The 121,896-nt window shown below is 32.7% G+C and overlaps 3 protein-coding genes and 2 long non-coding RNA genes across 7 annotated transcripts; 2 read left to right on the top strand and 3 right to left on the bottom strand.

Annotated features, from left to right (window-relative positions):
* Window positions 1-257: 257 nt before the first annotated feature.
* LOC145305000 (uncharacterized) lies at window positions 258-46,106 on the bottom strand. Its single transcript, XM_080146723.1, has 19 exons — window positions 46,069-46,106; window positions 19,248-19,332; window positions 18,192-18,291; window positions 17,208-17,303; window positions 16,364-16,416; window positions 14,664-14,707; window positions 11,210-11,277; window positions 10,389-10,524; window positions 9,990-10,067; window positions 9,214-9,341; window positions 8,766-8,934; window positions 8,213-8,285; window positions 7,737-7,810; window positions 6,720-7,194; window positions 3,227-3,530; window positions 2,914-3,001; window positions 2,524-2,586; window positions 2,108-2,162; window positions 258-512 (listed from the first exon to the last, which is right to left on the bottom strand). Exons 2-19 carry the CDS (start codon window positions 19,324-19,326, stop codon window positions 427-429), a joined length of 2,169 nt encoding a protein of 722 aa, XP_080002849.1. The 5' UTR covers window positions 19,327-19,332; window positions 46,069-46,106; the 3' UTR covers window positions 258-426.
* On the bottom strand, window positions 19,407-37,800 carry LOC145305016 (DNA excision repair protein ERCC-5 homolog). 3 transcript variants are annotated; one of them, XM_080146724.1, is made up of 20 exons: window positions 37,675-37,800; window positions 37,350-37,441; window positions 36,816-36,890; window positions 36,270-36,324; window positions 34,811-34,873; window positions 34,242-34,433; window positions 33,870-33,916; window positions 33,298-33,369; window positions 33,020-33,076; window positions 31,822-31,908; window positions 31,223-31,370; window positions 30,546-30,645; window positions 30,178-30,239; window positions 29,544-29,610; window positions 27,280-27,344; window positions 26,745-27,032; window positions 25,830-25,938; window positions 25,268-25,339; window positions 20,077-20,139; window positions 19,407-19,733 (listed from the first exon to the last, which is right to left on the bottom strand). In XM_080146724.1, exons 5-20 carry the CDS (start codon window positions 34,848-34,850, stop codon window positions 19,670-19,672), a joined length of 1,533 nt encoding a protein of 510 aa, XP_080002850.1. In that variant the 5' UTR covers window positions 34,851-34,873; window positions 36,270-36,324; window positions 36,816-36,890; window positions 37,350-37,441; window positions 37,675-37,800; the 3' UTR covers window positions 19,407-19,669. The 3 variants fall into 3 exon arrangements, with proteins under 3 accessions (XP_080002850.1, XP_080002851.1, XP_080002852.1); XM_080146725.1 differs by having other exon boundaries at window positions 25,830-25,935; XM_080146726.1 differs by having other exon boundaries at window positions 34,242-34,430.
* LOC145304984 (uncharacterized) lies at window positions 38,006-56,646 on the bottom strand. The gene is made up of 22 exons (XM_080146722.1): window positions 56,552-56,646; window positions 56,104-56,170; window positions 55,495-55,542; window positions 55,217-55,325; window positions 54,765-54,847; window positions 51,419-51,479; window positions 50,846-50,899; window positions 50,296-50,364; window positions 50,030-50,121; window positions 49,514-49,591; window positions 48,961-49,019; window positions 48,616-48,713; window positions 48,322-48,361; window positions 47,597-47,684; window positions 47,303-47,357; window positions 46,906-46,960; window positions 46,559-46,721; window positions 40,815-40,865; window positions 40,212-40,355; window positions 39,587-39,675; window positions 38,716-39,264; window positions 38,006-38,433 (listed from the first exon to the last, which is right to left on the bottom strand). The coding sequence occupies exons 1-22, from the start codon at window positions 56,616-56,618 to the stop codon at window positions 38,021-38,023; spliced, it is 2,532 nt and encodes an 843-aa protein (XP_080002848.1). The 5' UTR covers window positions 56,619-56,646; the 3' UTR covers window positions 38,006-38,020.
* A 48,002-nt stretch (window positions 56,647-104,648) lies between these two features.
* Window positions 104,649-105,464, top strand: LOC145312714 (uncharacterized). Its single transcript, XR_013877088.1, has 2 exons — window positions 104,649-105,002; window positions 105,346-105,464. It is a non-coding gene; the product is annotated as an uncharacterized LOC145312714 (long non-coding RNA).
* A 3,036-nt stretch (window positions 105,465-108,500) lies between these two features.
* Window positions 108,501-109,238, top strand: LOC145312713 (uncharacterized). The gene is made up of 2 exons (XR_013877087.1): window positions 108,501-108,776; window positions 109,120-109,238. It is a non-coding gene; the product is annotated as an uncharacterized LOC145312713 (long non-coding RNA).
* The last annotated feature ends 12,658 nt before the right edge of the window (window positions 109,239-121,896 follow it).

The following is a 121,896-nucleotide window of genomic DNA, read 5'->3' as shown; positions in this document are numbered from 1 at the left end:
AAATTCTTTTCCGATCAGAAATTTCATTTAAGTTAATTTTATCTGTTGCACATTCCCTCTTTGTCTGATTACGATATGAACCCGCCCTAATGTGTATTACATAATTAATTCTGAAAATAAGCATTAAAATGAGATACAACCCTTACGAATGAAACATTAAAATGATCACTACTATAGGTATCTTAACTTGTTATATGCATAAACCTTTAACTTAAGAACCGTTGAAACAAAGCTAAAATTAGATATCTTCTTAGATATCTGCTTTGATATTTATTTAACAAAATAATATAAATAATATCACAAGAACTAATCACAATAATTTAGTTTCAAATAGAAAAAACAAGGTGCTACGAGTTGCCTAACCAAATGGAGAGGTCCCTTGAAACAAAAGGCATGTATCAATAGATAGACCATTTAAATAATAGTTTAGCATATTTTAAATCTTTGTTGATCCAAAATTTCTAGAGCCTTCTTTTCACTCTCGGTCAAAGATCTCTTTTCTTTGCTAACATCTAAACAATATTAAGTATTTGTAAATGTCGTCTTTAATTTTAAAAAGGCAGGAAACATAAAAAGCGGGAAATAAACTTAAATATGACAATATGATTCAAAGGAATATTTAATTAAGTTGAGTCAATTTATTAGCCATTGCAATTTAATTCAGGGAGTAAGGGAGGGGACAATGGATCGAATATTCAATTTTTAAGGAGTCTCAGACTTTGGGGACTGGCTTAAAGGGAATGTGCACGAATACAGCAGATTCTTACTGATTTTGGGGACTTGCGCATCAATGCCCCGCTAACTTGCTGAGCTAGTTTTGAATATGCAGACAGAAAAGTTTGTTATTTATCGCTGGTTTTAACAAATATTTTTTCCCAAGAAAATGTCTTTTCATGTATAGAAACTCTACTGTGATATTTATGTATTAAATAATCTAAGAACCGCTTGAATTTAGGGGTCAATTATAAATATATCAGAAGGGTTGAGGTAGTTCTAAACAAGATTTTTCTAGTGATTAATTACAGAATGTTTACTACATTGTGATGTGTTGATAATTTAATTTTCAAGTAAATGATTTTTAAAAGCGAAGCTTTTCTATAATTAGGGTCAGTCCGTCCGTACGTCCGTCCGTACGTCCGTCCGTCCGTACGTCCGTCCGAGATAGTTAGCTTTTATTCGTTAATTTAAGCATGTTAGAATTGTCCTATCGATTTCAAACTTTGCATGGTGATTTCTGTAGTAGTTAGGTACGATTTAGAAAGTGTAGCAACTCTAAAATCATTACCCAAATGTCCGTACGTCCATTTTAAACATGTTGATTTTTTTACTTTTTTAAATAGCTTTTATTCGTTAATTTAAGCATGTTAGAATTGTCCTATCGATTTCAAATTTTGCATGGTAATTCCTGTAATAGTTAGGTACGATTTAGAAAGCGTAGCAACTCTATAATCATTACCAGAATGTCCGTGCGTCCATTTTAAACATGTTGATTTTTCTACTTTTTTAACAACGAATTTTTATATGATCTAATTATCCGTTTGATCTGATATTTGGTATATTGATTCCTGGGACAACAAAGAATATTTTAAGCGAAGCAACTCTATAATCAAGCCCTAAAGATGTAAGTGTGTCCATAAACATTATCCTGTATCAAGCAGTTTTTCAACAAATTTACTTACAATTTTGCTTCGAATCTTATACTTTTATATTCTGATTATTCAGTTCAGACACTATACAAGTATTAATGTCCGTTTGTCCTACCGTTTCAGTGCTTCGCTTTTATGGATGTTGTCATCCTTGTTTTCTTAGAACTAATTTTGTTCTAAATTAGGTTACCATGATCCCTTTCCATTTTTGGTAAAAATTTCTTGATAAATCTGGTTTTTATTGCTTTTCAGCGAACCCTCTTAAATTGAATTAATTGCCCATTGTCCCCTCCCTTACTCCCTGAATTTAATTAGCCTATTTGTTTCATAAGGAATAAGGATCATATAATTGAAAACACAGAGGCTTAAGATTTGATTGGTTGGACCGAGACTCAAGCCCATAAATTCTGAAGCAACTTTCAAATGCGATTACACTTTTAAACTAAATCATGCTATGTTACCTAAAAGTTCCATATTGGCTGCCGATATTGGTCCAATGCTTGTTACTGATAAGGCCTACAATAAAAAACCATAAAATAAAACATCTACAGACCCTTATTTTTTAAAAAGGTCACCAGCTACTCCCTCTCACTAATTTTTAGAAAATACTGTTATGCCAGTTTTATGTTAAGTTCAGTAAGTGTCTAAAGGGATCCCAAAAAGTTATAAGAAAACCCTAACTAATATTTTTAATTCTACGCGAAAATCCACCTTGCCTTCAAATATTAAAACTTAAAAATTAAGCTCTATAATATATGCAAATGCATCTTTTAAAGATGTATTTGTCCCAAATAAATATAATATAATCATCTAAAGAGCACAAAAGTTTAACACTTTAAATGCTCTTCATGTAAATATCTCATTAACTTTTACTAACCTTTGATCTTGTATAGAGTGCTTTTCTTATATTGGAAAGAGCTCGCTTCACTTTCTTGACATTCTAGAAATTTAAAAAAAAAATTATCATTATACTTATATACAATATATAAATTTGGCATTCTAAAGAAGATTCGCTAAATTCCTTTAATTTTATGAAAGATACCGATTAAATTCATAAATTGAAACAATATCCCAAAAAAGTTGCCCTATACAGTAAAAATTTATACTTGTGTAAATTAAATCCTTATATCAAAGTAACAGTATTTGTGTATGTGTCGGTACGGAAATATCTCTCTGGCCGCTGAACCAATATGGTTCTCCTTTTCAATGGAACTGAGAGGTTTATGAATATTTTGGGGGAGGGTGCAGAATCAGATAAATTACTAACCTTTGAATGGATATCTTTAAACTCATTTCCGTTCATAAAATTGTCATAAACTGGGCACACAGCCAAATGTTCTGTTGTTTCTTTGGTTCTAATAAACAATAAAAAGAATTATTTTATGCTGTATTGCGTCGAAAAAAGGGTTTTAGGCAACCTATATTATATTAGTTTTATGGAAAATTGTCTGCAGAAGAGTAAAAGAAGGACATGCTCAACCTTACCCATCCTTAGCAACAGCCACACTCTGAAAGCTGCAGCAGCCGTGGCATCGCAGCCAAAAGCATCAAGTTTTTCAATACCTAGTAAATTAATTTACCTGCAAAAATGGCATCTAGTGTCGTGGTGGTAGGCCTGACCAAAATTATTCTTTACATCAATCTTGTTGATAGATATAAGGTTGAATAATCTCATTTCAGATTCTGTTAACCCGTTTTCTTCCATTTTCTCTAGATTTTCTTGTTCAGAAGCTTCCCCTGAGTTTAGACCCAGTATTTTATCCACCTCGCTCAAATAATTCTCATGTGGTGCCATCTTATGGGGAATTTTGGTATCACAGATATCGTTATTTAAGGTGGAGGGAAAATTTCTATCATCAACTTGTTTTTGAGCAGAGATTTCATCTATAGTTGAACATTAGAATAGTTAATATTTTCTTTTTAAATGTAGTACAGCATGAAACAATAGATGTAGAATATACGTGGATAATGATATATTGACAGGAAAAATTTGACGTCAAATTAGCTTGCTAATATGGACCTGATTTGTCAGTTTTTTCATCAAGTAGGAGGGGAGGGGATAGGGTAAAGGGGTTGTATGGGTGTGGGGGTTCATTATTCTAGCCAGCTGGGTGTATCTATTTATTAGGTAACATGAAAATCTGGTGCAACATCCAAGTAATAAAAATCGATTAGAATTGTAAACATTTTCATTCCAAATGTAGCACAGTGATAAAATGCAAATATCAACAGTTTAATCGGCTGGCATTGTCAATAAAACGTGGAATGTGATATTAATTTTCGTTCAGTGCATCATATCAAAGGGGAGGGGGGGGGGGGGGGGCGAAAGTGACACTTTTTGAAACCAAAACTAAAAGTCAAAGGAACTCAATTAAAAAAAAGAGTTACAGGTCTGACATTTTGCATGGCAGTTACTTTAAAGGGGTACAATATGGAACTGTGAAGAAACGGCGGTGCAACCGCCGAAAACCGCCGAGAAAAGGCAAAAAAAAATTCGGCGGGAAACGGCGGTTTTCGGCGGTTGCGCCGCCGTTTCTTCACAGTTCCATATTGTACCCCTATAAAGCAACTGCCATGCAAAATCTCAGACCTGTAACTCTTTTTTTAGTTGAGTTCCTTTGTTGACTTTTAGTTTTGGTTTCAAAAAGTGTCACTTTCGCCCCCCCCCCCCCTTTTATGTAAATAGAATTTGCTTTTTTACCAAGGAATTTACGGTCAAATGGACAATCACAGGGTGGCCACAGACTTTTTTTCAAAATAGCATAAAATAGTATGCAAAAAAAAGTAAATAGTATGCAATAGTATGTAAAATTTTTAAAAATAGTATGCAAATTTTTTAAAAATAGTATGAAATAGTATGCATTTTAAACAAAATAGTATGAAATAGCAAGCATTTAAAACACTATAGGGCCTTAAAATGTTGGTTAGCTATCAGTAATTTGAAATGTCCGTCTGTCCGTATGTCTTAGTTTGGGGGAAACGTGATTTTCTCGGCTCCTATAAAAGATAAAGGGCTGAAATTTTTAGACAACATTCCCATTAAGGAGCACAATTAACTATAAAACATCAATGGTGGTAGGACCGCTTTTTAGCAGGTTTTAGGCTATTTTTGTATTTTTCACATTTTTCTCCATAATTTTGGTGTTTATGGTCCGATTTCCAAAAATTTTTCAGTTATAGTATCAAAATTAAATTTCCTGTCGTTTCAAGAAAACAACTATGACGGTCAGACTGCCTTTAAGCAGGTTTTAGGCTATTTTTGTATTTTTCACATTTTTCTCCATACCTTTGGTGTTTATGGCCCGATTTCCGAAGTTTTCAGTTATATATATCAAAATTAAATTTCCTGTCGTTTCAAGAAAACATCAATAGCGGTCAGACTGCCTTTTTGCAGGTTTTTGGCTATTTTTATATTTTTCACATTTTTCCTCCTATCTTTGGTGTTTATGGTCCGTTTTTAAAAATTTTTGTAGTTAAATATATCAAAATTAAATTTCCTGTTGGTTTAAGCATCCAGTGTGTAATTTACTTTGACCGTCAGTCTGTTAGTCATAGTACTGAAATATAAATATTAAGAAATTAAAAACAAATGTTGAAAAGGTTTCGTGATTTTTTCCTAATATACATGCTTTAAACAACTAATATCTAAATTCATATTTATTTGTTTGTACTTCGCTACTTATGGATGTTGTCATCCTTGTTGTTCATATATAGGACAATCCGGTCCAAAAGTATGTAGCGCAGCGAGAACACTAAATACTGAAATAAAACTGATATACTAGATATGGCATATTTATTTAAAGTAGATCGACACATTCCAATAGTATACAATTGATTCTAAATTCTTAAAACCAGCCTATCTATGATTAGAAAGTACGTAGCATATTTAACATTTTTCATATAGACAGTAGCTGCGCTATTTCAAGTTGTGTATGTTCAATTTATACTTTTTACGTCAATATATTGTCGCGACAGGTTATGTTCAGTGTCAGTATATTGTTTACCTTTACTACAGCTGGGAGTTTTTTTAAGTGCTGCTTTTCTATAAATAGGTTCTCATTTATGTTCGTCCGTACGTAACGGATAGCTCTTGACGATAATTTAGGTATGTTAAAGTTGTCCTATTGTTTTCAAACTGCATTATATGATGTCCGAAACCGTTAGATACTTTATAATTATTGTCAGTATGATTTAATTATGATTCAAAGGAAGATTAGCCACATTTTTATGAACGATTATTTTTAGTTTAATTTTTATCCTATAATATAAGTAGTAGGTAAGTTTGTTTTTCTAAAGCCAAAAGTATGTTGGTCCTAATCGGTTATACTTTTCAGCTAAGCTCATAAAAAACTTGGTTGGTAATAAGCTATTTTCCTGAGGCGAGGGGCGAAGCAACAAGTGTTATGTAATTGATAAATCAACCCTATCATCTAATTGCAAAAGGGGGGGGGGGAGAAATGTAGTGACTCGTCACACGTGACACGACATACCAGCAATTTCATTTTGGGTGCTACTCCCTTAGATTTAGAGATAATTGGGTGAAATTTTTTTGGTTGTGTCCCTAATTACCCCAAGTTTTGGTATCTTTCAAAAAAAATCTTTACATTGAATGTAGAAATACCAATAACTTTCAATAAAGGTACAACAATCTGAACTGAAAGACTACTTTCTTCTGGAAACATTTCTAAATAAAAATTGAAAACAAAGTAGCGATTTTGCCGTATTTTCACAGTAGCATTTGATAGGTTATTTTAGGTTAGTTAAGTGTTAATGATTGCCCCGCAGGGTTAGAGCCCCCCGCAGGGACTAGAAATAGGAGAAAAGATACTGTGAAAATGCGATGAAACCTGCTACTTGGCTTTCTTTTCATGATCAAAAAAATCAGTTTGTTTTAGTTACCTAAAAATTGAAGATTTATCTGAAATCCAAAGAAATAGTGGAAATAGCATATTTTTTTGGAATAGTTTGCATAGTATGCAAAAATAGTGGAATTAGTGGAAATAGTATGTTTGTGGCCAGCCTGCTGAATCAAAATACCATAAACTTCATTTAATATTTTTCTATTCAATGTGCCTGATTTGTTTGAGTTATCAAAACCAGCTGGTTTCTGATTATCACAATTCTCCCATTTTGTTATTATATCACAACTTTCAGCTTTTTCTTTGACAGTAAGATCTTCATTCGGATTTAAATTCTCCGTAATGTCTTCTTGTTCTTGTAACACCAATACTTCGTCTTCTACTTTAATTTCTACGGTTGCTGATTCTAATGTTGCGTCGTCAGCAGAATTATGTTTTGTTTCTTTGCTATCCTTGTTTTCCGTTGGTTGTGAATTTACTTTTTTCAATAAATCTGAATCACATTTATCAGTTACTTTTTCATCACATTTTGTTGTATTACTTAAATCTCCTGATTTTGGACTGGTAATTTCAGCAGATTTTTCGACGACAGCCAATTTCTTGTCAGCTGAAGTGTCTTTGTTTTTATTAGGCACAGTGGCAATGTCAGAAAATAGAATATCATCTAGCTTTTTCAGGTACGCTTGTCTGTAGCATTTTTAAACATTAGTAAAACTTTATTATACTGTTTAGATGAAAAAAATTAAGTACTTTATTTTTGTTCTTAGAATAGAAACTTAATATTAAACTATGGAAATTATTTAAATAATAGAAATAATTATATTTAATGAAAAGCAATTTGTTGCTTAAAAACATAAAAAAGCATCTATCCTACTTAGAGACGAAGTAAACTCCATTTTTAAACATTAGCTAGTTTATGGAGTTTTGCCTTCCAAAAATTCTTTATAAAATAGTTGAACGTTTTGCTAAAATCAAAAGTACACAAATGACGTCTTTATATTCAGGTAACCAGGGTTCGGCAGCCGCGTGTAAACCACAGGGAAATCGACCTAATAAAAATTTAAAATTGAGCTTGAATCTTGACATAACCAATTATGGCAATCCTAATTATCAAAAATATTTTCAAAGCATATAAACGGGTTTAAATTTGAGGCTTAGTTGACGTGCTTCTGCCGAGCTTTTGAAGTAACATATAACTTTAAGAGCATCTTTATTAAGTGTTTAAGTTCCTAGTTTGTTGATTAATTTGTTGATCAGAACTATTATCAGATTCTGTGCTGGAGTCACTGTCTGTCTCTGTTTCATCTTAAATTTACGCACAGAAATTTACATTTCGAGAGAAAATAGAGCTAGGGGTATATTAAAAGAATAAATAAATTTTAAATATTTAAATATATAAGATACATACAAACAAAAAGCAGACAACACACGTGAGTAACATCCAACATACAACCAATCCATTGATAGCACGAAGTCCTAACTGTGCATGGTAATGAGCTGCGAACGTTTCTGAGCCAATACATTCCCCCTACTGTCACTAGTGTCCCATGCCAGACATTGCAGCAGTTTGTACCTTTTTTAACGTCTCTAGTATGCCGCGGCATGGACCAGACTCGAACCCGAAAGCGTCGGGCAGGCACGCCATCCTTTACGCTAATCCTGGGAGTTAAAGTAATGGACATGGTTAGAGAATGAGTATTTCTGTGCCTGAATCAGAGTTGCTCTGTGATTCACTTTCAGAAGAAGATTCTTTACTCTTTCTATTTGTTCTCTTTACACTAGACATAATTTATTTCAGAACAGATATTGATAAATTTAATTATGTTTGTATTATATCAAGATTGGGGTAAAGTTAGAGAACCACAAAGTAAAAAATAGCCTAGTGCCTGCTAGCGAGCCATGACTTTAAAAAGATGTAAGTTGATCTAGCTGTTACGGAGATCCTAATAGACAAACAGACAGTCAAATTGAAAAACTAACCCTTTTTTATTTGTATTATAGTATTTACCAATCATTTTAGATTCATGTGTTCTTTCTTAGGTTGTTAAATTAAAGTTATTTTATATTTGGGGTTGACATAGCGCCTATCTTAATTTCAACTCCAAACAGTCCAAAACCTGCCATAGACAAAACTGAATCTTTTTTTGGTTGTAGTAAAGCTTACTTGCAGGTCCTGCAGTTTTAGAGATCTCAAGGAACTGACAAGCATTAAACATCTTTTATATAATTAAATATAAATCTGTTCTAAAATATTATTCCTGTGTTTTTCAGAATCCGAGTAGTAACGTTTCTTGGTACTATTACTCTGTGGAGAACTTTTACTCTTGTGACTACTCTTTGAATTCTTCCTCTTTGATGAGTATTTATGTTTTTCTATGTCCGAATTTTCTGAACTACATTCTGATTCGGAGATTGACTTTTTCTTCTTTCTATAAAAAGAGGCCGATCAAATAAGGAAGGTAAAGGCAGAAACAACACGGTAAAAATTACGTTTTTTTTGATAAAATCTGCATACCATCTTTAAAATTAACAAAAAAGTACAAAACAGTTCTTGTTGATATCCTGTATTATAAAATAATAAGTTTTTGTCTAAAGTCTAAGATCTCGGAAAAAACTGATACGAATTGGTTTGTACTTTTCATGGAATCTTCATATTTCTGACCTCCCTTAGAGACTAGGGGCGATCAACTAGTTTATATAAAAATTACCTTTTACTCCGACTACTTTTTTTCTCCACGACTTTTCTCTTGTTAGATTTTGAAGATTTTGTGCTTGATTTCGTTTTTCTCACTTTTCTTCTTAGCTCCGCTACTTTTCTTTCTTTTGTTCTCATTTCCTATATAGGGAAGGGTGATATACATAATTTTCTGTATGGCTAGTATTAGAACCAGTTCTCAGCGTTAGTGAAAAATCATGTATATTGTATATAATCGTTTTAAAGACAATTTTCCACTAATATCAAAATAAAGATCACAAAATTATAACCCATATTGATAGACAGGGCCTTCGGCTGGTTTAAATCTTATCATTTTTTCATTTTAATATCCGCAGAAAGCTGTCAATAATAAGAAGCGATAAATTACTATTTCCGTAATACTTATAATATTTATAAACAGCTGATTGGTATGGTTAAAAAAAATATGGAAGAGATGTGTTTCATATCTACCAATCTTGTCGTAATTAAAGAATATATGTAACGCTTTTAAAATTGTTCCTATTCGCAATCTCTGAGCAATTATTTCAAACACCAAATTTAATTGTTTCAAATGGACGTACTTTTGAACTTTTGTTGACGAATTAATAGTAGAACCAAATTTTAAGTTGTTCTTACCCAGGGATTGAGAGAACATTTGGATTCTTTTTTACAATAGTCATTAAATTTTGATTGTTGTTTCATTAAGTTGAGTGTCAAAACGTATCATCATTGGAGATGTACATCAATTTATCGGCCATTGTCTTATCTCTTTAGATCCCTGATTCTTACCTGTAGTAGTTTGTACATGATATCAGAATGTTGTATCCCCTCATCATCACTATATACAAGATCATACTGTTTGGATACCTACAATAATGGGTCATCTTAAAAATCTGAAGATAGGCCTACTACATAGATTTTTAAAAGGGCATTGGTTTATTTATAAAATTCGGAAAGTAATAAATATTAAACAATAGAACAGGACAGACACAGGGATAAGGTATATCCAACAAAATCGCAGCTTAAAGTTTGATAACCAAGAGTATAAAAAATAGGAAAACGGAACAATATCCCACCTACCCCCGACCTAATTTTATTTATTTTTGAATTCTATATTATAACATTTTTACCTAAGAATAAATCATTCAGTACCTAAATACAAAAGGAGGACAAAAAAAGATTATTCACCTTCCCATTATCCCAAGTTCCATAGCTTGTAAATTCCAGTCTTTCCTTTGCTTTCATATCAGCTATCAGTTTCTTCTCATTGATTATTACAGCAGGCTCTTCATTATTGTCAAAGTTGTCTCTAGCCTTTCCATACCTGGAATTTTAATAAGAAATTTAGAACTGACATCATACTGGTTAGGGGTGGAATAGAAGTTGTATTCTGGCTGTCCGTCTATCTGAAGCTTGGGATCTCGGAAACCGCTGAACCGATTGGGCGCTACTCTTTATTTAAACTTTATATGATTGTTGATAAACCCGAATCGGAAATTTGATATATAAAATATAAATTGACAGATACCCCGACAGTTCAGCCCGTGAGGTCTATCCGCACCTGAAGCCGCCAAGAGAGATCACAATAGTTCAAACCAATCAACAATTTATTTATGTTCACTAGTAAATAGAAACATGAATAGTTACCTTTATAATTTAAACCTTTAATAATATACCATCTGTAATATTAATATTAACTATGAATGTCTGTCTATGTGATTATCTCATAACAGGATTGAAGAGTTATTGAATAAAAGTTGAATTATTATTATTATGATAGATAAATATGTAAAGGGTATATAGATAAAAAAAAGAATATACTTAGAACAAACTTAGTGTGTAGATAGACCGAATCAGACATTAAAAATATAGACACATAGATAGATAAATAAAGGATAAATTGCCAGAAAGATAAGATACCAGGGGCAAACTTTTTTGTATGTTGATATCCCCGAATCGGACATTAGATTTATAAAAAGACAGATAAATAAAGTATAAAAGATTGATACCTGGGGCAAACTTTGTCTGTATGTTGATGTCCCCATATCTGACATTTCATACACTTCGTGAACTGAACCTAAGATGAAATAAAATAACAGTAAAATGTAATACCTAGGGTAAAGCGGGGCGAACTCGGTGTTTTTTTCGGTTTTTTGAACCTGCAAATCGTAAAAATTATTTTTTTTAAATGGGACCAAGACCAGTAGAAAGATCTCGGAAAAGTCGATCAGGTCCTAAAAGGACGTAAACCTAGGACTTTGGGAAGTTTGTCAAAATTGATCTCTAAAACGGCACCGACTTCGCCCCGCCTTGAGGCGAAGTCGGTAGGGCATTTTCAAGCTTCGAAAAATCGATGACGTATTGATTTTATTACAGCATGCCCAAAAGGTAAAAGTTGCTAAATGTAATAAAGAGTATGCACAAAAAATTTTATTAAGATAGGTAAATTTTTTCTACCCAAAAAAATAATTTTTCCGAAGTACGCGAAATTTGACTTTTTTTTCGAAATTTTTTGATAAAAACATAAAAATACTAGGGTAAGGGGGGGGAAGTTTCGGTAAGGGGCTATTCTCGGTAATTTCGACCTACCTTCATTAAATGACCTTTTTCTCCATGTTCCTTTCAAATGACAGAAAAAAACCATAAAAGCAAATTTGTTCCTTATTAAATTGCCTACAAAAAAGTATAAAATGAATTTTTTGTGAGATGAATATTAAGGGTACTTATTGGGTCTCAAAGTCGGACGAAAAATTTTTTTTTTCCAAAAATTTTTTAGTAGGTGTGTAAAGATCGACCTACACAAAAATTGGTAAGACCTACAGCTGATCTGAAAAACTTTTTGAACTAGAAATTGCCCGCTTTTTCCAAATCCGTTGAGAGCTTTAAAATCGGGTTAATATTTTTTTCAAAAATGACCAAAGTTGGCGCCGGGGGAAAAATCGGTAATTTCAAAAGAAATTAAAATTCAACTTTTAAGGTCATGTTTTCATGTTTTCTTTTGTCAAATCTATTATTCCATATAGACTTTTTAAGAATTAGGCCTAAAAATGAATAGAACAGATAAAAAACAAACAAAAAATTAATTTTATTTTTTGAATCAAAATTTTGCGAGGAAAAAATTAAAATTTCTGGTCCTTTGAAAAAAAAATATTTTTGACATAGGAGGAATAGTCCGATCTTTATGAATTTTTTTGTGGTTAATCCCAACCACCTATACTAATTATGATTTATTATGCTTGTTTGGTCGTTTGGCCTTTTTTCATCGATTTTTTTAAGGTTAAAATGTAGTCAAGATTTTTTGCAAAGATGACACTTTTGCTTCAAATTCAATTTTTGAGGTCAATTTTTAATCAATTTTCATGTTTTTTGGGCTAAATCTATAGTTCAATGTGAGCTTTTTTAGGATCAGGCCTAAAAAGTAATAAAATACGTTTTTTTCTTATATTAATTTTAAGTTTAAAAAAAAAAAATTTTCGAAAAAAAAAATCGAAAATTCGCGTCTTTAAAAAAAATTCATTTTTAATATAGAAGGAATAGTCCGATCATTATGAAACTTTTTGTGGATAATCCCTATAACCTATACTAATTATGATTATTTATGTTCGACTGGCCGTTTGGCCGTTTTTCATCGATTTTTTTTAGGTTGAAAAAAATTACCGATATTTCCCCCGGTGGTGGGGAAATATCGGTAACTTTTTTGTGGTCAATTTCGGCCAACTTCTAAAAGTCCTAGGATAATGTCCTTTTAGGACCTGATAGTCCTTTCCGTAAGCTTTCTACTGGTCTTGGTTTCATTTGAAAATATTAATATTTACCCCATTTTTTTTCAAAAAAACCGAAAAAAACCGAAATTTCCCCCCCCTTACCCTACTAGAAAAAAATAACTTTTTATGACTTTAAAGGCCTGATCCTTAAAATTCAGGCAATTTTGAATAGATTTGGCCAAAAAAAATTAGTTCTATTAGCAAAATTTCCTAAAAAAATCAAGTTGAAAAAAAGAGAAAAGTTTGGAAAATCTGTGGTCGATTTTCCCAGGGAGTAAGGGAGGGGACAATGGGCAATTAATTCAATATAAGAGTTATCAAAGAAAGGGCATGAAATCCAGTTTAATCCAATAAATTTGTAGGAAATTATAAAGGGATTGTTAATTGAATAATAGATTTCCATAGCGTCATGTAAAGGGAAATCACAACTTGTTTTTGATGAAATATATTGAGTTTTTTTGGTGTGATTTTTATATTAAAAGATTATTGGACCCGGCCAGCTGCTAGCAAGAATATGACTGCCCCTTTTTATTCTGTTTATTTCCCTTGCCCCTTGCCCCCACCTCCCTTCTCCCTTCTCTCCGTCCAAACTAACACAACGAGTGTTTATTTCCCTTCCCCCCACTTCCCTTATCCCTTCTCCCCGTCTGCAATATTCAAAACATACATAAAGAGTAGCGGCATTCTATGCGCAAGTCCCCAAACTCAGTCAGAAACTGCTAAATTCATGCACATTCCCTTTAAGCCAGTCCCCAAAGTCAGAGACTCCTAAAAATTGAATATTCGATCCATTGTCCCCTCCCTTACTCCCTGCGATTTTCCAGCTTCAAAAAACCTATGACATATTGATTTAATTACAGCATGCCCTAAAGGTTAAAGTTGCTAAATGTAATAAAGAGCATTCACAAAAAAAATTATAAAGATCGGACAATTTTTTCTACAAAAAAAATAAATTTTTCTAAGTACGAGAAATTTGACTTTTTTTCTCGAAAATTTCACTTTTTTATATAAAATTGAAAAAGTTAGTATAAAAGTGAAAAAACCGAATTCGCCCCGCTTCACTTTTAGTCGATTTAAGAAAAAACTATACAAGCTTTTTTAAAGTTTTAAACGGAAATGGATAGCCTATTAGATTCTTAATAAGTCCCCTGAAGACGTCTAAGCCCTAGCTCTTACCAGTTTTTGTCCAACTTACCGTTTTTCCGACCGAAGCAAAAAAATCGAAAAAAATTTTTTTTTGTCGTCTGACTTTAAGACCAAATAAGTACCCTAAAAATTCATCTTACAAAAATTTCATTTCATACTTTTTTGTAGGCAATTTAATAAGGAACAAATTTGAATTTATGTTTTTTTCTGTCAGTCGATTAGAACATGGAGAAAAATGTCATTTAATGAAGGTGGTCAAAAAAATACCGACTTCACCTCAAAACCGAGATCGCCCCGCTTTACCCTACAAGAATGAAGAATTTTTTATGGTACATTTAATACATGCAGTTCAGAAAATTCAAGGCCCGGGATAACAAAACTGGTAGTTATTATTTTTTATTTTATTTCTATTTTGATATTCGTGGATACATGGTTTTTCAGTATGACTGAGAACTGGTTCTAATCAAGCGAATATTTATCAGTTACGAAGCCATGCTGAATAGGGCATTCCCAAAACTAGGAGTGGTGGACCGTGGTGAATTCAACTAATTACCTGAATACCAAATGGATGGTCCACAATATTCGGATCGTCCTTTACAAAATTGTTAAATAGATTCTTATTAATAAATCAAAGCATTCTCACTTCAAGTGCCTTGTTAGCCCCAAATACCTCTGACCCATTATTATTGAAATATTTTGAAAATAAGGGGGAATGGTAGTTTTTGAGTTAAGTTATATTTAGTACACAGTAGCCCCACAGGGTTAGGCCACCACAGGTATAGCCCCCCCCCCCCTCCCATGGATAGGGCCCCTGCAGTGATTAGACACAAGAAAAAAACTAAATATTCTCCCCCCCTCCCACAATATCTTATTTCTAATTTATTCCAAATATAAGGATGATAGGAAGTTTCTGTGACCAACCCAAAAAAGTTTGTAGAATTATTGTTTATTTGTTAAATTGTTCCAATATATAAAACTAGCTGCATCTAGACCTAGGTAAGGATAAGGGAGGTCAGGAAAAACCTAAAGCCACCCCCAAGACAAATATGATGCTTAAAGTACAAGCAATTCGGACCAGTATTTTCAGAGATCTATAGCTTCGGGCAACAAAACCTTACTATATAGGATGTAATTGAAATGTTCTTTACGGGCTAGCTTCGTCTGATTTAGGTCATATTATTTAACATTTTCAGGGCGACCACTCCAAAACAAAAAAAATATAGTATTTTTATAGTATATTTTTTTTATCCATATAGTATATATAGTATATTTTTTTCCACTCATATAGTATGATATAGTATCGGACTTTGAATTATTTAGTAATACACAGTATATACATCATCAATAATAACTAAAAACCCAAAGCAAAGCTGTTATCAAAGCAATTTCACATATAAGGAGGGGGGGGGGGGATTTTCATAGCAACCAAGCTTTTTTTTTTGGGGGGGGGGGTAAAAAATTTAAAGGGGGGGGATAATTCGTATTTGGTGGGGGGTAAAATTGCGCGCGAAGCGCGCCGAAATTTTTTTTTACCTCCGGGGTAAAATTTGCTTGGGGGGGGTAATTACCCCCCCTGAAATCTGTTGGCAGGGGTAAATTTAGTTTACCCCCCCAAAAAAAATTTACCCCCGGGGTAAAATTTTTTGGGGGGGTAATTTAAATTTTATTAAATATTTAGTATTAAAAATGCGCGCGAAGCGCACAAAATTTTTTTTTATTAGAGATTTTTTATTTTGGGGGGGGTATTTACCCCCCCAAAATTGTTTGGGGGGGGGGGTAAATACCCCCTCCTAAATGGTTGGAGGTGCCTACGGCACCCCCAAGGTAGGGATAAATTTTAAATGGGGGGGGTAATTGCCCCATTACCCCCCCCCCCCCCTTGGACGTCTATGGGGAGTTTTGCCACTTTTGCATACTCTGTGATTATTAGGCTAGGTATTAATGTGAGACTATAGGTTATATAAAGGTTACTTTTGGGTAGTACTTGGGTAGAAATAGGAGAAAACCTACTATGAAAATAAGACAAAACGTTCTTTAAGAGGCGTTGTCACAAAACTGACATTATTCGTTTTTTGTTATATAAATGTAATATTATATAGTATATATAGTAAATTTTTTTCAAATAAAGGTAATATTATATAGTATATATAGTAAATTTTGGTTATATAGTATGATATAGTATCCAAATTCATCCTATATAGTATAAATAGTATATATAGTATGCAGTGGTCGCCCTGCATTTTTGTTCCTTTATATGATCCATACGAGGCGCATTTCTCTGCCATTCAAACTTAAAATCATCTCCTAATACCACAAGGGATAAAAGTATAGGATCAAGTTTAAAAAAAAATAATTAAAAAAAATTTTGAATACCTATACGACAAAACAAATAATAGGGGATTTATTAGGACAATTATGTTCAACGATAACAAAGTACTAAAGGTGAAAAAAAGAAAATTTTGTCATTGATATGCTATCGAAAAATCTAATACACAGTTATATGCCATACTTATAAAGGGCCGGTTTGCTTTCTAAAACATCATTATCCTATAATTTAAAGTAGTAAGCTTTATTTTGTTTGTAGCAAACGATCTCGCAAACTGTTGAACTGATATGGTTCTCCTTTACAATGAAGTTTCTTATAAGTTCTCGGATGGTTATAGGCTATTTTATTTTTGTAAATCAGTCTGAGGATAGTTTTAGGCTATTTTTCTACCCTACATTATCCCTTTGAATATAAAGCCACTAGATGCTAGGGGCGAAGCTGCTAGTTTTTAAATATAACACTAGGTATCTGTTTTACTTTTGAATACCTATTTATTTGAAAATTCTTCTAATTTTCTTGACTTGTTGGATGTCGTGTAAGTTTGTCCGTCCATTTTAATTTAGTATGCTGTATAAAAGGAATCATGCGACAGATTTATATAGAATTTTTGTACCTACTTTTACATTTTTATATAAACTGAAATCAAATTAAAACTTTATATTACAATTGTTTATTTTTGTATGTCTGTTTGTCTGATTTAATACCTAAGCATCACTTTTCTGGATATTGCCAGCCTTTTTATTTATTTAGATTATAAAATTATCCCTTCCTTTACTGGTGCTAGCACTATTATCCTTCGTTCCAGTTGGAGGATTATACATGAAACTCAGGGACTGACGGTCTTTATCTTCTTTGCTGATAGCAGCCCTGTACAGAGAGAGAATATTAGTTAGAGGATTATACATGAAACTAAGGGTCAGGTGATCTTTATCCTCCTTGCTGACAGTAGCCTTGTACAGAGAGAATATTAGTTGGAGGATTATACATGAAACTAAGGGTCAGGTGATCTTTATCTTCCTTGCTGACAGTAGCCTTGTACAGAGAGAATATTAGTTGGAGGATTATACATGAAACTAAGGGTCAGGTGATCTTTATCCTCCTTGCTGACAGTAGCCTTGTACAGAGAGAATATTAGTTGGAGGATTATACATGAAACTAAGGGTCAGGTGATCTTTATCTTCCTTGCTGACAGCAGCCTTGTACAGAGAGAATATTAGTTGGAGGATTATACATGAAACTAAGGGTCAGGTGATCTTTATCCTCCTTGCTGACAGTAGCCTTGTACAGAGAGAATATTAGTTGGAGGATTATACATGAAACTAAGGGTCAGGTGATCTTTATCTTCCTTGCTGACAGCAGCCTTGTACAGAGAGAATATTAGTTGGAGGATTATGCATGAAACTAAGGGTCAGGTGATCTTTATCCTCCTTGCTGATAGCAGCATTGTTCAGAGAGAATATACAATATGCATAAAGGATGTTTTCTTGATTCTTTTAGGTAAAGTTCAAACTCAAACATTAAAATAAAAGAATATAGAGGACATAAGCTATATGTAACACTGCCCACAGGGCAGGAACCCTGTCCCGACTTTGGGTTTTTGAAATCAGCTGATAGCGTTGGTAGTATTTACAAAGCTGAGTCCCTAAAATTGAATAGAAAGCAATTTGCCAGCAGACAAAAAGTGTCTCCACCACTAGGGCCAAGTTGTTGTCTCAGTTATACATTTATTACTCAAACAACAACAAAAATACCTACCTATTTTCCCATGTCTCTTGTTCCCTGGCATATTCTTGAAGTTTATCCTTTTCCATTTTCTCCTTCATTGCTGCCTTCTCTTTAGCTATGTACACACGTTCTAAATAAAGGAATAACAAAAATTAGGGAAAATACCATAGCCAAGATTGAAACAGGCTCATCTCGTTACAAAACAGAGTTAACACTTCCAGACATAAAATGTGCACCAAAAGGGTTGGTTGTAGGGTGAGTATTCAGAAAGAAAAAAAGTATCCTTCGTTGTTGAACCTGACATCGCAGTGTAATACAGTTAATTTTTATGAGGGAAAATATTGCTTAATTTAACCCACTTACCATTAAGACAAATAAGGGGGGGGGGAAGTTTTGACACATTTGCGTAAACAGTGAGTATAGGCTTTATCTTTGGACTGAGAGGATAGGTTATTAGAGATAAAATCATTCTTATATGATGAACTTCCCCCAGATTTAAGATTTTTTGGATAGACCTCCAGGTTCCGGAGCCCCAGGCCTCCAGGTCCTCTCTGTACAGGTAAAAATTAAAAAAAAAAATTTTTTTTGAAGAGTTAAAAGTCAACTTATGAAACAAAATATGCATTTTTTTCTTCAAATATGTGAATAACTTTCAAAAATATGCATATTTTGTTTCATAAGTTTACTTCTAACTCTTCAAAAAAAAATTATTTTTTAAATTTTTACCTGTACAGAGAGGACCTGGAGGCCTGGAGGCCTATCCAAAAAATCTTAAATCTGGGGGAAGTTCATCATATAAGAATGATTTTATCCCTAATAACCTATCCTCTCAGTCCAAAGATAAAGCCTATACTCACTGTTTACGCAAATGTGTCAAAACTCCCCCCCCCCCTTACATAAGCATAATTTGATGAAAATTGCTAAGTATTTTTTATGATGCAAAACTCCCCAAGCCAATGAAGAAAATAAGATATCGATTATTAATTTCTATTAATGGCAAGTGGGTTAAATTAAGCAATACATTTTCCTTTTTTAAAAACGCTGTAGAAATTGACAAACTTCTGAAATCAATTAAATTCACATTACCTAAATTTTCCGGGTTACCAGGATGAAAAAACTTTTTGTTCATATAATGGCCGAAGCCTTTACTTCGTCCTTTCGGCATTTTTTTCTGAAAATAATAAAAATAGGTAATAATAAAGTTTAACAATTTTATTTCATTTTATGGAAATTAATTTAGGTAGCTGGGTATTAAAGATTGCATAGTTTTCAAACAATTTTAACAACAAAAGAAAAATTAATTCAAAATACAAATATGATTTATAGCTTCATTTGACAACTTCAAGACAAATCACAATGATTTTATTTTTTTTTGTCTTTCTTGTTGTCATTCAAAGTCAACTTAGATATCAATTATGTTCCTAAAGTCTTACTTTGAAATATAAATAAAATGAAAAATTCTAAAGCGAATGTCGTCTTATTTCATTTTTTAATAAATTAATATCGTCTTATTGTTCTTCCTCATCGCTGAGATGATGATCATCAGCATGGATTCTGGCAGGACGCTTCATTCTAAAAAAAAACCCGGTCTTAATTCATATACCAACAAGAACAATAAGTCTATAACAGAAAAAGTATATGAAATAAGAACAGTAATATGGCCTATTATATATTTTAAACAAAATCCTGCTTAAATCAAGTACCCAGGTCTGCCCAAAATGGTTTAAAACGCACTACAGTGCCTTTTACTGACCTATAGGTTTAATAAAAGACGGCATTAAACTGTCCCATAAAAATCAGTATCTGTATACTACCGTGGTACTAAGTATCAAAAACAAAATAGCATAAAACACTTAAAACTTAAAAAAAAATGGAGAGCATAGTATATTAAATGGCGCAGCAATGATAAACTTACTTTTTCTTTTCTTTCTGTTTCTGAGTTTTCTTCCAAATTTCTGCTGCTCTTTCCCTTGCTTCTCTAAAAATATAAATAAAAACTTGATAAATAATTTGAGTAAAGTGAACAACCCATCATCTATTTAAGGCACTGAAAAATTATGAAGGAAAATATTTCAAAACATAACAAATACAAGTGTGTATTTATGAAGCGAAGTGAAAACAAGGATAATAATAATAATAATAATAAGAACTTTTATTCAATAACTCTTTCAACCCTGTTATGAGATAATCACATAGACATTTTAATTATTACATTATGACATGGCGATTAAATAAATCAATATATTCATATTTATCTAATAATTATACAGTTTTAATTATTACGGGTGAACATTGCAGATTAATTTGGATAAACTAGGTGATTTCTCTTTGGCGGCCCAGGTGAGGCAGAGCCGCTGCTGGCTGGACTGTGGTTGGTGTTGGTACCACTTTAGCCTGCCGGTACCGCCAATTGGCGGATTAAATAAGTTATCCGCTGCGTGGTTCCACTGCTTTAAATCTGCTGCAAGCTCGCCTTCTCCGCTGCTTCTGCTACGCCTCCGCATCCCTGACTCTCCATAACAACCTTTACAACAATGTTAATACGTGGCCGATCAACGAATTGATCGGCTAGCGGTTAGTCGGGCAGAGGATAATCAAGGCTTTAGTGGGCGTCTCAGCTATAATTGTGATCAATGGACATATTGTGTGACTACAAGATAAGAATGAAGTAAAGGAAAAGAACAAAGGAAAATGAGATAATCGGTTTTAAGTTAAAGTTAAGATTTTTTATTTAAATTTTAAGATTCAAGTGAATAATTTAGCATTAGTTTCTATACTAAGGGTAAACCCAACAGTTTTTCGAGGAGCTTTCCTCTGCCGGATTAAATAAATTAGACTTTGTTAAGTTAATTTAAAAAGAATTAAGGAATTAAAATATCTAAGAAAAAAAATTTGTACAAAGAAATCGAAAAAGATATGAGTTTAATTTAAGATTAATTTTAAAATTTGATTAAATAAACAAGTGTCGAAAAAGAAGAATTAAAAATTAAGAGAAAAATTTGCTTTGATTTGATTTTGACGGCAGAGGTCAGCCCCTAGTAAGGAACTTATTTTGACGTAACATCTAATTCCAGGGATGTAGGTACGTGGATTGGACTCTAAGGACACAATGTAATCCCGACAGGAGGCTATGGCTGCAGGGAATCTCGCACTTAGTCCAAACTGATAACAAAAATACAATCAAAAATTATCATTTAAGGTTTACAGTTAAAAAGTATCAAAGAAAAATTTCAAGGAAAAATTTCGTTATATGTCCCCGATTCCCTGTAAAAAGGTTTATGTTCCGGACAAGACTTGAGGGCTAGGACAAAAAAAGGCAAAAACTTCCAAGGATGAAGAAACTGATAAAAAACTGATGCCTTGTCAACTATGTGTCAAGGGTTGATGAAAAGCTGTCATGTTTTTAAGATTTGAGATTTAAAATTACTAGGAATACCGTTCCCGCCTCACAAATGAAAAAGAATGAAAAAAGGGATAAGGATAAGAATAATCGAAAAAAAATTGACTTGTTAAACTGCTTTTAGTTGGTGATTATGAATATGAGTATGATGTCATGTGTGTCTTTCTGTAAAATCAATAATATACAAGGTGTTAATATTAATAATAAACATAACTATTGGTCGAACTAGATGGTATTTAAAATATGAAGGAATGCTTTCCTTTTAAACTCTAGGTATGTAGGAATGATTTTTAAATTTTCTGGTAAAGAATTCCATATTCTTGGAAAATAATGAAGTGGGGAGTTAAATATAAAATTCCTATTAGTTTGATCTATTGTGAAATCATACCTAAATCTAGTTTCGTAACCATGTATCGAGTTACGGGTGTTCCATGTGTTGTCAAATACTTTTGGTTGGAGATTATTTTTATATTTATACATAAATAAAAGGACATCATAGTCCATTTGCTTTTTAATTGGTAAAATTTCCAACTGTTTGAATAGAATCCTTGATGGAGTCCGGCGTGGTTTTTTTAATATTATGCGACAACATTCTTTTTGAAGTTTTAATATAGGCTCAAGTAAAATGTTTGGAACAGCCGTAAATACTATTAAGCAGTAACCTATTATTGATTTTACATAGGACGAATAAAGCAGTTTAAGATGTCTTGAATCTAATAGATTTTTCATTTGTTTTAGCGAAAACACTATCCTAAGCAACCGTTTATGCATCATGTTAAAATGAATCTTAAAGGACAACTTTTCATCTACCTGGACACCCAGGTGTCTTGCTGCACGTTCACTAGGCTCCTCCCTACTTAATGATATATGATCCAGCTTGCTGATTTTTTCTGGAAGGTTTTCTCCTTCATGATTGGTGTTAATATATACTGGGAACTGAGCAATAAGATTCCTTTCCTCTTCTGTAAAGTTTTGCTTTGGTGATTGAAATAAAACTACCTTGGTTTTTTTGCTGTTGATAATTAAACGATTGCTATTATACCAATCTGTGATCTGGGGAAGAGTAGTTTCAATCTTATTAAACAGTTCCTGTATATTATTTGCAGTTATCAACACAAAAGTGTCATCTGCAAATAAGCTCAGAAGTGCATCCCTAGTGGCAGAGTCTAGATCATTTACCATAAGGAGGAAGAGTAATACGCCAAGTGTCGAGCCCTGGAGAACACCTATAACAATATAAAGAATATCAGAAAATTCTCCCCCAAAAGCCACCTGTTGAGCCCTACCCTCAAAGTAACTCTCAAACCATCGCAAGACCACTCCACGGCAGCCATAATGCTCGAGTTTTTTCAATAAAATTGTACGATCAACTAAGTCAAAACATTTTTTTATATCTATTAATATCCCGGCGCACACTTTCTTTTCAGAAAGTGCGGCCGTGATACGATTGACAAGATCAAGAACATTATGTGCCGTGGAGATATTAGGTCTGAAACCAAACTGCCGTGGGGAAAAAAAAGATCTTTCATCCAGGAAGGTATATAGTGTCCTATACATAATCTTTTCTAAGGGTTTGCTGAACGTATTGATAATTGAAACCCCCCTCCATGCCTCTAAGCTACTTACTGGCCCTGATTTGTAAACAACGACATTTTTGCTTATTTTCATCTCTGAGGGAAAAATTCCCTTTGAAAAACTAAGATTATATATATGGGTAAGCGGCTTACAGATGTTGGCGGCGCATTGGACCAAAAGTTTGCATGATATATCATTCACATCCTTTGCAGTCTTAGGTATGCAACTCGTTATCGCATTAAATACCTGGAGTTCATCCAGGGGAGGAACGAATACACTATCATTTATTGGGGGGGGTAGGTAATCATGAAAATCTTTGGAAGTGTTGGGTATTTCAGGGGTGAGATTCTCACCTAATTTTGCAAAATGCTGGTTAAAGGAATTTGCAATGTCTTTTTTGTTTTGGATTTTTTTCCCATCAATTTCCAAATATTCTATCTCATTTTGAAATCTAGATTTACCCATCACTTCCCTCAAAACTTGCCATATCTGTCGACCATTTTTACCCGCTTTTTCAAGTTCAGATTGATAGTGTAAACGTTTTTTTTCCCTGCATGCTCTCTGGTAATTATTGCGGTAGCGGCTATAGTTATCCCAATTTTCTTCTGTTGGTCTATTTAAGGCTTTTCTATACAACCTATCTCGGAAACGATTACACAGCAGAAGATGTTGATTCATCCACGGCGACTGTGGCATAGTGCGACGGTTATTGCGTATTTTTTCCTTTGGACAACAGCTGTTGTACAAAGAAATAAACACAGAAAAGAATTTCGCATAGGCTAAATCAACATCCTCCGTGTTAAGAACTTCTTCCCAATCTTGTAATGATAGTTCATGGTTTAAATTGTCAATGTTTGCTTCCTCAAGGAATCTTTTTTCAAAGTATTGTGGTCTTTTTGCAGGTTTAGGAATGATATGAGAAAATGAACTACTAAGTACAAGATGGTCAGATAGATCTGTTACAACTACATTAGAATCTACAAAGTTGTCTAGAAAATCCCTACAGAAGATCGAATCAATAAGGGAAAATGAAAAATTTTGGATTCTGGTTGCTCTTAATGTTAGAGATAAATAGCCGCTACTTATCATAATATTGACAACATCCATAAAAGCGAAGCTCTGAAACGGTAGGACAAACGGACATTAACAATTGTATAATGTCAGAACTGAATAATCAGAATGCGAATGTATAAGAGTCAAAGCAAAATTGTAAGTAAATTTGTTGAAAAACTGCTTGATATAGGATAATGATTATGGACATACTTACTTTTTTAGGACTTGATTATAGAGTTGCTTCGCTTATAATATTATACTTTGTTGTCCCAGGAATCAGTACACCAAAAATCAGACCAATCGGAAAATTAGGTCACATACAAATTTGTTGTTAAAAATGTAAAAAAAATCAACATGTTTAAAATGAACGTACGGACAATCTGGTAATGATTATAGAGTTGCTACGCTTTCTAACTCGTACCTAACTATTACAGGAATCACCATGCAATATTTGAAATCGATAGGACAATTCTAACATGCCTAAAATTAACGAAAAAAAGCTATTTAAAAAAGTAAAAAAATCAACATGTTTAAAATGGACGTACGGACATTTTGGTAATGATTATAGAGTTGCTACGCTTTTTAAATCGTACCTAACTACTAAAGGAAGCACCATGCAAAATTTGAAATCGATAGGACAATTCTAACATGTCTAAATTAACGAAAAAAGCTATCCGTGACGGACGTACGGACGGACAAACCCTAATTATAGAAAAGCTTTGCTTTTAAAAAAACTTAATCACAGTAGGTATTACTATTAAATCTTTGATTTACGGGATATTAAGGAAGTAAAACCAGCCAAACCATAGTTGTCATAATAAATAATAAAGTAAGTATAATCCAGACAACTGTCTGGCCCAAGTGGTGGAGATCATTTCGTCTTCTAGTCATTTCTGTTCTTTTGGAAAGAACAGAAAGCCATTTCAAAGACCTAATACAAAATCGGGACACGGTCCCAACCCTGTGAACAGAATTACATATAACTAATTCCCTCTTTCTATTCTTTTACTTTAATGTTACCATTGATATATAAACGGACGAACCTATGTGATTTTGTATTACATTTAAATAAACTTACTTTTCTCGTTGTTTTCTTTCTTCTCGTTGAAGAATTAAGTCATCTTTCCCAGGCCTGATAACCATTCCACAACTATAAAAATATGAATACCTATAAATTTAAACGAGAAGCTCTTCTATAATTACGGATGGTCGGTCCGTTTGTACGTCCGTCAGTAACGGTTAGCTAATTACTTTAATTTAGACATATTAGAATTGTCCCATCCATTTCAAACTTTGCATGATCCGTTACCAGAATTGTTTTGGTATAATTTTGTTATTTTAGCCAGCTGCGAGCATAACTTTATCAGATTCCGGTGCAACATCCAATTAATAATTTATAGATCATAATAATAGATTGCCCTCTTTGATCCTTATTAACTAAATGTTGTCAAATGAAATTATAAATATGTAGTAAAGCTTCTCTAAAACTATCTCAAAACTTAATTTAAAGAATTCGCTAAATTAGTAAATTTATAAAGAAATATGTAAAACACAATTATGTTATTGGCTGTTAAACACAGTATATAGAGCTAAATAGACAAGGAGATAAAAAAGTAATTTAAAAAAAATATAATTCCAACCTTCTTGCTACGAGGCTTAATTCCTTAGTCTTGGAGGAGCTTTCTTCAGTCTCTGTTTCTTCTCTTGAAGTGCCTGGAATACCTTCAGCAGGCTGCTTTCCTGAGGCTTCTAGTAAAATATTTATTAGAAGTCAGGAATATGGTATAGCAAACAAGCGAAATAAATCTAAAATGATATTTGGGGAAGGGGAGAGGGCCAGATAAAAAGGTCGTCAATATTCTGCTATGCGTTTGCCCCCCTAACAACAGCTGAAAATCACGTTATAGTTTCATGACTTTTTTTCGAATTAATTTTGATGGTATAAGCTGCTTAGTAGTATATTAACTTGAGTATCAAATTAAATGTTAGGTAAAACATCTTCCATTTTAACTTTTAAAACACTATCATGCTAAAAACTGAGCAGGGGAAAGGTCGGAATATTCTCCAATTTTTTCATTCTAAAATTTGTATTCACATAAGCAGAAATTTTGTTTATTATTTTTTTAAAGATTAATTTATCGTCAATTATCATTGTAACCATGATTATAAGTATATTTTTATCAAATACATATAATAATTATATGGTTTTTCTCCATTTCTTTACAAAATAGTCTAAATCTTGCTTAATTTGTATCCTTGCCGATAGAAAAAAAAACTCCAATTGAAGCCATTTAAATATCTGACTGGGTAACAGAAATAACAAAGGGATCTAAAGGGATGAGATAATAGCCGATAAATTGATGTTCATACCCTAAGATCATACAAAAAATTATCACTTCTGTTTAGACATTCAACTTAATAAACCAACCAATGAAAATTTATTAAAAGTTCCTAAAGATGATGTGACAACGAATGAGAAAACGTCATTATAAAACTATGGGGACTAGTGTGCTAAATAAAACAGCCCAAATACTTGAGTAAATAAAATTAAACACCTGTATCAATAACGGCTGTACTTGCTTTCTTAATTCGTTGCTGTGCTGCCATTGTGCTTTTAACAGCCGCCATGTTACTTTTTACAGCCACCATATTACTCTTCACAGCTGAATTAACTTTGGGGGCAGCTGAATTACTTATAGGGACAGCTGAGTTACTTTTTGCAGTCGCCATGGTTCTATTGGCAGCTGCTAAGTTACTTTTGGCAGCTGATATACTACTTTTCAGGGCTGCTTTTTGTGGCGATAGTATAACTTGCTTTTCTTTTTCAGGAGTAGGTAGACCTTATTTAAGGATTTTATATTTTATATGTTGATTTTTATCAAAATTTACGACAGACCAATCGCGGATTGAATGAAGAAATCAAATGTAAATATCATTGAAATTATTGACAAAAAATACAAGAAACATTAACATACAATTCTGAATTTAATGATTGGTAAATGTTAGGAAGAAGACACCGTCGTAGATTAATTTTACTGCCAAATTCCCATAAAATTATTGCTAATGTTAAAAGTATTTAATCCTTTCCTTTAACTTTTCTAAGCGCCTCTGTGACTCTCTTACTTGACTGCAGCCCTTTGTCGGGAAGGTTTACCCTATAATAGATATTTTTTGGATAAATTCTAAAAATTATCAGGAATAGTTATTTCTCGCATCGTATTATAAACGGCTTTCCGCGGATATAGAATAGCCCGTGCCTTTGGCATCTCGAGGTTAAAAAAAACTGGCTTTAATCTTATGAATGTACATTTTTATATTCGTAGAAAGCTGGATATATTACGATGCTATACATAGTTTTTTCGTATGGATGAGAACCGGTTCTTATCCACTTGATTCGAATGAATACGAAAAAAATGATTAGGTATTTTATTGGACTGAATTAAAATTTTTTGAATAAGAATAATTTTCAATAATTTTAAAAACGAATTGAAGTTGAAGATGCTTATTACTCTCAAACTAAAACTTTCCACCAGTCAACCTTTCTGTCAATTTCTTCGTATGTTGTTTTAGTGTCCTTTTGTCTCTGTATTATATTTGTAAGGATCCATCAATTAGATAAAGTTTCCATGAGTCTATCTATCTATATTCTCACTGCTAAGTACTCATCTACCAATATATAATTTTGCTATATATTGCTTTTCAACTATACACTGCATGATAGACTCGAAATAAAGTATTACCAAACTTTACCAATAAACTGTAAACAAATATGATAAATATACAAGCAAAATAACAAGTTAATGTTGAATTTCAATTCCCTCTCGTCCCTTCTTAAGCATAAAATGAATTTGAAAATTTTGAAAATAGATTTTAATTTCCTTATAAGGATGTTGTTTTTATATGTCGTCTTTATGACAGGTAAATATTTTGTAATATATTTCTTAAATTATATATAAAAGAAAATATTATACAATAATATCAAATTAAATTAAAAGTATTTCAACTTGTTTTATTTTTTTTTGGTACTAAACTCATCCCTGACTTGAATGAGAGAAAAAATTTGTTTTGAATCAGATTGCAGAAAGAACATAATAATAAAATACACAATAGTCTCTTTGTGAGTTTAAATTTTTGAGTTTTTGTTAATGAATTAATGAAAATTATTTTGTTTAAAATTTGACTAAATGACATCTCGTATAATATACTTTACATTCCATCTTAAAAATAAATCTGTAAGGTGTATATATATGTTTAGATATCTGTAAACCACCAATTTATGACTATTGATTTTTGATCAGCTGTAGGTTTCAATACTAGATGTTTTTTTAAGTAGCGCAGCTACTCTAAATCTAGAGAATAAATCTAATTTTGCTTAGAATTTACTTTTAGGTGAAAACACTAAACATTGTAAATTAAAGATTTTATTTTAATAATTAATATTTTACAACAATATCTTCTAAAAACTGTGAGGAAGTTTGATAAAATTACGTTTATTTTGCAAGCTTGTTTGAAAATATTTCATTATTTTTATAATTCTGACAAAATAGATTTTCTGTTTAAATAAATAACATAGCCACAAAAAGGTTTAAGTAGTTATTGAAATATTCTATTACTATTCTTGCTAATTAAATATTCGTTAACTATGTTTAATTTGCATTTTTAAAATAGACAAGAAAAATATCCTACTTAAATGCTAATTTTATGAAGTTATCTTAAACCTTTTCCAAAAGTTTGTTTTATAAAACTTTTTTATTTTTCATTGATTTTATTGATTATATAGGTTAAAAATATCAAAAGTATTTTTCAAAGGCTATAGATAAATTTTGATTAATTTCGATTTTTGATTTTTTAATTTTTTTTTTAAATCTGCAAGAATATGCATGTCTATTCAAAGAATAGATTATATAAAAAACAAAATTAAACATATTCAGGCTATCAAAAAGAAAAAAATATTCTTTTTTACTATTAAATCACAAATATTTAAAATCATTAGATTTTAAGCTTATTTTGCATGGAAACACATTTTTTCAGTTGTTTTTTCTCAACAATGGATCTTAAATGATTATTACTGAAAACTTTTATGAAAATGTTATTATCCAAAACTTCAAATAAAGGAAATAATTGCCGTTTGCAAAAATGTGTGCAAAAAGTTGCCAATATCTCGTTAGAAGGGACTTAATGGATTTGAATTCTTACTGCTTATGAGTTAGTGGACTATAAACTATTAGAAAAGTGTCACTTTAAGGTGAAATTTTGAGGGTCAACTTTTTTTCTTTTAAAATTCGCAGTGTATAAAGGTAAATGTCTGTTTGTCTATTCTAATTTCCTATCTATTAGTCTATCTATGTATCTACCTGTAAGATGTAAAATAACTATCTATTCTTCCTTGTTGACTTGACTTCTGTAAGGATCTTATCACTGACAAAATAAAATACAATTTCAATACTACAAGAACGATCATGTCCATTATAAGCGCAACAGTAATGGTTTTTATCAAGGTATAGGTATGCAGAATTACTTGATAAACACAACTTCAAAACTTCTAAAGCCTGTCTAATTCAATCCTTATTATAAAGTAAAAGGATCTCTATTTGTCTGTCTGCCTGTGTGTAACAAAGTAACTCGTTAACCGCTAAATCGATATGGTTCTCCTTTACAGGGTAGCCTCTCATAGGTAATTGGATGGTTACCTAAACTATATTTGGGGAGGGTACCACCACCCTCCCAAGAGAAAAGGCCAATGGCCAAAAAATGAAATAAATTTTAAAAAATGAGGTCTCTGGGGCGTAGCTGCTAGTAATCAAATATAGCAGTTAAATGAATAAATACTTCCCTCCCCTTTCAGACAAAATGAATTATAGAGTTTATGTTCATAGTATCTTCATAAATAATTCAAATAAAAGCTCAGTAAATTGTAATGTCAAAATGAAAGATTTATTTATGAGTAGTCTTGCTAACTACAATAGGAAATGTTTAAATTTATTCCTGGTTGTATTAATTCATCAACTTGTGCCTTGGCCCAGCCAAATCTTTCCTGCGCAAAATCTCTGCAACCAGTAATCATATAAGATAAAAAAATGTATAACAAGACAGACAATTTTAATCATATAAAAGGACAATGGATATAGGATATACGTGGATATATTGACAGGGGAAAATTTAGCTTGATAATACGGACTTCATTTATTGGTCATTTAGTTAGTGGTCATGAAAGGGGAGGGGTTAGGTTAAAGGGGGTGGATGGGGGTTTCGTTATTTAAGCCAGCTACAACTTTTACTGTATTAGATTACATGATAATCTGATGTAAGATCCAAATAATAAAAATCCATTATTAAATAAATAATCCAGGTTCCTGACAGCAACAAAATTTGGGATGGACCATGAGAATTTCTCCTTGTTTGCATCTATCTTGGGATTCATATATGCTGTCATTACTTGATCACTGGGAAATCCTGCGCAGTTATTATGGCTAATCAACTGATAAATATCAACCCGCCACCGTGCCTTAACACGTGGCGCATCCGCTCGTATTCGTGAAGTGATAGGTTCGAATCTCGGTCCTACACCCCGTCATTACTTATGACGTTAAGAATGATTCTTACTTTTGCTATGTCAGACATTAATGGAGAACGCATTGGAACAAATCAGGCGCAATTCTGTACCAAACACAGCTAGAACTTCCGGACAATGAAATATCGTGCAATCAAAGAGTTGGTTGTCTGTTGGGTGTTACTAAACCTAATACCCCAGTGGTTTGGACAGAAAAGGAGAGATATGGATCCCCTTGGTTATACTAGGTTATTGGCCCTGACTCTATAAATTTATGTACTATTGATTTTGAGGGATCACTTCTTTAAAACTTGCATACAACTTACTGATATTAGAGATTTATGGAATTGTCCTAAACACAATGCACTAGGTAGTAAGTCTCTTTCAGTTAGAATAAACTAATATACATGTAATAATAAAAAGATTATTGCAATAATTTAGAAAATAAAATGGGGTAGATCAATAAAACAGTTGGCCTCCCTGATGTTAATTTTATCTTGCGTAATTTTTCGCGGGTCTTATTTCCCACAGGCATACCGAAATCTTTGCCATACTCTTTGTGAACTCGTTCCCACCAATTTTTTAGTTGCACTAGGGGCTCTATCCCCTCCCCAGGAAATTCAGCCAAAACCTGAAATAATTGCAATAAGGATTTTACACCCAGATAAAAATAACATCACATTAAGCTAAACGAAAAAAGTTAACCTTCTCAAATTCCCCAGTATCATGTCAAATTATGGTTATTCCGACCTCACTATTTCATTTTTTCTTGGAGGATTGTATGATTTTTCATTCAGCCCATTTCACCCAAAATTGATATCAGTATTTCGGCAAGAATAGTTATTTTTCACATCGTATTATAGGCAGCTTTCCACGAATAGTAAAAGTAATAATTATAGCCCCTTGGGTCTAACAAAACTGTAATTGATTTTATGATTTTTATCTAATTAGGTATTTGTAGACTCTGTAGAGAGTTGTCTAAAATAAATGCGATGATTTTTCAAGTTGGCTTAGAACTCACTAGTTCTAATCATGCAGTCATTAAGCGGATTCAAAGCCAAACCGAAAACGTGATTACTGACCTCTAGAGCAGTGACAGGACCAACACCCTCCACACCCTCAGTATAATCACTCCCTGTCAGCATTCCGACCAAAATCATTTTCTCCCTACAATTCAATGTTGTATACTTTATGGATAAGTAAATAACGTTAGTTTGGTGACTTTGTCAGCCTAGGCAACGGATGTAGATTCAGAATATACATGGATATTATGACAATGTCGTCAATTTAGCTTGCTAACATGAAAATTAGGTATTTATTACATAGTGAGTTAGTTCATCTAGTGGGAGGGGAAGGATGGTTTAATGAGGTGGAAGGGGGGATTCGTTCTTTTAGTCCGCTGTGTGTTTCATTTTATGAAAACCTGTGTAAGATCCAAATTATAATATATCCATTGCCTAGGCTAAGAGACTAACACCGTTTGACATTAAAAGCTATCTTTAAAAAGACAGCTACTTTATTAACAAAATATGGTACTCAACCTGACGAGTCGGTTGCTCAAAGATTATGAAAGTATCTATAGTAGTTGCAAAATACCTTATTTTTTCAATTTACAAGGATGACAACATCCATAAAAGCGAAGCACTGAAACGGTAGGACAAACGGACATTAACACTTGTATAGTGTCTGAACTGAATAATCAAAATATAAAAGTATCGAAAGAGTCGAATCAAAATTGTAAGTAAATTTGTTGAAAAACTGCTTGATACAGGATAATGTTTTGGACATACTTACATTTTTAGGACTTGATTATAGAGTTGCTTTGCTTATACTATTGTTCTTTGTTGTCCCAGGAATCAATATACTAAAAATCAGATCAAACGGATAATTAGATCACATAAAAATTTGTTGTTAAAAAAGTAGAAAAATCAACATGTTTAAAATGGACATACGGACATTCTGGTAATGATTATAGAGTTGCTACGCTTTCTAAATCGTACCTAACTACTACAGGAATCATCATGCAAAGTTTGAAATCGATAGGACAATTCTAACATGCCTAAATTAACGGATAAAAGCTATCTATCTCGGACGGACGTACGTACGGACCGACCCTAATTATAGAAAAGCTTCGCTTTTAAAAATTGTAGATGGATTGTAATTATTGCGCTTTTTATGGACATGTATGGTCAAATTGTCTTTATTAAAAACGAGACTAATTTAAGTTGTCATCCTTAATAAAAAAAGTTTTCATATATTTATCTAAAAAAATATTTTCCTGTTTAATCCAAAATGGTGTTCAATTTCCTCATATTTAAACATTTCAACAAATTTCTCCTAAAACAAAGAAATCAAAATATTTTAGAGTTAACAGCTTCTCCAGCAAATAGCCTTAATCCTTCGTATGTTCAATATTAAGCTACTACAAAAAGGTTTTAAGCCTGGAAAGCTCTTTAAGTCTATAATTAACTAACTTTAAATTAGCAAAGACAAATTTTTTTAAGGTCTGATTTAAGTTGCTGTGAAGTTTTCAAGAAATCATTATAATATTATTATACCTGGTTGAAAAAGTTTTTATAGACTCTATGGCCCCCAAACAACCAAATATCAGAATCATCAGTTATTGTTCCCTGGTATCATAGATAACTGAAGATTTATTTTATGACACATAGTAAAAAAAGCATACAACATACAAACATGAAATAAAATAATCACAAACCAAAAAACATTGATCATGATTTAGTTACAAATTTAGTAATATGCACTTACGAGAAATATGTGTCAAAGGACTAAATAACATTTGTCGAGGGTGATCATATTTATCATGTAGAAATGTAGGATTTATAGCCGAAAACAGAATCTGAATGTGAAGGGGAGGGGGGGGGGGGGTATGGATTTTCGTGGAAAAATAAAATAAAGAAGGAAAAGACACTAAAAAAGTAGGCATGACGAAGAAGTTGACTCAAAGGGTCAAGTCTTTTTGTTGACCAATACCTAAACGATTTTCTTTATTCAAAAAGACATTCATAAATTTGGTATCCTACAATTTAACCTCTTTAATAAGTTACAGAACAAACCTCTAGAATATCAATCATTTAAAAAATAATCTAATGCTTTTAGTTTTCTATGCCTGAGTTAAGCCGTTAGCGTCCAACCACGCACACTGAGACTCAGCCTCTTCAAATTGAAAATTAAATTAGATAGATAAATTAATATTTTAATTACATTGAATACAATGAATTGGCTATTTTATATGGATTACAGAATCTCAAATGGTAGAACAGATAAATAAGACAATTAACAGAATAATATATAGATAAACAGATTATTTATAGATAGACAAACAGATAAATATCTACCTGTAGAAGAAAAAATCCAGGGGATGCCAAATAATTGTAAAAGCTTATGTTTGTATTTGATCAAAATAGAGTTAGCACATTTTTCTAGATGTTTGGTTGGATAGTGGATAGATAGATACATGCATAGATAGATAAAAAATTACCTGTAGGAGAAACAATCCAAGGGATGCCAAATAATTGTAAAAGCTCCTGACATTCTGCATACATTTGATCAGTTATAGAGTTGGCAACTCTGTCAGCTTTGTTCATTTCTGCAACAAGGGCCGAGTTCTCCTGGGCTAAGTCAGCCTGGATTCTGTATAACTCCGCTTCATCATACACTTCTAGATCATCTCCTTAAAATAAATTAGATAAATATGTACCTAGATAAGAAGATATTTAGCAAATGTATGAACTGCGTTTATTTGGTTACGAAATTACTCTATAATTCATTTTTTCTGTTAGTCCGTCTTGCAGTCTGTCAGTCTATCAGTTCGTCAGTCCGTAACGTTTTTGGAAAAATGTAATGTTCTCGGCTAATAATGAAGATATATAGCTGAAATTTTAAGTGATGATTCCAATACACATGCGCATCTAATTTATACATTGCTTTGTTCGTTTGTCTGTCATTCATGCTTTAAAAGACAGTAGCCTTATTTTATAAAGTTTTTGTTTATTCTTTCTCTTTTTCCTTTGTTATGAGAGCTGAACTTCTGGTACAGTTGTTACCTACCTGTTGTTCCGGCATCACTAATATCTATATCTCTGTTCATATTTGAGGTAGAGGGACCTGAGCCTAAACAGAGGTATATTCCTTATATTTAATTTGGCAGAATAGATTTTAAAGAAAGGATAAATATACAGGGCGTTTAAAAAAACTGCGTTTTACAAATTTGGGAAACAGCCATTAGGAGTACAAAAAAAATAATTATATGTAAATATTCTCTATAAAAATATGCATCGAAATTGATACAGGTGTTTTTTAATATCTCTGAAAATAACGGCGCATTTTAAAGCATAAATATTTCAAAAGATGTGTATGATGCTTTTTTCTGGTAGAATTTTGTGCCTTAAGGTTGGTTTTCAAAAAATTATTCACTTGAAATACAACATCTTAATACGGCCAATACAATTTTCTACCAATTACACTAAAAATTTCATTAAAATTCCCTCACTGAAAACAAATATTCAGTTTTTCTTTTTGTATACTTAAGAAACATGACCTTAAAAATTGCTCATGTTCGTAAATCCCCACCCCTCATTTATTCCTATAATCCTTTAATTTGATTGACAGGTTAAGATATAAACTCATAATTTATCCTGTATCCATAATTTGTAATTAAATGCTTTAATAAAAAAATTCAAACTTCAATAACTTTTTTGTCTTTAGAGATTTTGTTGTCAAATAAAAAGGAGTTTTTTTCTTTTTACTATAACCTACGTTATTAAAGAAGGTTCTTTTACTGCAAATGCATCACAATCAAGAAATGTGAAAAAATGACAAATTGCAGTTTCTTAAAAATGCTTTTGTGAGGAGCTAAAATACATTTCACCTTTAAATCTCGTTAAGGTACTTTTCTTATACCTTTTTGTAAATTAATATTGAAATTGTACGATTTTTTTATACATAATAGAAGAGTTATTTTAATTTTTTTGCACAACATTTTTCACATAAAGCATTTTTGGAAACTATGTACCTATCATATCATAGAGGCCGTATTTCTAGAGATAATGAAAAACACCTGTTATAAATTTGATGTACTTTTTTTTACAGAGAATAAGGACACATAATCGTTTTTTCTGTATTCCTTCTAGTTGTGTCAGAAAAACGGAAAACGCAGTTTTTTTCTGAAACACCATGTACAAGTTTAGTGCCTAGTCGAGCATTAAAAATCCCACAAATTTAGAAAGAAAAAATAAAATTAGCGGGAGGTACTTTCTCGTTTGTTTGTTATTATCTTATTTCCGGTTAGGTATGGTTATATTAATTACAGGGTAGCATATCACGGTTAGGAAGCCGCAGGTATAGGACATGCAAGGATTATGCATAGAAAAAAAAACTCCCCGGCCTTTTTTCAATTTAGGTATTAAATGTGGGGGAGTTGTTTTAGTGCTCGCTAGGCACTTTGAGGGAAAGAACAACAGAAGATTTCTTGATATAAGATTAGAACTAAAATTAGAATATTATTTACCTGTAACATCTACAACAGTCTCTGTATCAGCTAAGCTTCCTCGATTAAATCCTGGTACATCATATTTAAATTCAAACTTTACAATAAAGTAATGGGATCTCTGTGTCTGTCTGTCTGTACCGAAGGATCTCGATGACTGCTGAACCGAAAAAGTTCTCCTTTACTATGTAGCTTCTTATCGGGACTGACAAGGTTTATAACTAACAAGATAAATCACCCCTAGAAAATATTATCCCCCCCCCTCCCCCCCCCCAAAAAAAAGAAAAAGTTATGTTTAAAACTAAAATTACAAATGGGAGACGGTTGACTCCCCCCCGAATTTTTTTTTACTTTTAGGTACTCAAATGGCATGGGTCAAATTCCATCCCCCACTCCACCTCAAGTGTCCCTACAGGCCTCTAATAAAGTTATTATATTTCAAATGACTTTAAACTATCAAAAATTTATTCATTCACAATTTTAAATTATTCAACTGTAAAATGCGACTTTATTTTAAATGTTTTATGCTTTATAAGTTATTCTATTTCTATTTATAAATATCCCTGGAGCACTAGCAGAATATACAGTTCTTTCTTTTCTTTTCTCAGGTATTGAAACATTTTTATTCTTGTCACTTTTATCCTGAAATTTAGAAAAATGGATGATAACATTAATAAGGGGCGAGGTTCATAAAAAAAATTTTCCTTATAGATAATTTGATGTTCCATAAAGTGGATAAAACAGACAGACTGACGGACCAAGTAAGTTTTAGAAAAAATTAAGTAAACTTTTCATAAAATAGTTCCGTCTACCTCTAATGACAGCTGTGTACCTCATTAAAACAATCCATTTAGGGCGGACGGAAAGATAAATACACAAAGTAAGTTATGGAGTATCTTCCCCATATAAAAAAATTATAATATAAAATAAAGGTATTTTTTACAAATTTAACTTTTAACAGGCGAAACTTATTGCCATATTAAAACTTCTAGGTATTCCAATCAAATACTTAGTTAGTTTTCTTCAAAAATAAGTGTCGTCTTAATGTCTTATAGTTGTTATTATTATCAACCATATCCTGAATCAGTTATAATTACTAACCTTTGGCTGATCAATCAATCCTTCCTCTCTGAGTATCCTAGTTTTATATTTATCCGCATCAGCTGTTTCAACTCCCAGTCTGGCTAGCTCATCTGAATTATAAGATCTCAGGAATGACTGTGTCAATAGTTTTATATTTACTAGTGATAATGTTTATATTTACTAGTGATAATGTTTATATTTCAAATCTATCTGTATACACTATACACCTAGTGTTTATTGTCATTAAGAAACAATTTGTAATGCATATAATAAATAAATTTTTGTGTTTTATAGGTACTAATATTGTATTGTTATTATTGCTAAATATTAATATTTTATTTACCTGTAGTATTATCATCACTAAACTGATCATCGTCAGGATCATCAATATCTTCATCATTAATCTCATTGTCTTTGCCATCATTATAAGTTAGTTGGGTAAACTAGAGATGAATCATTTTCATTTTAATAAACTTTTCTTAAATTATATTTTCCAGGGCTCTAAAGAGAAAAACCAATGGTGATAATTGATGTACAGTACATCCTTTTTAATGTTGCATAGAAATATCCCTTTTATAGACTACAATCACTGGTTGAAACGTTCTGACACTTAACTTAAAGAACCAACCAATCAAAATTGAATAGAAGTCCTCAAAGTTGTTGAGCCAACAAATAAGTAACCGTTATAATTATAAAACTTTCGGGACTAGTGTTATAAAAAACCTAATGTCCCCTTCCCTCCCTGATATTTCAATCAATTCAGTGACCAAGTTATATGAGAAAAAAAAATATCTTATACTAAAATGAAAATAGTTTTCCTTCAGTAATCTGTTGGCCTTTTCTTTCTCTTTCATTTCTTTGATAAGTCTATCTTGCTCACCCAACAAATCTGGCTCACTTTCATCAACAGATTTAACTTTCTTCTTATCCCTACTGTTTACATCATTGTTAGCTGGCCGTTTTAAGTTATCTTTGACAGGACTTTTGGTAGTGCCAGCTGCTTCATGAGCATATTTGGACGCTATTTTCATCCAGAGATGATTACTACTGGCCATTGCAGCAGCTACTTCCTCGGGCGCGGGACCTGATGACTCATCTGTGTCTGTACAATGAATAATGGGTAAAAAAGTGCTTATCAATCTATATAAATATAGCATTTAAAAGTGTAGGAGTTAAGATAGGTATACATACACTAATATCATATGTATGAAAAAGTCCCTTGCATTAACTGCTATTAAATAAGTGTACAAATCTAAGCAAATTGTTATAAAAGTTGCCAATGACTAAAATCCAATAATTTGGGCCATGCTTTACAAAGGCGTTTGACTGTAAACAATAAAAAAAATATTGAACAATTTTATAATTTAATTTTCCATCATTATGCCTGAATGATTATTAATAAATCCACCCGATGCCACTACTGGTGCTTTAGGAACAGGCTTGGCTATTGTGCTAGTTTTTTTGGTTGGAGATTCAATTTCCGACTCAACTCTTCCCCTTGCTGACGCGCTTATAGCTGAAAAAATATCTGTTGGTTTGTCAAGCTTCGTCACTTTTGCCAGGATATCTTCTGCATATTTATTCCTTGATATTTCATCTTCTTTTTCTTTTGTTACCTTTTTGAGCGCCAATATATCGCTAAGCTTATCAACATTATCAGCGTCACTAAAAATATTAGCAAAAAGATCTTCATCTTTATCTTTGCTTTTATTTGAAATTTCTTTTGATGCCAAAATATTTTCAAGTTTTGATACATTTTCAGGTTTATCAAAAATATCCGCGAATAGATCATCTTGATCAATTTTGGCAGTTTTTTGTGGTAGAGTGATTTCAGTGGTGTCACTACTGCTATCACTATCACTCATAATACTAACTTTATCATTGTCACTTTCTTCACTATCACTCATTACTCCTACTCCTTCACTCTCATGATCTAGGTAAATGAAATATTTTGTAAGAAATGTGAACAAACATTTTATAAAAATATATAGGTACCTAACATGTATCCATTTGAATTTATAAGTACTGAATCTAAAACTTTTTATTTACATTCTAAAATTGGAGCTTTGTCTTTGTTAATTATTTTGATTTTAAATTAAGAATTAAGTTAGAGTAAAAGGTTGTAATATGCAATATGGTTTTATTTGGTACAAAAGGTGTAAATCAATGTTTATCTTAATTTGATTAATATATTATTTTTGCGGCAAGCTTAAATTAAAATAAATCACATCTACTAACTATGACTATGAAATTACCTGAATCGCTGATGACCTCAACATCTTTGATTTCATCCTTTTTCTTGGTTTGTTTATCGCCACTCTTCTCAAATATTTCTAACAATGCTATTATAAGAGAAATAAGATAAGTTTTAGGTTATAAATAAAAAAATTCTTCATTTTTCTCATACTAAGAGACAGGATGTTTTATCCGTCTGTATGTAATGTAAGATCTCGTAAAGTAAATACCTATCTAGCTGTGTACACTTTTATACATGGGTCCAGTAAGATCTCGTAAGCTCCCGAATCAATCGTTCACAATATTCGGGGAAGTTAGATTAGTGTTGGCGCTGTATATTGTACTAGCGGTTGCGCTCCTAGCATTAGGAAAAGTAGGAAAATAGCCTAAATCAAACTTAGAAATAAAAATTAAATACCTAGCCTAAAACTATCCAGAAGAAGCTTCCATAACATGGAGAACTCAATCAGTTCAGCAGTATCGAAATCTTTAGCTATAGACAAAAAAACCTGAATACTTTATATAAAAGGAGAGGTTATAGAGGGAGGTAACTTCACCCCCCCCCCCCCTTCTGAGTAAGATACCCTAAATCTTACCAAATTTTAAAAACCGCAAATTTGTGTTTTCATATAATTATCTTTTCCTGAATGGTCCACTTTAGGGTTAGAAACAACATCATGTGACACGGCCATTTCAAATTTTGTCGCCGGTAAATTGATTGTAGAATTTTCTAATTTAGGTTTTTCTGAATCAGTGCTGGCGACTGACAAAGCAGCAGTTTCTTCTTCTATTATGTAGGAGAGATTAGACATCTTCATGGATTGTAAGAATATTTAAACTTAAGAAAAAACGAAACCTACCTACTCTAAATTCAAATTATTTAAATTTAACTGTAAATAACTTTTGTATGCTTAACTATTGTTTCTTTTATATAGCCAAGGTCAATGAAAGATATATCAATCTTTCCTCAAAATCAAGCAGTACTGTCGAAAGTATTTCTGTTGTTTTGCAATCCTTAGGAAAAGAAAATTATTTAAAATCTTGTTACAAATCCTTTTACCTATATATTACCTGTGCATGGTAAATATTTGCACCTGTTTTGGACCAAGGCATTCAACCCTACTCTCTACTAATGTAAAGTATCTGACATAGCAGCAGCAAGAACCCTTTTTAACGTCTTTAGTTATGACGCAGTGTTAGACCAATCCTTACTTCATATACCTAATCCATGAAAAATGCGATATCCCTTCTAATCCTGGCTCTTCTTTAATTTCTATTTTGATTATTTGTCCACCAGTTCTAGAAAAAAAATATATTGAAAACTTGATGATAGATGGATAAAAAAAATGCCAAGAAAAGTTTATTGAAGAGCCGAAAATGGCGCGATTGCTTAAGATTCTATGTATTAAGTTAGGTTTTAGTAAGACGCCTGCCATACTTAGTACATGTTTCAGTTCTATTACTTTAACATGATTTAAGTTAGACATCTGCCATACTTAGTAGGATATAGTTCTACTTATTGGGCTTGATTTAAGAAAGACTTATGCCTTGATTTAATAAAGACACCTGTCATATTTAGAATCAATTCATTAAGCTTGTTTTAAGTAGGACACCTGTCATTCATTCTATTCATTAGAAGGTTTGATTAAAGAACATTGTTCAGTTCAATCCATTTAGCATTATCAAAGTTAGACACCTGCCATACTTAGGACATAGTTAATTTCTAATCTAATTTCTAAGTTGATTTAAAGAAGACATCCTGTCATATTTAGGAGTCATTGTTGAGATCTATTCTGATCATTAAGCTTGATTTAAGTAAGGCACCTTCCATACTTCAGGCATCGTTAAAGTTATGTTATTTTAAGAAATTCTCGAATAGAAATCTGGGTCAAATTAGCCATACTTACTTGGAATACTTGTAGGTTTCATCCTTTGTCATCCCTGGTAGGGACATGTTAAGGATCTCGTTCTACTCGTTGAATTTATCCTCCATCCAACCAGCTACATTTTTCTTGAACAGATTTACGTTTCTGGCATTTTTCAGATCACTGGGGACAGCATTCCACAGTTCTGCTATCCTGACAGTAAAGAAGTTTTTACGAACTTCAAGGTTGGATCTAGGTTTTAAGATATTTAAAGGATCTGTTTGAAGTCTTGTGCTTTGTAATATTTCTCTATCTCGATATAGCACAATTGAAGTTTGAATTTCTCCAATATTGTGTGCTATTTTATACATTTGTACAAGATCAAATTTCACGCGTCTTTTTTTCAGAGTCCACATCCCTAACTCCTGAAGCTTGTCTTTATAATCAGTTGAAGTTAAGCCAGATATCATCCCAATCGCTTTTTTCTGAACTGCTTCTAATACTTCAATGTCCTGTAGAGTCCATGGAGACCAGGCCGAGCAGGAATATTCCAAATGAGGTCTTACATACTGAATGTACAGTCTAAGAAAAACATGCCTGTCCCTGTAATGGAAAGATCTAGAGATCTGGCCAAGTACTGCTCTGGCTCTATTTGCTGCTTCTTGGCAGTGTTGTGATGGTTTAAGTTTATCTGTCACAGTTATGCCAATATCTCTCTCTACTTCAACTACATCCAGCTCTGTGTTATTCATCTTGTATTTGTACTTGGGGTTATTTCGGCCACAATGCATAATTTTACATTTTTTAACATTAAACTCCATGTTATTTTGTTCCCCCCATTTTACCAGGGAGTCCAAGATATCTTGAAATTCAATAGCATCATTTCTGGAGTTTATTTTCTTAGCACCTTTAGTATCATCAGCGAATTTTTTCAAAAGGTCAAGATTCTGGGCATAATTGTCTAGATCATTAATATAGATAATAAACAGAATTGGTCCAAGAACACTACCTTGGGGGACACCAGAATCCACACTCTCTTCTTCTGACATTTCTCCATGTACACAGACCTTCTGACGTCTTTGATTAAGCCAAGACTGTATCCAATATAACACTTTCCCAGTAATGCCGTGGGCAATAAGTTTCTTAATTAGCTTGTCATGTGATAATTTGTCAAATGCTTTGCTGAAATCTAGGTACACAATATCAACATTATCACCATTATCAATAAAGTCTAGGATTTTATCAAGGAACTCAATAAGATTTGTTTGTGTTGATCTGTTCTCCATGAATCCATGTTGTGATTTATTTAACAGATTTTGCTGGGTTAGGTGCAAAGTAATTTTTTCCCTAATAATTTTCTCAAGAAGTTTACAGAAGATACATGTTAAGGAAACTGGTCTGTAGTTAGAGGGGTCGCCTTTTGAACCTTTCTTAAATATAGGTATAACCTTGGCTAACTTCCAAAGTTTGGGAATGTCTCCAGTTGTTAAAGATTTGTTGAAAATTATTGTAAGAGGTTTTAATATCGCCATTTTGAGGTTCTTTACTAGAGTGGAAGAAAATCCATCAGGTCCAGGTGATTTGCCAACCTTGAGAGCATCTATTGCCTTTTCTACATCTTTCTCTGTTATAGTAATTTCACTCAATTGTTGATTAAAATTTTGCTGTTGGTATTGGCCTCCATTATCTCCATTGTCCTTACTAAAAACACTGGCAAAATACTTATTGAAGATGTTTGCCATTTCAGTATTGTTGGTCACAACTGTTTTATCCTCTTTCACAAGTGGTCCAATATCTGATTTACATTTAAGCCTTGATTTCACATATCTGTTAAACTTCTTTTTACCTTTGTTTCCTCCTTCCTTTGATATTTTAACTTCAAGTTTCCTTTTTGCTTTTCTAATTGTTTTTTTCAGTTCCTTTTCAACCATTTCATATTCATGTATATTTTGAGCGGTCATTGTCTGTTTCATCCTTTTAAAATACCTGACTTTTCTTCTCTGTAGCGTAACAATGTTTTGATTCATCCATTCAGGTTTACCAGAAAATTTTACTGGACATTTTGGCACATTTTTAGTTACTATTTCATTCACGACATTTTCAAACAAGCTCCATTGGTTTTCAACATTTTTTTCACTGAGAATGTCATTCCATTTTACATTATTCAATTCATTTTTCATAGTATTGTAATCAGCCTTATTCCAATTAAGGTAAAAATCACGTTTTTCTTCACAATTGTTTGAGTAGTTTAGATTAATCATTAACATCACATGATCACTAGTACTAAGTGGCCCTAAATTTTCGATATTTAAAACAGAATCATCATTTGATAAAACCAGGTCAAGAATATTATTTTTTTTGTGTGTTGGAAAATTAACATACTGTGTAAAGTTGTTGTCAATACATGTAGTCATAAATTCATTACTAAAGTTATCACAGGTCAGGTCATTCCAATTGATACTAGGCAAATTAAAATCTCCAATAATTACAGTATTACTAGGGGCATTTGATACAATATCACATAATTTAGTAAGATTATCTCTGTTACTACTAGGTGGTCGATAGACTAAAATCACATGTAATTTAACATTATCTAGGATCACATTAAAACATAAAAATTGGTTAAAATCATTATATTTGTCAGAAGATAAAATAACAAGTCCATTTCTTGCATACACAAGTAATCCGCCTCCAATACCATTATTGGTGTCATTGCGATCCTGCCGCAAATCCGAAATCAAATTATAACCATTTATATTTAATACATTATTAGTGATATTATTATTACACCAAGATTCTGTCACTAAAATAATATCAGGTTTGTTAACAGAAGCTTCAGCATTAAGATCATTTACTTTGCTTAGAATACTCTGAGCATTTAAGTAAAGAACTTTTAATCTTCCTCCTGTTCTGTTATTGGCCCCTCCTCCATCAGATTTTCTTCTGTTTGTCTGTCTCTCCCTGCATATTCTGTCGGCGCTGGAAGCCTGCCCCCTCTGCCTCTGCTCCCTCCCCTGGCTCCACCTCTCTGCACACCTACTCCTCTCGTGTATGGTCTGCCTCTGGCTCTGCCCCTGGCCACGCCCCTCTGCTGGAGATTTATTTTGGGTGCCAGCACCAATCTCTTCTCTCCTTTCATTCCCACCACCTTCCATTCGAAGTTTAAAGCTTGATCATTCTCCATTGATTCATTTTTTCTCTGGGCCTCACTCCATAGTTCTTTCTCCTCCTCTCTTTGTTTCTTGGTAAGGTCAGGGGAAATGTAAACATCATAATTGCTAGTACTGTCTTTCAACTTTTTGCCGTTTCTTAGTAATTGTACTTTTTTAACATCTTTATCCACAAGGCCCACCTGTATAGGACGGCTATTGTCGCCTTTTTCCCCAAGTCTCTTTGCAAACTTAATGTCCTTGGCTTGTAGATTGACATCTATCTCTTTAGCTATATCACAGACTTGTTTAATATCATAGTCTTTTCTTGCCATCCCTTTCAGTTCTGCAGATCCTTCAGGTATGCCATAAACAATAACATTGCTTCTTTTCTCCTCTCTTTCACGAATTTCAGCAAAGATTTCAGCTTGAGAATTTGCCACAGCTTCCTCACAGTCTTTCTTAATGCTATTACTCTTTTCTTCACAGGCTCCAACTTTTACCTTCAAATCATTGTAATCTTTTTTTATGTCTGCAAATTCTTTTTTAATTTCGCCAAACTCCTTGTACATGAACTTTATCTTGTTGTTAAGTACCTTGGCCACCTTGTTGCAGTGGCTACAGGTCCATGAGATTGCATTGCCAAGTTTAGACTCCTCAGTCAGATATTTGAGCAGGTCAGGGCTAATTTCTGAACAGCCTGGGTGTGTGTATTCCTCGCACACACAACATTGGACAGAAGTTTCATTTCTTTTGAGGGTCTCATTACATACTAGGCATAGGTACTTCTTACTCTTTTCCTTGGTTGTCATTTTGAACCTGGCTAGTTTTGCTTCATCCACTCCAACAAACTCCCAACATAAACATAAAGTACATTCAACCCCCTCCCCTACCCTACCGAGACGTGATAGGTGCGGGGCACCCTCGCAGGTGTGTGAGAGAGAATATACAAATTAATCACAATAGTTATTACAAAATATTACAGAGTTTGGGTGCCCAGATAATTTTTTTTTTCTTCTTTTTTTTATCTTATTTTTTTCTTTTATTTCTTTTCTTTTCTTTTTTTTTATCTATTTTTTTTATCTTTTTTTTTGTTTTGTTTTGTTTTTATCTTTTTTGTTTGTTTTGTTTTTATCTCTTTTTTTGTCTTTTTTTTATAACTAGTATTCTTTTCTTTTCATATAAATACTGGGCAATCTTATCTTTGCTACAATATGCAAAATCTCTGTAATATTAGGTTTTAGGGTGTTAGTGACAACAGGAATACATATATCCTGTAATTATGTTATACAGATGTTAGTGGGTTAGACATATATTTAAGTTATTAAGTAATTATAATTTTAGACATATCATTTTACAATATTATCTTAATTATAATTATCCTAGGTGTTATATTTTACAGGAGGGTTATATATTCCGCCTCAACTGTTTCTCCAAGTCACTCGAAACTCAACATTTTTCCGGCCACCGCCGGGGAAGACATTTTTATCTCTTGTAGAAGTGAATCAAGCAATACTAGCTTGGTCGTTTTAGACATACATGCTGAATTGTCCATCATAGAATACATACCTACACCAATACCATACTTCAGATATATTACATTTTGGGAATAGTCCCTTTCGTGGAAACGCCCCTTGAGGAACGATTCGTCGTAGTTTTAAAATGGCTTTTGATAGGTTATTTTAGGTTATATTGGGTTAGGTGATTGCTCCACAGGGTTAGGCAATTGGCCCCGCAGGGTTAGAGTCCCCCGCAGGGGCTAGAAATAGGAGAAAAGCTACTATGAAAAAAACGAAGAATCGCACCTTAAGGAGCGTTGCCACGAAATGGACTATACCCTACATTTCTATTAATTCATGAGAACTCAACATAACAAAATAGGTACCTACTAAATAATAATTTTATAAAGGTAATTCCAAAATATTGAAAAACTATTGCTTACACAGAAACAAGATGAAAAGAAAGATAAATTGCTAACCTGTTACTAGTAATGTAATCATTAGAAGCACTCGGAAGTAGAATAATTTCCTCCCCCTCCATTCCCTTAACTATAATCTGGTTGGAAGGATCTCTCTCTTGTTTTACCCAATCACCACCTTCCTCTTTCTTAATAATCTTGTAAATTTCGTCCTGAGATGCTCCTTAACATTTGTAATTTCATCAGACTAAGCAGGGGTGAATATTTTCTAACCAAAAGAATTACTTCCCCCACCCTTCTAAGGAGTAATTTTTTGATTTTGTTGGCACCCGAGTTAATGGACGTATTGACACTCAGATAACGTGAGTTATAAAATATAAGCTCTGGAAATAAAAAAAAAAACTTACCCTGGTCTTCCATAGACATAGCTATGGCGAAACTAAGCTCTTGGTCCTCATCACTGATGAAAGGATAGAGAAAAATTAAATAATACAAAATAATGATGGATTTATTAATTATCCTTTTATACAAGTATTAAGCTTTAAATTTTGATAGTAGTTATCAAACTAAACCAAATGAGATTGAGTGGGGTAGGTAAAGGGGTTTTACCCCACTCAAACTTTGAAACCAATCATTTTACCCCACTAAAAAAAATTAAAATACATTACACTTACCCCCCACAAACCTTTGTAACCACTCATTTTAAATCCCTCAAAAAAAGCTTTGACGTTCTTTCCGTAAGGTAAAGGTGACATCTCACTTTCGTACATAAGATAATGTTATAGTAATTTTCAATTTATCCCTAGATATTTCATTTGGATCGTCCGGATTATCAACCAACTCTCTTCGTTCTCCAAGCCTTGAAATAAAACAGGTAGAAACTAGTGCAATTATGGCAAAATTCAAATGATCTTTACTGTAAAGAAGAAGACCTATGTCCTATAGAGCCCTAAAAGTTTCAATATAATTAAAATAAAGAGTCCTCTTAGGTACCTAATAAAGTATTATTTTTTGTTATATATTAAAATTGAGAAAAAAATTTGACTAGATGAAGAAGATTATGAAATATTCCATTTCAGGTATAAATAAAATACATACCTAGCCAATTCTTGTTCTTTTCTTTCCTTCAATTTCTTTTGCAATTGCATTTCCCGGATTTTCTCAGCCTCTTTGGCTGATTGTATTCCTATAGAAATAACAAGGACTAGCGGCTACGCCCCCCAGAGGCCTCTAGGGGCACTTAAAGTGGTGGAGGGTTAGACTTGACCTACCCCCTCTTTTTTATTTCAGTTTCAAAATAAAAATACAAAAAAATTATAGTGGTGATTTTTCTTGGGAGTGTGATGGTACCCTCTCCCAAACTAGTTTCTTTTCCAGGACCTATTAGACTACATTGTAAAGAAAAAACATGTCGGTTTAGCTAGATCCTTAGGTACAGACAGAGATCCTGTTACTTTTATATATTATAACAACGGCCGTTTTTTAACATCGGAGATATATACCTAAAATGTTAAACCTATTGAATTGGGCCTAACAAAATTCTCATGGTTAACTGCGTCAGTTAAGATAAAGTCAGGCAAAGTAATATTCTCAAATCAATATTTAGAAATACTACCTAGTAAAAAATCTACAAAACTACCAGAAATTATTTATTTTTAAAAGAGAAGCTTTACTATAATTAGGGTCGTTCAGTCCCTCCGTAGCGCTTGGCTTTTTTCGTTAATTTTAGTTATTGTTGTTTTCCTTCCTTCTGATTTTAGAGTTCTCTTTTTATGGATGTTTTATCATATTTTCCTAGTATATAAAAAATAAAGAAATCTTACCAGAAACAAAAAGAGTGGCAGAACCCGGATTAGAAGCAGCCTAAATATAAAAAAAATAAGTATTACATCATCAAGTAGTAATCTTAAGATGAATTAAAGTAGAAATCAAATTAACTAGGTAAGTAAACTATAATTGTTTCAAAATAAGAAAATATAGTTGAAAGGAAACATTTAATTTCCGAGATCTTTTGCTTTAGGTATACAAATATACATTTCTTTAGCGGTACAAAAACATGCGTTTAAAACATATTTTTATTTATTTAAGACCAAAATTTGTAAAGGAAAAGTATTAACCTTTTTCATTTCTTTCTTGTTAGATTTCAAGCCACCCAAATCTCCAACAAACAGTTGTTCACTATAACTACTCTCAATATCTTCTTTTAGAGTGTCCTGGGTTTTATTGTAATATCAGATATTTTTTAGATGAAAAAAGGGAGAAGGAATGAATATATTATTACTTGGATGTTTCACCAGATTATCATGTTCTCTAATAAAATGAAACTTGCAGCGGGCTAAAATAACGATCTGATCTGAAACTCATTTTAGTTCTCCGCCCATTCCATGATTTTTTTGTGCTACGATACTTATGGATGTTGTCATCCTTGATTTCTGGAAAAATAAGGTAAATATCTAATTCCTTGACGTTATCAAGAGTTTTCTGAATATTTCTGCGATGTTTCAATCTCTCTAACTGGAAACTAAATCAAAACAAGGATAACAATATCCAATAAAGGTAAAAATAGTTACCTTTATTATTTATTTATTATAGGCCCTTTTAGTCGGCACATAAAAGTAAAAGTATAGAGATGGGGCATGAGCTACATGAATAACTCTGCCCACAGGGTGGAGACTCTGTCCTGATTTTGTATTGGGTCTTTGAAATCAGCCAATAGCATCGGAAATATAAAAACTGCCAAGTTCCTGCAAAAGAACAGACAGCAATTTGCTAGGAGACAAAAAGGGTCTCTACTACAAGGGCAATTTAATTGGTTGAATTATGCATCTATACTTATTACTTATGCATTTATTGTTGCTATTTTACAAAAGATAACCAATATTTTAAATGTTTTATAAACATACAAATCAACAATATTCCTTCTTTTGTGGCTTCTTGATTTTCCTACCAGCCTACCTATTTAAATCCTTTCTGAAATATTATCTTGCTTAAATTGCAATATAATCAACTATTTACCTTGAAAAATTTTCTGCCTTGCTTGGCATTTGATGAATTTTGGCCCAAGAATTCTGTTTTCTTTTTTCTCGCATCTCACTGGAAAAACACACACAAAATAAGTACAGACCTGATGATTTTTTAAGTGCCTGTAAAAATCAAATCCCGAAAGTAAAAAAATGGTTTTGGATAGCAAAGCTATTTTACAAGCAGGAAATGTTCATACTTTTAGGACGCAAAATTACCAATCCAGCATAGATTCATTGTCTTTTAGCGAATTTATCAAATTTTGAAACTTCAGCGCTTTTGACAAAAATTGCATTATTAATGATATCATTTAACATTACTTTTTAATATTGTTGTTCTGATATTTTTAATTAAAAATTGCGTTGGGCTGTTAATGCTGCGTAAGTGATGTAAGCGCCTAAATTATTCATAAAAATTCCTTGATAATAATGTGAAACTTAATAAGATAAAATAAAAACGCCCTTCGCAAAGTCGCACATTCACATGCATACCTACTTTAAATTTACTTACCTAAGGACATCATATTTAAGATCTTGAGGTAGAGTTTTAAACTTGTCAGAATGTACATCCAGATTATAAATATCAGAGGTATCCACTCCTAGGTTTTTATCTTACATTACAAATGGAGATTGGATGTTATTGCGTTATTTTCGCCAGATAAAAATTTCACTTTATTAGAGTAGGTACATGATAATATGGTGTAAGATCCAAGTAATAATAAGACCATTACTTTAATTAGCACAACAACAAAAACTAATGTTAGATATTGTTCCTAGTTGATCGAGAATAATTTCTGTATCTGATTCTGAAGAATCTGAATCACTTTCTGGTTTTTTAATCTCCTGGTAAGATTAAAGATTAAACCTGATTGTGTATTAAAACCATTTGGAGTTGAGTGACCTGACAGAGTGGTATGTTTAAGAATTGCAAGTTTTAAGCACTTCGCTGGAAGCGACAGTAATAGAAAAAAATCACCAAAAGATATTTCTTCAAAACCAAGAATACAATTAAAACTCCATACTTTTGCAGTGAATGATTCATCACATAAAACACAAGAATATATTTTTGGACTTTTCTGAAAAATGGTTCACTTTAAGGTTTTCTCTCTTACACCAAATATAATTGCCAATGAAGACATTTAAAAAAACAGTTGGCTTTATGTCTTGGTCTTTTTTGTTGGTTAAAATTTTGTGCGAACATAATATACACTCTCAGCTGTTTGGCTGCTACCAGCATTTAAAGTTCATAGAATTGAGAAGATAATCGTTACCAGGAACATACAAAAATCTTCTAAATTAAGAAGACAAAATATTTAAATCTTTCCTTAGGTAGGTCGGGTAACTCAAATAAATCCTTTTCTTTAGCAACTGCTCTCTTACTACAAAATTTCAATCATAAAAATAAATTTACCTACTTTTTAGAACTACATTATACAATACATAACTATGTACTATAGGTAAAGTAAGAACAAAAATGAAATAGGTAATGTCCCTTACCACAAACATACTTAAATAATTTTTTTATGGTTTCTAATAGGTATAGATTAGGTTAAGGGACTATGCCCACTATATTTCCTACAAGTGATTAAGTCATGTTTTTGCTAAAGATAAACTTCTTTTGACACCAAGCTCTAATTTATCTTGCATTAGACTTTTTTTCTTAAAACAAATCGTATTGTAGACAGATTTCCGTGGATATTAAAATGAAACATGAAGGTCAGGGCTATCAAAATTAGTTGTAATTTCATAATTTTTTTTCTCAAAATATTCGTTTTTTAAAAATTGACTATAATAGATGTTACACATGATTTTTCAGAATGACTGATAATCAGTTCTAATCCAGGGGATATTAATCGGTTTGTAAGCCATACTGGAAAATGGAAATATGATTAAAATTCCTGAGTAAATTATGAATAGCATCAATCCCACCTCTATTTATCTTCTCTATAGCGTGGGTTTGTCTAAAATAAATACATATAATATGTTAAATTTCCCGCAATGGCTCCCCTCTACAAATCATCAACCTTTACCTCCCCCCACACTCCTCCTGCCCCCCACAATACACCCCTGACTTTAACCTCCTTTTTGAAAATCCAAATGACCTTATCCTTGTCGGTGACTTCAATGCCCACAACCCTGCCTGGAACTCCATCACCCTCGACCAATCTGCCATGAATCGTGGGGAGGCTCTGCTGGAAGCTCTCAATGAGAGCAGCCTTTGCCTCCTCAACGAGGATTCCCCTACCCGCCTTCCCCCCAATGGCCAACCTACCTCCCCTGACCTTTCCTTATGCTCTGCCCACCTTGCCCTTGATTTCTCCTGGCACACCCTTACCACCCTCCGTTCTGATCACCTTCCTATTCTCCTCTCCATTCCTGAAATCACCAGAACCCCCCGTCCTGTCAAAACCTTTCACAACTTCCATAAAGCAGACTGGGACACCTTTACCCTAGAAACTGAAACCCTTTTTGAAGACCTTCCTGACCCTTCCTCCTGCTCCCAAGGTGAAGCCACTTTCCGCCAAATCCTCCAAACTGCCTCCAAACACACTGTTCCTGCTGGCTTCATCAAAAATTCCAACCCTACCCTCCCTCAGTCTGCTAAACCCCTTATCCAGCAAAGAGACTCCTTAAGAGAAACCAACCCCCATGACCCTCAAATTCAAATCCTTAATGACCAAATCTCCTCAATAGTAAACCAACATTCCAACAAAAAATGGCAAGAAACCCTTTCCAAATCCGACCATAGAACAAATCCTTCCAAATTCTGGTCCCTCCTCAAGTCCCTTTCCGGCAAAAACAACTCCCCTCCCTCCAACCAACCCATTTCCTTCAACAACAACAAAGTCCACACCTTCCACCTCCACATTGCTGAATCCTTCACCAGTCAATTCACCTCTGTCTCCCGTCATACTTCCAACCCTTTCTCCAGAAAAATCATCCGTAAAATCCGCCGCCGTAACAACCTTAACAGAAACTTCCAACCTTTTACCCCTGCCCTTGTCCTTGAAGCAATTAAAAATTCCTCCAATTCCTCTGCACTTGGCCCCGACAACCTTAACATTCTTCACCTTAAACACCTTGGTCCAAATGGCATTTCCTACCTCACTAAACTTTTCAACCTCTCCATCTCCGCTGACAACATCCCTGCCATTTGGAAACTATCCAAAATCATTGCCCTCCTCAAACCTGGTAAACCCCCTGACCTTTCCACCTCCTACCGCCCAATCTCCCTCCTCTGTCCTGCAGCAAAAGTCCTTGAACGCCTACTCCTTCCCTACCTTAAACAATCCCTCTCCACCCACCCCTCACAACACGGCTTTAAACCCCTCCACTCCACCACCTCCTCCCTCCTCAACCTTTCCACCACCATTGCCAATGGCTTCAATCAAAACCTCCCTCCCAGCCGCACAACTGTTGCCTCCATCGACCTTTCCAAAGCATTTGACTGCATACCCATCCACCTCCTTCTCCAAAAAATCTCCTCCAACCTTCATTCCAACATCATTAGATGGCTGTCCTGCTACTTGCGTGGCAGGATGGCTTTCTGCTCCTATCAAAACACCAATGCCTCTCCTAAAATTGTCCACACTGGCGTCCCCCAAGGCTCTGTTATCTCCCCTGTCCTCTTCAACTTCTACATAGCAGATGCCCCCCACATTCCCCCTGCCCTCACCTCCTCCTATGCCGACGACCTTAACTCCTTCCACTCCTCCCCTAACATCCCCCAGTCAGTTGAATCCATCAACTCCCACCTCTCCTCAATCGCTGACTGGGCCTCCACCAACGGCCTCTCCATAGCCCCCAACAAATCCACTGTCACCCTCTTCACTCCTGACCGCAAGCACCAATCCAACCTCCATCCTCAAGTCCAAATCAACGGCTCCACCCTTCCCCTTGAGAAAACCCCTAAAATCCTTGGAGTTACCTTTGACACCTTTTTCAATTTCAGTTCCCATGTCTCCACCATTTCCTCAAAAATTTCCTCCCGCCTTAGAATCCTCAAATGTCTGGCTGGCACCAAATGGGGCCACCAGAAGGAGACTCTCCTTACCACCTACAACACCCTCCTCCGCCCCATCACCACCTATGCCTGTCCTGTTTGGTTCCCTAACACCTCCAAAAACAACATTGACAAACTCCAAGTCCTCCAAAACCAAGCCCTCCGCATCTGTACTGGTTCCACTAAAAAATCTCCCATCAGCCACCTCCACCAAGAAACCAAAATCCTACCAGTACGGAACCACCTTTCCCTTCTTTGTTCCCAATACCTGGCCTCCTCCCTCCGCCCCTCCCACCCATCCTTCCACAACGTCACAACCCCCCCTGGCCCTAGATCCAAAAAATCAACCCTTCAATCCATGTTCCTTCCTACTCTCCAACCTTTTCTTTCTCCCGACAACACCCTCCTTCCCACAAACTACAAATCCACAATCTCCAGACTCCACACCTCAGCTGTCACCCAAGCCATAAATTCTTACCCCCCTAATCCTGTCCTTAATCAAGCTCCCCCTGACATCAACCCCTCCGAAATCCAACTTCCCAGGCACTACAGAACCATCCTCTCCCAATTAAGATCCAACTATTGTCCTAAACTCCAAAGCTACCTCCATTCCATCAACGCTTCTCTTACCCCCAACTGCCCATCCTGTCCTGCTAACTCTACCCCAGAAACAGTCCAACACCTCTTTTCATGCCCAAATAATCCTACAAATCTTACTCCTATGGACCTTTGGCAAAATCCCACCCATGTAGCTGCCTTCCTCTCCTCTCATCCAAGTTTCACCAGCCTTCCTCCCCTCCAACGCCCCCCTCCAGAGCCCCCACCATAAGCCCACGCCCCCCCCCCCCCATCCTACTGATGACAACCCGGACCGGAAACGGAAAACGAACAGCCAAGACAACAACAACAAGTATTAGGTTTTGTGTCTTTCGTCTCAATATATTCAAATAACCTTTATTTACTCAGATATAGCAGCAATAAAATAAGGGAAAGTTTGGAAGAGAAGTATTAGGTAGGTACCTATACAAAAACATTGAGAATTTTACTTTTTACCTAGAAAACTTGTTTTTATAATTTCTAATAAACAAGGAAGTTACAGTCAATTTGATAGGTAAACAATCTAATGATAATTTGTAACAGCGATCAGTTATAAAGTAGAATGTACTTGTAGATGTACTACTAAGCATTGTATTAAATTATGATTTTGGGAGCAGTCTTAAATTAAATAAAAATATCTACATACCTTTGAAGTTTCTGTGCTATTGCTTGACTTTTCAAATAGTTATCCAAGATTTTTGCACTTGCTGCTTGAGCTTTTCTATTTACCTACAAACAAAAAGATCCATCAGATATAGGGTAGGAAAACAAAAAAAACAGCGAAGATTAATTCCCTTGATTTTGAAAGGTCAATTAAGATAAGGAATAAATATATTTTAGATGGATTGTAATAAATGTAAAAGTATAGAATAGATGCATAACCCAGACAACTACTTGGTTCAAAAGTGGGGACCTTTTTCGTCTGCTAGCAAATTGCGTTCTGTAATTTAGTAGCGACTTGGCTGCGATAATATTTCCGATGCTATTGGCTAATTTTTAAAGACCCAATCGAAAGTCGGCAAAGGGTCCCCCGACTCGTGGACATACAGTTATTTAACCCCTCCCCCCTCTATTCTTTAACTTTAATTAGATAGCTACCTTTGATTTTCTCATTCTACGTCTGATAAGTGTATCTCTCTTTAGTTGTGGGGGCTGACCGTCGAAGATAAAAACCGGTTTGATGCGATAAAACAACAGTTTACACACCCTTAAACAAAATATATTATAAGATACTAGTAAACGCGGGCTTGCAAAGCAATTTGTCTAAGATGGGTATTTAAACAAAGTAATCTAGGTAATTGTTTTGCTTTCCAGGTAGGTTGCATTTTTTAATAAGTACAAAGATTTCGTAACTCGGGAAAATCTAAAAGATTTACCTATGATAAAGACCAAGTAGATGGGCATGAGGCACAGCATTTCCAGTCCTAGGTACAATCATTTCATTAAAATATAGTTCTTACTGGTACAGGGGTGTATATTCTGCACAAGATCTATTTTTTTTCCCCTGCTACAAAAATTTTTATTTTTTCCCCCCTAGATTTTTCTTAAAAAGTAGGGGGGAAAATAGAAAAATATTTAAAGAACTCTATATTTTATTTATTTTATCCCTCCTACCACACATTTTTTTAGTTTTTTTAACCAAGGAGGGGGGCGAAATGGAAAAAATGTTTTCAGTTTTCTTAATTTTTACATTTTTTTTTCCTCCAACCACTTATTTTTTATTTCCCCCCCCCCCCCTGAGCCGGGGATCCCATGCAGAATATACACCCCTGTACTGGTATCTAACCAGTTGTATCATATTCTACAAAAAAAAAAAAAATTCAAACTCTGGCTAATAAATCAATCAACGCATTGAACTATAAATTAAACTGGCATAGTAAGTACGTAACTAAAGATTTATTATTTTAATTGTTGACTGAAAAACTTTGGGTACTTTAATAGTGGTTGGTTCTAAACCTTTCCACCAATATAAATGTTTAGTATACCTGTCCCTGTATCCCTTGACTGCTTGATTCAACCAAATTGAAATATCCACAGCCAAAATCTTGTTTTCTAGATAAAATATTTTCTAGCATGGCTATGAAACCAATTACCATCCGTGTGATTGAAACTAGTTTTTTCTTTTAAACGGATAGCTGTCTATAATTAATAATACAATACAATAAATAACTATTAACAAATGAAAAATGTATCTTATTTATCTGTCAAGATTAATGGAGCTAGCGTGCTCTTTCATTTGTTTTAGAAATGGTTTCGTCACTAGCCTTCATGGACTTTACTACAAAAGGGAAACCTTAAAATGGGGTATCGGTATATTAACCCCTAATCGATTAATCCCCAACGAAACACACTTTTTAATGCTTTTGTTGGATGGATACCAAATCTATCGGCCGTTGTCCTATATCCGAAACCCTGATAAAAATTAAAAATAACCTAAAGATTCAATGGGGACAGGTTTACCAACTGGTTCTAATAAATTCCACAATCCTAAAACTCCCATTTTAAATGCTTTAATTCACTTTATTCTGAAAAAAATAAATCATGTTTACGTACATTAGAAATAAAAATTGTACAAGTTTAAATTACTTGCATTGCATTTTTAATTAGATTACAGAATATAATTAAATACATCTACATGGGCCTAGATTTAAAATTAATAATTATAATGAAGTACAAGTACTCTAAACAATAAAGAAAATCAAATTTTGTTATTTAGAGTCGAGAACAAATGTACGTTTATTACATGTAGTTGGAATCTTTTTAATAATATTCGTAAACTTTGGAGACTTAAGTTGAATTTTGATTGGTTTATTATTTGGTTTAAGTGTCCAATCGTTTCAACCACTAATTGTTATCTACATAAGTGCTAATTTTGTGTATCATCATTGGTGATGTGCGTGAGTTAATCGGCAATTGTCTAATTTCTTTAAATCCTTGGTTAAAGCCTCTAAAACCAAATTTTTCTTTTAGTCAAAGTTTGACATTATTTCACAATCAGAAAGTGAATTGTTTACAAAGTGCGAATGCCGCGACTCTTTTTACAATATAAAAACAAGACGACAATATATCCATATAAGTAGCGGGGCACAAATATCTATAATACAAAGTAGCTTGATGTCTGTCCGTCTGTCCGTCTGTCTGTCCGTCTGTCTGTCTGTCCCTTAAGATCTCGGTAACCACTGAACCGATCGGATTCTACTCTTCAGGGAATATACCTACTGGTCCTGTGGAGGTTTTAGGCTATTTTCTTGGGGGGTGGGACACCCCTAACCCCCCCAAAAATAAAAAAAATCCAATTGAAATTTTTGTATATACGGCAAACAACCTGGGTTTAATTTGTACAAATTAAAATTTTTGTGCATAAAGCGCACAACCTGGGTTTAATTTTACCACAGAGTAATTAAACAAAGAATATTTTTTTGAATATTTCTATTAAGGAGGGTTGACTTCCCAAAACTATATAGGGCGAAGCCCCTAGAGGCTAGGGGCGAAGCCGCTAGTAATATATAATTTAATATAAATATATACTCCGACGAGCCCCGTTGAGGTGCTAACATAAAAAAATCAAGCTTCTTTCAGGAGTTTGTCAATCTTAACTTTGAATTGAGCCAGGCTAGTAGAGGATTTTATTTCACTTGGGAGATTGTTCCAGCCTCTTACAGCTCTAGAACTAAAAGAGTTTTTGCCAATCTCTGTTCTGAGGAAAGGTAGATTCAAAAATATCGAAAGATGCTTAGAAAATAAATAGAAAAACAATGTAACGTGTTTAATGGCCGATAATAATTTATTGAAATTTATTGAATTAATATCAGAAGCAAATTGTATACTGTAAATAATATAGCTACAGGCCCTTTTATCTACAGATAAACAACCCTTGAAAAGAACAAGATCTTATAGTTCTAATATAATAAAATATTTTGTATTATCCTCTTAGAAATATTTTTTTTTAATTTTGAAAATTTTTATTAAAGAGTAGACTCGCTAAAAGTAAATTTCAAGTAGGAGTATGAAAATTAAAGGATTAATATATAGTTACAGAGTAGTTAGGCTACTCTAACGAAAAAATATTTCTTCTACATTTATGTAAATTTGAATGTGAAAAGACTTAAATAAATGAATAAAATTTGGCAACAAAAGATATCTTTAAGCTGCAAATTAGCAAACAATTGGTTAAACCAAGAACGATAGTTTGCATACCATCCAAAGGAGATTCAGTATTTTGTAGATCAAATATTTCTTTTAGTCTAGTCATCTGATATTTTTTGGAGATAGACATGTTAGAATTGTCATATTGTCTTCAAACCACCTTGCATGATGATTCCTATAATAGTTGAGTAGGATTTAGGAAGCGTATGAACTCTAAAAACATTACCAGAACTTCAACAACTTTTTTATGGTATAATTATCCTATTTATCTGATTTTTGGAATATTGATTCCAAGGACAATAAGGAACAATATTATAATCCAAAAAATGAAAAATGTCCTTTATTGTGTCCTGTATTTAAGGAATTTTGCAACAAATTTATGTACAATATTGCTTAGACTTACAAATTAATGTAAGTAATAAAAGAGGTACTGTTAGTTTGACATTTCGTCTATTTTTGCAGCTTCGCTTTTATAAATGTTGTCCTTGTTTTAGAATATTATGGATACGGTCGAACGGGAACCTATCTACTCAAAACAACATTTAAGCAAAAAAGACAGTTATGAAACTATCAAAATTAGATGACAATTTTCCATATTTTATTTTTATTTAGGATTTCTTAAATTGCAACGAAATTGATTTCAATAATTACATTTTAAATAACCTAAATCTTTTGTGTTTGGAAAAAGAAATTACCATCAATTAATGCAAAAGTAAAACTAAAAGAATCTCCATCTCGTTTATTTTTAAAAACATTTTTGTCAACAACTTTATGTATGATGGAATTAGAAAGATAGATAGATGTATTTCAACATAAGCATACAAAATGATAATAATATAATAGGAAAAGTGAACGTCATAAGCGAAGCATCTCTATAATTAAATTCTAAAAATGAAAGTTCGTCCTTTTACAGCATATGTTACATCGAAATTTTGCAACATATTCATTTACAATTTTGTTGAGACATTCAAATTAATGTTCTGCTTATTAAGATATATTGTTCGTTTGTCCTTCCTTCTGATTTAGAGCTTCACTTTTATTGATGTTGTCATCCTTATTTAGATTATTTTATTCTTGGAGTAAATGTTTCATTCATGTGATATTTGTAGTTAGATTATGAATCTTTTCAAAAAGCTTAGTCACACTAAAATAAATATGCAAGGACAAGGAATTTTGCTGTAATACAATGTTATTAAATATCTCTGAAACTTCATTTCAAATTTGGCAAGGGCTCCAAAAGATTTAAAAGGTAAGAATTTGTGGAGAGGGAATAAGATGCATATTAAGGACAGGTACAAGTGTTATAAAATCGTGTTTGAAAGCTCTAAAATAAAACAAGACTACATACATACGGCCATAACAATGAAAGCCCTGGTGTAAGGAGTAATCATTAGTGGGATGTGAAACCATTAGGGGAATAAAATATTAGAAATTTCCGAGTAGCTGTTTTCAAAATTATTACAGAAAGTAGTCGAGAAGGAATAAATTCAACCAAATATGAAATAAAATGATCAAAAATATACCCTAAATTAAGCAATCTACAAATAAAACATATAAAACTATGCCTGGCAATAAACACAATTGCAAATTTTATGTAAGGTTTCAAACCTTACAAACTCAAGGTACAAAAGTTTAAAGCAGGTAAAAATTCATTAAAAAATCACCTGACATAATTTTTGAATTGTTACCTTGAGTCGGACATGCAAACGTATACAGATAAATAGTGTGAGGATAGGTAATATTTATGGAACATGCTTTGCGTGTTGTAACCAACCCAATCGAAGCTTTTCTATAATTAGGGTCGGTCCGTCCATAAAAGATAGCTTTAATTGTAATTTAAGTTTTTTAGAATTGTCCTACCGATTTCAAATTTGGCATAGTGGTTCCTTGTAGTAGTTAGTTACAATTTAGAAAGCGTAGCAACTCTATAATCGTTACCGGAATGTAATTTTATGTGATATAATCAGCCTACTCATCTAATTTTTAGATTACTGATTACTATTACAACAAGGTACGATATACTAAGAGTAGCATCTCTATAATCATGCCCTAAAATGTTGTTATGTCTTTAAACAGTATCCTGTATTTAAGCAGTTTTGCAACAAATTTACTTACAATTTTGTTATTATTCAGTTCTTACACTATTTAAGTGCTAATGTTCGTTTGTCCTACCGTTTCAGAGCTTCGCTTTTAAAGCCGTTGTTATTCTTGTTTAAAACATTGTTAACCCTGTTTGATCTATTTTAGAGTCTATGTATCTGTTCCTCGATGCATACACACATATATAATCAGAGAGTGAGGGGACATTGGGCTGTTTATTAAACTAGTCCCTAGGGTTTTATAATAACCTTTTCTTATTTGTCGGCTATTCAACATTAGGGATTTTTTCTAATTTTGATTGATTGGGTTAATTTAGTCGAGTGTCTAATCGTTTCAACCACAAATTGTAATCTACAGAAGGGTTTATTTAGTGTATGATCATGAGGAATGTGCATCAATTTATCGGTTATTGTCTCATCCATTTATATTATGTTAATATATAAATTTATACTTTAGGTACTTAAACTTAAATATTAAGACTAAAGACGCCAAAGTTAAAAAAAAAGTGTTAGATTAATATTCTTGTGATTTCAAAACAAAATATTTATATTTTAGATTAACTCACTCGCTTACCAAATATATTCCCTGAACCCAGAGATCTAAGGGAATAAGACACTGGCCGATAGATTGTTACACACCCCCAATGATGATACACACATTATACCTTCTGCAGATTACAATTAGTAGTTGAAACGTTTGTACACTCAACTTTATAAGCCAACCAATAAAAATTCAATATAAAGTCCCCAAAGCTGTTAAGCCAACAAATAAGAAAATGTTATTATAAAACTTTGGGGACTAGGGTAATAAACAACCCAATGTCCACTCCCTCTCAGGCCTGGTCTACTCTTTGAAGGCTATTATTGTAAATCTATGAAATCTGCCAAAATATACTTCATATAGATTAAAGGAAGTTTTACTAAAACTTTAAAAAAAAGATTTCTATATTAAACAATAGAGAATTATGTATAAGATGCGATAATAAACATTTATATTTAAACTAGGATGACTAAACCCATCAGGAGAGAAGCACCTGATTTGAAAAAAAACTTGCTTTCCCACCAAGTGCATATCAATCAACAGAACTATGAACTCTGGCTGCGGCGCCCAGCACCCTTGTCTGCATAGCCGCAGCGATCGGCCCCCTAGCCTGCCTAGCCGCAGCGCTCGGTCCCCTAGCCTGCCTAGCCGCGGGCGCTCGGCTCCCTAGCTTATAACCTAACCTAAAATAGTTGTTCTATGCCAGAGTCATAGTTCTGTCGGGATGGGAAAGGGGGAAGTATAAAAATTTTCTAAATTAAAAAAAATATTTCTGAGAGGAAAACTCCATCGCCCCTTTACCCTCCCCCCCCCCCCTTGGACGTCCCTGCGCGGGAGGTCTATTATTTTCAACTAATTTTTAAAAATTTAAAAGGAGGCTATATTTGCATAAATATCTTCAGAAAAAATTCAATGTTTCTCTCAAATCATTACAGATAGTCCGGCGGACAAAATATGTCATAAAATAGATTATCATTCGCTAGGAGAATCTTATCCAAAAATTTTAATTTTCTGTCTTTAAAAGATTAAATAATATTTTCTCAAAGTAAGACTTACGGACCAAGTGTGTTAAAAAGAAGATACTCATTGATCAGTATCTTTAGTATTAGATGAGTAAATTATCCTTTTTGCATATAAATTACATGTTGCCAACAGCCTTACTGATAGACAGACGGATCAAGTAAGCTATATACCAGATCCTCATTATAAAAAGGGGATCTGTTGCAGTTCACGGTAAAATATTGCTGGTAACGAATATTGCCAAAAAACTATGAATTTTAAAGGCTGCTACCTGCCAAACGGCTGAACGTACAGATCATGCCCGCACACTGTTTTAAGCGGCATGAAAAGGCCTGCAAATAATCTGAAATAGCCATAAATCAATAATGCATAATTATCTCGCAGTGCAGAGAAATGCGCGAAAAAGGCCTATTTTACGCGTTCTTTCTTCAGTGAAGCTTTCCCTATGCATCATTGGATCTTGGCTATTCCAGATTATTTGTAGGCCTTCTTATACCACTTGAAATGGTGTGCGAATATGATCTTTACGTTCAGCCGTTTGGCAGCCAGCAGGCTTTAACCCTTAACGGTCAGGGGGTGGCGTTGAACGCACCCCCCCCTTTGGTTTTTTCTATCTCATTTTCTGTGTGTGAAAGATAAAGAGCCCAAACTGCGTGACTTTTTAAGTATGGGTATGACACATAACTGAGAGTTAGAATTTTTTGAATATCTCCATCCTGGCGGGCACAGGATGCCAGCAAACCTGGCAGGGTCATCCAGGTAAAGAGCAAAAATATTTTTTTGACTAAAACAAAGCATTTTATTATACCAAAATACTAAAATATCCTCTAGTAGTACATTTTTATATGAAATACAGGTGTTCAAGTCACTTTCAGGTTCCAGGTATGATCCTGCAGGTCCTGATCCTCCAGGTCTCCAGAAATCTGTAAAAGGCTCCTGTGGCCGCAATTTTTGACTTAGAGACTTCAAATCTTAAACTTAAGCTTTTCTGACATGTCTACATAACGTATTAAAATTTCATAAAGATCCGCTGCCGTTTTCCCGCCGAACGCCGACTGCGGCGGCTGGCAGCTGCCAAGTACAGCTGCGGCCGCTTAAATTTATAATTTGATATTTCTAATGTAAAATTTACATAAAGATAAACATTTTCTGGAAAAAAATTGTTCTTCTAGCTTCAAAAATAAGAAAATTACAGCCGTTTGAAATTGTTAAGGAAAAAAAGACCTAAAAACAAAGGTTGTTAAATAAAAGGGTGAAGGAAGCGAAAATTGACTTAGACTTATAAAAGGTCGGATATTCATTATCAAACAGGGGACTTGCACAAAAAAATTTAGCCCTCTAGCTCTAACAGGAACTGAGATAATAGGGGGAGGCGTTGAACGCCCCCCCCCCCCCGACCGATTAAGGTGCGGCAAGGGGCCCGACTGTAAAGGGTTAAGATTCATAGATTTTTGGCAATATTCGTTACCAGCAATATTTTACCGTGAACTGCAGTAGATCCTAAAAAGGTATATGAGTATTGAGTAAATACATAATATATGTATGTCCATCTTTTTTATGATAAATACACGCTCATATCTTTCAAGGATAATTTTACAAAAAAGTTGGGTTACAAATACATAAAGAAACAAGGGTGACAACATCCATAAAAGCTCTGAAAAGGTAGCACAAACGAATATTAACACTTGTTGAGTGTTAGAACTGAAAAAGCAGTATATAATTGTATAAGTCTAAACTAAATTGTAAGTAAATTTGTTGCAAAACTGTTTAAATACATGATATCGTTTTTTACATGGTTTAACCCATCCAAAGTGTTATATTATTAACTACTTATTAATCCCTACTCCGCACTCAATACCCCAGCAAAATTCGCCTGCATTCCTTGTTTATAGATTTATAGTCCAGACGACTACCTGGCCCATGTGATAAAGACCCTTTCCGTCCGATAGAAAATTTCTTTCTGTTCTTTTGTAGGAACTCCACCGTGTTTATATTTCTGACGCTATTAGCTGATTTTAAATACAAAAATCGGTACAGGATTCCCGCCCTGTGGACAGTGTTACATATAGCTCATGTCCCCTCTATTCTTGTTTAATTCATTTATTTCTAAAAAAAATAGGACCCAAAATACTTACCTTTAAGTGAAAAAATCCTGATTTCTATGTAAATATAAAAATATATGATAGCTTTATAGAAAATAGTCCACTCCTAAGTATCATCATGTCAAAATTCATGATTAATTGTTTCAAGGAATAATACACAATATATTACGGGTAACCTTTATGTACTTCCAGTAGGATATCCTTATATAAAAGTAACAGGATGTCTCTCTGTTCCATAGGATCTCGCTAAACGCTGAACCGATATGGTTCTCCGTTACAGAGTAGCTTCTCATAGGTCATTGGGAGAGGGTACAGATCCCAGCAATAGAAATAGCCCCTTACCAACCCTTTGATTTCACGACCTTTGCATGAAAGTCCGAACTGTGAATGCTATCGAGTAGCGTCTTTTTATGGATTAAGGATTACCATATACTTTAACTATTGATAACACGCGCCTGACTTTGCAGTCGTAGGTACCATTGTTAAGGTCTTTAGTATGACTCGATATGTTTCAAACTCGAACCTGACAGCAAGCCGACACGTTACCAATTATGCTAATTCCGCGGGTTGTTGTAACTATGAATAGCTACTCTGAATAATAGTGTCTGGAAAACGTTCAAAATATATTAAACAAAAATCTTAAATAGCTCAAATAATTCAAAATGCAAAAGATTATAACTTAAACTTAACTTGTGATTTTAAAGCACTAATTAAAAAGCCTGATTAAAATTTTTTCAAATCTGTTTCAGGTATTTTCCCGATTGTCAATCGATATATTATACTCTGATGTTGCACCAGATTTTAAGGTACTCTAATAAAGTGATACTCACAGCTGGCTAAAATAGCTATCCACCCCCTTTTACCCCATCCCTCCTACTGGAAGAATGAACTGACCAATAAGTGAGGTATTAGCAACCTAAATAGACGAAAAATATTTCCCTGTCAATATATCCACGCATTCTATATCCATTGTCCTGCCCCATGCACAAACAAATACATTAATATTGGTTGCAGCCAAAATTTACCAGTTTTAACTAAAACCAATAAGGATTAAATGCAGAGAGCTAATTTTCATGCAAATTTTAAGAGACACTCTGTTAATTAAATTTTGTATACTATAATTCTGATGAGAGAGGCAGAATGTAAGTCGGTCAGTGTGCAAAAAAAGATCTCTCTAACCGACGGACCGATATGGGTTTCATTTGCACTATGCAGTAAAGCTAAGCTCATTACAGATACTGTAAGTGTTTCATTTACTTTTGGAGGAGTACCCTGACCCTTTCTAGAGAAATTGGCCTTTAATAAAGTGTACCATCCTCCCTCAATATATTTTAATTTTAGTACTCGTGGATGTTTGTCTGTAATACAATGTTATACATGATTTCGAAGCCATACTGAAAACAACTTTTGCAGGGGCGTCCAAGCTTTTTATTTTTTTTTGGGGGGGGGGGGGGTAAAATGGCGCGCGAAGTGTCCCGCAAATATTTTTTACCCCCCCCCCAAAAAAAATTTTACCCCGGGGGTAAAATTTGCTTGGGGGGTAATTACCCCCCACTGAAATCTGTTGGCAGGGGTAAATTTAGTTTTATTGGTTGGGGGTGCCTACGGCACCCCCAGGGTAGAGGTAAGTTTTAAATAGGGGGTAAAATGAAAAAAAAATTTGGGGGGGAGGGGGGGAATTCGCCCCATTACCCCCCTACCTTGGACGTCTATGAACTTTAGATAGCAAGATATTTAACACTAACAATAAATGTTTATATACATTGAAATGAATAATTATTTTCAATGAAGATAGGGACATTGAAGTGTGGAAAAAATTTACAACTTTAGGAGATTATTTTCTGGCAAACAAACAGCTTAAAACAATCCATTGACCAACGCTAGGCTTTTCTAAAGAAAGTGAACAGATCGGGGACATACTTCCAATTACTTTATTATTTACAATTCTACATTATCGTTCTTATTCGTTTCATGGTCAAGTATAAGAAATTTCTGCATGAAAAGTGTAAAAAATTCTTTTATTTTCGGGACAATTTATTAAGCCTAATATGCACTAAAAGTTTGAATAAAAATCATTAAAACTTAATGGTGAGAGTGAAAAGAGAAAATAAATCCAGGAATGAAGGGTTAGGACAATGGACAGTAGATCAATCTTCTCCGTGTTTATTATTTAATTAATTATTTAGTTAATTGCTCTATTAACCTTGCTAGATTGGAGGAGGGAGGGGGGTTGTACCTGTACTTCTTATATTTATATGTCTCTTTTCTGTGTTTAAAAAATGTAGGGTCATCATCAGGGGCGTCCAAGCTTTTTTATTTGGGGGGGGGTAAAATTTTTTTAAGGGGGGGGGTAATTTGCTTTTTGGGGGGTAAAATGGCGCACGAAGCGCGCCGCAAATTTATTTTACCCCCCCAAAAAATTTTTACTCCGGGGGTAAAATTTGCTTTGGGAGGGGGGGTAATTATCCCCCGTGAAATCTGTTGGCAGGGTTAAATTTTGTTTACCCCCCCCCAAAATTTACCACTGGGGTAAATTTTTTTTTTTTTTTGTGGGGGGGTAATCACCCAATTAACCACCCCCTTAGACGACTATGGTCATCATACTGTTTTTAAAATATGGTCATTTTAAATAACTAGTGTGAGAGTTGTAATTTTTTAATATCTCCATTTTCGAGGTTCATAATGATAAAAAAACATTTTTTTAGACTTGAACAAAGCATAAGTGTTAATAGAATACTAAAAAATAAAGTAAAAGGTGTACAACTAGCTTTAGGTTCCAGGTATGATCCTGCAGGTTCCTATTCTCCAGTTCTCTAGGCAACATCCTTGTTCACCAGCTCGAGTCTCTAAAGAGTAATGAATAGTACAGATTTAGATTAAATTTGTTAATAAGTAATTGCTGCCAAAATGTTTTTAAAATTCCATTGTAATTTAGATTAATCTATATATAAAAGTAAATGAGCTACCAGATCTTAACCTTCTTTGTCATTATAAGAATAGGATCGAAACCATTTACATTTAAGATTTAAAAATTTTTCTACCCATTTTCCCTGACATAAAATGTGGGGGATGAATAGTATTCATGCAAAAAAAGATGGAGCCATTATCCTGTTTTTAGATTAATTTATAAAGTTTAACCCCTTTACTTGTTATTTTGACCCTCTTTAATTATAAAATTATAAAGTAAATTCCATTATGGCTTCGAAACCGATTAATATCCCCAAGATTAAATTGGTTCTCAGCCAATTACAGACAATTTTTAACAAAAGTTAATAGAAAAATCATAAATTAATACCAGCTTTGTTAACATTCAATTCAATTATAAATTCAAAATAGATCCTTATTTGTCCTTTAATTTAATAATTAAAAGGTAATTTAAAAATAAGATTATTAATTTGATATTGGGTTTAAATTGTGGAATATCTGGGAAAATGTGAGAAAGACGGATTCAATGCTTTATGCTGAAATTATGTATGATTAATGTTCCTTTAGGAACCAGGAATATAAGGATATATGTATTATTAATGTTTCTTTGGGAACCAGGAATGTAGGGACATGAATGTTCCTTTAGGAACCAGGAATATAGTGATAGGTATAGATTAATGTTCCTTTAGGAACCAGGAATATAGTGAAAGGTATAGATTAATGTTCCTTTAGGAACCAGGAATATAGGAATATGTATAGATTAATGTTCCTTTAGGAACCAGGAATATAGGGACATGAATGTTCCTTTAGGAACCAGGAATATAGTGATAGGTATAGATTAATGTTCCTTTAGGAACCAGGAATATAGTGATAGATTAATGTTCCTTTAGGAACCAGGAATATAGGAATATTTATAGATTAATGTTCCTTTAGGAACCAGGAATATAGGGACATGAATGTTCCTTTAGGAACCAGGAATATAGGGATATATGTATGATTAATGTTCCTTTAGGAACCAGGAATATAGGGATAGGTATAGATTAATGTTCCTTTAGGAACCAGGAATATAGGGACATGAATGTTCCTTTAGGAACCAGGAATATAGGGTTATATGTATGATTAATGTTCCTTTAGGAACCAGGAATATAGGAATAGGTATAAATTAATGTTCCTTTAGGAACCAGGAATATAGGGACATGAATGTTCCTTTAGGAACCAGGAATATAGGTATAAGTATAGATTAATGTTCCTTTAGGAACCAAGAATATAGGGATTTTTAAAGATTAATGTTCCTTAGGATCCAGGAATATATGTATATGTAAAGATTAACGTTCCTTATTCATTGGATTAAAAACTTCGGGTACTTTATATTAAATCAGCTTTTTATGTTTCATTTCCGTTCAGAACAACATGTTAAAGTCAACTGAACATCTTACTGTATGAAAGAACGGACCGAAAGGAGGTCTATATTAGCAAGCTAAATGAAATTCATGACCTCTCTCTCTCATTGCATACAAATTTCATAGTCTTTACAGCGTGGTTTCGAAACCAATTAATATCTGCTGGATTAAAACCGTTTCTCAGCCATACTGACGTAAAAAATCAGCCCCGTCAAATCAATTTGAAATTTGTTCCCATTTTTGTGCGCCAATAAAGACAGCATCAACTTAAAATCATGTATAACATCGTACTACCGATAATTTTCCACGAAAATTAAAATAAAAATCATAAAATGAATACCAGTTTTTTTAGTACGGGCTTTCTGGTTTTAATCTTTTAATTTTTCATTTAATTTTTTGCGGAAAGCTGTCTATAATACGATGCGATAAATATCTATTTTCTCACCTAAATACAGTTCTTTAATCTCTGATGGTTTGAGCGCCGTGTGATAAATGGTAGTTGAGCTGAACCCATGTTGAACAAATATTACATTTTCCATACACACAATTTACATTTTTTTTAAAAAGTGTAATCTTTTCAACTCAAGAGAGTTAAGTTAACATAAAAGCAGGAATATGGCAATGCAGATAAATTAATTATCTCCCCATTAATTATTATAAATAAAATCATCTAAGAAAAAGCTAGCAGAAGATCTAATTCATATCCAACAAAATTTTTTGGGAGAAACCCTAACATTCGAGCTCCCTCTTTTTTTTACTCTACTCTTTACGGGGGATCTAAAGAGATAAGATTATGGCCGTTAAAATGATGATCCGTAATGATGATACACAAAATAACCCCTTCTGTAGATAAAAAAAAGTGGTTGAAACGTTTGAACACTCAACTTAATGGATCAACCAATCAATTGGACGTCCTTGCGTATCGTATATCTGTCGATAGTGATTGTGAAATTTGAATTTTCAAACTTTACTTCGTGGTTACAGGACTTATTATAAATAATAAATATACATGGTTTAAAATCACTGGGAAAGTTACCGAAATTAACGATCAGTCTATAAATACGGGAACATCCTAAATTAAAAAAACTTTCGCTTTAAACATTATATATATTAGTTATAAGCATATGTATAAAAATAAACAATGAAAACTAAATAATTTTAATATTTTCAGCAATAAACCAAATACAAGGAGAAAGATGGATTAGTTTTCTTATTACTTTTCTTCAAATATCAGGAATAAAGGGTTTGTTAAGAATTTTAAAAATGATTATCCAATCCAAATATATAAAGTAGTGAGTTTTTTTGCCTGAAGCTTATGATTTCAATAATTACTGAATTAATTGAGTTGTCCTTTTCAGAGAAGCTTCACAGAGTTCTGGGATTGTTATTAGGATATTTTATATTTAGATTAAACCCTTTTGTTGGTTTTAAACTAATTTTCTGTCCATTTTTACCCTGCTGAATACAGAGCCCCTAGATGCAAGGTGCGCAACACCTAGTCTTATTATTTATTATTTTTCAGTATTTTTCTGTAAATTCTTACTGTTTTGAATACAGAAACCCTAGTAACACATAAAGTAGCAGGCTGTTAGTTGTACTGTCTAAGTGGGAAGTAGTCTACATGTCTACATGCCCCAATCAATAAATATTCGTATCTCGGCCGTTCTTAACATGATTTTTTTAAAAATAAGACAATATCATATATGAACAAAAAGGTAGATTTTTTTATTACAAATGATGAATATTTTAATGAAAATTTATCATTTAATAATCTGAAAGGTATGAAATTCCTTTAATGTCCAAAATGTATATTTTCTTATTTCCTTATGCTAGCAAAGAATACTGTTTGCAAATGGCAAGAAAGAAATGTGCGTTTGTTCCCAAAGACTGTCATTCCTTCTGGTATCACAAAACAGTTAAAGTTAAGATAGAGTTTGAATACTACTGTGACACTGCAACCTCTACAAACTATGGAAACTGCAGGTACTGACAATCAATCACAATTTAGTATAATATTATCTAGATTAAGAAATGTTGTGGTATTGTTTTTGGCAACCAACAGTAAAGGGAAGATTCAAGAAATGGCTTTGTTTCAAGCTATTATTGAAGAAAAGTCATGAAGTAAAACCAAATATCAGCAATCAATATTATGACATGTATGTTACCCCATTAATTATTTATAGTGGGAAGATATCCAACATTTCATATCCCTATATCCCTGATATCCTAGAGACAAGTAATTATCTATAGTGGGAAGATATCCAACATTATCATATCCCTATATCCCTGATATCCTTGTGAAAAGTAATTGTTTATAGTGGGAAGATATCTAACATTGTCATATCCCTATATCCATGATATCCTAGAACAAGTAATTGATTATAGTGGAAGATATCCAACATTATCATATCCCTATATCCCTGATACCCTAGGGACAAGTAATTATTTATAGTGGGAAGATATCCATTATTATCATATCCCTGTATACCTGATATCCTTGTGAAAAGTAATTGTTTATAGTGGGAAGATATCCAACATTTTCATATCCCTATATCCTTGATACCCTAGGAACAAGTAATTGTTTATAGTGGGAAGATATCCAACATTGTCATATCCCTAAATCCTTGATATCATGGGGACATGTAGTTGTTTATAGTGGGAAGATATCCAACATTGTCACATCCTTATATCCTTGATATCTTAGTGACAAGTAATTGTTTATAGTGGGAAGATATCCAACATTGTCACATCCTTATATCCTTGATATCTTAGTGACAAGTAATTGTTTATAGTGGAAAGATATCTAACATTGTCATAATCCCTATATCCCTGATATCCTAAGGACAAGTAATTGTTTATAGTGGGAAGATATCCAACATTTTCATATCCCTATATCCCTGATATCCTAGAGACAAGTAATTGTTTATAGTGGGAAGATATCCAACATTATCATATCCCTATATCCCTAATATCCTAGAGACAAGTAAATAATTATAGTGGAAAGATATCAAACAATGTCATATCACTATTTCCCTGATATCCTAGTGACGAGTAGTTTTTATAGTGGGAAGATATCCAACATTGTCATATCCCTGATATCCAAGTGACAATTAGTTGTTTATGAAGGGAAGATATCCAACATTGTCATATCCCTAAATCCTTGATATCCAAGGGACAATTAGTTGTTTATAGTGGGAAGATATCCAACATTGTCATATCCCTATATCCCTGATATCTTAGTGACAAGTAGTTGTTTATAGTGGGAAGATATCCAACATTGTCATATCACTATTTCCCTGATATCATAGTGACGAGTAGTTTTTATAGTGGGAAGATATCGAACATTGTCATATCCCTAAATCCTTGATATCATAGGGACAAGTAGTTGTTTATAGTGAGAGGATATTAAAAATTGTTTTCTTTACATTATTCCTTACAGATAGAGATAGGAAGATAAAATAGTTTTTTTCTTTTTTTGGGGTGAAAATTAGTATATAAACATTCAAGTTTTTAACTGCTATATCATCATGAAACCTTGCTAATACACTTTTTGTTTTAAACTGGACAATTTAATCGAAACAATTTTTTATGGTAAATTTGTTTGATTATTATTAAAAATGATCGAAGGCCTTTAATAGTGTCTATAAAAAAGGGGATGAATTTAAAACCTTTTAAATTGTAATTTTTATCAGAATACTCAATTACTCTAAAATGAATGCATTCGAGAAACTTAAATCAACATTTTTTTTTTATTTTTCACTTTTTCACTTTTTTATGGGCACTATAAAGCACAAAGCGCTTCAATATTCTAAATTAAAATTACCCCAACAAACCTTATATAAAACAATCTTAAAAGATAATAAAACTATGACTCGAAGAAAAGTCTTATAAACAAATACTACTGCAATGTCAAAGTGCTAGGTTTGTTTTCCTAAAGAATTAGTTTTGAATAGAATTATTTTTTATTGCTTCTAGATATTAAAAACACGCAACCTCATTTGAAAAAATATAGAATATACCTGGGTATTATGACAGGGGGAAATTGTCGTCAATTTAGGATGCTAACATAGACATAATTTTTTATTCAGTTCATTCATCCAGTAGGAGGGTAGGGGATAGGGTAAATGGGGGTGGATGGGGGCATCGTTATTTTAACTAGCTACGCGGTTTACTTTATTAAGTGTACACGACAATCTGGTGTAAGATCTGAGTAATAAAAAATCCATTATTCAAAAAAGAAATAGAAAAACTATATACCTATGTATATTTTTATTAAGGGATTAAATGTCCTTTTTTTGTTTTTTTCTTGGCTGCTGTTTGAGTACACCGAAATTTCTTATATTCTAATGGCAAATACGCATCTTTTTAACTTACTTTGCAAGTTCATCTGTATTTGTAAACGTTCCTTTTTTTCCCTATAGTATTTGATAGTAGAAAAGGAAAGGTAAATTTTTATGAATAAGAATAGTTTTATTTGTAAGGGAGGGGACAATGGGTTGTTTAATACACTATATAGTCCCAAAGTTTTATATTGACGTATTCTTATTCGTTGGCTTAACAACTTTGGGGACTTTTATTGAATTTAGATTAGTCGATTCCTTAAGATGAGTGTCCAAACGTTCAACCACTTATTGTCATCTCCAGAAGACGTAATTTTGTTTATCATAATTGGAGATGTACATCAATTTATCGGATATTGTCTTATCCCTTTAGATCCCTGTTTCTATGTGTGAAATTACATGGAAGATATCTCATTTTTGTTGGATTTATTCTTTATTATATTCAATAAATTTACAAAAAATATATCTCATAAAATGAGAAAGAAATGAAATAATAAAGAAATAGACTTTTAACTGTTAAATGAATGGATTTAGAATACACGTGGATATTATGACAGGGTGGATTGGGAGAATCGTTATTTTAGCCAACTACAAGTTTTACCTTTAGAGTATATGATTATCTGCTGTAAGATCAAATTAAAAATAAATCAATTATTAGATGTGATATGGTATTTGAAAAGATGGTTAATATCTCTAAAATATCTTAATCAATCAGTTTATATTTTTTAGTAGAGTTTCATAAGGGTCCTTGGCAACTCCATTTAAATTTAAGATCAAATTAACAATTTCTTACTTTCACAAAAATTAATCAGAAAAACTTTTCTCGCAGACAAATTTCTTGTATTCGACAAAGTTAAAATTAATTCGATATAAATATTTACCAAGTTGTTCTTTTTCGATTTTGTTTGCAAATAGAACTAATTACGGTAACATTATTCTGAAAAATAACCAAGTTGACTGTAAAAACAAATATTCAAGTAGAAATTTAAAAATATTCAACTAAAACATTAACCAAGGCCCTAAATTCTGCATACTGCAGTTATACTAGTTTAATTATATTTCAGGATTTCCTTGGCTCATTAAATTAATAATAATATAAAATGGAGTTAGAACTTCAAGATAAAGGATAGTGTATTGACCCCCATAAAAAGCAAAGGTGTCAAGGGGGTTCTCAAAAATGTTCACACCAAAAAAAGGTCAAAAAGCTGATAAATTTGTATAGTGAGAAAATGTTTTAATTCAAGTTACTTTGAACTTGGCAAAGCATTTGTCAAAAAATTGCTTTCTTATTAAGGAAGTCTATACCCGTAATCAAGGACGTCAAAGCTTTTTTGGGGCGGGGTTAGACAATTTTAATAAAGGAGGGGAAAATTTTGCACATGACAAAATTAACTAAAAAAATTGGGGAAGTGGGGGGGGGGGGGGGGCGTGGGTAATTTCTCCCCATAGATTATTTTGAAAAAAATGTTATTAATTTTTTTAAAAATGAGCTAATTTGTTAAAGTTAAGGTCTTAAAACGATATCATAAAGACAAAATAATCCCACCCCTCTCCCTCCTATAAAATTGGCCATTCTCGTTCTTGTTTTTCGAATTTCAAATTCTATTGATTATCATATTGTATGATGAAGAATATTAAATATTGATATATATTGTATCCAAATGAAAAATAAATATAACCTAGATCTAAATGTTAAATCAGGGAACTCAGTGCAATCGATATATTATTACTTGGATGTGGAACCAGATTTTCAAGTGATGCTCACAGCTGACTTAAATAAAGATATCCCCCTTTACCAGATCGCCTTCCCTTCTTCTTGATGATTGAACTTACTAATAAATGAGGTCTATATTAGCAACCAAAATTGATGACAAATTTTTTTGTCCTTTCAGTATATCCATGTATAACACATATCCATTTTCAGTGGATATTTAAATAAGATATTCCTTTTCTATTTTAAGCTGCTACACTATAGATCACTCTTTTGGTTGGAATCACTTTACAAAACAGGGCTCGGCAACCGCCGCGCGTCAGCCGTTGCAAGCATTAGGAAAATCAAGCTTTTACAATTTAAAAAAATCAGCTGAAAGTCTAAACCTGACCTAAATATGGCTTTCCCTCTTAAATATAAAAGTTAACAATCGATAGAACAGTTCTAACATAATGCTACTTATTACGTATAGAAAAGTTTTACTTGTAAAAATATATATAAGTATAACTATGTTGGCATTTTGATTAAAACAATGTAATTTAACCTTAAAATTACGAAATAAGATACTTTGTTTGTTTGCTCTGACTGGCTGTATAGAATTTCTGATGGAAAATTTTACAAAGTTTTCTAATAATTTTGATTTCATAGACGAATTGAATGTTAATATTTTAATAAATAATAGATTTATTACGGTTCAATATAGTAGGACGATAAAATTATTTATTTATTATGACGATGTTTGAATTTTTAAAAGTCGGACCCCTTTCAACCTTTCATCCTTCAACGGCCCCCCTGCGACCGTTAAGGTTTATGGTATAACTTTTTTGTGTTAACTTGGGTAAAACTAAATCTATTTTCAGCTCTTTATATTAATTTATAGAAAGATAATGTATAAAGTAGTAAGGTTTCCTTTGTCTGAGGCTAAGATTTTGATATAAGAATATAAAAGTTGAAACTATGAATACTAATATATTCATTTTTATATTCTATTTATGTATCCATATATCTATGATTATTATAAGAATAAAGAATATAAAAGTTAAAATTATTCTGATATATTCCTTTTTATATTCCATATATGTATCACTTTATCTATGATTATTATGAGAATAAAGAATATAAAAGTTGAAATTATGAATTCTGATATATTCTTTTTTATATTGTATTTATGTATCCCTTTATCTATGATTATTATGAGAATAAAGAATATAAAAGTTGAAATTATGAATTCTGACATATTCCTTTTATACTTCCCACAATATTAGAAGCAGTATATCTAGCCGCAGCCGCATCTGCAACCGCGTATAAATACAGATTAGTATTGTTTATTGTAAATGTTGTTAGTTTTAGCATAAAGAATGATAGATAATCGAAGTTAATCATTCAGTGTAAAATTATTTGATTGTTTGTGCCTTTTTCTTAAGGTCCTAACTGTCAATGGTAAACCGACATTTATTTATTTTAAAACCGCAAATATTACTTCTTTGCTGAAATTTGAAGAATAATATTATGACAGTTATAACATGCCTAAATTAACTTTTAGAGCCTTCTGTTACAAACGGGCGTACTTAAGGACCGATTCCAATTTTAGAAAAGCTTCACTTTAAAAAAGGAAAAATCAAGAAAAAAATAATTTCTTTTTTTATTTTTATCCTCTGCTCACTTAATGAGTCCGTAACACTATAAAGAAATGAGATTTACTCGTTTACCATTGAAGATAGATTGCTGCAGTATTGTGTAAAATTTCCCCTCCTAAAGAACATTAACTATACCATTAACTTGGTCCTCAAGTCTGTCGGCTATGCTCTCAAATCTACTATCTAATGCCTGTTTGTCTATCCCTAATCCAGAGAAATATATTATAAATTATTAAAGATAAACAAAAGTTGTCTAAATTTATAAGCTTCGCTTCTGTCTTAACCTACCAAAATGTACAAAAGAAATGTCAACTGTCGATGCCTGGAAATAGAACCACCAACCACATACACACGCCCACACACACACACACACATACACACATTCCACACTTGTCATATCTAAATCAGCATATGAAAGGTTTAGGAAATTTGACTTGTTTGTGACTATATAACATTGTATTCTATGCGTTTCCGAGTTTTCACACAAAAGTAGAGTTCTATGGTTGTCAAAGCTATAGAATAACAGTAATTTGTAACATTTTATGTTTATGTTGTTCTGCAATATTGCTGCATAACTCAACTTTAGGACCAGCTACCAATCTCGCAACAATATTCAATTTGAATAATTTATGACTGTGAGAATGAAAAAGAAAATCAACCAAAAAAAATAAAAATCTACGAATTTATATAAATAATCTAATTGCCTAAAATAGCGCAAACCGTTTAATAGAGAATCCACAAACTTAGATAATGTAAATAAAGAACTTAAAGAATAGAGGCGGCACGAGCTACATGTAAATCTACCCACGGGGTGGAGAACCTATGCTGATTTTCAATTGGATCTTTAACTAATAGCCAATAGCATCGGAAATATAAAAACCAACCAACCAAAAGAGCAGACGAAAAAGGCCCCCTTCACTTGGACCAGGTAGTGTTGTTATTTATGTATCTATACTTATAAGTTTACAAAGAGCCGCAATTTGTCAAGGCATTTAGATTTTAAAGTACAATCTAGTAAAGCCTATGTGTATTGTATAAAGCATATGTAAATGTAATTTATTAAATTGAATATTAAAGAATCCTTGATTGATTGCTATATGCTGAAAATTGCAAGAGTAGGTTCATTCAAACATTTAAAGTGATTTTAATCATGTTTTTAACCAATTTCTTTAAAAATTGTAAATCACTATCTCAGTCTTCTAAGAATCTTTATTCACGCCAGGCTACAATTGAATCAAGACAAAAGTAAGTGCCGAGCTCTGGGACCTATGGATGGTGAAATTAGACATAAAACCATGATTATTCCAGGTAAAACCAAAATATTTCAGCGGTGTCTTTTAGAGAAAATTAGATTTGAAAATTTAGGGTTCAATTTTCACCCCCTAGGAGTTGACGTATAATCATAACAAGAAAAGCAAAGATTAATTATTTAAAATTTTGAACAACTTTGCTTTTATGAAGTCTTTCATAAAACCTCTCTTTATATGATTTATTTAAGGCTGAATTTCCGTGACCTTAGCAAAGCAACTGATAAAAATGGCCATTAATTAACTCCCTTCAGGAGTGGTTTTATGAAGAACTTTATTAAAGCAAACTTGGTCAAAATTTTAAATAAATAATCTTTGCTTTTCTTGAAATGATTATGCGGCAACTCCTAGGGGGTGAAAATTGAACTTGAAATTTTCAAATCTAATTTTCTCAAAAACATCCCGCTGAAATAATTTAGTTTTACCTGGAATCATTATGGTTTTATGTCTAATTTCACCATACATAGGTCCCAGAGCTCGGCACTTACTTTTATCTTGATTCAATTGTAGCCTGGCATGTATTATATGTATATTCAGAAGTCCATCTTTTACAGTTCATTTGAAAGTAAAGATTGCAGCTTAGCCCAAAAAATAATGATATATTGTATTTTTATTCTATTTAAGTTTTATATAACACAACACAATGGCAAGGAAACTAAGAATTCAAGTTTATCCATAATTAGATGTACATCAAAGGAAAATAAGTAGATTACCTGTTTAGGAAGTGGACCACACAACACTCCCCCAAACTATAATGTTTTTTTTAATGCTTAAAGTTTATGTTCCATGTATTTAAATAGAAGTACCCAAACACTAATTAAATATATCCTTAATTTGACAAGAAATATTTTTTACATAAGAGAGGAGGGAGTATGGGGTTTTTACTTCCAATATAATGGATAGAAGGGCTTGGCAGCCGCGCGTCAGCAGGCTGTAAGACTTTAGAAAATCAACCTTTTACCTCGAGAGAGATTATTTAGTCCTTTGACACGTATATTAACTTTTTGTCTTATGTGGATATTATTAACCTTGTTATTATACTGTAATTAATTAATCATGATAAATTTTACTGCTTGTTTGTGATTATTTATGTCATGTATATATGTATGCCTATTTTACTATGTGTCATAAAATAAATATTTCATTTTACAATTTTAAATGGCAGAAATATAATAATCCTTCTTTTGAAAAAAAATGTAAAGCATCAAAACGGATTTAAATTTGATGCTTAGTCGCGGCTACCGGGCCTTAATGGATAGTTTCTGAAATGAGTTTATTGAATTGTAAATTTTGGGCTGGGTATGTTAGAGCTTAGTATATAGATGAAACTGTTTGTGCATAGTGATATTAGATTTATGAGATATAAAGTGTGTTACTTTATTTTATGTTTCATTATTATTTGGCTACAACTTGGTCAAAAATGCTCACAAATCAGACCTTTTTCGACCAAAGATACTCAAATGGTTCCTTTACAAGCCCAATCAATCAGTTTTAAGATATCTTTATATTTCAAGAAAAATTTATGAAAATACTAAAAAACAGCAAAATTGGGTGTTACCTTTTATATGCACAGATACCATAAAATCAACAGAAAAAATACTTATTTTTACTTTTCTGTCATTTTTAAAGTTTGATTCTGTTAAATTGGCTATTCTTGAAGGGATTTATGCATTGAAATATACTGAAACATAACATTGGGCAGAAATTAATGTATTTCAAAGAAAGAAAATTTTAAAAATAAGAAATTCGACCTCTTTCACTTCAGAGGACAGCTGCCAACCTCCAGTTGACAGGATATAGTTTAATACTTGTTAGCAATAATAATTAGCCCAAAAAGTAAAACAAAAAGTTTTTTTATATGGTAAAAAAATGATAATCTAAATCTTAATTATGGGGATGATGATCTGAAGGACGCTCTTACTGGTGGTGATGATGACCCAGATCGTATCCAAGTACATGAGCATTATGACAACTCATCTATTGAACTATGGTCCAATTTTTGTATTTGTAGCAGCCTCCAATTAAAAGTTATAACAAGAAATATAACCATCTTTTAAAAACTACTATATTTACCTTATAAATTGGAGAATTTAAAAACTATGATTGTATGTTTTGGGATTTCTCTTGATTGGAGAATGCTACAAATACAAAAATCGGACCATAGTTTAATAGATAAGTTGTCATAATGCTCATGTATTTGGATACCATCTGGGTCATCATTACCAACAGCAAGAGCGTCTTTAAGATCATCATCTCCAAAATTAAGATTTAGATTATAATTTTTTTACCATATTAAAAAAAATTTGTTTTACTTTTTGGGCTAATTATTACTGCTAACAAGTATTTAACTATATCCTGTCAACTGGAGGTTGGCAGCTGTGCTCTGAAGTGATAGAGGTCAAATTTCTTATTTTCCAAAATTTCTTTCTTTGAAATACATTAATTTCTGTCCAATATCATGTTTCAGTATAATCAATGCATAAACCCCTTCAAGAATAGCCAATTTAACAGAATCAAACTTTAAAAATGACAGAAAAGTAAAAATAAGTATTTTTTCTGTTGATTTTATGGTATCTGTGCATATAAAAGGTAACACCCAAATTTGCCGTTTTTTAGTATTTTCATCAATTTTCTTTGAAATATAAAGATACCTTAAAACTGATTGATTGGGCTTTTAAAGGAACCATTTGAGTATCTTTGGTCGAAAAGGTCTGATTTGTGAGCATTTTTGACCAAGTTGTGGCCAAATAATAATGAAACATAAAATAAAGTAACACACTTTAGACTAAACTTAATATATTTCGCACAATTTTATGATTTATAACAATGACAGAAGCAATGTGAATTACAAATTACAAAAACCTTTGACTGTCCTAGCTTCATTTAACAATGTATTATAAGTTGGGTAAGTTTGTCCATACAGTAATAGTCTAATGCCCAGGTTTTGCAGAATTGGGCAGCCACAACCAATAGCGGTCACAAGGGGTTGGGTAGGGTGAGGTGAATAGCAAACACTATACCTGTGTTGTAGATGAATCATTCTGGGTGGAGGGTTGGTTATGCTAATTTTGGGGAGCTATTCCTCCCCTTTTTCTCATCCAAAATTGTTGATCCAACCCCAATATTACAACTCTGTGCACGCCCCTGACAGAAACCACATTATTGGTTCATCATATCAACAGCTATTTAACTTTCATTTGATACACACACAAACACACACACATACAAACTTTTGCGATAAAATTTTACACTAGCCGCTTCATATACCTTTATATATTTTGTTGAAATAGTTATTTATAGCATCTAATTATAAACAGCTTTCCGTGAATATTTAAATGAAAAATAATAAGATTAAAACCAATTTTGTTATGTCTCAGAACTGGTTAAAATCCACTAGATATAAATCAGTTTTGAAGCCATACTGAAAAAAAAATATACTAAAATTATTTCATTTTGACATGAATCTTCTTTTTTTGATAATTTGTGCTTTTTTAGACAATAATATTAATACTTTTTAAAATACCAGCGGCTACAACTCTAGTCTCCTAATTAAGCAAAGTCCACAGTCGATAGCTTATAACCATCCCAAGAACTACTCTAAGCTTTGTTGAAAAGCTTAAATTTGTCTGTTCAGTCATTTCAGAGATACTTTGCATCAAACACGCAAAAGCTTTATTACTTCAATTTTCATTTTTTTTGTAGATAATAGGTTAATTTTGTATTTTAACTACATTTTATCCAAATAAATATTATGAAAAATGACCTTTCATCTACAGTATTTGAAACATTCTATTAATTACAATAATAAAAGAAATAATAAAAGATATTTTTTAAAATTGATACTTTACTTTCCCCCTAATTTTTTATACCTTTTGTTTGATGATAAATAAAGGAAAGAATTTTGTGTTATTGTATATTAGGTATTCAGAACAATATTTTGCACCAAGGGTAATCTTTTTCTCACAACTTTTTTTTCTTTCCGATATTTCTGCTATTTTATTTTAGGGTTCTGACGAATAATATATGAATTAATAATAATGTATTCTAGACAGCTTTCAAGGAAGCTTAAGATTGAAATGAGTTTTGCTAGCCCCGAGGGGACTAAGGCCAGGGCTAAAAAAACTAGTGTAAATCTTATGATTTTATTTTAATAATTGTCGGAAATCTTCTAATACGATGCTATAATTGATTTTTCAGGCTTGCTAAGAACCGGTTCTGATCCTGCGAATATTCATCGGTTTTGAAGCCTTACTGGAAAAACTGAATTTCTTTTAAAATCAAATTATCAACTAAGGTAATGAACCTTTTTGGCCTTTTTTGTTTATAGGTTCGTGCAATGAAACTTTTAGGTCGGGAATGTAAAACTGTAGGAAGCAAGCAATCCTTAATTCTTTATCCTTAACAAGTTAGGATGTTGACTTAAAAAATAGTTTTGAAAATAGCAAACTATTTCATGTGAGTAAATAAAACATGATTTACAGTATTGTCTTGATTGCTGGACGATCATAGTGAGTTAAAAGCATATACGCTCACGGTCATGCAAGTCATAATGATAAATTAGTTTGTAAACTACACAATCCCTTTACGACTAAAGGTCTGACGGACAGACAGACAGATAAAGTTGGTAATGTAGTATCTTTTCTACTGAAAGTTTTAAGATATGTAGGGCATGCATTGTACTATATTAATACATTTTGGAACCAAATAATCTGATAAACCCTACTGGAAAGGAAATATATAAATCTTGAATGTTTCTGTATTCTTTCCTGCATACAATTTATAAACCTTATAAATTGGGATTTTGCCTCCTGTTCTGCCTATAGAATACTACAGATATACACAGTTCACTCCACCTTATTTTAGGTTTTTATACTTATAGTAAAGTAATAGGAACTGTGCCGTGCTTTTGTACCAAAGGACCTTGCTATCCGCTGAGTAAATAAACAATTTGAAGCAAATATTTATAGTTAAATATGTCTGGTTTAAAAAAGACCTCAATTACTTTTTTGGAATATTTGAAATTGATAAATGGAAAGTAACCCAAATATACCCAAATTTTAAATTTAAAAAAAAACCTACATTTTGTCAAAATCCATTGTGTTTAAAACATTATTCACTGTAAAAAATAAAGTAGTTTTAAAAATTATTAGATTCATTATTTTAATATAAATATATATCAGTTGCGTGCACAGGGTTAAACATGGGGTGGTAAAACAATTAGAGGTGCATACAATATAATTTTTTATATTTTATACTTTATTCAGTCAAAAAAAAAAAAATATAATTGCACTCATATTAAAAGTTTATACCAAAAACTATTGTTTTCAATTTCTAAGAGTGCAGTATTGTATAGGCTGACTATCAAATAAGAGTTGATTTACTTCACCTTATCCTTTCTTTTATTTTCCTGTATTGTACAATGTACATGTATTGATAGTTTTGCACTGGTAATTCTCAGGGAGGGAGGGGACATGGCGCTGTTTATTGCAGCAGTCTCCACAGTTTTTTTTTATTAGTTGTAATAATAACTTTGAGGACTTTTTGAATTTGATAAGTATCTTCAATAATTTCTGCGTTTCAACCACTAATTGTTATCTATAAAAGGGGTAATTTTGAGTATCATTATTGGGGATGCCAATCGATATTGTTTTATCCCCTTAGATCCCTGGTTCATACTCCTTCTATTGTGCAAAAATAAATCTTTACCATACAAATATACAAAGGTTAAAGATTAATATAAAAAGAAGAATAGAAAAGAAAAATGATTGTTAATACTCTTTTCTTAAATATTGCATTAAAAATTAATTTTACGCTATTGTTAGTCCGTAATTCTGTCTGTAGCTTAAGATCTCGATAGCCACTGACTGATATGTTTCTCCGTTACAGTGAAGCTTCGCACATGTCTAGGGAACTATTTTTAGTTAGGTAATCTTCCTTTAAACTCCTATAAAATACTATTTTACTTTTGGATTTTTAAACTAAAAATTTCATGTGCTCCTAGAAGCCTGTAAAGGGTTGTAGTCGCTAGTCCTTCTACATAAACTATACACATAAAATTTAAATGTCTATAAGTCAATATTTCTATAATTTAACTACTAGATCTATTAAGTTTTCCATATAAAGGAATCTTCACATAGGTCCAGGGTTGGTGCTAGGTTACTTCATTTTTAAATTCCAGGTTTTTTTATGCCGTTATTTACTCTTTTTTAAATTGACAGCCCCTGGATTATAGGAGAGCTATTGCTTGTCTTGATATGAATTAGTAAGTTTATTTGGGTTTTGAAGCAAAGGATCTCTACAATTTATGAATTAGTTAATTTGTGCTTTTTATGGAAGCTGAGTATAGGCCTCGGTGCGGTTTTATGCTAATGGCCATTTGACTATGCAAAGCAATGCACAGTTCACCCAATAATCAGATCCCGTAACGCTAGGAACGTAGCCGAAAGTTAATCATGAATTATGGCATTGCTGTCATTTGACAAAGTATACTAAATGGCAATTGTCAGCCAGCCAATCATTCGGACGAGATGTAGCTATAGAGAAGACACTATAAACAAAATTAAAAATTAAATAAAATATTTTAAAATTGTACATAGATCAATTAGAGTTGAATTTTAATCCTAGAAAGTTTGAAAAAGTATTTTATAACTTTTTGAAGACAATACTCTATAAAAAGATAAATAGAGTATGAAACGATCATCACCTAATTATTTAAAGACCTTGTTCAATACAAAATTACAAGCTATGAAAGAATCCAAAGCAAAAACTACAGGGGTTAGAAATAAACGTCCATGGTCCATACATAAATCCCAGAGAAAATGTTATTATTATACAATATAAAATATACAACCTTTCCATTAAGAAATTTATGCATATACATACAAAACATTATTCAGGCATATTTATAAAAATAAGGCATACCTTATCTCAAGAATATTAATATATCGCTTTAAACAAAAACAAATTTGTATGCCCTCTAGCGGGCGAGGAGGTTGTCCATGACACTTTAACGTCTGTTCCTACAACCTAATTTAACTAAGCCAAACATCTCCTTTTATGTCCAAACACCCGACAGACACCACAACTCTTTGATTGCATGACCTTTGTCTAGTAGTCCCAACTGTGCAATGTGCATGACAATGAATTGCGCCTTTTTTGGGCCTCGGCAATCCCCCTACTTTATCTATCAATTCGCGCGTATGACATAGCAATAGTATGAACAATTTTTTAACGTCTTTGATTATGACGCGGTGTTGAACCGAGATTCAAACTTATAAGCCCAACGGTCGCGGTTTTTTTTTTGAAAGCACTAGCAACAAAAACAAAAAAAAAACAATGCATTTTGTCTTAAATTATCATTATTCAAGTCGATAAGATAAAGGATAAATATTTTTTTTATTTTGATGATATATACCTTAAGAACCCTGCATTCGTATACTATACATAATCTTTTTAAAGCACATCGTAAAAGGTACATTAGAGGTTTAGATTTATATGGAAAGGTCAAGTTATTGGCTTTTGGTAGGACTAATGGCTTGTTACCTAGCTCTAGGGAATAAGCCTCAAGTTAAAACTAAAAGAGAGAAAGAGGGAAATTCTAAAATACAACATTTGTATTGTTGGATTTTTACTAAATTAGATTAACAATTTTTAGACTAAGTTTTTATCCTATCCTTTTATGTTAAAAAAGTAATTTTTTTTGGTCAACAGCTTGATATTTCAAGAACTACGGAACCGACTTACTCTCAATATTAGAGAAGCTTCATATTGATCCTGAGGTGGCTTGAGGCTTTTCTATCTTTAGAGATTAAGTCATTTAATGGTTTTATGACAATTCTTCAATCTTCGAATACAGAGACGTTTAATGCTAGGGGAGCAGTTTTTATTAGGTACTTTTAAAATACACCCTCTTGGTCTTCATTGCTGGGGTTCAATAACTTCCACCCAACCACAGATTTTTCAATTAACTTTATTAAGCTTTCATGGAAATTTTAGAGATATTGGTATTATCTAGCAGCGTGCACAGGGTTTTGCCAGGGGAGATGAAGAAAATGGGAGTGCTACAGGCATACCTAATTCCAATAAAAAGGGCCAGGGGGTTTACACCACTCCACAGGCATACATCAAGCTACTGTTGAAGCAAATAGGGTAATATAACAAATTATAATTTTTATTTTAATTTTACAAAATGTTTCAAATAAAATATGGATAGTAGGTGTACACTGTATTTATACTATATAGTTGGTTTGGATGTGTGTGTGTGTGTGTGTGTGTGTGTATGTGTGTGTGGGTGTATTAAGATTGTGGGTGGTGATAAGGGAAATAAATCTTATTCTATCCAGGAATATCATATAAAACCATTCAGAGGTGGGGTTTAGGTTTGATACGTGGGCGGGAGATTTATCTGCAGGGACTATGGATTGGTAAATGGGTGTAGAATATACGTGGAAAGGGAGAATCGTTATTTTAGCCCGCTACAAGTTTCACTTCATTAGAGAACATGAAAATCTGGTGTAAGATCCAAGTTATATTATATTCATTATTGTTAATTGATGTATAGTTTTGTAACTAAACTGATTTGTAATTTATGTAAAAATATGATTATTGATTGTTCATTCTTTTTGTAAGTTGAACAAAATTTTCCTTAATACTGTGGCGAGCAGCGAGAAAATTTTGACACCCCCCTTAAGAATTTTCATAGGGTGTTTGACTTTTTAAATTTTTTATTCCCTTTGGTGTCCTAGGAGGTTTATCTACCTCCCTTAATTTTTACATGGGTTGGATGAACCCCTCAACCCCCCCCCCTCACTTTTCTACACATCTGACTTAATAATCTTTGCATGCTACTATTTGAATTAGGGAATAGTTATTTATCGCATCGTATCATAGACAGCTTTCCTAGGATATTAAAATTGAAAATATAAGCTAAAACCAATTTTGTATTAATTTCATGAGTTTCAATTTAATATCGTGGAAAATTGCCTGTGATATAATGCTATACATGCTTTTTCAGTACGGCTGAGAGCCGGTTCTAATCCTGCGGATATTAATCTTTTTCAAAGTCATACTTAAAATAATTATTATGCCTAACATAGACATATAACCATCATCTGATACGAAAATCTGAATATTTACCCATCCCTTCCATTCTGCCTGAAATACATGCCACCAATTGATTTGGGCGTGATAAGGTGATAAGGAAGGGAATAATAATAATCGATATGTTATTACTTGGATGTTGCACCAGATTTTCATGTATTCTAATTAAATGATTCTCACAGTTGCTAAAATAACGATACCCACGATCCATCCACTTTACCCTATCCCCTCTTCTCTTCTCTACAGGAACAAACTGAACAATAAATGAGGTCCATATTAGTTGGCTAAAATTTTCCCCTGTCAATTTATCCACGTATATCCTATATCCATTATAATAATATGGTTATTCACACTCTTAATTCTACATTTATACATCTACTATTTGATTATATCTTTGCTATTAATTAAACATTTGTATTTTTATGTGTGTAAGAATGATTATAAATAAGGTGAATTTTTTAGCAATCGCCTAAATTAGAATCTAGGTCTTTCAAACGACAAAAATACTCAAAATGCACTGCAATTTTTTTTGTTTTCAATTATCCTGTAACCAGTTTTTGAACTGAGAGAAAACCTCTCTTTTAGTTTGTTTGTTTACAATGAATATTATGATGAATATGGTGGCGTAGTAATTTAGTCGTTTAATAATCCTAGATTCACTTTTCATATTTTTAGTTTACAATAAAAGTGGATAAAGAATAATTATTGAGTTTTTGACCTTACGCAATAATCCGTAGAGTTGTAAGTAAGATTCCAGTCAAATGCGCTTATTGGGTCAAGTTGTTTTTAAAAGCGAAGCTTTTCTAGAATTAGGGTTGGTCCGTACGTCCGTCCGATACGAATAGCTTTTTCCTTAATATAGGAATGTTAGAATTGTCCTATCGATTTTAAACTTTGCATGGCGATTCCTGTGGTAGTTAGGTACGATTTAGAAAGTGTAACAACTATATAATTTTGCTTTGACTCTTTTTCATTTATATTCTGATTATTCAGTTCTGACACTATACTAATGTCCGTTTGTCCTACCGTTTCAGAGCTTCGCTTTTATGGATGTTGTCATCCTTGTTAAATATGCGTTTAATTATAATATGCGTTCGATCAACATTAAGAACAGTTAGACTTAATAAGCACATTTGACTGGAAGCTTGCTCACAATTTTACGGATTATTGCGTAAGCTACTATTCGCTTTCTAAAAAATATTTTAGGTTTTTTTTTATTAAAATATGCTTACTTAGAAAACCTTACAAGCTAAATGTATATAATTCATACCTTTAACGTTGAAATTCATTTGTAAAGTAACGCTTTTCCTGTTAAATTCAACCCAACATAAATTAAGCATAATTTTAAAAAGTTTCTATTAACTTCATGATTAAACTTGAGGTGTACTTTAACCTAAGTTTAACTGTACATGTTATACATTGTTTTACATTATTCCCAAAATATTTATGCTGCTGATTCAAGGTAATCTTTATTTCAATCACAATGTGCTGTCTCCAGAAATCTCGAAATCTTTGCGATTATTTTTTTTCGATTAAATTCAGTTATTGGTTACTGCTGGAAAGAAAGATTGATTTGGTCATAATCATTAAAAATTATGAACTAGCGAACAATTGGTTTAAAGTTTATGGGTGTTTTACTACAGGTGACCATCTCTTGTCCCTTAAACTACTCTCATAAACTATAAGGTTGTCCTTAGTGTTCACTTTTCTTTTAAGAGTTGGCGAGGGGAAGGATAACAAATATAGGACCAGGCTAACATTAAAAAAGATCTAAACACTAATAATGAAGCTTTGCTATAAAAAATTGAAATAAAAGAAGTTACAATATTAATAGAATTTTTAAAAATCATTATCATATACATAAAAGGGTAAATTGATTTTTCGACCTCCACAAAAAAGTTCTATTAAAAATAAATGTTTTAAGATTATTTTCAGGTAATTTTTCCGCCTCCTCCTTGAATTTCTAAAATAAATGTATAAGTATAGATTTATAATCCAGATAATTTATAATAAAAAATAGCTTTATTACTTGAAGTTATAAACAATTAATAATTTATTATTATCCCAAACCTTATGCCTAGCATCAAAAGAGTCTACTATTCTACATGGTAAAGGGATCAACATTTCAAACTTTTAAATAGCTATCACTTATAATTGAAAGAGCAGACATGGTTTAAATAAAGCTTGACAGATGCCGTAAAAATACCTATAGTAGAATAATCATTTATGGCTTATTATCATAGTCAGCTTTCCGCGGATATTAAGTTAAAAATCATTAGATTAAAACTAGTTTTGTTGGGCACGAGGGGCCAAAGCCCTGGACTAACCAAACTGGTATAAATTTTATTCGTAATGAATATGATATTCAGTATGGATGAGAACCGGTTCTAATCCAGAAGACGTTAATCAGTTTGGAATGCATTCTGGAAAATTGTTACTGTCATCAAACATGACTTGTCTTTGATTTTGTTAACTCTGACTCCTACCTAAAGTTAAATGCACAATACATACATATTACATACCTATACCAAAGTTCTATAACTTTGCCATTTATATATTACGAAGTTATTTGACATAGAAAAGCTATAGACTAAGAAATGTTACTATTTGTAGCTTACTCTCTTCTCTTTTTTTATAATTTATATTTTGAGAAATATAGAAACAGGAAAACACTTTAGTTTTGATCCGACATGACACATTACTGCTTTTATATGAACAATGAATTACACTTTTTATAATATATTTTATCTCTTACCAAATCCAAGAATTCAAGAAATAAGGTATCTAAATTCAGTTACAATGTAAAGCCTGAATTTTGTATTATGTCTAAAGGCATTAACATCCAAACAACCACAGACAACAAATCTTTTGGTTATAAATAAATGGAGAATTTTAAAGAAATTATTATAAAAAACTTTTAACCTATTATATAAATTTATTTTGAATTGTTTCCTAACACAAAAACTATACAAAAGCTTATTTTTTCATCAGAAAATGATTAAACTATATAATATATTAAAGGTACAAACCAAAAAAGAACTAATCCTTTTTATCCTCTGGAAAATACTTAATGGTAAATCCATGTTCTTATGATACTCTCATCTGTGGTTCCTTGTCTATTTTTACAATCTTAATAAATAGATTTCTTCTTAATCTCATTATATTGCAGAGTGAAAAGGTTGCAAATAGATCATGGAAAAGTAATGAATCTGATTTTATTAAGAAGTTTTTTATTTGATAAAAATTATGAATGTAATTCTAAATCCTATTTCATAGAGTAGTAAGCTTTTTTGTCTGTGCAAAGGATCTCACTAACCGTTAAACGGATATGGTTCTTCTTTACAAAAAGCTTCTTATAGGTACAGGGAAGTATTTTATCTAATTCAGGGAGGGTATCTCTCTTTTTTCCTTCTTTAAATCTTTAAATGAAATTGGGGGGAGGTTGTTAAATTACCTAAAGTAGTAGCGCAACTATGGAGACACTAATTACTAGCACATAAAATGACATGTTCACATTAGTCTAAAACACATAACAGGATTAACTTATTTTGATGCCCACATATAAATATTTAAAACCCCAGTAAATCTGGAATAAACAAAACCCAAATTAATGATCAGATAGAATCTTATTTACAAGTAACATGACATAAAAATATATTTAATTGAATAGCATGAATAGTTTGTTATCAATTACAACTATGCTTGGTAGGGAAGACTCCTCCTGGTCACGTCGTCATCTTGCCTACAGACTTCTACTTGCTTGTTATCATATACTATAAATAGGTACTTGTTTATATATCACAACACTAATATGAAACTCTTTCTTTAGTGTTTTAAAGCTTGTTATCTGATCAGAAATATGACTTGTTATCTATTTAATAACTCTGCTTGTTATCTACTTAAGAACATAATTTGTTATCTAATGCCTAATGGAACTTGTTATCTTATTACATACCTAGTTAGCTCTCTTAGCATTTTTTCTAGAGACATTGGTCTTCTTTGGCTTGTCAACCTCCTCATCATAGAGGCTACACAGATATTTGTAGTCCTGGGTGATCTCCTTACACCTATCCAAAGCCCGCTCATAGTCAGCTTCAAGTTTCTTAAAATAAGCTGATAACTTTTCTATCTCTGCCTGTTTGGCATCAACAGAATTCCTCCAATGACGTACGGCAGCTTTCTCTCTGGCAATCTGTGCATCTTTGACAGCTGCTTCTTTCTTGTTAGCCTTAATCTTTTCATTGATTACAGTGTCCCTAACTTTGTCTCTAACCAACTTCAAAAGCTTGGTGGATGCTTTGTTATTATTCTTGTTATCTATCTTCGTATTATTTTGACTCTCATATGAGCTCTCTCTTTCTTCCTCCTTCTTTGACTCATTTTCTTTGTTTTTGACTTTTTTTTTTTTTATTTCAAATGTTAAAATGTGTTACTTGTTATCACACTCTGGAAATTATAATTGTTAGACTTGCATGAAATTAAAATTATTTGACTAACAAAAAAAATTGTTCACTCAGCGACAACGTTGGAATTCCCCGCGCATTGAATGCCACGTTATTTTTTTGATTTTTATTTAGGTTGCTAACTTTTCAATTTGTTACACAGGACCATTTTATGCGTATTATCCCAGCAAGGATTCTTCATGAATTTTTTCATTTGCTATTTTTACATTATTGTACATTATGATTTTTTTTTTTTTTAAATTTTAATTTTTTGGTTATTTTTGTGTGTTTTTGTTGCATTTTTAGAGATTTTTGTTGTTTTTATTTGATTTTTGGATTTTATTTTTCTTTGTACATTGACTTTTCCTATTTACAAACTTGTTCTCTTAATTTACAATCTTTCCAAGTAACTCCCTTGGAATTCTGCCATTCTCTAGCACTTCAAGCATAGGTAGCTTGTTGACATTGCATTTTGTGAGCATGTCAGCAAGCATGTTCTTTCCTTCAACCCACTTTATTTCACTAACTCTTCCATATTCTATCATATCTCTCATCATTGCTATGTCAGCTGTCAACATCATTTCTGTCATCTCTGATTCAGAGTAAACAGCCACTCTTGTAGAGTTGTTATCTGTGATGGCTTTGATTGTAAGATCAGCTTCACCGTTTGTTATTTGCTTAAGCATCTCCTTGATATCTAGTGCAGAATCTAGTCCATTGTAAAGACTCAGCGTTTCAGCTCCAAGTGTACTGTTCTCTTTTCTCTTTATTTTTCCACTCTTCCACTCCTCTGGGGCACAGTTTCCTATTTTTGTGTTTACTAAGAGTAGGAAGTAGTCTCCACAGCTGTCAGTGTTGTTGTTCAAGTTCCTAACAGCTGCGTCATTAAAAATCCATACTTGACAGTCTGAAAAGTTGTCAATGTCTGATGTTGTCATTGTCACTTCAAATTTCTTCAATTTGTTAGCTACCTTCTTTGCTTGAATTTCATCATCTTTATCCATTAACACCCAGGTTGTTGTTATCCTGTCTTGCCTCTTGACATTTACTACCTCATATGTATTAAATGCTTTTAGATTATCCAGTTCTACTAACTTTGCTGCTAAAGCAGCTGGAGAGTTTCTTTGCTCTCTTTGATTCACTTCAATCAACTTGCCATTATCTAGTTGCAGTATCAAATGCGCTTCATCATCTTCCTCTTGAGTTTTATTGTATCTTACTTCTCTTCTAGACATCTCATCATGGAAGACCTGTCCATTATCTAGTTGAATACTATACCATCCAGCATGCTTACCACCTACTTTTCCACCATGTCCAAGAACAATCCCTTTCTCCCACTTTCCATTCTCAAGAATCTCTATTCTATCATTCTTTTTAAGTACAATAGCTGCATTTGCTAGCGATCCATCTTCATTGAATTCTGGTTCTGGTCTCTGATGAGTTTTCTTCCTTTTCCTTCCTGCATCTTGAGTTACTCTTGTGTTTGATGTTGGTGGGTTGTCTGATGCTTCTTCTTCTGTGTCTGCTCCTGGAGTCACATTCTCATTGTCTTCTTCTATAACTTCTCCTGTGTCTTTTTCATTGTTATCATCCATCTTTAAACTAGTCCAGTCAGTTTCCTGAAAATCTTCCAGCTCTTTTCCTTGTCTTCTTGTCTTGATACTTATCTTTTCAGTATCCTCCTTGTCATCTACTCTTGTTTCTGTGTTATCTTCATCCAACTCTGTGATATTGACCTGTTCTAGTTTCTCTTTGTTATGTAGCAAATCAACAGTGTAGTGGCCTGCTGCAGATGTTGTAAGGATCAGTGGTTTACCATTGATATAGCCTCTATCATTCTTCATGTCAAGCACTATTCCTAGATCTTTCATGTCACTTTTTGATAATAGTAAGGGAATGTCAGAACTAATGACATCTATCCTTATTTGATTGTCTTCACCACCAATGCAAACTGGAATGTTGTACTTTGCTATTGCTTTGAGCTTTCCTTGGTTGCCAAAAATGAACTGTTTGTTAGTATTCATTGGTCCTTCAACTTTGCCTTTCATCTCTTTTGGTAAAGCTTGCAGATAAATACGTAGCCAGTTTTCTCCACATACACTAGAAGAACAGCAGGTATCTAGCGCACCTTTATTTAGAGCCTCTGCCGTGAATTCATTTAGATCATCGGTGTTGTCCGTGGTGCAATATATTGAACAGAGATTACATTCTTCTTGACTTTCTTCTGAGCTTTCCGTGTCTGAAAGTATTGGTATCAGTACTTTTTCTTCCTCTTTTGTGGCAGCATTTAGGACTAAAGCTGTTTTGAATTTTTTGTAATTTCCAGTATTTTGAATTGCATCTGGGCAATCTACTGCAAAGTGTGTTGTGGCTTTGCATGCATTGCATTGTAATGGTTTTCCATCTTTACCTAGTGGATTTTGCTTTTTAGTTCGAAAAAACGATTTATTTTCGTGTCGTGAATGCTTTGTTGAGCTATTTTTATTGTTATCCTGCTTTTGGTATCGGTTTTCTGGTTTTTGGTATTGTCTATCCTTCTTTGGCGGCTTCCATCCCCTTGAAAGATATAATTCGTCGTGATTCAAAATGTTGTCTTTGTTGTCAGAATTATTAAGAAACGCTTCATTATTTTTGGTTTTGTTATCTATTTTTCCAAAAATTTCACGCATTTTTTGCTTTACGGTTTGGTATCTTTTTTTCTCATCAGTTTGTACGTCGGCTACGGTTTTAATAAGCATGAATTCGGTTTCTGTCAAATTTGCTGTGATCATAAGATCCATTGCTAAAACTCGGTCATTAGGGTTGTTTATTTTTAGTTGTTTAGCTTTTTGCAACATTTTATCATATTCAATGATATATTCTGGAATGGACTGGTCTTTTCGCGGTTGTATAACCTTCATTTCCGCGTAAGTTGAATATATTTCTTCGTCTGTATTTTTCCAGAATCTTTCTTCCATGAATTTAATAATCAATTCCACCCCCTCAGCATTGTTTATAAGTGTGGTTGGCTTGACCTCTTTGTATAAATCCTCTCTTAACGTCGCGCCGTACCTCGAAGATTCTTTTGGTATTTCTTGTGCCAAGGCAAAACCTTGTTTTTCTTCCGGTAAATCGGTTGCGGCGGACCATGCACGAATGCATTCTATCCACATTGAAACGTCACTAAAATCTTCGATATAAGGGATTGGAATGTTGTTTCTCGCAGGAAAGTCATTTTTTGATCTCTCCCCTTTTTCTTCCGATTTTTTCGGGTTTATTTTGTCTCCTTTATCTGCCATTTTTACTTACTGGGGTCTTTGTTATCTATTTGTTATATTTTTGTTATCTTAACTTAGTTATGACACGGTGTAAGGTTTTTGTTATCTATATTTAGTTATGACTCAGTTTGAGTTTTTTTTTTTTAACTGTATTAAAATTCAGGACCTCAACCCTTGTTATCTAAAATCAGGACCTCAATCCTTGTTATCTAAAATCAGGACCTCAATCCTTGGTATCTAAAATCAGGACCTCAATCCTTGTTATCTAAAGTCAGGACCTCAATCCTTGTTATCTAAAATCAGGACCTCAATCCTTGGTATCTAAAATCAGGACCTCAATCCTTGTTATCTAAAGTCAGGACCTCAATCCTTGTTATCTAAAGTCAGGACCTCAATCCTTGTTATCTAAAGTCAGGACCTCAATCCTTGTTATCTAAAGTCAGGACCTCAATCCTTGTTATCTAAAATCAGGACCTCAATCCTTGTTATCTAAAGTCAGGACCTCAATCCTTGTTATCTAAAGTCAGGACCTTAATCCTTGTTATCTAAAATCAGGACCTCAATCCTTGTTATCTAAAATCAGGACCTCAATCCTTGTTATCTAAAGTCAGGACCTCAATCCTTGTTATCTAAAATCAGGACCTCAATCCTTGTTATCAAAAATCAGGACCTCAATCCTTGTTATCTAAAATCAGGACCTCAATCCTTGGTATCTAAAATCAGGACCTCAATCCTTGTTATCTAAAGTCAGGACCTCAATCCTTGTTATCTAAAGTCAGGACCTCAATCCTTGAAATCTAAAATCAGGACCTCAATCCTTGTTATATAAAATCAGGACCTCAATCCTTGTTATCTAAAGTCAAAACTGGACCTCAATCCTTGTTATCTTTTAGTTATGACACAGCTTGTGTCTTTGTTGTCTAAACCTTTACCAGTGTTTGTTATCTTGCTAGCGAGCCTCAACCCGTTGGAATAAAAAAACACTTTATGCTTATCACTTTTTGTAGATTTTGAGTTAGAGAATGTGATTTTTATGTCATAGTTCTTATGTGCTCCGTAGATCGTTACATTTAGTTCATGCTACCATTGTTAAATTACCTAAAGTAGTAGCGCAACTATGGAGACACTAATTACTAGCACATAAAATGACATGTTCACATTAGTCTAAAACACATAACAGGATTAACTTATTTTGATGCCCACATATAAATATTTAAAACCCCAGTAAATCTGGAATAAACAAAACCCAAATTAATGATCAGATAGAATCTTATTTACAAGTAACATGACATAAAAATATATTTAATTGAATAGCATGAATAGTTTGTTATCAATTACAACTATGCTTGGTAGGGAAGACTCCTCCTGGTCACGTCGTCATCTTGCCTACAGACTTCTACTTGCTTGTTATCATATACTATAAATAGGTACTTGTTTATATATCACAACAGAGGTAGACCCTAAGTGCTCCTAGAGTCTTATAGTGGCGTAGCCACTTGTTAAATTTTAAAAAGAAATAGAAATGCTAACATCTAAAAATAAAGAATTCAATAAATTTTATTATGAACCTTTGTTGACTTTATTAAAAGAAACACATTAGAACTAGTTCTCAGCCATACTGAAAAAACCATGCATAACATTGTATTACACACAATTTTCTATTTTCCTACTAAGAAATTAAAAAAGAAATTAAAAAAAAAGAACTTTTAAACAATAATGAAGTTTTGCCCTAATTACATAATTTACTCAGTGTTCATTAAGCTTAGATATGTATTTATGACAAAATATGTCTGATAAACTTATGGAAATTTAAGTTAATGTATTTTGTAACTAACACTCACATTTTTTGTATATACCCCAAACTAAGGTAAAACAAAAACTGTATTTGTGGCGGCAGTCGGCCGTCTTTTGATTATAAATACCAGTGGGGCATCTTTACAAGGAGGACGGACAACACAACAGAACCTACTGACAGTATCAGCAGTCACTCAAATGAAAGACAACTTTTGGTGTAAGGAAAGGAGATCAAATTATTTTTAACAAAAGCTTTGGACAAAATAGCATTGTACCTGCCGATACAGAATTATTCTTGTCTGTCCAACTTTGGCAGCTTTTGGGTAGCTTAGTTCTCTTGCAGAATTGAAAGTTTGCTAAACTAACACAGAGAGCTCAATTATTGCCAATAATCTGATTAGCAAAGCTTGTGCTTGTATCAAGGTATTAGTAGAGACAGAGATAATTATTCTTATAATAATCTGATTAGCAAAGCTTGTGCTTGTATCAAGGTAATAGTAGAGACAGAAACAATTATTCTTATAATAATCTGATTAGCAAAGCTTGTGCTTGTATCAAGGTATTAGTAAAGACAGAGATAATTATTCTTATAATAATCTGATTAGCAAAGCTTGTGCTTGTATCAAGGTATTAGTAGAGACAGAGATAATTGTTCTTATAATAATCTGATTAGCAAAGCTTGTGCTTGTATCAAGGTATTAGTAGAGACAGAGATAATTATTCTTATAATAATCTGATTAGCAAAGCTTGTGCTTGTATCAAGGTATTAGTAAAGACAGAGATAATTATTCTTATAATAATCTGATTAGCAAAGCTTGTGCTTGTATCAAGGTATTAGTAAAGACAGAGATAATTATTCTTATAATAATCTGATTAGCAAAGCTTGTGCTTGTATCAAGGTATTAGTAGAGACAGAGATAATTATTCTTATAATAATCTGATTAGCAAAGCTTGTGCTTGTATCAAGGTATTAGTAGAGACAGAGATAATTATTCTTATAATAATCTGATTAGCAAAGCTTGTGCTTGTATCAAGGTATTAGTAGAGACAGAGACAATTATTCTTATAATAAAGTTACAGGATCTATGTGTGTCTGTCTGTACCGAAGGATCTCACTAACCGCAGTGCATTTACAAGGTAACTTCGCATAGGTCCAGGGAAGGTTTAAAAACTATTTTGGGGGACGGTACAACTACCCTCCCAAGAGAAATCACCACTATAAAAGAAATTATTTTTTTAAGTGCCACTACGTGGCCATAATGTATGACTTACCCTACTTCCCTTCAAACAAGGGTGTCAAAAGTTTTTTTTTAAATTACATTTACTGTGCTTGACTAGGTTCTTTAAAATAAACTGCTTTAGTAGTTTCCTTGAGTGTGGGAAAACAAGTTAAGAAATAACAAGAACAAAATAACAGAAAGCAAAACTAAGTAACAAAGTATAATCCATTATAATTACAAATTACGAAGAAATAACATTAGTTACTACAAACTACTCATTAAGAATATTCATGTACTCAGATAAAATAATACTCGCACCTGGCTACCCATATTCCCCATCCACCCATCTTTATAGTTACACTACCCCCTCCCCTCCCACTGGATGAACAAAATCACCAATAAATAAGGTCCCTACTAGCAAGCTTAATTAACGACAATTTTTTCCTGTCAGTTTATCCACATATATCTTATATCCATTTGAATACCAGTTTCTGTTTATTAAAAGTTTACAGGCATTATTTCTGAAGGCATTGTCGTTTCTTCTATACAACAATCTTCCCCCAAATAAATTTTTTGAAGCCCTTAAGATATTTCTTGACGTAATTCATAAAAAAAACAAGATTTAAATTTATTCATTACATATACCCTTTCTCATCATGCAAATTTTATAAAAATGAAATTAATAATCCACAGTTTAATGAATTTAAAACGTACCTTAAAAAATGATTTTATAAATCTACTTCATGAAAGCGAATTTAATCAATGAATCTTTTCTTTTTTTATTTTCTGAAAAACCTAACGTAAACAAATTATGAATAAAGTTTCTGTAAGTTTTACTCAATGAACCTTATTTATAGATTAAAAAACATGAATAAGGAAAATGTTGGAAGTGAAGACACAAAAACACATAAGCTTTATAATTTTTTTAACCCATCAATCCAGGAGGCAAAAACAAACTTAGATACAGGTAAAATATGAGTCAATATTTGATTTGCTTTTTAAAAGCTTTTCTATAAATAGGCTCCATCCGAACGCCCGGAACGGATAGCTTTATTCGTTTATTTATGCATGTTAGAAATATCCTATTGATTTCAAACTTTGTATGTTAATTCCTGTAGTAGTTAGGTACGACTTCAGAAACGTAGCAACTCCTAATCGTTACCAGAATGTCCGTACGTCCATTTTAGACATTTGATTATTTGTTTAAAACAATTATGGTATCACACCCCTCCTTAACCGAACTTTAGATTAAAAAAATTTCCCAAACATTCGGACAATTGGGCGTTCAAATAGGACCTAGTGGTAGTTAGAATCAGTTGAGAACAAAATCCCAGCCGTTCATTCTTGCCAGATATTGCCATTTTAAGATTTTTAGTAAAATTGCACTAAATATCCAAAAACAAACTTAAATCTTCTTTAAATTTTTTAGTATTATTTTAGTGAGACAGTCCCAAAACAGAGTATCTTTGCTCCTGTGGCCAAACTGACTGCCTGGTGTCCCTAACAGAGAGTGCCTTTATGTGTTAACACAAGTAGGGATTCGAACCCATTCCCAAAACTAACTAATGTGGAATAGCTGTGTATTACAGCATTAGGTTAGTATTTTCACCACTAACAGATGGAAGGCAAGGCCAATCCTAACCAGAAACCTGATCAGGCCCCAGTGAAGCACCTTGGAGGTCTACTTGTTTTCTGGGGTGATGTTCACCTGCACCTATGGATTGGGCAGGTTGAGACCCAATGGTGCCCTCAGACTCTTATGAACCCTGCCATTTGGGCCAAGCTCAGAGTGATGTCACACACCTGGCTTGTGCCCTGTCCATGAGATGCTTCCCTGCCAATCACAGATCAGCACAGCTGCCATGGAAGAATAGCTGCAGGTGGTGGGCTGCATACCTTTGCTCAAGATGCAAGTTAGCACTACCCTGATCTTGATCCTCCAGGAGATCATGGTAGTGTGCATCTTGAACTATGCCCTGAGCCTGGGAGGGTTCTTTCTGAGGGATTTGGGGACACCATTACTGTTTGACAAACCCGAGCTGATGGTATGGATAAATAGGGAGAGTAGCCATGGTCGCCTCCATTCACATTAAGCAATGCATGAGTTGGGGACACAGTTACTGTTTGAAACTATCCATGGTGGAATAGCTGTATATTACATTATTGGGATCAGGCAATGTATGCCCCTTTGGATACCTTCTAGCTGTTGTTGGTGATCAGCAGGTTCAGCTCCTTGTTAAAGTTTTACCTGGGGTCCACTGCACTGGAAAGTTAGGCCTGGTCTTGACCACCATTTCTCTCCTGGGGGGCCGTTTGATGCAGTCGCACCTCCTGGAGGCACATTGAACACCATGGGGGTGTACAACTAAGAATAGCCCCTGTTCAGTTTTACCTTTTGAGGGGCCCAGGCCCCTATCTTGATGGGAATGGCCAAGAACTTCACGCTACCCATATCCTGGTCATCAGTCAGCTCTGAACAGGTGCTCCTTGACCTCATGAAAGTCGATGAGGACAAGGGCTGTGGCCCCATGAAAGCTGCCCTGGCCAGACAGTTGATTCTACAGCTAGAGGGCTTCTTGTCTTTAGCATTTGTTTGTGGAAGGGGCTCTGGGCCTTCCCCAGGCTTGGCAGGGCTGTGACCACTTGCTTAATGTGAGTGGGGGCGACCATGGCTACTCTCCCTATTGATCCATACCATCAGCTCGGGTTTGTCAAACAGTAATGGTGTCCCCAACTCCCTCAGAAAGAACCCTCCCAGGCTCTGGGCATTGTTCAAGATGCACACTACTATGATCTCCTGGAGGATCTAAATCAGAATAGGGCTAACTTGCATCTTGAGTGAAGGTATGCGGCCCACCACCTGCAGCTATCCTTCCATGGCGGCTGTGCTGATCTATGATTGGCAGGGAAGTAACTCACAGCCCATTTTAGGGGCCAGGTGTGTGACATTATTCTAAGCTTTGCCTAAATGGCAGGGTTAATGGGAGCCTGTGGGCACCATTAGGTCTCAACCTACGAAATCCATGGGTGCAGGTGAACACCCCACTAAACATGTGGTGCAGACCTCCAAGGTGCTCCACTGGGGCCTGTGGGTGAATAATCGGGTTTCTGGTTAGGATAGGCCTTGTCTTCCACCTGTCAGTGGTGAAAATACTGACCTAATGCTGTAATACACAGCTATTCCACTTTGGTTAGTTTTAGGAATGGGTTCGAATCCCTACTTGTGTTAACACATAAAGGCACTCTCTGTTAGGGACTCCAGGCAGTAAGTTTAGCCACAGGAGCAAAGATTCTCTGTTATTGAGCTGTCTCACTAAAAATATACTAAAAAAATAAAAGTAGATTTAAGTTTGTATTTGGATATTTAGTGCAATTTTACTAAAAATCTTAAAATGGCGATATCTGGCAAGAAGGAACGGCTGGGATTTTGTTCTCAACTGATTCTAACTACCACTAGGTCCTATTTGAACGCCCAATTGTCCGAATGTTTGGGAAATTTTTTTAATCTAAAGTTCGGTTAAGGAGGGGTGTGATACCATAATTGTTTTATGTTATATTTCTAAAGTCAGAGATTATTAAATATTAATACAACAAGGATCTATATGGTCACATTTATTGCTATAGTCATCTTACAGCATTGACTACATAAAAAAAACAAGCTAAGCCAAGTATGAATATCACTGTGGCGATACAGTGTTAAATATCTATAGAAATCTGCGCAGGTCACTTTCCTGTCAAATATTTCAGTTTTGGAGACAAAATTTATCTCAATTGTATGCACTTTTCATCTTGGCAGGCAGAATCAAGGTTAACAAAATTAAATGATTAGGGGCGTGGAAGGAGGATGTTAGCATTTTAGTAAATATTTTGTTCTTTAATTTATAACTCAATTTGCCAGCCAGTCCTTTATGTTAATGAAGAATTAGAATTCAACGAACTCATTTGTTTTTGGGTAATACTCTTTCATATATGACATTTTTTTTTTTTTTTTTTTTGGGGGGGGGGGAGCAAATGATATAAACTTGTTTTCTATTTCAAATAGACTACTGAACTTTCTTTGAAGATTTGCCTGACTGACTATTTAGCAAAATTTACTTTTATTTTGTTTGTCTGTCTGTCTTAAAGCCCTTTCATTACATTAGATTTTTGTTTTGCATTTTTTATTCTATATTTATGTTGTCATCCATATTATTTATTTGGTTTGGATATTTCTATTTCCTTTTCTTTGACCATCTACATTTCACTATTTAAAGTTAAAAAGTCCTAATAGTTTTTAAAAGCGAAGCTTTTCTATAATTAGGGTCGGTCCGTACGTCCGTCCGTCCGTCCGAGATGGATAGCTTTTATTTGTTAATTTAGGCATGTTAGAATTGTACTATCGATTTCAAACTTTGCATGATGATTCCTGTAGTAGTTAGGTACGATTTAGAAAGCGGAGAAACTCTATAATCATTACCAAAATGTCCGTACGTCCATTTTAAACATGTTGATTTTTCTACTTTTTAAACAACAAATTTTTATGTGAACTATTTATCCGTTTGATCTGATTTTTTCGGGACAACAAAGAACAATATTATAAGCGAAGCAATTCTCTTATAAAGTACTAAAAATGTAAGTATGTCCATAAACATTATCCTATATCAAGCAGTTTTTCAACAAATTTACTTACAATTTTGCTTTGACTCTTATACTTTTATATTCTGATTATTCAGTTCAGACACTATACAAGTGTTAATGTCCGTTTGTCCTACCGTTTCAGTGCTTCGCTTTTATGGATGTTGTCATCCTTGTTTTTGCAAAAATACGTACGTCCAAGAAAACATGTAAATATGTTTTTTTAATGTACACTTGAACATTTTATGATATTAATCTGTTTTAATATTTGTCCTTGTATCAGGAGGAATCTAAGGGTTAAGACAATGGCTGATAAATTGATGTTCACCCTCAATGATGATTCACAAAATTATCCCTTCTGTTAATTATAATTTGTGGTTGAAACGTTTAGACAATTAAATTAATAAACTGACCCATCAAAATCAAATAAAAGTCTCTAAAGTTACTAAACCCACAAATAAGACAATATCATTTTAAAACTTTGGGGACTAGCGTCATAACAGTCCATTGTCCCCTACCTCCCTGGCAAATAGGTATAACTATTGGTATAATATTTAGATGAACAAATTGTACACTAATGGAAAATAAACACTTAACTTCATTCACAAATATAAGGGTAGAGGGAAAATTAGGTTAACCTAGGGATAGCCCGTTGGGTCTAGTGGTTTACATAATCACACACAAGCAAGCAAGGGAACACATACGCTTGCAGCGACTGTGCTATTGTTAGATTATTTGTCACTAGATGCTGCGCCCCAAGCATCAAGGGGATCAATTTTCTAAGGGATATAGAGGGGCATAAATAATAAATATAGCTAAAAACCACACATAGACTTGTTTATAAAAAAAGCCTAAAATCCTTACATTAAAGAGGAACCATATCAGTTTAGCGGTGAGCTAGATCCTTTGCTACAGACAAAAAAGCTTACCACTTTACAAGATTTATATTTACATTATCTGAATATAACAATAAATTATCTCAGTATATCTGTAAATTATGTCATATATTTTTTCACAAAAAATTCATCTTATTGTTTAAATCAAGTTAGATATGACCTTACTATAGAGAGAGGCGTTTAAGTTTAAAATATGTGATAACATTCATCATGTGATATCATTTATTTTTTATTTGTGTAAAGTATTATATAATAGAACATACATGTACCTATATAAACACAGAACATACACAGGAGAGAACATATTACAAACATGTCTTGTGTAGTTACTGTTTATAGAGTTGTAACGCATCCTAGTTTCTCAGTGCACCTATAACCATGGCATGTCTGGTAATTTTGGTGTGATTATGCTGAATCTTAGGATTTTAGGGCCAGATAATTCTTATATATTCTGTATGTGAGCACAGAAAGTAATGAAAATAACTGTGTATCATGTAATTTAATTTGTTACTGAAACTCTTAAAACTATATGAAGGATAAAATTACATACAGAGAAGGGGGGGGGGGAGGTCGGTGAGGAGTGAATATAATAAAAATTCAACATTATAGACATTAAACTTTAGTTTATATTAAAAAGTATGAGATATACCCAATACAAAGGTTCCACTCAAAGTGCCTTATTTTGAAATAAATTGAATATAAGGAAGGGAAAGTGTTTCTTAATTAAAAGTCAGGTTAGGTTTAGTTATCATGGGTGCTTGGTAGCCTCGTAGGGCCAGGGCACGGAGGTGCAGACCCCTTAGGGTTAGATCCCCGAAAGATGTTAAGAATAGGAAATTCAGTTAATTGATACAAAAAGAAGAAAATTTTATCCTATACGTAGAAGCATATATATAGCAAGTTAAACACACTCCACAGAGTATGGAAATCTGAGCTATATATGTTATATATATTAAACAAATCTTCTTAATCAATTTTGTATAAAATCCTATTATATAAAGTAGTAAGCGTTTTTTGTCTGTCCCGAAGGATCTCGCTAACCGCTGAACCGATATTGTTCTCCTTTACAGTGAAGATTCTTATAGGTCCTGGGAAGGTTTTAAACTATTTTTCGATGTTTTGGATAAAAAATGACTTTTTACACTGAGTAAATTGAATTACTAAAAATTAAAATGTACGCTGTTTAAAAATGCCTATAAAATCAACATTTTTATGAAGAAAAATATTTTTTGGCTTAAAATAAAGAGAAAATCGTTGTTTTTAAGATAATAGTAAGATCGAATTTTTAATGAATTTTTCACAACAGTACATTCTTAAAAAACCAGTTTTCTAAGTAAACAAACAAGGGTATAAAAAGCCAGTGTACAACAGAATCTTGAGTAGTAGCACATTTTTTTTTTAAGTAGTAGTAATAGTAGTAGTAGTAGTAACTCATTATTTGTTTTTTAATAAGTAGTAGTATTTTAACATTGGTAAGTAGAATTTTAACATTTAACAATTAGAGTATTTTTCTTCTGTGAACATTGAACAATAAGTAGATATTTAACTACTTAAAGCATATTTTTAGCATAAGTAATTAATTGTATGGATTTAAATACAAGTATATAGTACTGTACAGAAAAGTTATGATCAAATCAACATTATCAGGTAAGTAAGTTTTCAACCAGTAATTCAATTTACTCATCTGGTTCTGGCCAGTGTTTTGGATAAAAAAAGACTTTTTACACTGAGTAAATTGAATTACTCCTCTTTAATATTACTCTATGAAAAAAAAAAGTACGCTGTTTAAAAATGCCTATAAAATCAACATTTTTATGAAGAAAAATATTTTTTGGCTTAAAATAAAGAGAAAATCGTTGTTTTTAAGATAATAGTAAGATCGAATTTTTAATGAATTTTTCACAACAGTACATTCTTAAAAAAACGGTTTTCTAAGTAAACAAACAAGGGTATAAAAAGCCAGTGTACAACAGAATCTTTAGTAGTAGTAGTAGTAGTAGTAACTCATTATTTGTCTTTTAATAAGTAGTAGTATTTTAATTGTCTTTAAATAAGTAGTAAAAAATTATTGTCTTTTAGAAACTAAGTACACACCACCAGAGATTTATTTGTGTCAGTTAACTCAAATTATATCTAAGTTTAGTTTAAAGTCTATGTATTTTAGTTTAATTCAGTTGTATTATAAGGCAATTTAATTGTATTAATAATTCATATTTGTAAAGGTCCTATTAAGAATTAAGAATTGAGAAGTAAACTGTGTTGAGTGAACCTAGTGGATAAAAGTGTAACTAATAACCAATCCTCTACAGAAAGCCCCATGCCTGCAGCTAATTGGTAAGTAGAATTTTAACATTTAACAATTAGAGTATTTTTCTTCTGTGAACATTGAACAATAAGTAGATATTTAACTACTTAAAGCATATTTTTAGCATAAGTCATTGTTTTAAAACAATTTATTGAGCCTGAAACCTAAAGAATTAGCTATTATTTTAAGTAAAATTGTGTTAACTTTTAAACGCACATGTATTTTGTTATTATTTTGTGATTTCTTCATAAATATTGGCGAACTGCCTCGTTTGCTATATTTATTAGGAAATTGTAGGGTTTTAGTCAAAATATTAGTCAAAAAGGTTATGGAAATATCATTTTAAATTGTTTAACATATTATTTGTTATAGTTCAACAATGGTTAGAACTACTGCAGTTGGAAGATTTTCATCAAACCTACCTATTTTGTGTTATTAATAATTTGTTGTTTGATTAATTTAATGTAAATACACATAATGTAAAGACAAAAGTTTTATTTATTTAAATTCTGGTATTCAAAATTAAAGGTGTTCTATAGAGCTTAAAAGGGGCTAAAATTTCCCAAAACATTGAACAATTAGTAGGTTTCCCTTTGGTGAAGTGTAGCAATTTTGACTATATAATTATTTTCATTGCTAGCAGAAAATTGTATTACAGTCATTAGATTGCTGCATTTTATAAGCTGTATAGATATCTTTAGTTTTGAAACCAGATTTAAATAAATGTTTTAGGAAAATGTCTTTTAGTAATACTATAGCAGGCCAATCAAACAGGCTGCTGAATTTTTTAGGAGAAACTGAAATTAGTTTTAAATTTCTGCAAAAGAAATATAGTGAAGATACTGCATATTTCTACAAATATTTGAAATTCAGTAATAAGAGATTCCAGGCTAAACATTCAAGATTAAATATTAAAGAAAATCACAAACATGGTTTTGACAAGAAAATTTTACAGGTCAGTATAGAAGAAATAAAGTTGCTACTGGAAAATATTTCTACAATTCAAAGATTTTTGAGTTTACTTGAAGGACTTAATGATGAAGAAACAGAAACTATTCTTTGGATCGAACAAGAATATGATGTCTTGAAAGAGTTATTTCTAAACTGTCTCAATAACTATGATAAGTTTGTGGATCTTAGAGCTACAGAAGCTACAGTGGTTGATGATACAGATACTGGAACCAAGAAGAATAAATCCTTGGAGAATCTGAAACCAAACCATACCCATGACTTAGCTAGACAGATAGACTGTGAAAATCAAGACTTCATTTCATGTACAGATAACAAAGAACAAACAGATGTTGACCAGCTGTTCACACCTGTTACCAGTGGCTATCAGACAAAATATCTAAACAAAGTATCAAGCAAGTCTTTGTCTGATAATACTGCTTTCTATGAGTTAGATAGAAGTAGTTTAGTGCAACCTCAAATTGAAGAGATTGAGGATGATTTACTTGTTGAAGATGATGTAGAAGGTGAATCTTTAGATGAATATTTGACTCCATCTCAAGAGAAAGAAACTGGAAGGAATGTGGAACCTAATACTGAAGTTGTTGAGAACGTCTCTCTGGTTAATGGCGTCCAAGAAGTCAATGAAATTGTCATTAATTTATCAGTTAATAATATGACTGTATATGTCAAAAATGATTGTGCCAGGTCTAATAACCTGAAAACCGATGAAAGAAAAAACACAATCTGTAGTCATGAAAACATTTATGTCGAGGCTAAACAAGTGTTACAAACAGCAGCTGAAAGTGTTGTTGATCCAGATTGTGAGCAGAACCATGAAGATAATGCAAACCAAGATTCTTGTTTTCAAACTAATCTCTATAAATATAAGGCTGTTGATGATAACATTGAACAATTAATCATTACTAATGTTTATGAGAAGGAAAATACAGAGGATGAGAATAGCAAGAGCAGTACTTGCTATTTACCTGAACTACCTTTTGTACAGCCTACAGATACACCACCACCTTCAAATGTAGAGAGCTTTATCATGATAGATTAGTTGATAAGGGTAAGATAAACGGATGAATTTGATTGATTGTGAAAAAAATGAATTAATTGTTCTGAGTAACTCATAAGTAAACAGAATAAACTTTAATTATAAAATATAAAGTTTCTTGTTGCATTTAGTAATAAAGTCTAAATTACTGAGTGTTAGCTTAAATGTAATTTTATAACCAAAATTTTCAGTACCATTTAAGCTCAATGTATCTAATTGTATGAATTTATAGCACACAAAGTATATAGTACTGTAGAGAAAAATTAGACCAATGCTTGACTTATATCTCGTCAAAGCTTGTCTAATAATAATGTTTATTTATTGTACAGAATAATTAGATCAATGCTTGACTTATAACTCGTCAAGGCTTATCTAATATTTATTCAATGTACAAAGTAATTAGATCAATGCTGGACTTATAACTTGTCAAAGCTTGTCTAATATTTGTTTATTGTATGAAGTAATTTGAACAATGCTGGACTTATATCTCGTCAAAGCTTGTTTAATATTAGGTTATTGTACAAACTTAGATCAATGCTTGACTTATATTTCGTCAAAGCTTGTCTAGTGTTTGTTTTATTGAAAGATTGATTAGATATCAAATGCTGTGCTTAAATCGCTATGGCTTTGATAATCTATAAGTGTTGAAATATTTTAAATTAATATTCTTGATGAAATAAATGATGATATTGTTTCAATGGTGATCTTATATTTCAATCACCTTGATACTTATTTGGTTTGCTTATTTTGCAAAAAAAACTTTGATAAGTATATGTATTGTTCATTTGTATGTAATAGAGTATTTGTAAAGATTGAGTCTTAAATGATCAAATCATTCAAAGCAGAAAATTAATGTTCTTTAGTTAAAACATTTAAGCTCATACTTAAAGTTATGATTTAATAGTCTATTAGTTGAGTGAATAGAAATTTCATTTAGTTGATCAGGTAAGAAGAAAATAAAGTCATATTGATTTACGATTACTTTAGAGCAAAAAATATTTATTTTTAAACCTGTGTTTCAATATTTTTGGATTATTTAGAATTTAAGTACCCAAGAAGAAAAGTTATGATCTCAATCAGGTAAAAAAGTTTTGAAATAGTAATTCAATTTACTCATCTGGTTCTGGCCAGTGTTTTGGATAAAAATGACTTTTTACACTGAGTAAATTGAATTACTCCTCTTTAATATTACTCTATGAAAAAAAAATGTACGCTGTTTGAAAATGCCTATAAAATCAACATTTTTATGAAGAAAAATATTTTTTGGCTTAAAATAAAGAGAAAATCGTTGTTTTTAAGATAATAGTAAGATTGAATTTTTAATGAATTTTTCATAACAGTACATTCTTAAAAAAACGGTTTTCTAAGTAAACAAACAAGGGTATAAAAAGCCAGTGTACAACAGAATCTTTAGTAGTAGTAGTAGTAGTAGTAACTCATTATTTGTCTTTTAATAAGTAGTAGTATTTTAATTGTCTTTTAATAAGTAGTAGTATTTTAATTGTCTTTAAATAAGTAGTAAAAAATTATTGTCTTTTAGAAACTAAGTACACACCACCAGAGATTTATTTGTGTCAGTTAACTCAAATTATATCTAAGTTTAGTTTAAAGTCTATGTATTTTAGTTTAATTCAGTTGTATTATAAGGCAATTTAATTGTATTAATAATTCATATTTGTAAAGGTCCTATTAAGAATTAAGAATTGAGAAGTAAACTGTGTTGAGTGAACCTAGTGGATAAAAGTGTAACTAATAACCAATCCTCTACAGAAAGCCCCATGCCTGCAGCTAATTGGTAAGTAGAATTTTAACATTTAACAATTAGAGTATTTTTCTTCTGTGAACATTGAACAATAAGTAGATATTTAACTACTTAAAGCATATTTTTAGCATAAGTCATTGTTTTAAAACAATTTATTGAGCCTGAAATCTAAAGAATTAGCTATTATTTTAAGTAAAATTGTGTTAACTTTTAAACGCACATGTATTTTGTTATTATTTTGTGATTTCTTCATAAATATTGGTGAACTGCTCCGTTTGCTATATTTATTAGGAAATTGTAGGGTTTTAGTCAAAATATTAGTCAAAAAGGTTATGGAAATATCATTTTAAATTGTTTAATATATTATTTGTTATAGTTCAACAATGGTTAGAACTACTGCAGTTGGAAGATTTTCATCAAACCTACCTATTTTGTGTTATTAATAATTTGTTGTTTGATTAATTTAATGTAAATACACATAATGTAAAGACAAAAGTTTTATTTATTTAAATTCTGGTATTCAAAATTAAAGGTGTTCTATAGAGCTTAAAAGGGGCTAAAATTTCCCAAAACATTCGAGAGGGTGTCTTAACCCCCCTCTCCCCTTAAAAATAATTTTTATAACTCTTTTGAAACTCAAATTTAAAAAGGATGAGGTCGACTTTTCCTTATCCTACCAGTGCAGTGCCCCTAGAGGCTTCTAGGGGCGTAGCCGCTAGTATATATATATTAAACAAATCTACTTATTCAATTTGTATAAAATTGTGTATAAAGAAGAAAGATTTTTGTCAATGTAAACATATAGATTTTAGACAGAGTTTGTGAACCTAAGCCTTTTAGTAAACAAATATGTACCCAATTAATTTGTATAAAAACTTTATAATTGGATATGTAAATGTAAACATAAACAGAAGGATGGCGGAATAGAGTTAAATTAGAGTAAAATACACTTTTTTCTCTTTTTTAATGAATAATCTCCCCCATGAGAATTATAATAACAGGTTTTTAGTTCATTCAACTGCAATGTTCTTTCCCTTTTTGAGGTGGTTAAACGTTCTTTTAATCACAAATAAAAAATATTATGCTTATGTTTACATGTTACCTGGAAGTGCTAGGTCTACTCGAATAAATGCTAATCTAATGTAAACTGTAGTACAAGGGTCGAGGAGGGTTAGGTTGCCCAAGGGTAGGGGAGGGTTTGGTTGCCCAAGGGTCTGGGAGGGTTAGGTTGCCCAAGGGTCGGGGAAGGGAAGGTTGCCCAAGGAAAGGGGAGGGTTAGGTTGCCCAAGGGTAGTTGGGGGTTAGGTTGCCCAAGGGTCGGGGAGGGTTAGGTTGTCCAAGGGTAGGGAAGTGTTAGGTTGACCAAGGGTCGGGGAGGGTTAGGTTGCCCAAGAGTCGGGGAGGGTTAGGTTGCCCAAGGGTCGGGGAGGGTTAGGTTGCCCAAGGGTAGGGGAGGGTTAGGTTGCCCAAGGGTAGGGGAGGGTTAGGTTGCCCAAGGGTCGGGGAGGGTTAGGTTGCCCAAGGGTAGGGGAGGGTTAGGTTGCCCAAGTGTCGGGGAGGGTTAGGTTGCCCAAGGGTCGGGGAGGGTTAGGTTCTCCAAGGGTAAGGAAGAGTTTGGTTGCCCATGGGTCGAGTAGGGTTAGGTAGTCCATGGGTGCCGTCATAGTTAGGGTAAAAATATATATGAGGGCAAGGAAAACGAACCAGAAATAAACGTATAGATATAATGGTAAACCTTTTTGCACAGATACTCTATAAATAAGGAATGTTATTACAATTATTCTGACGGTTTGTGTATCGCCTGTTTAATTATTTTTAAGGCTAAAGGGTTTCCATTTTATTTTTTTTGTATTTCTCTATAATACATACATTTAAAATAACCGTTATTTTTTTTCTAAAAAAACAGAGTCTTCGACAACCAAATGCATATTCTTATATCTGAGTACGTAATGTTGAGATCCTTTGAGTAAATAGACGGTTTGTTCCTTTTGAATTAAACAAATAAAGACGTCTTCCAGTGACATAGATAATCATTCTTTTTAATTTGTGTAGTTAAACATTTTATAGAGTTAAAGTTTTTATATGAGGGTTGACAGCCGTAAATTTTGACTTTAGCTCAATTTTTAATTAAAAAAAGTTATTACAAATAAATGTGACTGTTTAGATATTCAAATTAGAAATTGTGGCTGTTTGATCAATTTTCGAGCTAGCTGGTGATTCTTGATTTTTGTAAAGTTTGTAGCTGAATTTGTAGTAATGATTTTAGGATAAAATGAATATAGAATATACGTGGAAATTATGACATGGGTAAAATTGTCGTAAATTTAGGTTGCTAACAGAGACATTACTTATTGGTCAGTTCTTTCATCCAGTACGAGGGGAGAGTATGGATTAAATGGGGTGGAAGGGTCTGGATCGTTATTATCCAGCTAAAAGATTCACTTTTTAGAGTACATGATAATCTGGTGTAAGATCCAAGTAATAACAAATGCATTTATGAGAAACAGATTTGACATTCTAAACTCTTTTAGAAATGGGCAGCTGTCGAGCCCTGAGGTGAGTTTTATAATACTAGCGGCTTCGCCCCTAGCCTCTAGGGGCTTTGCCCCAAGAGGTTTGATCAACTTAATTTTTCGTATTTTAAATAGATTTTAAAAAAAAAGTAAAAAAAAATTTTTTTTTTTTGGGGGGGGGGGTATTTTCATTTTTTTGGGGGGGTTGGGGGTGTCCCACCCCCCAAGAAAATAGCTTAAAACCATCACAGGACCAGTAGGTATATTCCCTGAAGAGTAGAGCCCAATCGGTTCAGTGGTTACTGAGATCTTAAGCTTCAGACGGACAGACAGACGGACAGACGGACAGACAGACGGACAGACATCGTTCTACTTTGTATTATAGATATACAGGGTGCGGCACATAAATCCGGACTTTTTTTAAACGGCCATAGCGCCAAGACTACTTGACCGATCAGGACGTTTGACCCCACTATGAAATACTTAGGTAATGACCTTTTTACCCATAAAAAGCTTTGGACGATGTAGGACGTGTACTCCGAGCTGGCCGCGCATATGTTCAACTAAGCAAATTCGAAGTGCGCAGGTTGCTCATGAAACTTGCTGAAGGTACTGTTAGATACATAAGTTAGGTACTAGAAATTACTAGAGCTCTCTATTCAAGTTGACTTGTGTGTGGTACTCCGGCAAATTAACACGTGGCATATTGTGAGATGTCAAAAACGCCAAAAATCTTGAAAATTTCACGATTCTCGTCTACAGGGGCCCATATGGAACCTTGAATCTCGTTTTAGACTATGGTCTGCGCTAACAACCCTAGCTAAATCTTCATGCCATTTCCAAAAAGGTATAAAACGTCGTTCTAGCTCAACTGTGGCCAAAATAAGAGCCGCCGTGTCAAAGGGTAGCTTGAAAGATGGGAATTGGGATCCTGCGGTTACTCACGTTCCTATGGAAATGTGGCCTCCCAGCAACACAAATCTTAATCCATAGACTATTTGGCCCAGAGCTACTTTGAAGCATGCCCCAATAGACGTGCCTATACCATCAAGACCTCCCTCATTGCCACTATCAAGGAGAACTTCGCCAGTTTGTTCAGAGACATGGTGACCAGGGCCTGCGGGCGGTTCATGGGGCGGGTAGGGGCGGTAATTGAGGCTGTCGGCGATTTTATTGAATAATCTAATAGTCATATACCTATTTTGCCTCTCAGTTTTTAAAATTCTATAAAATCTTTAAAATTGACGATTTTATGTTCATTTGTTTACAAATTAGAAAAAGTCCGGATTTATGTGCCGCACCCTGTATATATTATTAGTGCCTTTTTTACTTCCGTTTAATTATTTGTGTTTTCTTTTCTAATATTTGTGTATGTCTGTCCCTGTCACTAAAGAGACAGACTGTTCCTTTTGAATTATCTGATTAAGATGTTTGCTTATCTTATGACTCAGTACCTTCTAATATTATCAGCATAGCATCTCTAATAGTATAAATTGTCCCACGTTGTCTTAAATCTGTGACGGCTGTATCTTCGGCGTTATTTGCTGCAAACTATTCTTCCTCTATGCAATTTATAAATTATTATGACTGTATAAGTTATATCTTTTAATAGATTTTTTTCTCGTCTCCTATAATCTAAAGTAGCTTTGCTCTTCTGAAATAGATTGTGTTTTTTTATATAGTAAGGCTTAACATTGGTCTTAACTTGGAAATGAACAAATATCTCTAGCAAAATTATTCCTTTCCTCCCCTAAAAATCTAAAAATTAAGCCACACACTGGTGGAAAACGATAATAATTACAACAACAAAAAACTAGCTCAATACAATTTACAATTTGAGAGAAAAACAAATACATATAATAATTTTTCTCGTATTCATTCGAATCCGGTGGATAGGAACCGGTTCTCATCCATACGAAAAAACTATGTCTAGCATCGTATTACATCCAGTTTTCTACGAATATAGAAATGTACAATCATAAGATTAAAACCAGTTTTTTTAGCCCGTGCCTTCGGCATCTCGGGGCTAAAAAAACCGGTTTTAATCTTATAATTGTACATTCTATATCCGCGGAAAGCCGTTTATAATACGATAAAAGAAATAACTATTATCATATACCTCATAAACCAAAGTGGCATCAAATAATGTAAGAAACTTGTTAGAAAGAAAAAACTTGCATTTTCCTAAGCATCTTTCTATTAATTTTTCAGATAATCAACACTTCCCTACTAAATATGTATAGAAAAAATAATAGTTTGAAGCTTAAAACATTAAACAGTTTTTATGTTGTAGCGGAGTATTTCTGTCTGCCGGTTTGGAAAGGCATCGGTTGTCCACAAAATATACAATTAAAGTAGACCCGTGTTTTGGTCAAATACACTAGTGAGTGTACTAGTGTAAAAAACAGCCAGGGATAAGGGATAGGAAACCTGGCCATAAATTAGGTCCCGGCCTAGTTTCACAAGGGATATTGCAACTTTTACTATTTCTTAAGTAAATGTAGTCATTGGAGGCAGCTCCAAATTAGCTATTGTTCTAAAGCAATAAGGATCAGCTTGTTTTGTATCAACCAATAGGCAACTGGAGACAAGCTATATAAAAACTGTGGCATTTTCAAGAACAATTCTAGAAAAAATAATGAGCTGTCTGCTTCTAAAAAAATAATAGAAATGGTGTTTGATCACATTAGCTTAATTATTAAATCTGCCCAGAGTTTTGCATTAAAAAATACCACATATAAAAAACAAAAAAAGAGGGATTATTTTATAGGAAGTGCGTAGCTAAGAATATTTAATTGGCAGTTTAAAAATGATGTGTTGTATTTCAAATTTAAAAATTTTATACGGAATTGATAAAACACATTAACCTTAATTTTTGTACTATTAGCTAATTTGTACAGAGTACAAATCAATTCTTAAATTACAATTCATAGAATAATTGACAGAATGTTACCCAATTTCTTAATTTAATTATTTTGAATTTTAAAAAGCAATGATATTTTCAAATAAAATGTTTACTCATTAATAAAAGTTAAAATAAAACAACCCGAAATCTGTCTGCGACAAACCCAATGATAGCTTTCTGAAAAATTCAAATTACTAGAGTAAAAGATAAAAAAAATTTTCAGAGAAAAAAAACATCAAAACATAATTTTAACAAACGCCATTTATATATTGGGTAAAAAAAGTTCTATTTTTACTTAAGGCTAGCTACCTGAATTTTATTTTATTATCTTCTTTGGACTTATTTAGCTATTTCATTATTCTAGTTGATAGTTGTCAATTTTAACTACTGCACCATCCCGTAACTGGTTTTTTAGGCCTAGTTGGAAAATAGGCCTGGAATAATATTTTCTTATGTTTCCCATCCCTTATCCATGAAAACAGCCCATTGTCCTCTCTCTCGGAGATATCCATCAGAATCAGTTGTACAAATGTAAAAAGTGTACAAATAAAGGAAGTTGGAATTGTTGAACTTTATTTGCAAGCTAAATAAATATTGTCCAACTTAATACAAAGTTTCAGAACACTCAGGTGAGGAAAAATATTCTTTTTAAGTACGTACTTTTGTCATGTGATATAGTCGTTTGGTGATTTTTAAAAATCCCACTGTGCAATGAAAGTTTGCCATTAAAGTAAATTATTTTCGAAGAAAAATTGGTTTTTCCTAATAGAAAATAAAAAGAGTAAAAAAGTTCATGTTTAGAAATATATAATAAAATATTTTTATTGTATTGTAAATTCTAAAAGACCTGGCTTTTTCTTTATTTTGAGTAAAAAACATATTGATATTAAAATTCTGCCCATGTCTTATAAACACTCTTTCCTTTACCTTAAATTTGATAGAAAAACACATAACACACGCTTAAAAGAAATTGGTTAAAAACAAAATAGGTTTTTATAAAAAAAAACGCTTTAAAAATATTTATTAAGACCACGTTTATGTCTCTTAGTCATAATAATGATAATTATGATACAGAATACATCTATAAATATAAATGTATAACTAGACACCTACCTGGATACCCCGTTGGGGACCTTATTCGTCTGCAGGCAAATTGCTGTTGCTCTTTTGTAGCGACTTGCCTGGTTTAATATTCCAGACGCTAATGGTTGACTTTCAAAGACCCAATTAAAAGTCGGCACATGGTCCTAGGGGTGGGGATTTAAAGTTATTTAACCCCTTCTAGCTCTATTGTTTTACTCTAATAGATACGGAACAAAGAAACCCGAATCTTTACCTTGAGTTTCTATGCTTTCTAGGTTTATATCTTTAAGAGTTTAAATATTAGAACAACATAGCTCAAACATGTCTCTAACGTCACAAAGAACGATTTATGGTTTTCCATTTTTTAGGGTTTGACTTTTTCTTTACTGTCCTGTCGCTGTTTCCCTGAGTATGAGAGAAGGAGTTGAAGTATGATTTATGTGGCAAGATATTGTATCAATTTACCACCAATACATTATACAGGGTGTCCAGCAAACTATATCGAAAGAATGTAAAATCATTACATTATATAGGGTGTCCAACAAAATACATTGTAATGAATGTAACCAATAAATTTTAAAAAGTTTAAAATTTTTTTTTGTATTATTTTACTAACAAATAATATAGTAGTATTATTAATTCATTATCATTACATTACAAAGAGTGTCCAACAAAATATTTTACATCAAATTACCGCCAATACATCATACAGAGTGTCCAACAATATATTATACAGGATGTCCAACAAGATATAATTTGTTTGATAATCATGTTACAAATTCATTAAAACGGGTTTCCAGTCAAATATATTGTATCATCTTACCATCAAAGCATTACACAGGATTTGAAACAAAATGTAATTTAAGTAAATCGTAAGCATTTAAATTAGCACAATCACTCATTTAAGTTAAAATGCTAAGAAGCATATTCATAGGTTTTACTACAGTTTTCATAGTAAGATTTAGGTAATTTATAATAGTAAGTAATCGAAAAATTCTAACTAACACAAAGCATTACTTATGATATTAGGAGTTTATTAGGTCAATTAAAAAAAACAAGGATGATATCCATAAAAGCGAAGCTCTAAAATCAGTAGGAAGGACAAACGAACAATAACTCTTTGTGAGTGTCCGTACTTAATAAGCAGAATTTCTAAGTCAACATGAATTTATACATACATTTGTTGTATAATTGCGTAAATACAGATTAATACAGTAAAAGGACAAAACTTTCATTCTTAGGATTTAATTTAACCCTTTACAGTCGGGCCCCTTGCCGCACCTTAATCGGTCGGGGGGGGGGGGGCGTTCAACGCCCCCCCTAATTATCTCAGTTCCTATTAGAGCTAGAGGGCTAAATTTTTTTGTGCAAGTCCCCTGTTTGATAATAAATTTCCGACCTTTTATAAGTCTAAGTCAATTTTCGCTTCCTTCACCCTTTTATTTAACAACCTTTGTTTTTAGGTCTTTTTTTATTTAAAAATTTCAAACGGCTGTAATTTTCTTATTTTTGAAGCTAGAAGAAAATTTTTTTCCTAGAAAATGTTTATTTTTATGTAAATTTTACATTAGTAATATCAAAATATAAATTTTAGCGGCCGCAGCTGTACTTGGCAGCTGCCAGCCGCCGCAGTCGGCGGTCGGCGGGAAAACGGCGGCGGATCCTCATGAAATTTTAATACGTTATGTAGACATGTAAGAAAAGCTTAAGTTTAAAATTTGAAGTCTCTAAGTCAAAAATTGCGGCCACAGGAGCCTTTTAAAGATTTCTGGAGACCTGGAGGATCAGGACCTGCAGGATCATACCTGGAACCTGAAAGTGACTTGAACACCTGTATTTCATATTAGGATGTACTACTAGAGGATTTTTTAGTATTTTGGTATGATAAAATGCTTTGTTTTAGTCAAAAAAATATTTTTGCTCTTTACCTGGATGACCCTGCCAGGTTTGCTGGCATCCTGTGCCCGCCAGGATGGAGATATTCAAAAAATTCCAACTCTCAGTTGTGTGTCATACCCATACTTAAAAAGTCAAGCAGTTTGGGCTCTTTATCTTTCACACACAGAAAATGAGATAGAAAAAACCGGATGGGGGGGCGTTCAACGCCCCCCCCCCGACCGTTAAGGGTTAAGAGATGACTCGATTATAATATTGTACTTTGTTGTCAAAAGAATCATTACTCCAACATCAGTTGAATCGGATAATTATATCATATAAAAAGTTGCTGTCAAAAAAAGTTAAAAATGGACGTACGACATTATGGTAACGATTATAACGCTTTCTAAATCGTACCTAACTACTACAGGAATCACCATGCATAAAAGCACAACCACTCACTTAAGTTAAAAATATAAAAACATAAAAAAAATTGCACCTAAATTTTTATAGTCAAATTCATGCAATTTATAGTAAGTAATAAAAATGCTTTAGCTCCTAACTAGGACAAAACATTTCACATTATGAGTGAGACTTTTCTAGGTTACACAATAAAAGTGTTTAGTTTTAGCTAATTAGGAAAACATAACCTAAACATAGGCATAAACCATCACCAACCCGAGGTGTTTATCAAGTCCTTTATCTATATCAGGTTTTAATTATAAGCAAAAGAAGGAAAAACAGTTAGACAAATGTTCGCAAAATGTTTGAATATTTGTGAAACTAAAATGAAATATTTGGTAGTACACACTTTACCTTGAAATTTATGAGTCTAATTCGTCTCATTTTAAGTCGCGTAGTAAGATACTTAGAATAGAAAGTGCTAGAATCAAATCCTATCCTTTTTACTAAATAGTTGGATATGTTATGAGTATGTTTTTTTATCAGGGTCATTCAAGGTAAGAAATGTAACATACTATATGCAATAGAGAAGAGCAAACTCAAACTTCGATTTAAGTTTTAGAATTAGAAAGAAAATATATTTTGAAATTGGGTGAAATAATAATTTGTTTTCCAGTATTGCTTCGAAGCCGATTAATATCCGGTGGACAAGATCTGGTTCTCAGTCATACTGAAAATCATGAATAACATTGAATTACAGACAATTTCCCACGAATGAATGCCGTGCCTTCGTTTCCTTGAGGCTAATAAAACTGAGGTCAGTTCATAAAAAACTTTTGCCCCACTATAATTTTAGTAAGGCAAAATTATCCCCTCTAAATTTTTAGTTTGCCTCACTGATTTTAGTGGGGCAACCTGATTTTAGTGGGGCAAAAGTTTTTTAAAGAATTCACCTCTGGTTTCAATCTTCATATTTTATTTAAATATCTACGGAAAGCTCTCAATAATACGATGCAATTTACTATTTCTAGTGCTGTTTGTTTGGGAAGGGTAGCCTTACACACAAAAAAGCTGAAAACCTTACCCAAGACTTATCAAGAACTTATACGTCCAGTTCATAAATACATAAGTATACATCTACAAATCTTTATATAGATGAAAACTTTAACATTGACATTATTCTTATTCTAAATGTATTTTTCTCAGATAATATCTCATATCTCATAACAATTTCTCACTTCAAATAAATTCTGTAATATATGAATAATGTATTGTATAAGCTGTCTTATCCAAATTCATATATTATTACTTGGATGTTGCACTAGATTTTCATGTACTCTCATAAAATTATGCTGGCAGTTGACTAAAATAACGATAGTGATACCCTCCATCTAACCCTCCCCCCTCCTTCTGTCCTACTGAATGAACGAACTGACCAATAAATAAGGTCTATATTTACAAGCTAAATTGACGTCAAATTTACCTCTGTCAATATATCTAAGTATATCCTTTAGCCATTGTTATCCTTGTATGACGTACAACTTTTTCAATATATTTATATATCAGGTTAAATATCAATTTATTTTATGTTGTGAACAGAATGTGCTAAAGGTTCAACGACATTTAAATTTTAATTATTTGTTAAGTTAAATATATCTAGTTAGATAGTATTTTTTTTGTCAATAATTTTATTCAATAAAATAATAGCCTAATAATAGTTTGATAGTTTTCAAGACATAAAGTATATTATGTAAAGCTTAGCCTCGCCTCCTATGCCTGTAACTATAGCTTGTATGTATGTTTCTTCTGTTTCTGTTGTTTTGAAATGATTTCTTATGGTATTTAAAATGGAATTATGTTTATTTAATTCGTCTCACTAAATTTTCACTGATTTCCCCTTTTTATATTGGAATACTAATTTCTAGGACAACAAATTAATTTATTATAAGTGAAGCATCTCTATAATTAAGTCCTAAAAATTAAAGCACATCCTTTAAACAATATTCTGTATCTAACAGTTGTGCAACAAAGTTACGTACAATTTTTTCAAACTTATCCATTGATATAAGTTCTTACACTCTACAAGAGTTAATGTTCGTTTGTCCTACCGTTCCAGAGCATCGTTTTTCTGAATGTTGTCAATCATGTTAAACAAGTTTTGCATAATGTTTGAGTGAGGTGATTATTCCATAACCTTGGTTGAAAAATCCTGGAGAAGAAAAAAGATGCTGAATGCTGAGTGATCAAACTAACAAAACTACTCTGGCGGTTTTTATAGGCTTTTCTTTTCTATGTGTCACAGAATATTATTAGCACAACCGAATCTATTATTTTACTGTAATAAAACTGTGAAGTTAAAGCTTTTAAAATCTCCTCTTGACTTTTTCCTTATCAACTCTACTCTTGGCTCTAACAAACATTATCAAACAAACCCACACAATACTAAAACTAAACCCGCAGACATTGAAGACTATCGGAATCTATTTTGCAGTTGTTCCATAAGGTTATGATGAGGCAGGGTTGATATCGAGACGATTACCTTTTTTTGATTTCCCTCTCCTTGCGTGAAACCCTCTTCAAACCTCTTAAGAGTGAAATAATTTACTTAATTTGAGCTTCCCGCGTCAATTTACCTATCACAGGACGATTGTTTGGCTTTTAAGTATGTGGGAGCATTTAGAAAGGTATATCCACCCCCTTGACCATAAAATTACATCAATCTTTTTGCCTGTATAACACCCTAATTAAGCTCACACCCCCTTCGATTTTAGTTTAAGGGGGTGTCAAAAATTGTTTAGGGTCCTCAAAATTTTCGGACGCTACTGTTGAAACTGTATTAAAAATTTTTGATAGTCATTGTTTTTACAAAAAAAGTTACTGTTTTCTCATGAATCAATGAAAACATAATGTTTTACAATATTATTTTCAATAATCTTGGTTTATTGCATTATATTGACAACAATTACATATCAAGGATATTTATACAAAGTTTATCCATCACAACTTGGTTTCCAATAATCTTTTAAAAGTGAAGTTTTTCTATACTTAGGGTCCGTATGTCCGTCCGTCCGTAACGTATAACTGTTATCGTAAATATAGACATATAATAGATGTCTTTTCGATTTTAAACTTGGCATTTAGAATTCCTGTAATCTATAATACAATAGTTAGATAAAGTAGCAACTCTATAATCGTTATCGGAATGTCCTTACGTTCATTTATAACATGTATATATGAACTTTTTTGACAACAATTTTACAGTCCAAACCGACAAAACCAAGAATTGAATTAAACGCTCTATTAAAGTCAAACTGTCTAAAAAAATTCTTATTAAAATTAGATACCAATAAAGACTATTAAGAAACCTTTATATTATCAGACTTTTATCTTTTATTACAGAACTAGAGGGTGGCTCCGTATTCAAAAGTTTTTGAATGGGCAGAAAATAGCCTAAAGCTATACCAAGACCTGAATAAAAATTAAAAATCCTAAATATTTCCCAGAACCTATGTGGATTGAAAAACTAAAACGATTCAATGGTAAGCGATGTTTTTAAAATAAAGACAAAACACCTTACTACTTTTTATAATAGGATATTAGTACAACACATACAACTAATATAATCATCAAAAATGTTAAAACCTTGAGTTAAGAACCTTGTGATTCTGCTTATACTTTTGGTAAAGCAATTTCTATAAAGTATGACTCATTTCCTATCATATTGATTCCCATTGTTACATATACAGACAATTATGCTTTGTTGCCAACAAGACCAAACATTATACACTTGGGCGCGCCAACTATATTATTCCCCTTAACTTCATTTACCCATTGTTAAAAGCGAAGCTTTTATATAAGTTGGGTAGGTCCGTCAGTCCGACCGCCTATTTTTCCGTCAGTACGTACGTAACGGTTAGCTCTTTGCGTTAATTTTGACATTTTAGAATTGTCCTATCGATTTTAAACCATGCATAGTGAGTCTTACATTAGTTAGGTACGTTTTAGAAAGTCCATACGTCCATTTAAAATATTCTGATTTTACTTTTTTAATAACAATTATTATTTGATATAGTTATCCTGTGTATTAATTTTATTTTTGGAATAAAGATTCCTAAGACAAAAAGGTACACTATTATAAGCAAAGCATCTATACAAACAAGTCATAAAAATGTAAGTATGTCGTTAAACACTATACATAAAATTTAATCATTACTTAGTTTAGACTTCAAATCATATTCATTTCTGCTTATCAAGCTGTGACGCTCTACGAGTATTAATGTTCTTTTGTCCTACCGTCAGAATTTAGAGCTCCACTATTATGGATGTTGTCATTCTTAAACTAATATAACAGCTAATAGACATGTGTTACTCATGT

The sequence above is a fragment of the Acartia tonsa genome, chromosome 2, assembly GCF_053477335.1.
Source record: "Acartia tonsa isolate MP-2025a chromosome 2, ASM5347733v1, whole genome shotgun sequence".
NCBI lineage: Eukaryota > Metazoa > Arthropoda > Copepoda > Calanoida > Acartiidae > Acartia > Acartia tonsa.
Note: the sequence above shows the minus strand (reverse complement) of the source record. Positions and strands in the feature narration are given on the sequence as shown.

Coding starts and splice junctions, on each gene's coding strand:
- LOC145305000 (XM_080146723.1), bottom strand. CDS start 19,326: ATGCCGAAAGGACGAAGTAAAGGCTTCGGCCATTATATGAACAAAAAG. Junction 16,417..17,207: donor AATAGTGCTAGCACCAGTAA/AGGAAGGGATAA, acceptor CCTTGTGGTATT/AGGAGATGATTTTAAGTTTG. Junction 2,587..2,913: donor TTAAAGATATCCATTCAAAG/GTTAGTAATTTA, acceptor TTAAATTTCTAG/AATGTCAAGAAAGTGAAGCG.
- LOC145305016 (XM_080146724.1), bottom strand. CDS start 34,850: ATGAACAGAGATATAGATATTAGTGATGCCGGAACAACAG. Junction 31,909..33,019: donor AACACCATTTTGGATTAAAC/AGGAAAATATTT, acceptor ACATTGAATTGT/AGGGAGAAAATGATTTTGGT. Junction 27,033..27,279: donor AGAGGCGCTTAGAAAAGTTA/AAGGAAAGGATT, acceptor AAATCCTTAAAT/AAGGTCTACCTACTCCTGAA.
- LOC145304984 (XM_080146722.1), bottom strand. CDS start 56,618: ATGGGAGTTTTAGGATTGTGGAATTTATTAGAACCAGTTGGTAAACCT. Junction 50,122..50,295: donor CAGAAATTATTCTCGATCAA/CTAGGAACAATA, acceptor TAAGATAAAAAC/CTAGGAGTGGATACCTCTGA. Junction 39,265..39,586: donor TGAGGTCATCAGCGATTCAG/GTAATTTCATAG, acceptor TCATTTACCTAG/ATCATGAGAGTGAAGGAGTA.